The following is a 144,179-nucleotide window of genomic DNA, read 5'->3' as shown; positions in this document are numbered from 1 at the left end:
GCCAAGACCTTGTAATTTGAGATCTTTGGATGGATTTCATGAATCTATCAATCCCCTGAAAATGTATGCAAAACCATGTGTGCAGGTTATTTTTTTCTCCTGTGGAGAGATTTCATAATTTTTTCCAGATTGTTAATAATTGTCTATAGCCCATTCTATTCACTATCACTACAAAATTTTATTTTTTAAATCACTGTTTTAAGGTTAACATAGTAAGGGATACCAGAAAGTCAATATGAGCTGTTGGCAGCATAAAGGCTTTGCACTAAAAGGAAGAATAATGACTAGTTACACATGTTGGCAGAGTGCCAACACTATTGTTTGCCAAATTACAAATGATGGGAAGTCAACACTGTCCCTTAAAAACAAGAAAAGCTTGAAATTGTTCGGATGATGCTATATTTAGATACATGATAAATAGGAGTGAAGTTGATGAGAATTTGCCACCTACAAAAGGACCCATAATCAATTATATCATTAAAACAAGCCATTTTTGAGGCTACAGATCTTTAAATCATGTTGGTGACTCCCAGGAACAGATACGTAGATTACAGTGATAGAAGTCTTTGTTTAAAAACCTGTACTTTTTTTGGGTAAATTTCTTTCTTTATTAGTATATGTTTGCTATATGTAATAAATATATTCTTTGTGGGATATATATATATCACAATTTAGTTCTTTTTACTTCTTTCTCCACCTCTCTCCATCCCACCTCAATTCTCAGATCCCCTTCCCATCTCCACAAAGTTTTTGAAGGAATAGTCTTAAGAACTAAAAATGATAACTTTGATAAATGTGCCTTCATCTCAAAGTCACTTAAGAGATGAATGAACTCAAGTTCACTTACATACCAGCATATATAGGTATAGCTTTGAATATTTAAACATGTATTTAAATAATCCTCTTTTATTTTACCACAGCCATCAGCATCTACAAAGGGATCACATTTAATATGCTCTTTGCTGCTAGGTCTGGCAGAATTCATGGTTTTAATTCACCAATTAAATCTCATCATCAGTCCATCAGTTATCACTGATCATGTAGAAAGAGATTATGTTTGATCCATTCTTTTTTCCAGTAGTGGGGATAATGTGTACCTGTTTATGATTTGTCATTTGTATTTGTATGATGACTTGTTGGGATAAGGGTACAGGACAGGTGTGGGCTAACTACTTCAAAAAGGACCAAATTTTCAACCGTGATGTGTTCCTAATATGGGACATTTACCAACTAAACCACGTTACTTGGACATTGCTTCAAGAGAAAAATAAATCCTTAAATATTGTTCACAAGAATAAAGCTTTCTTGACATATCCCTCCCTTCCTCCATCTCTAATCTTTCTTTCTCTACTTTAGCCTCTTGATTCTATCTGTATCTTTTTATTTTCTTTAAAAATCATGTTTTCTCTCTAGAGGAACATATGTAATTCAGATAAAGGTATCTTGGTAGAAACTAATTATTTATCCTTTCCACCACACTACAATGAAGTATTATAAGAACTTGAGAAAAATAAAAGGAAAATTTTCAAAGTAAATAAGTACCATGAACATTATTTCATTTAAATGAGTATATAGGTATCAATTGACCTTGGCTCAGCAGAATGCTCTTAGGTTTAAAGATTTCAAATTGAGGAAACCCACTAAATATTTATCTTTGAAGCAACACCCAAATGCAAGGCTAATTAATGGGTCCTGGACCTTTTTCAGAACAGATAACAAGATTGTTTACTGTCTGTCTTCCTCTGTTGGAATGTTAGTTTTATGAGAGTAGAAACTTTGTTTTGATCACTAGTATATTTGCAGAACTTCAAACAATGCAAGGAACGTACTAAATGATCAACAAATGTTTCCAGATGGCATGGATAAATGAATAATATGGGTGGGGGGTTTTGCCTCTTTTGTGAAGCATCTCTTTTTGGATTTCTATTTATAAGTAATAGCTCAAATATGTGAAAATTTTCAGACTGGTCAATTAGGTTCTCTGATTTTATTCAGAAATCACTATCTCAAGATAATGCAGAGAGCAATGGGGATTTGTATGATGATCATCTTTTGTAATTCTCTAGTTTTTATGTGAGTTAGTGTGGGTCACTCAATTAATACTGTCTTGGGATATAATTTAAACCTGTTTTCCAAGCACTTTCTGTTCATAACTTTTTTCTCTCTTTCTTTTTTCCTCTGAAATTGAAAAGGAGACATTTCAGAATCTTCTCCACTGAGCTGGGGATGTAGCTCAGTGGTGCTGCTCCTGCCTGGTAAGTGCAAGGTCCTGAGTTTGATCCCCAGTACCATAAAAAAAAAGAAAATTTCTTTGAAGAATCTGGGAGTTTGCAGCAAAACATCTTTTTTGATCTTGTAATGTTTGTTTGAAACAATACAAAAATCTAATCTTCTAAAAGTCATCTTTGTCCCATGGGTTACCAATTCTACCTTTGTGCAGGGCTAATAAAAGAAATAGCTATATAATGTTGAACTAGAGACACTCTAGGGAACAAAAATTTAACAGACTGGCACAGGTAGCCTGGATACCAACAGATGGACAAATTCTGGATCTTCAGCTGCACCACTTGGTGGGGTTTCCTTAGCCAATTTGAATGTCTCTGAGGATGAGAGCCTTTACACCTGACACATCTGTGCTCCAGATCCCCTGCCTTTAAAATGACTTTTCTGAGTGTTATTGGAAACAACAACATTAAGATAATGGCAGGAATGACAGTAAAACATGCATGAGGGAAACAAAATAAATGAAATCAATTAGTGTTACAAATATTGGTTCCTCTTTCACATGTCTTTCATACCAATGACATATTCACAACATCCTGAGGCTCCAAATATTAAACATCTTGTTCTGATCAGATATCAAATACTGGAAAGAAAGAGAAGAGAGAGCTAGTTTGCTACTTTTAATCACTTTTTAAATGCCAGTTGAATTTATAGAACAAATAAAGAAAAAAGTCCTTCAGTACAATCTGCTTGTAAAAAATGAAAAATTATTTCAGAAGATAAAAGTCTTTTAAATAAACTCATTTAATAGAAAAGCACTTGCTCCAATTTACTTGGTTGAATGGAAAAATCTCTCATAGGCCAGTATAAATGAAGATAAAATGTGCATAACCAACAGCCCTATTAAAATGGGCAGTAACCACATGTATCATTTTGAGGTCAGTTGTCATTTGATTTGAATGGGTCCCTTAACAGATCACAGAGCAGATGGAAAAGGTCAGAATGACATGACTCTGACTTAATTATAGCATTACTAAGACAGCATATGGAATTTGTATGTACAGGAAAATTTTATTCAGTGAATTTATTTGCACATAAATTCTGTAATGTGCTTCATTTGGTTTTATGTTACCTTCAATATTTATATTTCATTTTAATTGAATCATTTTTATCTATGAATTAATAAGTCAGGCTGTTCTACCAATTACAGCTGACTCTTGCTGAAGCCCATGTTTAAAAAAAAAATAGAAGGTGTGGAATTTGATCTTTTCTTATTCAAAATTCCTCAATTTAGAACACTATTGCCACTCTGAGCACAGCTGTCATTTCTGAAATTAGGGGAAAGGGTTTTAACACACCACACATTTAACACCTTCTAAGGTCCAGAAGAAAACAAATCTTTGCTTTCAACAAATTCATTGGTCTGCCAGACAGTGAAATGCACAGTAGAGCAAAAAAAAAAAAAAAGAAAAGAAAAAAGAAAACACTTTCAGTGTTGTGGGAAACACACTACGTTACATTCCATCCTAAAGCCAAATCTGTGGGAACTACTGATCTAATTCATTTGAAAGCAGACTTGGAGAGCTCTGGGATTTTACTGCAAATCTGTCATGCACAACTCTGCATGGACACGGTATGCATCACTGGAAAATAATTTAAAACTCCTGCAGACATCAGGGAATATAGTCTAAGTGCTAAATTTAGGTGACAGCACAGATAAAACAGGAAATGAAATACTGCCCAAAGGAACCAGCCCCTGACTTGGTCAAAGCCAGAATTTAGATCCACAGTCCACAATATATCAGCAGCTAAAATTTAACTGAATTCCCAGAAAAGCAATAAAATAGTAGCCCGGAAAGAGGGCAGTAATATCACACATACCAGCTTTGGCTTCCAGTCTAAAGTGTCAGAACTTATTCTTGATCTCTGATAAAAGACAGATCTAATTTGAAATAAAATAAATGTTAAGTCAAAGAGAAATGGGAAATGCTTTTTGCATGAATAAAGGTTATTTAATTTATCTGAAATTATTATAAGTCAAATGAGAGAGTAATTCTTTTTACCTATATAGAGATGCAAATATTTATTTAGGTCCTATTCCCTTCTTTCATATATAAAGATATTACAGGGTGTATATATATATATATATATATATATATATATATATATATATATATATGGTACACATTAGAAGGGGTTTGCTGGTTTAAAGGAATTGTCCTTTGTTGTCATAGAGAAGATATCTGGTACTGCAGGCATCACAAATTCATTGTGACAGTTTCAGAATCATCAGCAGAGTATCAGAGTCAGAAGAATAGGGTCTGGTGTCAGATTGTCTGGATTTGAGTTTTAATCAACTGCTTAATAGCTATATGACCTTGGACAACTCACTTAACTCTTTTGTGCCTAAATTTTCTGCTTGGTAAAAACTGGGACAAAAATTATACCTATTTCATAGGGTTGTTGTGGAGATTAAATAACAATTTATGTAATATGCTTGAAAAGAGCTCCAGAAACGTGGCTATTTTAATTACCATAGTAATTCAGTCAGTCTTTATCATCATTATCATTAAAATAATGCCTGTGTCTGATACACATGCCAATTTGTTCACAATGTCCAACTCTTCTAGCTTAAAGTACATTGCTCACAGTTGTACATTCTTGCCAACACCTTTTCCTCCTAACACTGCCTGAGTGGACACACATGCTGAGAATGGGTTAATTCATTGACTGATAAAGCCAATTTAATTTCCTTCAGAACTTAAAATAGCAAGATATAAAACCATTTGAGGCCAGAATAATTGTAACAACAACCTAAAGCTTCTGCTGAGCTAGAAGTATGGAGAAGTAGAAATTCAGAGCCAGAAAGAAGTCATTCTATAGAAGCAGTGTCGGGCAACTGTGCGGAAAAAAGCAGAGAAGACAAATTACATGGCCACAGAGAGCAAGAGATGGACAGAAGAGCAGCCTGACAATTTCCAGTTCCCCATGAGATGCAGTTACTTGACTCCTTATACCCTTAAAATGCATTTTCCTTTACTCAGCTGAACTCCTGAAGATTTTTGCTCCTTGCGATCAGACTCCAAGACACATAATGATACACCTTAATTTATATTCAAATTCTTCCTGTTTCCTTCCTCATTTCTTCTAAAACCTGGCCTAAGTTCTTTCCAACAGGAAATATATGTGTCTAGGTTGATTATTAAACTCTGTATGAAACAACAGAAACCAATTATGACCAAACTTGTATCTAAAAATGTGACTACATCACAGGTCAAAGTGTGTCCTATGAAATGTAACAATTGCACTGAGCCTGGTTTCTCTGTAATACTGGTATACGTGTGACCTGTCCCCAAGATAATGGCTTGACTTGACCAACCAGTGTATCAATAACTCGCCAATAAAAGCACATATTTAAAATTTATATAATTTTAGATACTAAAGAAAACACAGAATAAACACTTATTTTAGTTTTTTTGTATATTATTTTTATTAGGCTTTTGTATGATATGTTTTTTGACCTATTGCACTTAATGAACATTTCATAATGGACTCACCCATCTCAGTTGACAGGGGAATAGCTATCTGTGCATGAGATTCCCTAAACAGGAATAGTCAGCTATCACTTAAACACCAAATCCAGAGAAATGAAAAACTAATATATATTTCAGAAAAACAACAGAAACTGTGCATAAATCAAGGGAGAGTTTAGGATTTAGAAATCTGTTTTTCTTTCTCTTTTCTTTATTTGGCTAAGTTGGTCTTTTGAAACATATCCACAGAGCTGAAGTAGCTAAAAAATGGCTTGTCTGTACACACCATTCAAATGAGCCACTTCTTTGGACTGCATTTAATCCTAACAAAAATTGACCTCAACTTACTTGCACATTCATGAAGGGACCAAATGTGTTACTCAGTTGGTGTTATTACTGTAGCTGCCTCCAAGATAAGAACATAGGAAAGCAGTGACTTGAGGATGTCTTTTCCTCTCATCCCACCAGCTTTAGTGCCAGAGGATCTTTGCACTACTGCTTTTTTTTAGCAATTGTGGCTGATGCCTCTGATCTTTGGGATAACACAGATTAACTCCTCATTTGGTGGCTTTTTATTTCTCGATTACCAAAGGCCCCACTTAAATTGTTAGAAACACCTAAAATATTTCCTTAACTCAGTCATAGTACACATAGACCATTTGGCTTTCTACTAGCAGTGAAAAATTGTCACCTAGAACAACTCTTTTGGAATTTCCATTTGAATATTTGCAGAGGTTTATGGGTCCAATATTGTATGTTTGTCAAGCAGCAATCAACAGAGACAATTTTCGAAGGGGATTTATTTCTATCTTTACTCAAAAATAGAAAGTGAGTCACTGTATTTCATTTGTCTAAATGATGTTAATGATCTCAACAAAAAGCTGTAAGCTTCATTGTGTTTATCCAGTAGTGTGGTTAGGTTACTCTCATTCAGTCCCTTTTATAAACTGTAAAAAATGGTTGTGATAAATGACAATCTCAAGGCCACAGCCTACTTAGTCATGTGTTGAATACTTAACTATATCTATGCTGGGAAGGCAAATTGTTTGTTTTAGGGAATGAACTCTGTTAGAGTCAGTATGTTAGGAAAACAATGTTTCTAAAGACTCCCGCCCCCCCAAAAAAACACACTGCAAACCCAAATATTGCATTCTCTCGTAGTCATACAAGTCTGTCCAAGTCATCCCTGGTCAAATCCACTGGTTTCCAACAAACAAATGTACAATCCAGTCTTAACTATCAGATAATGCATCTTTACATCTGTACTAAATTTATGATCAAAAAAGTACTGCACACTTTTTGAAAACTCCTCTTCCAAATCACAAACATTTTGAATGATGGTTTTGATGTAAAAAGTACCCCCAAAATACACAGTAATAAAGCATGACAGTGAATAATTTCACCAAACTACATCTAAAATGGTTGCAAATGATGTTTCAAGATGTCATTGTATCAGATTGCTCTCCAGGGAAACACTATTTTATAAGAGGCTTTGAGAAATACCTTGGCAATTACTCTCCAGACTCAGGTGAAACTGAAATTATCCTACAGATACATTTGTCCATAACATTAAGTCAACCAAGAAGAACTAAGTGTCCAGATAAGAGTCATCTTGTAAAAAAAATTAGAGAAAATGTAAATAAAGAGTCAATATTTTTTACAAATTTTCAGACTATTATTTTCATCTTAAAAATCAAACAATGGAAGGTCATAAATGTTTAGTAAATTGCCCAAAACCATATGGCTATGGAGAAGAGCTGAATTTTTTTTTTTTTTAACCGGAGATGAACTCAGGACCTTGTGCTTGCCAGGCAGGCACCACTGAGCTATATCCTCAGCCTAAGAGCTGGATTTTGACCTCTACATTATGCAACTAAACTCCTCCTGTGTGCCAGGCAGTGTAAGACACTTGTCATGTAGTATCTCGTTTAACACATTCCTGCAGGCTTGAACCATCTGTGGTACATATATAACTGTCCCAACAGGCGGCTTGTACCACTGGTGGTACAAATGGATCTAATCACTTTTATTGGTCTTTTTACTAAGAAAATTAATAAAAATCCACCCAATGGGACAGTTATGCAGGTACCACCAGTGTTTCAAGCCACCCAGCAGTGAAACATGAATTAGGCCTGGTCGTGAACGTGTTAATCTTGACAATAATTCTATTGCTATTACTCTTGTGCCTTACTGCTCACATTTCCATAGAGACAAAGCGAAGTAGGAGAGGAATGATTCCACCTTTTCTTCACTTCTCACCACTCCTACCTAAAAGAGGTGCTTGGCAAATTGAGAGATGAGACTAGGCAAGTGTGATTTGCTCACTTCTCAATTTTCAATCTTCCTTCAAGAAAATTTACAAATTCCCAGTTCAGCCATTAGGAAAAATTTGCCCTGTAAGGGCAGGGCTATGGTTGTTTAGTTCCTCATATGACTGGCTGGTTGAGTAAATTTAATCCTAGGCAGAAGAATAGGAAAGTATCAGTAGTAATTAGTTCCCAGTTTAATTCAACTTTATTAATAATGAGACTGACAGTTTGGTCTCCATTTTCCTAACTCAAAGAGTGGATCCTAACTCAGAATATGGAAAGGGAAATGATTTTCAATCCTAAAAAACCAATACTAGATACTCTTCTTAGGCTTCTTGACTTAATTTGTTTGGGCCGCTATAATAACATACTATAAACTAGGTGGCTTATACACAGTAGAAATTTCTCACATAGATGTCTGTCTTCTTACTGTAGTTTCACATGGTGGAAGGAATCACAAAACTCTCTAAGGTCTTTTTTATAAAGACACTAATCCTATTCACAAGGTCTCAAACCTCAAGACTTAGTTAATTCCCAAAGGCCCATCTTGTAGTACCATCAACTTGGAGATTAGGAAATCAACAGATGAATTTGGTGGGGAGCGTAAGCATTTAGTTCACTATATTTCATCCTGGTCCTCCAAAGCCATGTATTTCTTATATGCAAAACACATTCATTCCATGCCAATAGATGCAACAGTCTTAACTTGTTTCAGCTTCAACTTTAAAGCCTAAAATCAAGTCTTATCTAAATAAAAATTCAAATACGGATGACACTTAAGGTATGATACATTCTGAAACAAATTTCTCTCCAGAAGTTAGTCGGTACAAATTGTATTTCCAAAATTCAGTGGTGGGACAAGCATAGGGTAGATATTATCACTTTAAAAAGGAGAAAGAAGAAACAAGAAAGGTTTGGTTCCAAGCAAGTCTGAAATCCAACAGGGAAAACATTATATCTTAAAGCTTGAGAATAATCTTTGACGGAATGCTGTGCTCTCTAGACCAATGAGGTTAGAGGCCCTCTTTCCCAAACACACTTAGATGGGGATCCCACCTTCCAGATTACTAGGGCAAAGATCTCATCCTTGTAGCATTGTTAGATATATTTTTGGGCCCCCAAGATAGTCCTGTCCTTTAAGCTTTCTGTTGCTCCATTTCCACAGTAGCTCTGGGCCTGGGTCACAATGTTTTGGCTCCCATGGACCAGTGTCTCTACAAGTCTGGGCTCATGAGGGTGGCACTGCCTCCATAGTTGTACTGGATGTTAAAACAAAACAAAACAAAACTATAAAACTTTAGGGCTGGGGATTTAGCTCAGTGGTTCTGTTGCTTGCCTTGCAAGCGCAAGGACCCGAGTTCGATCCCTGGTACCAAAAAAAAAAAAAAAAAAAAAAAAGTTGTACTGGATGTTGTCCTAACATGGGCTCTGTATTGTGTCCTTACATTCACTGAGTCTCTTATATCCTGGACCTGTTATGGGGTGGGCAGCCCTGATGATTTCTGAATTATATTTAGGCCCATTTTTCCATTGTTTTGGAAAGCAGGTACTGACATCTATTTTGATGACTCATTAAAAATGGCATTTGGCCACACCTTTCATGTTTTTTCCTAAAAAAGCTTTTTCATTCCTTGCAGTTTAGATAGGCTAATAACTTTCCAAATTTTAAATTCTGCTTCCCCTTTGATGAACAATTTTACTTTTAATTTGTTTCTTTTTACATGTTACTTTAAGTAGTCAAAAGAAAATTGGATGCTCCTTTAATACTTTGTTTAGGTGTTCTGCCAGCTAAATGTCCAATTTAATTGTTCCTTAGCTCTACCTTCCATGAAACATGAGGGTATAAACACACTTCAATCAAGTTCTTTTCCATTTTATAAAAAGGGAGGACTTTATTCCACTGTTCAGTAATATATTCTTCATTTCCATCTGAGATCTTATCAGAACACCCTTCATTGCCCATATTTCTGCCAATATTCTGTTCAGAAAATCATAGGCATTCTCTAAGAATATTTAGGCTTTCTCTGTAATTTTCTTTCCTTTGAGTTCTCACCAGAGCTACCTTTAAAGGTCCATTCATGGCAACACAGATCTTTTTCTACCATGTACCTCCAAACTCTTATAGCTTCTACTATCACCTAGTCGTAAAGGCATTTCCACATTTCTAGGTGTTTGTAACAACTAAAATACCACTTCTTGGTACCAATTTCTGCCATGCTGTATTTGAATTGCTATAACAAAATACCATAAACTATATGGTTTATGAAGAGCTTAAATTATTTTTCATGGTTCAGGAGGCTTCAGAGCCCAAGATCAAGATGCTAGCAAATTCAGCATTTGTTGAGGCCCATTTCCCCACAGATGACTATCTCCTCTGTGATTTCACATAGTAGAAAAGGTGAGGGATCCCTCTAGGGTGCCTTTCTACACTGTACTTTGAATGAACTATATTTATGTGCCCTATAATTCTCATAGATAATAAATAAATGTAACTATTTCTCCACTCTGAAGTCACAATACAGAGATTAAAAATGAACAGCAAAAAACAGCAATAATAGTGACAAAATCTGGTTAATTTTCTTTCCAAAAAAACGTGAATGTCAGAGAGAATTCAGAGAAGGTAGATGGAGATTGAGGTGGAGGTGGTAGATGTCATGCCTGGCCTGACTGAGACCTAAGAAGCAAACATATCATTCTTAGCAAACAACAGGAAAAGGCCCGTGCTATTCTCAGTAAACAGAATAGATGGCCATAAAGAAAATTTAGGATGAATATACAATCTGTCCAGTGCCGAGAAGTCCAGTAATTGTCTGCACACCTGGGCTGACTGTTCTTGGACCATCAATAATAAACATTCCATTAGAGATTCCTTAAGACTCCCCTTCCCAAGTTCCTATAAAAATTTAAAATCTCTCCCAGCTAGCTGCTGAAATCTTTTCCAATTTCAGTCTGTTCACACATGGACAGAAATAAAGCTCTCATTGCTCACACAAAGCCTGTGTTCAAGTGGCCTCTCATATGCTGTTTCTAGCAGTAGAGATACAAAAGTATAGCCGGATTCAAAGCAAGGTTCCTCTTAGTGGAGGGACAATGTTCTACTCTGATAAGTCCTGTTCTGAAGAAGAGTAAATAGGAATATATTTCTGGAAAACCAGCAATGCAGAGAATCTCATTTGTTACTCATTATCCCTTGGTCAACATATTAATAACAAGTAAAGTAATATTATTTGGCTAGACTCTCCCATCTCTAAAGCTCTCTTCATAGAAATACTCAGTCTCACCTCTGTGGAAAGACTCTCAGGGCCTCATAATACAGTTATGTATTCTAGATAAATTGAATAGAAAGGCTTGGAGAAGAATGTCCTTTCCATTTAACATGAGCTACACAAAATAGTGCCCAATAGTAATATATAATAGCATCACTGTGGTCCCTAATGAAACTCTCCAGGGGGATAGCTGTGCTCATTTAGGGAAGATGGGTTTATTTCCTCTTTACTGGCAGTGAGCCCCTGGAGAATATACTGTTCATATAGTTCTGAAATCTCATTAGAGATCTAGTGTCATCCTCATGTAATTACAGCCATTTGTTCCTGCACCAATTGCAAAGATTCAAGGTTAGCTGCAAAGATGCTTACCTTTGGTTACAAAAAGTGAAATCTGTAGAGATTTTCTTTTTCTTTTATTTAGCTGTTAGGACACCCTGGCAATATATTTTAATAGCCATTTTTAATGTAGGCATGGGACCAAAAGGCCCTTTATTGATAATGTGATGCCTTTGGGAGAAAACAATGAAAAATGGACATGTATAATTTCCTCATGGAAGATTTGCTGCCCTTAAGGACACCTAGAAAGGTACAGACAGAATTAATCTATTACAGAAGTTTTCTTGGTAGCAAATTTGCCTGCAGAGGATGCCTACATCTGCAAAGGTATGTGGTGAAGAGGGAGGACATGACTCAGAGTTACATGGCGTTTGATAGTTTCATGTTTCTCAAACACACAGTATAGAAATTCAAATATGTAAGCTAATACTTACATTCAGTATATTCATTATGCTTTTGACTAATAAACTACATATCTTACATTTCCAAAAATATCCTATTTAAGTACTTTTCCATTCAATTTTTTTTTTTTTGGTACTGGGGATTGAACTCAGGACCTTGTCCTTGAAAGGCAGGTGGCAGAACCACTGAGCTAAATCCCCAGCCCTCAATTTTTAATAAATACTATTATATAAGACATTTCCATTCATGGAGAACATAAGTACAGTTGCTATGCCTTGTTTTTCTAGTCTATAAAAGTCCTACTTTAATTTTTAAAAACATGAAAAGTTAAATAAAAACATAAATATGTGTAAATATTTTTATATTTTATGTGTGATATTTTTGTGGGGAAAGGAAAAAGAAAATATCACATAATCAATCAACATTCCCTCTCTTTAAGGAAGGCTCTGTGGCAAAATATTTTTTTGAAATTTCCCCAATGATTGTAATATACTCACTCTAACAAAATTAATGGTTTTCCTAGAGCCAAGTGTGCCTGTAGTTAAATTGTCTGCAAACTAATTTAACTTGTCCCAGGCTGCTGGGTAATACAATTCCTTATGTTTTACAAGAGGGTGCTCTTCCCATGCAGTGGATACAGGCAGTCAGGTTTGGGGGCCGGAATTGCTAAAATTTAAACAGTACCATTTGGCAGAGCTTGAGTTACTTCCTGGGCCCAGGAAGTGTCTCAGTAAAGCACATATATACCAAAGCTGGAAATCTCTGGATTATTCTTACCAAAGATGAATTCCTCTTATAATAGTTAATAGCATCACTGTTTTAATTTCTTTCTTCTCATGCATGGGAGCATAAAAAACAAGGCCAGCCATTAATTTAAGTCATCTAGAGAGACGTTCAGAAAGAATGCATTAAGTATCTACCATGTAATTTCCTTCCTTCATTCTCAGTTTCAAAACAACAACAAGCAAAAATGAAAAAAAAATGCCCAAGAAAACTTATAAGTTAATTAGGAGTCAGAAATATTTTCCTGAACACTGTTTTTCCAAGGGTATTCATCAAAATGCCCTTGAACAATGATATTATCTAATATCATTAGTAAATCAAGAAACTTGAAGCATTTTTCAAGACAGATAATTAATATATCTGGAGGAAATGTCATTGTTTGCTGTGTCCTGCAAATGGATAATATTACATGACTCTTGGGCTTGATATGAAACTAAGTTAAACCAGTTAATGAGACTCTGCAGACCTGGTTTCTTTATTAGAAACAATGTATCCTTAAAAACTAGGCACCTTTCCTTGTCTTCTAGACTTCAAGCTTCCAAGTATTATTAGCATCATCAATATCAATGTAAAAGACAGTTTAGTTAGTTTATAAATAGACAACTAACTAGAGAAAAAGCCTGAGATAAAGTTGGATGATGAGCCAAATTGCTAAGAATTAAAATAAGAATAGGCAGTAAAACTAAAACTTTAATCAAGGAAGTCTTCAGCAAGTCTAGAGGAAGTACTAAGTCTAGAGGAACTTAAAAATACAGAATGAGTGTTTTTTCTTTAGCATCTCCATTTTCCTTAAATTCTGTATGATGAATAACAAGTTTAGAGAGCCTGAGTTCTAATTGGTCATTTTAAACCCACAGAACTGCCTGTGATATGTGGTCACTAAATAATTCATCAATTCCAGTACTCCACTTATACATTAAAAAATTCTGTACTGAGGGGCCACGTGGCACCTCACTTACCAGGACCCCTACTGGATACCCACCTGGAGCTATTTTTCTTCTTTTATTTCCAATAGACACTTCCCCTTTATAGTGGACCCTGGAGTTATTACCTGCATCACATATGAACAACTTGGGTTATGACCAGAATTTTAGTTTTAATTTATGACCAAAGTCTTGAGTTATGACCCAAATGCCAGCCTCTTGTGTGGTTGTAAACAAAGACTCATGATGCCAGATAAAGCATACATAAACATACTTAAGCATCAGTCTGAGCCCACATTCACATGTTTTTGGATGTGATTTCGGTCAGTGCTTTATATAATTGCTATTATTACTGCTATCAAAATGGCCCCCAAAAAGCTAGAAAAGGAGCTAAAGAAGGAAGGGAAGGTAAATAAAGCAATCGTAATCAAAAAAAGAAGAAGGAAATTGTGGAGAAATATGAGTGTGGTCTTCATGTGATCAATCTTGCTAATATGTACAGCATGCCAAAATCCACCATCTCAACTATCTTACAGAGAAAAAATTTTGTATAAGGAAGCTAGTGTTGTTAAAGGTGCTGCTCAAATTAGTAAGTCATGATCGACTGTTAGAAGAAGTAGAAAGGCTATCATTAGTGTGGATAAACAAAAGGCAGATGGCAGGTTATGGCCAGAATTTATAATTTTTGAAAAGCTAGTGCTATAAATACAGATCTAATAAAGGATAATCTATCAATAAGTGATAATGGTGAAACATTTTCTGCCAGGAAGGGATGGTTTCACAATTTTAAAGCAAGAACTGGAGTTCATAGTGTAACTAGGTATGGTGAAGCAGCCAGTGCTGATAAAAGGGCTGCTGAAAATTACATAAATCATTTCAAAATGATGGCACAGGGAAATGGCTTTTGCTCTCATCAAGTTTTCAACTGTGATGATATTGGCTTTTTCTGGAAGAAAATGCCCGGGAGAAAAAACATTACCCAGGAAAAGAAGAAAATGCCAGGTCACAAGCCTATGGAGGAATAGGATAACCTTATTGCCATTGCGAGTGGTGACCTCAAGATAAATCCTCTCTTGGCTTATCACTCTGAGAACCCTAGAGTGTTCAGAAAACATAAGGTCATGAAGAATATGCTGGAGGTCATGTGGAGATCTAATGCAAAAGCCTATGTTATAAGAGTACTTTTCTTGAATGGATCAGGGAGGCTTTTGGTCCTACTGTTAAGAAATATCTACAGGACAAAGTTTTACCACTCAAGGCTCTCCTCATTATGAACAATGCTACTGCTCATCCATGAGATTTGGAAGAAGAATTGGCTGAAGAATTCCCATGGCTCTCAATCAAATTCTTCACACCTAATATAACTCCTGTACTGCAGCCTATGGACCAGCAGTTTGTAGCTAACTTTAAGAAGCTATTCACCAAGGAACTGTTCCAAAAGTGCTTCCAGATGGTCTGAAATACAGACTTAAGCCTTAAAGAGTTCTGGAAGGAACATTACAACAACCTTTCCTGTATGGGGTTAATTAAGAAATTCTGGGCCAGTGTCTCTCTAAGGACACTGAGATCTGCCTGGAAGAAAGTGTGGCCTAGAATTATACAGGAGAGAGACTTTGAAGGCTGTTTAGAGGAGCCTGAGCTTTCAATTGACCTTGTGATTGATGACATTGTCACTATAGCAGAGTCCATATGCTTGCAGGTAGACAGTGGTGATGTTGAGGAACTGGTGGAGGAACACTCAGAGGAATTGTCTACAGAGGAACTTCAGCAACTTCTGGCTGAGCAACAGAGAATGGCCGCTGAGGAGCTTTCTGAAGAGGAGGGCGAGAATCAACAATCAGTGCAACAAAGATCTTGTTCTGAAATAAAGGAAATTCTAAAAAAATGGACAGAGTTACAAACATTTGTAATGAAGACCCACCCAGACAGAGAAAAAGCCAATCATTTCATTCACTTGTTTAATGACTATGATATGTCATACTGCAGAACAGTGTTGAAGAAAAGACAGAGAGAGACAACCTTATATCAGTTTTTAGTTCTGAAAAGGTTGAGACCTCATGAGCCAGAAAGCAGGTCCTGGTGGGCTACATACTCTCCCAAGGAGAGAAAGGACACCAAAGAGCCAGATTCCTGATGTTCTTACAGAAGGGGACTCTTCTTCAAATAATAACCATCTTCTATTTCATCCTCCCTTCTTTCAAGCCAAACATGTGAACTTGAATGGTGAGTATAGTATGAAATTATTGTTTCTTATAAACTAGGTACATTTTATAAGTTTTGGTGAATACAATAGGAAAATTATTGGTGTTCCTGGTAAATTATTCACATTATGCAACCCTTTTTTATTATGACAATGTTAGTTAAGGAGTGATTTGGGAGGTTTGAAATGCATTATGGGCATTTCCATTATTTCCTATGGGAAAAATACTCTTGAGTTATAACCATCTCTCATGAACAAATGGAGTTCATAAGTCAAGGGTACAGTCTAACCTCCTTTCTGTCTGCAATTTCATTCTTTGACTTCCTGAGACAACAGACTCTGTGAGGATAGCTGTTTCAATATTGACTGCCTAGTTGAGGGGGGCCATTCTTACAGATTACAGGACAAGGAGCTCTGTATCCTGTGAAACCTAGATTTTATCAATATAATTTTACCTTAAAGAAGTTGCTTTCATCAAGCTAGAAAAGAAATAGGAACTCATGCTGAAAATATCAGTCACAAATTATTAAAGTACTATGACCAAATGTAAAATAGTTAGAAAATTTAAATTTCTGCAACTTTTGCTACATTCTAATTTTAAATAAAATATCCATATTTGTCAACCCCTTTTAATTAATCAACATAATCAGATATATCAAAGAAGACCATGTAGGAAAAATTGATAAATAAAAAGATAAGAAAAGTCACTAAATATTTTTACATCGCAGCTTACAGTTTGCATTCTAAAAGGATCTTGCACCTTACGTTTTTCATTTCAGGATAGTGAGTGTTATCTTGATTTGTTTCTAAAGTTTTGTTCAGCTGAGCCAGTGATGCCTTACAGACAGTCCCTGGCAAATGCAATTTACTCAGGAACGGCTGAGCCTGTCAACTGGGGCTGCAGATGTTTATCATGACAGGGGTTCTATATGTGGCTATTGTAGTCACACCAGAAGTATGGATGCTGACTTTTGAGGAAACTTCAGAAATAGGGATTGTTTGGGATATAAATACTGGCCTGTCTAGTTTCAGCAAAAGAACGTATGGCAGAAACTACAAGTTGTTTGCCGAAAGTCTATTCTCCCTCTCTTCTTTACTAATAGAAACTACATTTCTCAACCTCCCTTACAATAGGGGTGAATAAGACTTTGTAAGAAAAAGATGTGGAAGATTTCTGAGAAAACTCTTAAGAAGGTTAAGTTGGCTGAGTATAATAGAGAGAACCCTAAAATGAGACTCAGGAGACATCAGAGACAACAGCTTCTGTATAGATCTGGTCACTAATTTGCTTTGTGAACTTAGAATCTTTACCCCTGCACATCTGTTTATAGTCATTCATTAGTTTTTAAAGGCTTTACTGAGATATAAATCATACCATAAAATTTACATATTTAAAGTGTATAATTTGATGGATTTTTTTATATTCATAAGGTTGTACATTTATCACTGCTATCTAATTTCAGAACATTCTCATCATTCTAAAAAGTAACTCCATACCTGTTGGCAATCACTCCCCATTCTCCTCTCTTTATAGCCTCTAGTAACCACTAATATGTCTCTATGGATTTGTCTGGACATTTTCTATTAAACACAATCACAAAATGTGTTGTCTTTTGTGACTCACTTCTTTTATTAATCATATGTTCTAAAGGTTCACTTACACTGTGTAATGAATCAATGCTTCATTATTTTTGTGGCTGAATAATATTCTATTTTATGGATGTACCACATTAGCTTTTTCATTCATCAGATAATAAACTTGTGGGTATATCTACTTTTTGGCAATGATAAATAATTCTGCTATGAAAATTTGTGGAGGATTAATTTTTCATAGATATTTGCTATATGTCTAGTGAATAAGACTGACATAGTCCCTGCTTTTATGAAACCAACAGTGTAATGGAAAAGGGAAATATTGAACAAGCATTTAAGTGGGTCCTGAATAGGAAAAAGAGTCACTGAAGTCTAGGGAGGGTAGATAGATAAGAAGAAAAGACAGTACAGGACTAAACCTTGAGGACTTTTGCCACATAATTTTTAGAAAACAAAAGGAAAGCTCAATTGGAGATCGATAAAAAGCAACTATAAAGAAAACTAGGAAAGTGTTTCACAGAAGCCCAAGAAAGACATTAAGAAGGGGAGGGTGTTTAACTATAGCCAATACAAATGAAAATTATATAAAATGAAGATTCAGAAATTATCATTGGATTTATTAACAAAGTCACTGGTGAATTTAGCAAAAGCTAATTTGAGTAACATGGTAGGATATAGAAAACCAGATAAGGCCTTTTATGTCTTTCTAAATATTCTCATAGAGAATGAGTTCATTAAAAAGAGGCCCTTGTGTCTTATACTGAATAAAGGAAGGCTGACTAATAGGAAAATTCTTGAAAGCCAGCTATTTTTCCATTTTCTAGAGCATATAATATTCCCAACAATACAGTTAAGTGACTCATCCAAGACCACTCAACTAGTCAATGGCAAAACACTGACTCAAGTGCAAATTTCCTAACTTTAAGTCTTGTGCTTTTCCCAAAACCTGATAGCTGCATTCCTTTTTATCTTTCTCAAGGTACCCACTAAGAACAAACACTCCATAAATGCTTTGCAAGTGGTTTTTTCATTAAGATTCTGTGTTAAATGTAAGATAAGGAATTAAATTGTACAACTAGTCTTAAAGTAGACAGCTTTAAACCACCTGGTATTTAACATTTTGTATGTGGAATAGCTAAGTGATAAAGAGATAGAGATAAATTATGGCAAATAATGCTTGTACTGGGAAATTCTTAGTGAGAACAGAAATGGCATTATAGTCAGTTATGTATGGATCTGTGTTATCTAGACTGGGCAATCTTTGATGGCAGGGGATTCCTCTCACTAACCTTACTAGTATCTAGTACAGTGTTTGGCCTAGAGAGAGATCAATGATGTTTACAGAATCACATGGTATAGTTTAAGGAAATAAGCTTTAATTTTCTAATCTTTTCTGTTATTACCATTTATATTATTCCAAATATTGTTCAAAGTCACTTATTAGATTGATCCCTTTTAGTATTTATAACAACTTTAGGTCAAAGGTACTATAATCTATCTTATTTGATATGTGGAATAACTGAAGTTCAGACTCCTCCATAGCTACAAAGCTAGTAGATGGCAGTGCCAGCCTTTCAGCACAGATGGGACTCTAGAAGCCAAGCTCTTAATCTTAAACACTATATTTTCTCCCTTCTGAACATAGCTCTTCTATGTCACACTCTTCATACTTTCCAGATTATAGTTGCACTAATCAATGAATCAATGACAAACAGTGGGTGCCATTACCTTTTTATATTTCTCTATTTTAGGTATATTAAATTTCCATATATAATAACTGTAAAAGAAACTTGATTTAACAGCAAATGATGAAACTTTTATACTTTCAGACTCCTGACCTCCACACCAAATTAGAGGTTGCTTACTCACTACACATGCATTGGTGAAACCTTAGTGAGTTCATTCTCTCTACCTGTTATTCCGCCATGGACTTTTATTTTTAGTCTTTTAAGCCTCTTCTCCTAAAAATGGGCTATGAACTTACTGGAGGGATATAAAGCTAAGGTAGACTTTTAGACTCAGGATATCTTGGATTCTACTTTCCTCAGGTCATTTCCCTCCTACTCAATAGGAAATAGGAACCTGGGGCTACCCATATATATTCAAATATCATGTATTAGTTTCAAGATGCTGAAAGTACAGGGAGTCTTTAATATTTGTAGTCAAATTTGGAAATCTAACATTTGTAGGAGAGATTAAATTTAAAATCCACTATACAAAAGGATGAAATAGCATGATTATATCTAAGAAAACTGTCCTGGAAGTCAGAAACTCTGGATCTGGCTTTAGTTGGTCATGAAAGACTGGGTAAACTTGAACAAGTAACTTTCTTTTGTGATTATAGTATCCTCCTCTATACTCATACTAAACTAATAAGCTCAAGTGACAGAGTAGTAGGTCAAAAATGTATTTTCCCTGTAGTATTCTCTTATAGCACAGATATAGCACAAGAAAGGACTTTGATTATGGAGAGCCTATGTCTTGAAAACAGATATTGGAATTAATTCTGCACTCTCTTACCTCCTTGACCTACAATGAGTCACTTCGCCTCTCCAATCCTCAGACTTCTCATGTATGGAAAAGAGATAACAATAGCAACTACCTCACAGAGAACTGCTGTGAGGACTGGATGACATAATCCATAGACAGAACCTAGCATTCTACCTGACACATAGCAAACATTTAACAAAGCATTATCATTATTATTAATAGTAGTATTAATTACCAAGCTTGTATTTATAGTAGAGCTTCATGTCCTTTTCTACAGAATGGGTACAATAAATCCTATACTTCCCATTCAATAGAGTTAACATAAATATAAGTTTATTATATCATCTACAAATAATTACTGAGCACAGAGCAAGCCATTTCAGTAAACAAGATATAACTGAATACAAGACAGACAAAGTTTATTCTCTCTTGGAGCTTTGAATATACTTAGAGGAACTATCAAGTAAATATATAATTAAAGAATTAAAATAATTTCAAGTAGTAAAAAAAGTGCTAGAGAGTGACAATCTTGATGTCAAGTAACAACATTAAATCATCTAGTACACTGTTGTTGCATGTTCAATATTCACTAGCACTTATCACAGCTTTTCACGATAATATTTATTTCCTTGCAAATTTTTCCATCTCAACTACTGGGATATGAATTGCAGGAAAAAAGATTTATATCTGTTTGATTCATCACACAGATAGACTGTAAGAGAACCAACCCATAGTGACTAGTCAATAAATGTTTGTTGAATGAATAAATGAATTAAGAATGAAGAATCTTCTCTTTCTGAACCCCCTAGCACCATTTACTATCACCCAGGGACAATGGTCTTGCTGTTCCCAATAAACTCTTACTGTTCCTTGGCTGTTTGACAGTCCAACTAAAATCTCTAGTTCTAGTTAAGGTCATTGTAGGTGTTATGGCTTGTATCTGGATGTCCTCCCAAAGCCTCACACACTCCTAGGTATGGAATATCCAAGGTGGCTGGATTAGGGAGTGTGAATGTGGATTAAGGGTGTGATTATGGGATTAAGGGGGGTGGATAAAGAAAGCCCCACCCTGGGCATGAATGGCACCAATCAATAGGCTTATAGCCTGGATGGGATATAAAGGGAAAGAGGGAAGGAAGGCAGGCAGCTTTTGTTATTTCTGCTGCTGCTGCTTATCTGCTGCTGTCTCCTGCCTCCTAGCTCTGCTGTGATGCCCTTCTGCCATCCCTTCTTGCCTTGGAGCCAGCCAACTATGGACTGAAATCTCTATAACCTATGAGCTGAAATAAACTTTTCCTCCTTCAACATGGGGTATTGGGTATTTTGTCTCAGCAACAAGAAAAGTAACCAAGACAACAGGCTATTTAATTTTTCATTCATTGTTCATCCAGGTATACTCACCATATTTCAAAATAAATTTGTTCCTTTTTTATTAGTACATGTTTGCAGTACATAATGCTTAAATTCCTTGTGTTGAGTTGGTACATGTACATGATACATATTAATGCCTTTCTTCAACCCTTTTCTCTTCCTTTCCTCCCCCATCTTTCTATCTCTGGATCCCCCTCCCATTTGAGCTATCTTGTTACTTCAACATTATCTAACTTTCATTTTGTTCTTTCTTTATAATTTGGGTTGCTCACATAAGAGAAACCATAGAATATTGCAGCTTGTGTGTCTTATTTCACTTGGTATTACGGTCTCAGGATGGATCCATTTGCCAGATGGATCCATCTTTCTTTAGGGCATAGTATTATTCCATTGTGTATAAATACCACATTTTCTTTATTCGGTCATTGGTTGATGGACATACAGGTGGCTTCCAAAATTTAGCTATGCTTAATTGTGCTACTATAAACATGGATATGCATGTATCACTGGAATATAATGTTTTTAACTCTTTCAGGAGGATACCTAGGAGGGCAATAGCTGGATCAAATGAAATTTCTATTTTTAGTTATTTTGAGGATTCTCCATACTGATTTCCATGGTGGCTGTGCTAGTTTACATTCCCATCAATAATGTAGAAGGGCTCTCCTTTCCCTACAGCCTCGCCAACATTTGTTATTATTTGATTTCTTGATGATAGCCATTCTTTCTGGGGTAAGATGTAATCTCAGTATTATTTTAATTTGCCTTTCTTCAACAGCCAGCAATGTTGAACATTTCCTCAAGTATTTATGGGCCACTTGTAGTTCTGTGAACTGTCTATTCATTTCAGTTGGCCATTTTTAATTAGGTCTTTTATTTTGGGGGAGGTCTAATTTTTTTGAGTTCTTTGTATATTCTAGATATTAACCCTCTATCTGAGGAATAGCTGCCAAATTTTTTTCCCATTCTGCAGGTTCTCTTTTTACCCTGTTGCTTATTTCTTTTGGTATTAAAAAGCTTTTTAATTTGATATGATCCCATTTTTTGACTCTTAGTATTCTTTCCTGTGCAATTGGGGTTCTGTTGAGGAAGTCCTTATCTATGTGCATGGCTTAAAGAGTTTTACCTATTATATCTTCCAGCAGGTTAAGTGTCACTGTTTTAACATTAAGTTCCTTGATACATTCTGATTTTAGTTTAGTATATTGTGAGAGGTATGGATCTAGATTCAATTTTCTGCATGTGGATAGCCAGTTTTCCCAACACCATTTACTAAAGAGGCTATCTTTCCTCAAGTGTATGTTTTTGGACCCTTTTTCAAAGATCAAATAGTTGACTATTCTTGGCATGGTTTCCGTAACCTCTGTTCTGTTCCATTGATCCTCATGTCTGTTTTGTGCCACTACTATGCTGTTTATATCTCTATAGCTTTGTTATATCACTTCAAGTACATAATTGTGATGCTTCCTGCATTGCTCTTATTATGCAGGATTTGCTATTCTGGGTCTCTTCTGATTCCACATGAACTTTAGGATTATTTTCTCTAGTTATATGGAGAATGTTGTTGATATTTTGGTGGATATTACATTAAATATGCATCAATTTAGGAAGCATTCCATTTTGACTATATTGGTTCTGCCTATCCAGGAACAGATTGTATCTTTCCATTTTCTCTTCTCTTTGATTTCATTTTTCAGAGAACTGTAGTTATTGTTATAAAGGTTTTTAATTTCCTTAGAAGTTAATCTTCAGTATTTTTTCTTTGTACTATTGTGAGTGGTACGCTTTTCATAATTTCTTTCTCAGTGGGTTCATTATTAATGTACAGGAATGCTATTGATTTGTGTGGGTTAACTTTGTGTCCTGTTACAATGCTGAATTTGATTATTAATTCTAAGGTATTTTGGAGGAAGTTTTGGGGTCTTCTATGTATAGGATAGACAATGTCATCTGCAAATAATGATAATTAGACTTTTTCTTTTCTTCTACATATCCCTTTTTTTTTGTCTTACCTAGTTGCTCTTGCTAACATTTTGAGTACCATGTTGAGCAAGCGTAGTGATAGTGGGCATCCTTCTCTTGCTCCTAATTTTAAAGGGAAAGCTTTCAGTTTTTTTGTATGTAATATGTTGTTTGCAGTAGTTTTGTCAAGAGTGTTTTTTTTTATCAGACTGCAATAAGGTCCTTCTATACTTATTTTATTCAGTGTTTTTTTTAACCATGAAAGCATGTTAAATTTCATCAAAGACTTTTTCTGCATCTCTAGAGATGGTCATATGATTTTTGGGCTTTCTTTTGTTTTTGATGTAATATATTTATTGATTTTCATATATTGAACCATTCCTGCATCCCTAGGGTGAACCCTAGTTAATCATAATGTATGATCTTTTTGATGATTTATTGCACTTTTTTTCCCCAGCACTTTATTGAGGAATTTTATATCTCTTTTTATAAAAAAATTTGGTCTATAGTTCTCTTTTCTGAAAGAAAACCTGAATTTTTTCTTCTTATTTCTCATTTCTTTGAATTTAATTTAAAAATCCTATACCACTTTTGTTACACACATACACATGCATTTGTGGACATACCTACATTTATGCACACATGCAACAATAACAAAATAATTCTCCATCTCCTTCATTTGTTATGAAGCTTTCTCCTGAAGTTTTACTGAACTATTTTTACAAAACAGAGTACAGTATTAAGTGGAAGATGATAATGATTAATTATGTCTACTTGTTTATACAAGTAAAATGGTTATTTCTCATAATTCATCTTTAATGTCATAAGACCTTTTCTCTTTCTCCAGCCAGTGCCAGTAGCACAGGGATATGAAGGAAAAGCTTGCTGTTATGCTTAGCCTAAAACTTTCAGCTAAACTAGAACCAAACAATGAAGAAGAGAGGCCCTGAAGCTCAGGTATTTATACAGCACAAAGTCAGTTTTCCAACTTCTTTCTATAGTCTTTGTAGCTACTGGAACTGCTAGGCACCTTCCACCGGTAAGGCCACAGATTCTGGAAAGGAAGTCTCCTCAGGCAACTTTTACTCAAGCATTTTCAATTGCCTTACACAAAAATAATTCTTTATTTGTTTTATTAAGGAACCAGTAATGTACTTCAACTTCCTACTCAACTTCAAAATAGCAAAAATAATCTATGTGGGTCACTCTGACTCCTTTAGATTAAAAGATTTTCTATGCTAATGCTGGTTTGTAAATCTGTGTTATATATTCTGCTCTTAGGAGATATTTACACTCAGTGTCTTTATTTTTTATTTATTTATTTATTTATTTATTTATTTATTTATTTATTTTGGTACCGGGGATCGAACTTGGGTCCTTGTGCTTGTGAAGCAGGTGGCAGAACCACCGAGCTAAATCCTCGGCCCTCAGTGTCTTTATTATTGCAAACACCCTAGTTCTGCTTTGTCCATCATCAAGTTATAAAGATAAGTGAATATGCCAAGTTTTACATATGTATGTATTCATAGGCCCACAAATAAGCACACATTTACATATACACATACACACACACACACATATATACATGAACATTTATACAGACATACATTTACTAGCATTAGTGAATTGTGAGGATTTTCTGATTTTTTATAAAATCCAAATTAGGGAAGTATTTGAAGAACTATTGGAAAAAGCTGGGCAAATTAGATCATTCCATGAACACTTGTACACTGAGTTCATTAGTCTATTCAGTATAATTAGTCTTTTCTGGTACTAATGAAAGAAGATGGAATAGATTTACAATGTAAGTGAAAAGATTAATAACAGGCTTCCTAGCTGTTTTTCTTATTCAAAGATGGAAAATCAGAGCAAACGTGGCCTTCTTCATACTTCAGGGAAACAGAAAATATGTGATACTAAATAGAGACAACTTAGAAGGAGGCCAAAGGAAATTACCAGTTATTTTTTAAGGCGCACTTAACATCAAATGTGAGAATCCATCATAAACGAGGTGGAGACTAACTTAGTAAGGTGATGTGGTTTTGACTGAGGAGGTAAAGGGAATTTAAAAAGTATTAATTGATTCAGTTAAAAATTCACTTATATTACTTGTTAATAAAAAATGTTTAAGGAGATGCAAATGTTAACTACCCTGATTTTATCATTATACACTTACTTATGTATCAAATAATCACAAATTGCCCCATATATTTGTACCATTAAAATAAACAATAGATTAGAAAGACTTGAATGGAAAAAAATTCATGGAGTATTATTATTATTTGTATGAATGCCCTCCAAAGGTACATGTATTAAAGTTTTTTTCCCTCTGGATGGCACCATTAGGAGGTGGTGGGAATCTTTAGATGTGGGACTGAATGGGTGGTCTTTAGGTTTCTGGGATGTGTCCCCAAAGAGGAGACTAGTATCCCAGGCTGTACTTTCTCTCCGGCTTTGCTTCCTGGTTTATAAGTGAGTAGCTTGCACTACCATGAATTCCTGCCACAGTGTGCTTCCTCAGACAGAGGCTAAGCATTGGTATTAGATTGGAACCACCAAAACTATAGCCAAAATAAGTTTTCTCTTTATAAGCCTCAGTTATTTAGCTGTAATGGACAGCTGACTAACACAGTGCTGATCGTATGCTAGGCATCGTTCTAGGGACTGTTGAGATCTAATTTATTTCTCAAAATGATGTTTAAAATATATGAAAATGAACACATGTAAAACCATGCCCACAGTTCCTCCACACACAGAAATCTCTCACAGTGTTCCTCATCATAATAAGGAACAAAGTCATCCTTTTATTTATTCACGTAAAACAACAGGTACAAAAGCTCCTCTCATGTTTTCCGATTTCTTCATCTCATACCATACATTCCAAATTTATAATTTGCTACAAATACATACCATCACCAGAAAATATTCTTGCCTGTGCTTTTAAAATACAAGCAGAATTGACCACTTATCACTCCGTCCACTGCTGCCACCAGATTCACATCAACATCATTTCCTCTCTGGGTCATTGCAGTAGTTTATTAATTGATCTCTCTGTATCTACCCTTATCCTCTAACTATCTTCTTCATCTAGAAACCAGATTGATGCTTCTAAAACACGTAGTCATGTCATTTCTCTATCCAAAGTAAGCTACCGGTACTCCATGGAACTCAGCAGAGAATCCACAGATCTTACCAAGCCTACTATGCCCTGTATCAGTGATGACAAACCTTTTAGAGTTTTCAATGATACAAACAGCTGTGAAACCACCACTACATATGATCTGGGTTCCCCTCTCCAGATTATTCACTCTGACCTCACTTTCCACTACTTTCCATCTTATTCATATACTCCATTCCAGCCACACTGGGTTCCTTGTTGTTCATTGAATACACTATGCTTTTACCCACAACTGGATATTTGTACTTATTGTCCTTTCCCTCAATTTGATCAGTCTTCCTCCCAAAATAGAGATGGCCCCAAAGCTTATACTCATGTCTTCACTAATATGTTTTTTTTTTAAATCATTGAGGTCTTCTCTTACAATCTTATTTAAAATTGCTACAAATACATAGCACCACCAACGCCAATATTGCTATCACCATTGGACATTTATTACCCTTACTTCCTGCTTTACACTATTTGGCATGTGAGGTAGTTTATTGCCTATGTTATTACTGTCTATCCCACACAGTAGAAAATAAACCTAAGAAGACAGTGATGTTTATTTGCTAACAAAATGAAATATCTCTGAGGCCCATAGGATAGTAGCTAGTACATAGTAAGCCTTTGATCAACATTATTGATTAAATGAAGTAGTGAACAAGAAGGAATCTGTTCTCATGGAACTTACATTCAGGTAAGAGAATATAAATCACAAATTGAAATACAGTGAACCCTTGACTTATGAACTCAATTCATTCTCAAGGGCGGGTTGTAACTCAAGTTGGTCAGTTGAAGGCTCAGGCTCTTCTATATAGATTTCAAAGTCTCTCTCCTGTATACAGGCAGATTTTAGAGAGACACTGGCCCAGGATTTCTCAATTAACCCCACACAGGAAAGGATGTTGTAATGTTCCTTCCAGAACTCTTTAAGGGTTAAATCTGTATCTGAGACCATCTGGAAGCACAAGCAGCCAGTATTTGGGTCATAACTCAATACTTTGATTGTAAGTTAAAACTAGAAGTCCTGTCTTAACGCAAGTTGTTCATATGTCAGGCCAGTTGTAACTCGAGTGTCCCCTGTAAGCAAATTAAGCAGGACCTATAAGATAGTGATAAGTGTTATGCAAAGAATTTAAACAGATTTATTTGTAGGTAGTACCTAGGTGGCTATTTCATAGTTGATGACCCAGCAGGTGCTGCTAAGGAGATGAATGACAAGGAGCCAAGCCACAGAAAATTTAGAAGCAAGACTATTCCAGGCAGAGGAAACACCTTGTACAAAGGTTGTAATGCAAGACATGTTTATGTAACTTCCATACCAGCAAACAGACAAACATAGCTGAGTCAGTGAGAAAGTAGGAGAATGATTACCTAGGAGATCTAAGAGCAAGAATATGTCAGATCATGTAAGACTTTTTAGATGGGGAAAAGAAATTTTGTTTTACTAAGCATGAACAGAAACCACTGGAGACTTTAAAAAACAGAATACCTCCACAGGTATGGATTTATGTTTTAAGATTATACTTGCTGTTGTGTTAAGAATGAATTTTGGCAAAAGGGGAAAATGATTTGGATTATAACAGTGGTGAAGAGAGAAAAGTATATGAGGTTAAACTATGGATTAGAATTGGGCAGCGAAAAAAAAAGAAAAATAAAGGATATGTCCTAGATGAGGCATAGCACTGAAGTCTAATTCAAAGGGATTATATTGATTATATCAAAAGAAGAACATGATTAAATTCCTCAAATCTTCTACCTGCCCTTCCCTAGCCATAACTTCTCAGCATTTAAAAAAATTCTTAAATTTATTTTCAGGTAGGTTAGATGGAAGGCCACAGTAACTAAGGCTGTCAGAAGGACACAGCTATTGCCACAGCTGGAAGGAAAGTTAACTATTGCAACTGCAATTGGGTTGGTAAGTACTGAGAAGTCCACTGAGAGCAATTCAGAAGGATAGTAATTTTGACCCAGGCACACAGTTAATTGCATTTTTTGGCATGGGTGGTTTAGGACACACTCAGATATTTATTTAAACATTATTTTAGGTTAGTCTGTGAGGATGATTCTGGATGATATTAACATTTGAATCAGTAGACTAATAAACCAGGTAGCCTTCCTCAATGTGGGTGGGCCTCATCCAATCTATTGGAGGCCTGAATGGAACAAAAGGTTTAGAGAGGAACACATTTCCTTTCTCTTCTGACTTCAATCTTGAGATGTTGGTATTCTCCTTCACTTGGATTGGAACTTGCTTTTCAGCTTTCCTGAGTCTCCACTTTGTAAGCAACAAATTATATGAAGTCTTACCCTCCATAACCATGTGAGCCAATTCCCGATTTCTTATGATAAGTCTCTCTCATAAGAGATAGATGATAGATAGATAGATAGATAGATAGATAGATAGATAGATAGATAGATAGATGAAGTGGCTAAAGAACCAGTTATTTGAGAAGATATGGAGTTTTCTGGAGCAGAAACTTTTCACAGGATGAATAAAAATGGAAAGATAAATGAAGGATCTGATAGAATTAGGGGTTAATGTCAGAATCAAGTCTCTTCCAGAACTGAAGCAACTGGATGCCATGTTTTGTTTCTTCCTAACCTCCTGACCTACCATACAGCTAAACTTTGATCTTTTAGAGAACACAACTGGGTGGTTGATAGGTTAGACTGGTCAGCTAAATTAGGGTAGAATGACATAAATCAAACATAAAACCTGACCTCTGAGGAACTTGTGCCCAGCTAAATATATTACTTAGCATTTTTTGCATGGTGAATAATGAAAACTAGATGGAAGTAACAATTCTCTTTTAGACTTTAAATAGTGCCTCTCTCCATACTCTACCCAACATGTACTTTAATATATTTAATTTTTCTATTCAACATTATTTCCCAAGCACCCATTATGTGTTGTGACCCCAATGCTATGGAAGAATGAAGCATGAAAGCCTTTGTTCTTGTTGTCAATATATCATGACTGTAGACTAAGCAGCAAGAATTGATTTTGAAATCTAGGTTTTCTGCAACATACTTTCTTTGCAAAGCAGTTATTGTCATTTAATAATACACATGTTCAGAGAAAGTATTTAACAGACATAATATATTTAAATCACTGACTGTAGAGTTATCAGAATGTGTGAGTGGGTTGGTCACATAAAACTGCAGTAGGAATTGCACCATTCTTACAACCTCCATTTTTATTGTTTTTAATATCCCCAAATTCCTCACAGAGACCTAAACACACATATGTAGACTTTAAAAGTCACAAATATACTTACACATGCAATACACTGGTAATATAAATTGGCTGGACATGCCTAAAATTAATATTTATGATATCTCAGACTAAATAAATACCGGTGAGAGATTAACATGCAAATGACATCAGAATTACTCCACCAATATTATTCCCAGATGATCTCAGAAAGATTCCACATATTAATTATTCTAAAATGGAGTTAATCATTAAAATATAGCATGTTCCCTCATGAAGTTATGCTAGTCAACTAGCACATGATACCTATCAGGCATTATTGTTAGGTAAATTCCTATGTTTACTTTAGGTTTTTTCTTTCTTGCTGATATGAAAAGGCCTGGGTTTTTAAACCTGACTTATCCTAGCTTAATAAGGAAAGAGTAAGTAATCTTTACCTAGATTTAAAACCTGACCTTCTGGGGGCCCACTGAAACTTAGGCCCATGTTAAAGACATTTTTACTACTAAGTCAATTAATCACATGCCTACTGGGGAGAGAATGGGCAGTTACATATTCCCAAAGTTGAGTATAATTACACTAAATTGAGTTATAAAAACTGTGAACTCATTTAGGCTGAGATCCTAGCATCAAATATAAGTAATGACCCTGTCCATGTGACATATACATTAGAAGGCTCACAGAGCTAAGAATAAATTGGCACCAGTACATGCCCTTTAAATGCACATTTAAGGAAAGTAGAGTTGGCATGCAGCCATTATTTCCAGGAGTGCTAGTGCCTCAGCAATACAAACTTCATAAAATCTTGTACCTGAAGAGATCTGCTTCAGGCCCCCTGCCCTCAGGCTAATGATGCTTATACTATCCAGAATAAACAGGAGACTTCAATTATTGATGTTCTCCAGCCTTCTTCACTCAATCATTCTGATATTTTTAACACCAGGCAATCCAGAAGTCTTTTCTATTGAAGACAACTCTCTGTCTGAGAGTTAGCCCTGTCACCACCCCATCACTCCTAGAATTTACTAACTACCAAAACAATCTGTTCTTGATTATTCTCCCAGCCTGTCTTTGGGCAGTTTCAGTGAGCACTAGTTTGCAATGCAGGTAGCTTAGATTTGTACTGAGTAATGAGCAGCATTGTAGTAGTGAGGCAGTTCTTTGGTTGGGCCATATTGCCACATACTCTAGACCTCAAAGTGCCTCACATAGCCATCTCTCTGCATCCCTGAGAAAGAATCTCTTAATCCGTCTTTTACTTATGTCCTTAGCTTTTATGAAGAAAAGAAGATCATAGGAAGTTTTCAGTGTGATTCTTGGCTTTAGTTTGAATTGTAAACTGAGGGCTATAAAAATAATTCAGCTAGATGATATACTTCTCCTTTGTAGCACTAAAAATTCTAATTAATGAATTATACATCTCTTTGTTTAATATTGATCTCCCTTTTCAGATTTAAGTTCTCAGAAGGCACTCTTATACATAACATTTTTATGGATAGCTGCACTTCTAGTGCATTGTAAAATACCTGACAGAATATTTGCTTACCAAAAGTCAGCTGATGAATACAGAAAAATTGAGAACAATGCACAGAGAACATAGCTGGCTTCATCATAATATTGCCTACAGTTATGAAGTGAGAACTTTTTTTTTTCTTTTAAATTCTTTTATTGGTACATTTTAGGTATACAATACATTTACATTTATCATTGGTTGCTTGTAGCTGTATATGATGTATCTTGGTTCTTATTTTTTCCCCATTACCTGAGCGCCTTTCACCCCCCCTTCCCTATTTACATAGACTTCATTTCCATTTTTTTTTCTTTTCTCATAATTTTTCCTTTCCTTTCTTTCCTTTCCCCTTCCCCTTGAACCACCCCTACCCCTTTGGACCTTTTCTTCCTATTTCAAATTATCAATTATTTGTTTTAATCATTTTAATCCTTATTTACACTTTCAGTTTCTCACACTAGAGAAATTATTCAGTATTTACACATATGTGTCCTATTTATTTCACTTAAGAGGATGGCCTCAATATGCATCCATTTAGCTATAAATGTCTCTAGTTTCTTGTTCTTTATGGCTGAGAAATACTCCATTTTATAAAAAAAAAAAAACCCTATCTTCTTTATTCATTTGAGAACTTTCTTTCATTACCTAACCCTGGTATCAACTCTGCCGTGAAAATAATTTTTTCAAAATCATACCTTTACCATATTAAACTTACCCCACTGTTCTGTGCCATAACATGATTTCCTGCCAGTCCTTTTCTCTGATCACATCAAAGGAACACTGAACAAACTATAATTGAAAATGGACAATTTTCCAAATCAAACACGACTGTGATCCAAGTCAGGTAAAGAAGAAACAATAATTTATACTGGCACATTAATTAATTATTACACAGATTGTTTATTGATTTTCTTGATTCAGCATGTTTATGAAGCACACTCCTTTCAAAGTGTGGACAGCATAAAGAAGGCCTGCAGATAAAAATACATCAAAATATTTGGGAATACAAGGGCAGAGATTTTGTATTCAGGCAGATACTGTTAATATTTGAAAGCATATTTCACTTGCTTAGGTGGTCAGATTTCTGTGACTGTGAGGCAAGGCAAAAACATTTCTTTTTTTTTTTCTTAAATTCTTTCATTGGTACATTTTAGGTATACAACACATTTACATTTATCATTGGGTGTTTGTACCTGTACATGATGTATCTTGGTTCTCATTTTTTCCCCATTACCTGTGTGCCCTTCACCCCTAAACCCTTCCTATTTACATACTTCATTTCCATTTTTTTTCTTTTCTCCTAATTTTTCCTTTCCATTCTTTCCTTTCCCCTTCCCCTCCCACCACCCCTACCCCTTTAGACCTTTGCTTATTTCAAAGTATCAATTATTAGTTATTAATCCTTTTAGTCCTTATTTACACTCTCAGTTTCTCACACTAGAGAAACTATTCGGTATTTACACATGTGTGTCCTATTTATTTCACTTAAGAGTATGGCCTCGATATGCATCCATTTAGCTATAAATGACTCTAGTTTCTCGTTCTTTATGGCTGAGTAGTACTCCATTTTATAAAACAAAAACACATCTTCTTTATCCAGTCTTCAGTTGATGGGCACTTGGGCTGTTTCCAAGCTTTAGCTATTACAACTGTGCAGCTATAAACATGGGTACACATATATCTCTGTGGTATGATTCTTTTAATTCTTTTGGGAAGATACCCAGCAGGGAAATAGCTGGGTCAAATGGGACCTCCAGCCCTAGTTCTTTGAGGTATCGCCACACTGATTTCCACAGTGGTTGCACTAGTCTGCACTCTCACCAACAATGGAGAAGGGTCCTTTCTCTCCACACCTCCGCCAGCATTTGTTATTGGTTGATTTCTTGATAGCAGCCATTCTTTGTGGGGTGAGGTGAAATCTCAGTGTTGTTTTCATCTGCATCTCTCGAATGACCAGTGATGTTGAACATTTTTTCATATGTTTATTTGCTGCTTTTACTTCTTTGTCGGAGAAATATCTGTTCATTTCAGATGCCCATTTTTGAATTGGGTCTTTGAATTTGGGGGGTCTGATTTTTTTCAGTTCTTTATATATTCTGGATAGTAGCCCTTTGTCTGAGTTACAGCTGCTAAAAATTTTTTCCCACATTGTAGTTGTCAGTTAGCTCTTTTGGTGGTTTCTCTTGCAGTGCAAAAGCTTTTCAATAAGATGAAATCCCAGCTGTTGATTCTTTCTGCTAGTTCCTGTTCTACTGAGGTTTTGTTCATAAAGTCTTTTCCTATGCCAATATCTTCAAGAGTTCTACCTAGCTTATCTTCCAGCAAGATTAGTGTCTCTGTCTTAATATTGTTTTTAATTTTTTTTTTGCACTTTATTAAATTCTGTTATTGGTATATTGTAGGTACACAACACAATTACATTTCTCATTGGGAATTGTACCTTTACATAATGCATCTTGGTTCTTATTTTTTCCCCATTCCTAGCCTTCCCTTCACCCCCTCCACTCTTCCCTATTTACAAAGAATTTATTTCCATTTTTTCCATTTCTCATCATTTTTCCTTTTTCTTCTTTCCTTTCCCTTGCCCCTCCCACTACCCCTACACCTTTGGACCTTTTCTTCCTATTTTGCATTATCGATTATTCATTCTAATCATTGGTACATTGTAGGTATACAATATAATGACATTCATCATTGGAAATTTGCACCTTTACATAGTCTCTCTTGGTTCTTATTTTTCACCCTTGCCCAGCCCTCCCCTCAACTCCTCCATTCCTCCCTATTTACAAAGATTTTGTTCCTATTTTTCCATTTTCTCATATTAACCCAATTCCCTTCTATCCTTTCCCCTATGTCTTAATATTTAGATCTTTAATCCACTTTGATCTTAGTTTAGTGCATGGTGATAGATATGGGTCTAGTTTTAATCTCTGACAGGTTGCAATCCAGTTTTTCCAACACCATTTATTAAATAGGCTATCTTTCCTCCAATGAAGGTGGTTGGCTCCTTTGTCAAAGATGAGGTAGCTGAGTATGTCTCAAGTTGAAAAACATTTCAATATGAATAATGTTCCATCGAGATTTTTCATGAAGAGTTATAAACAGTAGTAAAGAGGGAATCTACCCCAGAATAATGGGTAGAGCCAGAGGAAAATGGTTTAGGCAGGAAAGCAAGGGAGTGTTTAATAAATGTTGGCAAATCTAGCTATAAAACATGTGCCTAGAAAATAGAAATAGAACAACTGTAAACTATGTTTTAGCACAGAAACAAGAGTCTAGGATAACAAGGAAAGAGACAATAGAGAAGAGATAGAGAAAGGAACTGAAAATAGGAATTGAGGATAGCAGGAAATTGAAACAGCTATTAAAGAGGAAAATCCCTATAGGGGATATATGGAAGCATCATACAATGAGGCAGACCGACTGGGCAGCTTAAAGTACAACTGAGTTGCTTGGAAGGCAGCTATCCTCAACCCATATTCAACAGAGTTACTTGGCAACAGGACAAGTGAAAAATTTTTATTGCTTGCATTTTTAGACTCAGAAAAAGTTTTACTTTTTCTCCCCTCTCAAAGAGATCTTTGGATAAAAAGCTAACTATGAAAAGCTAACTTTTAAAAAAATGTTTACTAGTACTTGTTTGCATTACATAGTGATTATATTCATTGTGGATAGTTGGTACATATACATGATATATCTTAATTTTTTTCAACTCCTTTCTTCCTCTCCCTCACCCCTTCCTCCATCTCTTGGTTCCCTTACCTTTCACAAAAGATCTATCTCCCTATTTCCATAAGCTGATGTTTTAATTGATATATCATTTATAATCTATAAAATTCACCAAATTGTATATAATACAGCAATTTCAGTATATTCTCAGCAATATACAACCATTATTTCTATAATTCCAGGACATCTTCATCAAACAAAAAGAAATCCCATAGCTTAAGAATATGGCTTCAATATATATCCATTTAGCTATAAATGTCTTTAGTTTCTCATTCTTTATGGCTGAGTAGTACTCCATTTTATTAAAAACAACACATTTTCTTTATCCACTCTCCAGCTGATGGGCACTTGGGCTGTTTCCAAGTTTTAGATATTACAAACTGTGCCTCTATAAACATGGGTGTGCATATATCGCTGTGGTATGATTCTTTTAATTCTATTGGGAAGATACCCAGTATGGGAATAGCTGGGTCAAATGGGACTTCCAATTCTATTTATTTGAGGTATCTCCATACTGATTTCCACAGTAGTTGCACCAGTCTACAGTCCCATCAGCAGTGGAGCAGGGTTAGGACACACATGTGTAAATACCGAATAATTTCTCTGGTGTGAAAAACTAAAAGTGAAAATAAGGATCAAAAATGTATCATTGATAATGTGAAATAGAAAGAACAGGTCTAAAGGAGTAGGGGAGTGTGAGGGGTAGGGGAAAGGAAAGAAGGGAAAAGAAAAATATGAGAAAAGGAAGAAATGAAAACAAAGTCATAAATAGGGAAAGGTGGAAGGGGTGAAGGGAGGGAGGGCAGGGGAATGGGGAAAAATAAGAACAAAGATACATCATGTAAAGATACAAGATCCCAATGATGAATATAACTGTATTGTATACCTAAAAGTACCAATAAACTTAATGGAAAAAAAAGAAACCCCATAGTTATTCAGTAGTAGCTCATTCCTCCCTCCTCCCAGTTCTAGCAACCACTAACCTAGTTTCTGTCTCTATACCTATTCTTAACTTTTCATATACAATAATTCTATATGTTGCCTGTTATTTCTGACTTCTTTCACTTAGCATGTTTTTATAGATTATCCATGCTGTAACATGTATGAAGTACTTTATTGCTTTTATTTCAGAATAATACTCCATTGTGTGGATATCATTCATCTTGTGGCATGTATGAAGTATTTCTTGATAGGTTAGCGTACTTATATCAACTTGATTGGATAAGAGCCACCTGTGGGATTGGTGTAACACAGTTCTGGGTATGTCTGGGTGGATCATGGAAGTATGACATTGGGTACTATATCTGGTCCTTGGCTCCTTCCACTCTTGCACTTTCTCTCTGCTCTTCTTCCTGGCTGCTATAAAATGAGCAGCTTTATATGCCGTGCCATGCCACCATGATGTTTCTGCCTTGGAGCCAGCTGACCATTGACTATATACACTGAACTGTGAGCCAAATTAAACCTCTCCTCCTTTAAACTGTGAGTGTTAGATATTGTGTCTCATCAAAGGAAAGATGAATAATATGTACTTCATTCCTTGTCCAGAATCATACTCCACATTTTGTTTATCCATTCATCAGTTGATAGACCTTTAGGTTTTTTTTCTACTTTCTGGCTGTTATGTATATTGCTGCTAAAAATTTTTATGTACTAGTGTGTGAATATATGTTTTCATTTCTTTCGAGTGTGTAGGTTTAACTTTACATGGAACTAGCTATTTCCCCAACAGCTATAACATTTTACATTCCCATCAGCAATACATGAGAACTCTAGTTTCTCTATCCTCATGATACTATCTTTTTACTTTTAATATTTTTTCTAATTATTGATAATGTTGAGCATATTTCCATGTGCTTAGTGGCCATTTGTAAACCTTCTTTGGAGAAATATCTATTCAAATATTTTGTCCTTTTGAAAATTGGGTTGCCATTTCATTGTTAGGTTGTAAGAATTCTTGGTATAGTCTGGGTATAAGATATTGTCACAGAATGATTTGGAAGAATTTTCTTACATTATGTGGGTTTTTTCATTTTCTTTGATATACATGTCACTAATTTTGATGAAGTCTAATTTATCCATTTTTCTTTGGTTGCTTGTGCTTGAGATGTCATATATAAAAATTTTCCTAATAAATAAAGCAATGAAAATTTTTTTTCTAAGAGTTTCATAGTTTGAGTTAATATATTTATATCTTTGATCCACTTTCAGTTACGTTTGCTTATACTCTATGAGGTACATGTAAACACTCATTTTTTAATAAGTGGATATCCAGTTGTTCTGGAACCATTTGATGAAAAGACTATTTATTCCTAAATATAATTTTGGTACCCTCATCAAAAATAAATTGATCATAGATAGATATGAGTTTTCTTCTGTATTCCCAATTCTATTTCATTGAACTCTGTATCTACTTTTATTCCAGCAGATTGTCATGATTAATAAAGAAGAAAAGCTTCACATATCATCTCAATAGACACAGAAAAAGAATTTGACAGACTCCAAAACTTTTATTTAAAAAAATAAACCCTCAACTAACTAAGAATAGAAAGAAAACTTCCTCAACTTGGTTAAGATACTGTATTAAAAACACAGAGCTAGAAGAATTCTTAGTGATGAACAACTGGACAGCTTCCCCTAAGGATCAGTAGTTCTCCCTCCCTACTTCTATTCAGTACTGTACTGGAGCTACATTGCAATGGGAAGGGCAATTGGGGAGGAAAATGAAATTAAAGATTCTATATTGGAAACAAAGAAGTAAAACTATTTGCAGATTCTATGACCTGGTTTTTAGATACTCAGGAATCTACTAATCATATTCAAGCTAGCCAATGATTTTAAAAAGGTACAAGATATAAGATCAGTATACAAAAATAAAAAGTAGAAAATGAATTGAGGGAGAAAATTCCATTAATAATACCACAAAAAACAAAAAAATAGGAATAAATCCAGCCATGGAGATGCAAGACTTACACATAGATTACTATGAAGCATTATTAAAAAATTATTTGCAGATGACATGATACTCTACATAGAAGACTCCAAGAACTCCACCAAAAGTCCTCCAGAGTCAATATGCAAATTCAGTAGAGTAGCTGGATACAAGGTCAACACACAAAAATCAATAGCTTTCCTCTACACGAACAACAGACTCACTGAAAAAGGAATTGGAAAACAACTCATTTCACAATAGCATTCACAAAAAATGGAATACCTAGGAATCAACCTAATGAAAGAAATCAAAGACCTCTACTCTGAAAACTATACACTCTAAAAAAAAAAAAGATTGAAGAGGATATTAGAAAGTGGAAAGGCATCCCTTGCTCCTGGGAAGGAAGAACCAATATAGAGAAAATGGCCATACTTCCAAAACTGCTATATAGATTCAATGCAATCCTAATTGAAATTCCAACAGCATACTTCACAGAACTTCTGAAAACAGTCCAAAACTTCATTTGGAACAAGAAGAGACCTAGAATTGAAATTCTAGGCAACAAAGACAAGGTAGGGGGTATCACAATCCCCAACTTAAAAATATACTACAAAGCTACTGTGATAAAACATGTGTAAAAACAGCATGGTACTGAAAAAACAAAACAGACCCAAGGACCATTGGAACAGATTAGGAGATGCAGAAACAACTCCAGACACACTCAGCCACTTCATCTTCAACAAAGGAGACAAACACCCTCACTGGAGGAAAGATAGCTGTGGGAAAAAGGAACCCTTCTCCATTGATGTTGGGAATGTAGACTGGTGCAACCACTGTGGAAATTAGTATAGAGATTTCTCAACAAACTAGGATTAGAGGTCCCATTTGACCTAGCTATTCCCCTGCTGGGTATCTTCCCAAAAGAAATAAAAGAATCATATCACAGTGATATATGTGCACCGATGTTCATAGCAGAACAGTTTGTAATAGCTAAAACTTGGAAACAGCCCAACTGCCCATCAACTGAAGGATGGATAAAGAAAATGTTTTTTTAAAAATAAAATGTAGTACTACTCAGTCATAAAGAATGAGAAACTAGAGACATTTATAGCTAAGTGGATACACATTGAGTCCATAGTCTTAAGTGAAATAAATAGGTCACACATGTGTAAATACTGAATAGTTTCACTGGTATGAGAACCTGAAAGTGTAAATAAGGATCGAAATGTACAATAGATAATGTGAAATAGGATTAAAAGGTCCAATGGGAAAGGGGAAGTGGGAGGGATAAGGAAAAGAAAAGAAGGGAAAGTAATCAATATGAGAAAAGAAAAAATGGAAACAAAGTCTTTGTAAATAGGGAGGGGTGGAGGGGGTGAAGGGAGGGCAGGGGATGGAGGAAGCATAAGAACCAAGATATATTATGTAAAGGTACAAATTCCCAATGATGAATGTCAACATATTGTATATCTAAAATGTACCAATAAAATAAATGAAAGAAAAAAAGGAATTAAAGGCTTAAATAAGTGGATAGAAATAATGACCTCAGGGTTTGGAAGACTTAATGTCATTGTCAAACATATCTCAAAGTGATCTACAGATATAATACAACCCCCATTAAAATTTCAGTAGTCATAAGAGTGTAATGTTTGTGTAAGGATAAACACACAGGGTAGAATTTGGAGTCCAGAAAAAGAAACATACACTTATTTCCAATTGATTTCAACTAAGGTAGTGTCAAAACTATTCAATGGGGGAAAGAATACTCATTTCAACATATGTATATATTTGTATCATATACATATTATGTATGTGTTCATGATAGTTTGTATAAAATTTATCTTATTTAATCTGCTTATAAAGATGACCACTCTTTAGTTTCTGGAAACACTGAGGAATATAAAAAAAGTAATACACTGACATAGGTCCTCTACATCACTTGCAAGGTATGTACTTTTATCTATGTTTTACAGATAAGAAAGTTGAGTCTCAGAAAGGATAAGAATTTTCTTAGAGGTCACATAAATTGAAAGTAGTATAGCATGGATTGAAACATGGATGCATAACCATATAATGCAAGGTAATGTCATTATACTAAGCAAGATAACAAAGTTTCACTGATGATTTTTCCACACCTGAGGCCAGAGCATGTATTCCATGTATATGAGGTTCAGTATATACTGCAGTTATCAGTTTTCATGAATCATTACTCATTTCCAAATAAGGATTAAAGACAATAATGACCTGAAAGACCTGACAAGGCAATCTTTAGAAAGGAATGCCACATTAAATTTAGCAAAAGATGGACACATAACCCTGTGGTGTAACCAGAATAGTTATTTCTGTTTTATGGATGAAGATATGATTATCATCATTATACTCATATTTACCAAATTTTTATCTTGTTCCAGACACTATAGTAAGTATTTTGAATGAATTATTTTATTTATTCTCTGAAGGGGCCCTATGAAAATTTTTTCTCACACCAGTTGTACAGGTGAGGAAACTGAAGGTAAGAGAAGATAAATAATTTTCCTATGGGCACATAAGTAAGGTTAGATTTGGGATTTAAAATTGTAGGCTAGACTGCAAGGCCAGTGCTATTTTCACTGTTTGCCTGCATAGTAGATTTTCTATAATTTTACATTCTTTATCCTTCTCCATCAGAAAGATAATGAAGAATGGTTTTATCAAACACTTGGCCTTGGGCCAGGGATTTAGCTCATTGGCACTGCGCCTGCCTCACAGGTGCAAGGGCCTGAGTTCGATCCCCGGTACCAAAAACAAAAAGAACAACAATAACAACGACAAAAAACCACTTGGCCTTCTTTTTGCTAAATCCTTCCTAGGCTTGCTCTGATTTATTTAAGCTATCGATGAAATTCCGTGTGATGCGGCCCTTCGAATTCTCCTTTCTCACTTCTGAACAGGTGCCAATTACTTCAGAGATTGAAAGTGGCCCTCTTGCCTTCCTCTTCTTTTCCCCTTGCTTTTTCTTACCTGTAATTTTTCCACTTCCCTTCCAACCCCTAGCACCATAAGGCATAGAGGTTGGCTGGTTGTCTTGTGCTTTGAGGAGGCCCAGGAATATTACATAGCCCTACAAATGCCTGTTAGAAGTCTCATCAAAATTTGTCATCATGGTCATTGTATGTTTAAGAGGACCACATTTAAAAGCAAATGGTTGCAGGAGGAATTTCCAACTTTTATTTAACATTTAAAATAGAATTTCTTTAACAGATCATGAATAGAGCCCTTTGTGAACTGATGTATACATGTGTGTGCATGCACACATGCATATACAAAGCTATCCATAAGTCCTAATGCATAAGAGAGGAGGTTGCTGGAATAGAAGCATAGCCTAGATAAGCTTTCTAACTCACCTTTGTCCACTTTTCATTTTACTAATAAAAACTTGGAGTTGAAGACATAAGGAAAGGTTCAAGTCTGAGAGTTTGTGGGAGGGAAAAAGTATAGATGGGAGGAGTATAATTTCTGCCTATTTTTTAACCACAATAAACCCGGTCTTTGATCTATAAATGTGTATACACATTTTACAGCTCATAGAGAACATATCATTTATCAGGCACAAAAGATACAGTGGAAGATATAAAGATACACTGGAAGGACACTGACTCTGTTTACATGTATAAGCTATACAAACTTTGGAAGTTTATTCACCTCTCCACCTCTCTGTAACAAAGAATTTAAACTTCTCCAAAAAGACATCTGGCCTTTGCCTTCAGCTCCTAGGAGGTAATTTTTGTTTGCTTGGAGATCTTGGGCTACTTAGAGAGTAATAATGTGCTTTTGGGTAGGATCTTTGGTCACATGGTATCAGTAGACCTGGAAACTGAGATTAATTGTACAGGCAATTGATCAATCATGCCTTTGTAATACAGTCTCAAATAAGAACTCTGAACAACAAGACTTAGATGATCTTCCCTGGTTGTCAGTACTCCATGAGTACAGTCACACATGGATACCAGGAGAGTAATGTCTCCTGAGTCTGGGTCTCATATGGATGCCAAAAGAGTATGTGCCCAGACTTTACTGAAAGAGATTTATTGAAGTTTCACATTTGGTACTTCTACATTCTGTTATATGTATTTCTTCCCTTGGTTGATTTTAATTTGCATCCTTTCCCTGTAATAAACTATAACTATGAGTACAACAGCTGCCAGTAAGTTCTGTGAGTCCCTAAAGTGAATTATTTTACATGAAGGTGATTTGGGAACCTTCCAAACTGATAGATAGTATCAGAAGTGAGTGCAGTCCTGAACACTGTAATGTTTAACTCTATAGTTGGCCATAATTCTTTGTAATCTGAGTTTGTTCATTTCTAAAATGAGGATAATATCTACCTAACAATTTGAAGGTGATTACAAGGATGAACAAAGTAAAACAGTGAAAAGCCCTAGCCCTTAGTAAGTTCCTTAAAAAGACAGATATTATTATCAACCACATATCATACTCACCATGATTAATATTCTGTTTTGTATGGTTTACAAAACATACATTGACTCTTTCACGCAAACATATTTCCATCCTTCACAGAAACTATTTGAAGTAGGTAATTAATATTTTCGTTATTGATGGAAAATGGAAGACTAGAGTGATTTATTAATTTATCAATCCAATAGGTAAATGTTGAGAACCTATTTCATGTGAAGTATTTCTTAGTGTTTGAAATGTAATGGTGAACAAAGAATACATGACTCTAGCAATTATGAAGCTCAAGATCTAGTGAGAAAGACATTTAATAAATGTTAAAATGCAGTATCAAAATTTTGATAAGTACTTTGAAAAATAGAAGAGGATATGATTAAACTTTCAAAAACAAGTGTTCTTTCCAATATATCATGTGGAATTGGCATGCAACTAGTAGGGTAACTGGCTACTCTGGTTTGTCTCATACTAGGGATCTCCCTAGACACAGGAGTTTTTGTATTAATCCTGAAACAAACTAGAATGGTTGGTCATCCTAATATCTAATATTGAATTAACTGGCTCTTTTTATCCTAAGGCCAATTCCTAGAAGTAGACTTTGTCAGTGATCAAGAGAATGAGAGAGAAGATGGACCAGAAATGGTTAGCACAAAAAGCATCTCATGGGAGAAAAATCACTACCAATTGTACTTTTGAGACTAGTCTGTCTTTGCAACAAGCTCCTGGATATGTCTAGTGAATGGCTGCTCTGGTTAGAAAAGAAAACTAGAGTGTTGTCAGGAAGCATACACAAAAACACTTACTTCAGCTTCAGAAGGTAGGGTCCTCATTCATGCTTTTAACCAGAGTAAATGTTAAAATCACATGAAGTTCCAAGAGCAGCTAATTTTATACAAATCACTTAAAAGAAGTGAGGAGCAAAAGAGTTTTCAAACAGCAAAGGCAATTGCCATCAAAACATAGCTGAACAGCTCTTCTCAGTACAGTATCTAGGGCCAGCCAGATCTTTAGCCCTCATACTTCATATTATAAAAGTACAAATTATTAAAAGAACAAAAGTGTTTTTACATTCCTGAGCCAGAATAATGCAGGACCAATTAGGAATGAAACTAGTAAGACCTTACAGTGCATGTAGGAGAGTATACTGGTTTTAGAAATGGGGAAGGAATGAAGGTATATCAGCAAATATTTCTTGGTATAGTCTTATTTTTTGTATCAGTCAGCTTTTCATTACTGTGACCAAAATACCTAACACCCACAACTTAAAGGAGGAAAGGCTCACAATTTCAGCTCATAGTTCACTAGTTCCAAGGCAGAAACCTTATGGCTGAAGGGCATAGCAGAGAAAAACTACTTAGCTCTTGATGGCAGGGAAGCAGAGCAGGGAAACAGTACCAGAGAAGAAGGAATGAGGAACCAAATATCATACCCAAGATCATGCCTCCTTGACCCACCCAGACACACCAAAAGGTATGTTTTACTAATCCACTAGGCAGCTCCCTGGCCAATCAAGATGACAACTAAGTTTAGCCATTACAGGTGGGAAGAACTCTCATACCAGAGACAAGGCCACTTTTCCCATCATCTGAGGATATCCTTAACTTTTACATTGTCCATTCATTGATTGAGCCTTCAAAATATCATATATAATTGTACTTCATAGGAGCAGTTGAGGTAACCTCACAGACCTGCTATGCCTGTATCTAGAGACCTTTCTGGTTATAAGTTATTGAAATAGAATTTTTGCATCAATAGGAAAAGGAGATGGGGCATAATAATACCAGTTTTGTGGCATCACCTCTACTTAAGGTGTCCTGTACCTTACCAACAGGTATGAGAGGCTTAGAATTGTCTACGTGGGGCTCAACTAAGACAAACTGCTGACTTCAGGTGGAGAGCCAATAATTGCTCTTTTTTCTTCCTCTTTCTTTTCCTCTTCTTTCTCTTCCTTTATGTTTGTTCTTTTTCCCTCCTACTTTCTAAAATAAGACAGTATAAAGCAAAGTTTGATAATGTGCTATAAATCATTAAGAGGTAACAACTATTTTGACATTTTTCAAAATAATTTTCAGAATATTAACTCTTAGTACATTTTCTAAAACTGACAAGTCAGTACTGTAGTAGTGGTTAAAAGCTTGGAGCTTAGGAATTAAAAAAAAAGTGAGTCCTTTTATTCACTATGGAACCTTAGATAAGACTCTTAATCTTTATAAATCTCAATTTCATCATCTGTAAAGGTGAGGATTAAATGAAGTACTGGATGTAAAATGCTTATAGCATGCCTGAAGCATAATACAACAGTCATTATACTCAATGCTGTTTACTGTTTTCATTGTTGATAACTCTTGCTGTTACTACTAGTACCAGTTATGAAAGATAGCAAGGGTCTAATTAAATGGACTCAGAACAAGTAAATTTTGTGGAGATGGAGTAGGGGATGGAAAAGCAGATGGATAAGGGAAGCATAGGTTTGTTTGGCGCATAGTAACAGAAGGTTTTTGGCTAGAGAGGAGATCCCTAGGCATATTAGGGCTGGACAAATTCAGTGAAGTAGAAGTGTGCAGAGAATATGGACAAGGAAGACTCATTTCACCTGTCTCACAACTTGGTCTATCTGGACACATACTGGAAAATTTTGCACACTCATTTCTATAGGTTTACTCTGCACTTGCTGAGTTGAAAAAGGTTTTGAAGTTAAGGTTGGGGACATTACTGGATATTTAAACATTCAAATGAAGCTATGTCTAATCATACATGTGACAGTATCATGGCTGAAAATAAGTTGAAGTACAGAGCATTCCTTCCAGTTAAGCAAGAAAACACCAGTAATCTACTTAAATGAAAATTAATTTTAGTTCCTTCCTTATTGTACTTTTTATGGTTTACAAAGTTTCATTCTTTTCACACTGTAGAGTGAATTGTACGTAATTATATACCAATGATAAATTTTCCTGTAGAAGAGATGTGATGGTTTTAACTCTTTAAATAAGAATTATTACCACAGATCCTTTATCTGTTATTCAAGCTGTTTAATTTGTAAGGCCATATCTCTGACTCACAAAACTTTAAGTGACACTAATCAGACTCAGCTATTTTCATTATTAATGTACACCAATATTAATCTACTGTGACTTGACTCTTTAGCCATGGTATTAAGGTTTTTATTTTCCCTAAAGCAGGATTTAAGATTAGCAATGACATTTAACATTTTTGTATTATTGTTTTACTTTACTGATATTACCAGATTAACTGGCACCAAGAAGTAGGTCTCTATTTAAAAACACATATTTAGTTCTAATTATTTTCCAGAAACTTTTCTAATCCCAAAATAATACTCTAGAGTGGCACTCAAGATGAAATTTATAATCAGGAAATTCAGGCAATGAAATGAAAGGCAGAATAACTTGTAACCTTTTTAGGTTTTGAACTTTATTATTATAATAAATCCTCATTAATGTGGACCTCACAAACTCAAGTTTTGTGATTATTTGCACACAGGCTAGTCTCAGGTTGATCTTGCATTATCTGTGAAGAGTGTCTTTGCTAAGCAAAGTAATGTTATAAACAGAGATGCTAGAAGAATATTCAAGCTACTTAATAGAATATATCAATCTATACTTTCAAATACTTTAAAACCATCCCATTTTGCAGTGATTACAATTATAAATAAATGTTATCTTTCATTAAAGCAGACATCATGTTGAAGTGATACATGCATACCAATATTTATAGCAGCACAACTCAATCTCAGAAGTGGCCTATATGTTTGTCAACAGATGAATGGATTAAGAAATGTGGTATTTACATACAAAGGACTACTACTCTGCCATCAAGAAGGATAAATTTGTGTCATTTGTAGGAAAATGGATGTACTTTGAGATCATAATTTTAAGTGGAATAAATCAGATACAAAGGCTTCAATATTGCATGATTTCTCTTATACTAGAAACCCAATGTACAAATAAATTAAAGAGTAAAATAAAAAGATATATAATAGGAAACAGAGAGATAGATCTTTTGTTAAAGGGTAAGGGACCAAGAGATGGAAGGAGAGGAAGAGGATGAAAAAAGAATTCAGATGTGTTACATTCATGTACCAACTCTACCCAATGAATGTAATTATTATGAACTGCAAACATGTACTAATTAAAATGAAAATTACAAAAGCAGTCCTAACATGAGTCTTACTCATCAACAACTACCCAACACTTTATTTTCACATATTCTGCTATTTAGATTTAACAGCAGCTCAACTAACTCTCACAATTAGCCTGCATTAATAGTAATTGATCATTACATAGTCTCTCTTGGTTCTTATTTTCCACCCTTGCCCAGCCCTCCCTTCAACCCCTCCAGTCCTCCCTATTTACAAAGATTTTGTTCCTATTTTTCCATTTTCTCATATTAATCCCATTCCCTTCTATCCTTTCCCCTAGTCCTCCCACTGCCTTCCCCTTTGCCCCCTTTCTTCCTATTTCACATTGCCTATTATACATTTAGTCCTTATTTACACTTTCAGTTTCTCACACCAGAGAAACTATTCAGTATTTATACATGTGTGTCCTATTTATTTCACTTAAGAGTATTGCCTCAATGTGCACCCACTTAGCTATAAATGTCTCTAATTTCTCATTTTTTATGGCTGAGTAGTACTCCTTTTATAAAAAACCCCACATTTTCTTTATCCAGTCTCCAGTTGATGGGCATTTGGGCTGTTTCCAAGTTTTAGCTATCACAAACTGTGCTGCTATGAACATGGGTGCACATATATCACTGTGGTATGATTCTTTTAATTCTATGTAAAGGTGCAAATTTCCAGTGATTAATGTCATTATATTGTATACCTAAAATGTAACAATGATTAGAATGAATAATCGATAATGCAAAATAGGAAGAAAAGGTCCAAAGGGGTAGGGGTAATGGAATGGGCAGGGGAAAGGAAAGAAGGGAAAGGAAAAATGCTGAGAAATGGAAAAAACTGAAATAAAGTCTTTGTAAATAGGGAAGGGTGGAGGGGGTGAAGGGAGGGCTAGGAATGGGGAAAAATAAGAACCAAGATGCATTATGTAAAGGTACAATTCCCAATGAGAAATGTAATTGTGTTGTATACCTACAATGTACCAATAAAAATTTAATAAAGAAAAAAATAGTAATTGATCATTTTAGTGATGTCATGATGTAAGCAGTATCATTTTCCGGAAGAAGTTCATAAACATTCTTATGTTAATGTGACTGCCTTAAACAAATTCTTATATTTCCCATAGATCTTATGTCACGAGCACATAGTTCACATGTGTTAGAAAAATACATTACTCCAGTCAAACCATGTCACGATTCATAATCCACATAGTTGGAAGTGCCTACACTTCTTTCAGAGCTTCAAAAATCAAGGGAGAAGCAAGAAGGCAAAACAACCCCAGCCCTGAATTTCAAGGCAATAGGCCTTAAGTATTATTTTCCTCTAAATATTATAAAATACCATGTAATTGGGAGTGAACTTAAAGAGAGAGAGTGCCCAGTAGGTAAATCAGACAGCTCATGAGATCTAAACTAAAGCCACGACACTCCCAGTACAGCAAAGAAACAGTCTCCATTGCAGGTATTTATTGTAAACTTATAAGTTTACAGTAATAAACTTATAAGTGGGTGGATCTATATATCTTGCATATTCCAGAGATTTAGTAGGCGTTTCTCATTGGTTATCGCAGCAGCCCTGTAGGAAGAGTTGTCATTTTCCCTGCTTGGACAGCGTACATCCATGAATGCCACAGAGTTTAGAGAATTTTCTCTGACTCATAGGGTGCTGCAAATTTGAGACTGGAACCTAAGTCACCAACATCTATATTCCTTGATTGTAGTGGTGCTGGTTGAACTATGGCAGTTGCTGCTGCTAATGGAAGTGCTAATGGAAGCAACACTGCCTGCTGCATAGCATGTGTTAGGCCCTGAGTATTCTCCATGTACTTTTCATTGAGCCTTTACAATATAATCAGGCAGGCACTATTATTATGCTCATTTTATAGATGAGGAAACAGAGAAAAAGTGGGTAGTTACTTTTGCCAAGGTCACACAAGTTGTAAGCATTGGATCTGAAACTTGAACTGTGGTCTGACTACAAAGACCTGGTAATAAATTCCTCTTCAAACAGACCAATTTTTTCTATGCTTTTAACCATATGTGATAACTGCAGAGACTTCTTTGCCTCTCTCAATTATTTCAGCACAGCATTCTGTGCAAGTAACCTCTGTCCCACAAGTATCAGTGTGTATGCTTAATTGGAATCTTCTTTGATCTCATTTAATTTTAATCTGTTTACTATCCAGTAACATCATCCCCAACTACATGTAATCATCCCTCAATGACAAGCATTTTCGTGAGGAGGATGGAAAAGAAGAATGCACATATAATTTGTTAAAGTGTATGTCCCATTGATAATAAAAAGAAATTATAAGCAACATTTTATAGATTTTATAAATCTAGAATCAAAGAGGCTAAGTGACTTGCTTGATGTCACAAAGTCAAAGAGTTTAGCTAGTGGCAGGATTCAGATCTAAACCTAGTTTTGTCTCTGTAAAAGCTCAAGCCATTTCCTGTTTAACACATGATTTTTCCACATGCTTAATCTCAGGAAGACACTTTCTGGACCAAGATTATTTATCTGTACTTTAACACTTTATGTTTTGGACAAGTTACCTAACCTTCTCATTCCCCAGTTAATAATAGAATTTTTGTTGTAGGATTGTGAAGATCAAGTGAGATGACTTACCTCCAAGTACTTAACTTAAACATCTATAGGTATATTCCTCACATAGTTGCTAATTTTTTAATCTGAGTTTATAGTTCCTGACATTTGAATTTGCACTGCCCAATGCAAAAGGCAATGAGTGATAAAGATTATTAAACTTACATTTTCTTTTTTCAGTTTTTAATTTTATTGTACACTGACAAATTGTAATTGTTTGTACTAATACGGTACAATATGGAATGACTAAAGCAAGCTATTTAACATATCCATCACCTCAAAAGCTTAGTATTTTTTGTGACAAGAACATTTGAAATTTACTCTTAGCAATTTTTAAATACACAAGATATTATTACTAATGATAGTCACTATGCTGTGCAATAGATCTCAAAAATATATTCTAATGAAAACTATATGTCCTCTGACTAATATCTCATTTCCCCCATCTTCTATGCTCTGATAACCTCCATTCTACTCTTTTCCTTGATGAGATCAATTGTTTTAGATCTCATATATAAGTGAGATCATTTGGCATTTGTGTTTCTTTGACTCACTTATTTCACTTAGTAAAATATCTTTGGTTCTATCCATGTTTTTGAAAGTGATAGGGTTTCCTGTTTTTAAAAGGCCAAATGATATTCCATTGTATTTATGTGTCTTTTTTTATATATCATTTTTAAAATCTGTTTCTCAATTCTTAGACACTTAGTCAATTGCTTAGCTTACTATTGTGAATAATGCTTGAGTGAACACGGCAGTGTAGATACCTCTTTGGCATGTTGATTTTATTTCCTTTGGGTGTACACCCAGGAGTGAGATTCCTGGATTATATTTTAGTTATGTCTTTAATTTTTCCAAGAAAGTCCATACTGTACTCCATAATAACTGTACAAATTTATATTTCCACCAATACTATGGCAGGGTTCCCTTTACATTTTCGCCAGCGCTTGCTATCTTTATCTTTTTAATTATAGCCATTCTAACAAGTGTAAGGTGATATATCATTGTAATTTTATTGCATATTTCTCTAATGATCAGTGATGTTGGTCATTTTCCATGTATTTACTGTTCATTTATATCTATTCAGGTACCATGACCATTTTTAATAAGGTTATTTATTATTTTGATATTGAATTCCTCAAATATTTTGGAAATGAATCTTTTATCACATATATGGCTTGAAAATATTTTCCCTTAGTCAGAGGGTGTCATTTTGCTATTACTTTTGTTGTGTAGAAGCTTTGTAGTCTGATGCAATATCATTTGTCTGTTTTTGCTTTTCTTTGTGCTTTTGAGGGCATATTCAAAAATATCTGCCCAGATTAATGTCAAAAAAGTTTTCTCTGTGTTCTTCTAGAAGTTTTATATTTTCAAGTCTTATGCATCATTCTTTAATCTATTTTGAGTTGATTTTTCTATGTGGTGTGAATCTAATTTTACTCCTTTGCATGTAGATATCCAGTTTTTCCAACAGGTTGCCCTTTCCTTATTGTCTGTACTTGGCATCTTTGTCAAAGATCAGCTGTCTGTAAATGGACAGAAATATTTTGAGACTTTCTATGTTTTTAAAAAATCTATGCATTTTTTATGCTAGCACCATGCTGTTTTAATTTCCATAGCTTTGTAGTACATTTTGAACTTGAGTAGTATGATACTTCTAGAGTTTTTTTTTTCCCTCAAGATTGATTTGACTATTTGGACTTTTTTTGGTTTCATATGAGATTTAGAATTTTGTTTTATAATTCTGTACAAAATGTCATTGGAAATTTGAAAGAAAGTACATTTAACTGTAGGTTGCTTTGGGTAGGATGGACATTTTTAACAATAATGTTTCTTCCCCAAGAAAATAATGTATCTTCCAATCCATGAACATTAGCAGCTCTTCATTTATTTATTTGCCCTTAATTATGTTTGATAGTGTGTAGTGTACAGATCTTTCACCTCAGTCATTGATTTCTAAGCATTTTAATGGTATTGCAAGTAGGACTATTATCTTGATATTTATTTTGAATAGCTTATTATTACTATGTAGAAAAATTTTTACATTTTGCATATTGATTTTGTATCCTGGAAATTAACTGAATTCACTTATTGGTTTTAACTGGTTGTTTTCCTCATTAGTTTATGCAACTTTATTGAAGAAAAATAAATCAATTTCTAGCAGAGCCATTAGTTGATCACTCATCCATTGACAACTTGCATCATTTACTCAGTGCTATATTAAACAGTGTATTCGAAGATAGATTAACTAATAGCTCCAAGCCTCCTAACAATTTAAATTAAAGTTACAAAATGTTTTGAGATCCTATTTTGGAATACAAAGGGTGTTTGAGTTCCAATTTCCATTTTCTATAGAATAAGAACAAGTCATTCCGAATTTTTTTTTTAAAATGGAGCATGTCTATTACATGGCTAATGTCTTCACTCTAACTTTGTTATGAGACTAAACCATTCCTCACAGCTCTAACTGCTGAAGAAGCCAGCTGAGAGAGGGAGATGCATGCTCAATTATCACAGCAAGGAAGCAGCATTATTCTAGCTGCATCCATTCTTGTTAAACCTTCCATTATTAGAGATTTGAGGTTACGTGATATACTTTATGCTCATAACTGATGTTGTTGGAGAATTGGTATTGAATTTATAGCATCAGCAGAACAGAAAATGTGATGTATTTTATGCATGTTAAAAGGCTTTTTTAAAACTTGGAATCTGTAAGATTTTTCTATGTATAAGATTATATCATGTACAATGACAATTCTACTTCCTTTCCTATTTAGATGGCATTTATAAACTTAAATTGAAACCAATTCAAAGGAAGACTTTACTATTTTGTTCTGAATACTTTCATATTGTTGAAAAGGTAAATATATTTACTATTACTTCAGAGATTTAAGAAAATAGAATAACCTTTAAAATAGTAACCCAAAAACTTTCACTGAAAAGAAACACAGACTGCTTTAGTATCTAAAGATAAAGAAGACTTTCCTAAGCAAATTTGAAAAGCCTGAAGAAATATTGTAGGTGACCTTCCTGATGATGAATATTCACCTAAGGACACTGGTTGGTAGTTTTCTCAGCATGTGGTAAACAGCAAAAAACTGTTGCCTAAAAAATATTAATTAGAAAAAGTCTCTGTTGGACCAGCAGTGAAGGAGTGATTTTGTCTGCACCCAGATAATATGGGGGCTCAATGAGATACTATTCTCCAATTGGAAGAATAGTCCCTCCATGCTAGTCTTGTCTAGAAGAACACATTCCCAATCCAAATTTAGAGCAGCTCTTGAAATATCAAATTACAATCACATGAAGAAAACCATGAACCATTTTATCCCCAGCCAAAGAAGCTAAGCAGAGCTCTTTCTCACCCAGAGAAGGGACCAAGGAGATGGGGTAACCTTCTTGACTTGTTTTATATCCTACAGAGAATGCCCTGAATTAATGAATGACTCCTCTCAGAAAGGATGATGAAGTAAAGCAAGAAACGGAAAATCACTTCTAATGAGAATAATAGCATTTAACGTGTTTTTTTTTTTTTTTTTGGTACCGGGGATTGAACTTGGGACCTTGTGCTTGCGAGGCAGGTGCCGGAACCACTGAGCTAAATCCCTGGCCCCGCATTTAACTTTTTGATCAAGCAGAAAAGTTGATAATGAAAAAGCTCTGGCAATTTAACTTTTTTTTTTTCTCAGTACCAGGAATAGAACTCAGGACCTTGTGCTTGTGAGGCACGTGCAGTGCCACTGAGATAAAATCCCCCATCCAAGCAATTTAACTCTTGTTAGAAGAAAGAAAATATTGTCCCAAAGCTCTCAAGTCTTCACCATTTATTTTTTTTAATGTGTTAATGTCTTTATTTTGTTTTGATCTGATACAAAGCTAATATATCTTTTTAACATCATATTTTCTTTTTGGGGGTATTTTTTTTTTTTTGAGACAGGGTCTCGCTATGCAGTTCAGGCTGCCCTTGAACTCACTATGCAGCCCAAGCTAGCCTTGAACTCCTGGTGATTTTCCTGCCTCAGCCTCCAGAGTGCTGGGATTATAGATGTGCACGACTATGCCAGGGTCTATATATTTGTTGTATAAAATCACATAATAAAGAAAAAAACAACAGAAAATCCTCTAGAATTCTCAAGCTACATCTTGTACAGCACAATGCTGTCATTTTTCTAAAATATACTAAATATTTTCTTTGCATATGTTCAGACTAAAATTGTGTTCTGCAACTTGCTTGTCTCTTTTAATAAAATAATGAATATCTTTCCATGTCCTTAAAGGGGAATAATATTTTCAGACCTGATCTATATAGACTAATTCAAATAAAGGGTTGCAAAGTGTGAGGAAGTTTAAATATATCAAATCTGATTCATCCAATCACTTTAAAAATAATTGTAACTATAAAGTGAATTGTTTGGGGTAAAAAGTGCAATGTCCACATAATTTTTGTGTAGGTGGGGTATCTCTCTGTATCCATGCCATGCTGCCCTCTCTGTCCTCAGCTGGTAGCACAGCTGTTTAAAAGTTTGTGGTAATTAAATGAAGCTCTTTTCCCACCCCACCCCACTTTCAGACCACCTCTTCCATTCTAGATATTTCTTGGGTCATTTTCCTTAGAAGGAAGCTTTTCTCATCCCATGCCATTTTGAGGAACAGGTAGGGAACACCTTGGCTAAAAGTGCAAAGGCACATCTTTGATTGCTACACTGAGGTCTTCCAGAAAGCTTTTCTTCTGACCTTGACAAGTTTTAGAAAAAAATTTCATTGGTGGTAAACTCTGATACATCTTTAGCAGGTGAAACATGAAAGTATTAGAATGCATGGGAAACAATTTCTTGCATCTTATCAACCACTCTACACATTTTGTAGCATCCCTATTTCTCAAAAATGTAAAGAGTAGAATGTGCTAACCTTTTAGAACTCTGGTATAATTGAATGTCAACATAACACTAAGTTGGTGCAATCTATCACTGAGCATGATGTTACCTAACAATTCCCAATGAAAATTGACAGACTCATTTTTTCTAGGTAAGAGAAGTCAGATGTCTACCACAGGGTACTTCATTGTTTCCAATCAATGTTCACTCACAGATCCCAGGAGTTAGGCAAGAACAAATTAATATTTGGAAGAAACGGAAGCCAAGGACTTCCCATCACAATATATTTTTTTTAAGTTATAGAATGCTAACACTGGTAGGGACCTTTGAAATATCATCTGTGGCACAATCATCCACTATACAGATGTAGAAACCAAAGCTTTGAGAAAGGAAAGAAGACAAAGAGTACTGGTCTCAGACCTAAGGCTAGCACCTCAATCCTATTGTATGTACATTACTCCCAATTTATCTTGATTAAGAAAAACTTTTAAAAAGTCAGAACAGTATTATGGATTAACATAAACAGAAGATCAAATTTATGAACTAGCTTATGAAGTTCTGGTTGCTAGATTTGTTAGCAAGAGATCCATTCATTGAATATTGTTGAAATTCATTTTAAAGTCATCAAGAAGATTAAGGTTTTGCCCATTTGTAAAAAGGAAAGGAAGTCCATAATCATGTTTTAAGGGTAGTAATAAACATCTATGTTTGATTTGTATAATCACTCCTCCCCCCAGAGTAAAATTTTACTGGAGAGCATTTTCTTTAGCTATTCAACTTGTTTTAGGAAATTTAGAAAACAGAGCTGATTCATGTTCTCCTTGGTATTCATAAAACAAAACAGTATGTCTTTTATTACTCTGGTTAGTGCCAGAGGTTATCATCATATGTAGTTATTTCACAATGTTTACAATAATTTAATATATAATTAACTTAAAGATAGTAAATACGTTTCTTTTGGATATCAATTTTAAGACTTTTTACATAACATAAAAGAATTTGTGTGATCTTGAAAAGGTATGTATCTGCCCCTTGTTCTTCAAAATGGAAAAGGGGATAATAGTACTTACCTCACAGTGTTAGTATGAAGATTAAGTGAAATACTATTGTAAAGCACTTGGAACAGTATCTGAAAAGTAGTACTAATTAAGTAAATCTGTTACAAAATAAGCCATCTTCATGGAATCAAATTCTACACCAAACTTAACTGCCTGGGTCAGGGCTTTTTCAATTTTTACTATATATTACAATGTCCTATGGAACATTTAAAAATGCAGATACTTAGCCACTGTTTTAGATTTAATTTCTGTTCACTCACACCAAGCCATTCACCCAGTTTATCCCCTGGGCAAATATCTTAAAGCATCGTAATTACGCCCGTCTAAACTACATTTAAATGAACAGGACATTAACTTATTTATGTAAGTCAGTGAAGATTCTAGGAAGGAAGAGACTTGGCATATCATTTAGAATTTGATTTCCTTTCTTACCTTAGCTTTAAAGCAACGTTCATTATATTCCTGGTGCTAGTTTTTATATCTTGCCCAAATTTGCCTTCTTTGCTCTGAAGTATATTTAATAAAAGTGAACTAAAAATGGATGTTAAGTGACACAGAGCAGGACATAGTAATAAAGGAAAGACTATTCACCATCAAATCATCGATTATTTGAAAAATAGATTTTCTGGATATTCTAAGACTCCTCTAACAAAACATATTAATATTTGTTAAATTCACTTGGTCTTTGTTGAGTTTCACAATCCTAAGAAGCCAATCAAAAATACATTTTCATAGCCCGCTGCAGACAGGCAGGTCTGTGGATGCCCTACTGAGGTCCTGAGTCGCCCAGAACATGCCGAATCATCCTGCTGCACACAGGAAGGTCTGTGCATGCCCTACTGAGGTTCTGAGTCACATGGAAGACACTGAATCACCCTGCTGCAGACAGGCAGCCACCTGGTTCCACGCTACAAAGACGCAGAGGACACCAGGCCACCAGACCAAGGTACTGAGTCCCACTGTTCCAGGCCCAGAGGTAGGGGCTTCTGAGCCATCCTCCCACTGCTCCTGGTCCAGAGGAAGGGGCTTCCCAGTCACCATCCCTCCTGCTGCTCCAAGCCCAGAGGAAAGGGCTTTTGGGCCACCTTCTGTCCCACTGATCCTGGCCCAGAGGAAGGGGCTTCCAGGCCACCATCCCTCCCACAACTCCCAGCCAAGAGGGAGGGGCTTCTGAGCTGCCATCCCACTGATCCTGGCCCAGAGGAAGGGGCTTCCAGGCCACCATCCCTCCCACAACTCCCGGCCAAGAGGGAGGGGCTTCTGAGCTGCCATCCCACTGCTCCTGGTCCAGAGGAAGGGGCTTCCAGGCCACCATCCCTCCGGCTGCTCCCAGCACACAGGAAAGGGCTTTTGGGTCACCATCCCTACTGCTGCTCCCGGCCCCTGGCCCACCTCACCCCAGCTCAGAGGAGGTAACCTGAGCAGGCGCTAACAGGCCCCTGCCCCAGTCGAAATGAGAAAACACATAAATAAGTCTCAAAACCAGACTTCCAGATCACCTACAGCAACCCCAAAGGGAAATGAGATGGAACACTCTGACACTCAACCACCTGGACCCACTGAACTGGCAACAAAAGGGGATCTGAAAAAAATGAAATCAGAAATAATTTCTCAGATAACAGGGGAAATTGTGCCCCTAGTACAAGACATGATTAATAAATCTAGAGAGGAGCTCAGGAACATGATGGAATCCCAACATAAGAAACAAATGGAATCCATAAAACAGATACAAATAGATTTCCAGGACATGAAAAACTCCATTGAAAGTCTACACAGCAGAATGAGCCAATGTGAGGACAGAATTTCAGATATAGAAAATAAGATTGCAATTAGTGACCAGGAAAAGAAAAATTGCTTCAAAATTATAAGGGAACATGAGAAATCAATCCAGCAGCTGCTAGATGATGCAAAGAAGAATAACATAAGACTGATTGGGCTCAATGAAGAAACAGGAGAGAGTGGAGATGATATAAAAAAATCTCTTCACAGAAATAATGGCAGAAAACTTCCCGAGCAGGGGAAAAGAGCTTGACATACAGATAAGTGAGGCATATAGGACTCCAAATAGCCTTGATCAAAAAAAAATCTACACATAGGCATATAATTGTTAAGATTCCAGAAACACAACAGAAGAACAAAGTTCTCCAAGCAGCTAGAGAAAAGAAACAAATCACATACAAAGGAAAGCCCATCAGAATCACAGCAGACTTCTCAACACAAACCATCAAGGCAAGAAGAGCTTGGAGTGACATATTCCAAGCCCTAAAAGAAAACAGCCTCCAGCCCAGATTGATGTACCCTGCAAAACTATCTTTCAAAATGGATGGAGAAATAAAATACTTTCATGACAAAGAGCACCTTAGGAACTTTGTGAATACCAAATCAGCACTCCAAAGAATTTTACACAATATCCTAGGAACTGACATTGAGGATCACAACCTCAGGAAGCAAAGCAGAATGAACCCATCTGCCATGACAAGAAATTAAAGGTAAAGGGGGAGAACCCAACAAAAAGAAAAAGTCATGGCAATGACAAGTCAATACATTTCAGTTATAATCATCAACGTTAATGGTCTCAATTCACCAATCAAAAGAAATAGACTGGCAGAATGGGTCAAGAAGCAAAATCCAATAATATGCTTCATACAAGAAACACACTTAATTCAAAAAGAAACTCATAGATTGAAAGTTAAAGGGTGGAAAATAATACTCCATTCAACAGGAACCTGAAAAAAAGCAGGAGTAGCTATCCTCTTGGCAGATCAAGAAGATTTCAAACCAACACTGATTAAGAGAGACAAAGAAGGACACTACATCCTTTTAAAGGGAAGAATCCAAGAGGAAGAGATGACAATCATAAATATCTATGCACCAAACACTAGTGCACCCAACTATATAAAAAAAATACTAACAGACATGAAAAGTCATATAAGCACTAATACAATTGTAGTGGGGGACCTCAACACCCCACTGTCAAAAATAGATAGATCAACTGGACTAAAAATAAGTAATGAAATACTAGAACTCAATCGAACTCTTGAACAAATGAACTTAACAGATGTTTACAGAGTCTTCCACCCCACAAAATCACAATACACATTCTTCTCAGCTGCACATGGGTCATTCTCCAAAATAGACCACATACTCACACATAGAATATGTTTAAGTAATTGCAAAGGAATTGAGGTTATCCCCTGTATATTATCAGAACATAGTGCAATCAAATTGGAGATCCATAGCAAAAGAAACTCAAAAAATGTCATAAACACGTGGAAATTGAACAACACACTTCTGAATAACCAATAGGTCACAGAGGAAATTAAAGAAGAAATCAGACAGTTCCTTCAATTAAATGACAATGAAAATTCAACATATTGGAATCTGTGGGACACAATGAAAGCAGTCTTATGAGGGAAATTCATAGCAGTGAATACACATATTAGGAAAATAGAACGAGCCCAATTAAACAACCTGATGCTGAACCTCAAGCTTCTAGAAAAAGAAGAGCAGGACAACCCCAAAGCTCATACAAGGGAGGAAATTATAAAGATCAGAGGAGAAATCAATGCAATGGAGACTAAGAAAATGATACAAAAAATCAACGAAGCCAAGAGTTAGTTCTTTGAAAGAATCAACAAAATTGACAAACCTTTAGCCAACCTTGTCAGAAAAAAGGAAAGAAAAGGCCCAAATCCATGCAATTAGGAATGAAAAGGGTGAAATTACAACAGACCCAGCAGAAATCCAGAGGATCATCAATACCTACTTCCAGAACCTATACGCCAATAAGATGGACAACACAGAAGAAATGGACAGTTTCCTAGATACATATGAATTACCAAAGCTGAACGAAGAAGACCTAAAAACTCTGAACAACCCAATATCAACCAATGAAATTGAAAATGTAATTAAAAACTTATCAACTAAGAAAAGCCCCGGCCCTGATGGCTTCACTGCTGAATTCTACAAGACATTTAGAGAGGAACTGCTGCCACTAATGTTTAACCTCTTTAGTGAAATTGAAAGGGAAGCAATACTACCAAATTCATTCCTGGAAGCAAGCATCACCTTGATCCCCAAAGCAGAGAAAGACCCAAGTGAAAAAGAGAACTATAGGCCAATCTCACTAATGAACATAGATGCAAAAATCCTTAATAAGATAATGGCTAACAGAATGCAGAAGATCATCAAGAAGAGCATACACTCTGATCAAGTGGGATTCATCCCAGGGATGCACGGATGCCTCAATATATGAAAATCAATCAATGTAATACACTATATCAATAGAGCCAAGGACAAAAACCATATGATTATCTCCATAGACACAGAAAAAGCATTTGACAAAATCCAACATGCATTTATGATAAAAATCCTACAAAAAATTGGAATAGATCGTCTCTACCTCAAACTGATAGAAGCCATCTATGAAAAACCAACAGCCAATATCATACTAAATGGTCAAAAACTGAAATCCTTCACACTAAAATCAGGAACAAGACAAGGATGTCCACTATCACCACTCTTGTTCAATATAGTTCTGGAAACATTAGCCACAGCAATTAGACAAGAGAAAGAAATAAAAGGAATAAAGATAGGTAAGGAAGAAGTCAAATTGTCATTATTTGCAGATGACATGATACTGTATATAGAAGACCCCAAGCACTCCACCAAAAGTATTCTAGACTTAATAACCAAATTCAGTCAAGTAGCTGGTTACAAGGTCAACACACAAAAATCAAGAGCTTTCCTCTACACGAATGACAGACTCACTGAGAGAGAAATAAGGCAAATAATGCCTTTCACAATAGCATCCAAAAAACTGAAATACCTAGGAATCATCCTAATGAAAGAAATCAAAGACCTCTTCTCTGAAAACTGTGACACTCTGAAAAGAGAGATTGAAGATGATATCAGAAAATGGGCAGACATCCCCTGCTCCTGGGTTGGAAGGATTAATATGGTGAAAATGGCCATACTTCCCAAAACTCTTATATAGATTCAATGCAATTCCAATTGAGATCCCAGCAGCATACTTCATAGACCTCGAGAAAACAATCCAAAAATTCATTTGGAGCAAGAAGAGACCCAGAATAGCAAAAGCAATTCTAGGTAACAGAGGCATGGCAGGGGGTATCACAATCCCCAACCTGCAACTCTACTACAAAGCTACTGTGATAAAAACAGCATGGTACTGGCAAAGAAACAGACTTGAGGACCAGTGGAACAGTTTAGAAGATGCAGAAACAACGCCAGACACAGTCAGCCTTCTCATCTTTGACAAAGGAGCCAAACACCCTCACTGGAGGAAAGATAGCCTCTTTAATAAATGGTGCTGGAAAAGTTGGGCTTCAACTTGCCAAAGATTAAAACTAGACCTTTATCTCTCACCATGTACTAAACTAAAATCAAAATGGATTAAAGATCTAAATATTAAAATAGAAACTCTGAACCAGTTGGAATAGAGGTTAGGTAGAACCCTTGAAGACATCGGTGTAGGAAAAGATTTTATGAACAAAACCTCAGTTGCCCGTGAACTAGCACAAACAATCAACAAATGGGATCTCTTCTTATTAAAAGGCTTCTGCACAGCAAGAGAAACCACCAGCAGTGTGAAGAGACAACCCACAATGTGGGAAAAAATCTTCACCTGCTCTTCCTCAGATAAAGGTCTACTATCTCAAATCTATAAAGAACTTAAAGAGATCAGACCTCCCAAATTTGAAGACCCAATCCAAAAATGGGCAGCTGAAATGAACAGATGTTTCTCAGATAAAGAAGTAGAAATAGCAAATAAATACATGAAAAAATGTTCAGCGTTACTGGTCATTAGAGAGATGCAAATGAAAGCAACACTGAGATTCCACCTCACTCCAGAAAGAATGGCTGCTATCATGAAATCAACCAATAACAAATGCTGGCAGGGCTGTGGGGAAAGAGGAACCTGCTCCACTGCTGGTGGGAGTGTAGACTGGTGCAAGCACTGTGGAAATCAGTATGGAGATATCTCAAAGAACTAGGACTGGAAGTCCCATTTGACCCAGTTATTCCCCTGCTGGGGATCTTCCCCAAAGAATTAAAAGAATCATACCACAGTGAAATTTGTGCACCCATGTTCATAGCAGCACAGTTTGTAATAACTAAAACTTGGAAACAGCCCAAATACCCATCAACTGGAGACTGGATAAAGAAAATGTGTTTTTTTAATAAAATGGAATACTACTCAGCCATAAAAAATGAGAAATTAGAGACATTTATAGCTAAGTGGATGCACATTGAGGTAATACTCTTAAGTGAAATAAATAGGACACACATGCATAAATACTGAATAGTTTCTCTGGTGTGAGAAACTGAAAGTGTAAATAAGGACTAAATGTATAATAGGTAATGTGAAATAGGAAGAAAAGGGGCAAAGGGGAAGGAAGTGGGAGGGCTAGGGGAAAGGATAGAAGGGAATGCGATTAATATGAGAAAATGGAAAAATAGGAACAAAATCTTTGTAAATAAGGAGGACTGGCATGTTTGAAGGGAGGGCTGGGCAAGGGTGAAAACTAAGAACCAAGAGAGACTATGTAAAGGTGCAAATTTCCAATGATGAATGTCATTATATTGTATACCTAAAATGTACCAATGATTAGAATGAATAATCGATAATGCAAAATAGGAAGAAAAGGTCCAAAGGGGTAGGGGTTGTGGGAGGGGTAGGGGAAAGGAAAGAAGGGAAAGGAAAAATGCCGAGAAATGGAAAAAATGGAAATAAAGTCTTTGTAAATAGGGAAGGGTGGAGGGAGTGAAGGGAGGGCTAGGAATGGGGAAAAAATAAGAACCAAGATGCATTATGAAAAGGTACAATTCCCAATGAGAAATGTAATTGTGTTATATACCTACAATGTACCAATAAAAGAATTTAATATAAATAAATACATTTTCATAAAGCTAGTTAGTCTAGACACATATAACTGGCAAAATTCACTTATTTGTCTCTCACAACCATCATATCTGTCAGCCAAAATGTCAGCAGCTGCTCCTAGGACACATTTGAGTTTATTTGGTATCACAGTCCGTCCTAGTAATTTTTACTTCAGAGAAATGTTTTTCAAGGTATCAATATAATTTAGGGTATAACATAGTTAAAATTAATAGGTAATGATGTTGGATGTGGCAAGCAATTAGGCCAACTGATGAAGACATCTTCTGGATCCTGTACGAAGTAAACTATCTCACTGAAGTACTAGGGAGAAAAAAAAAAGATTGAATTTTGAGCATGGGAGTAGAAAAGGAATGGTTGGCATTTGTGTTTCAAAACTATAGAAAGCCTTTCAGGTTTCTCTACCAATGAGTTTAAACTGCTTTCTATTCACAGCCTTCATGCCTCTCTTAACCTGTATTCCTTTTCTCTCCCATCACCAGGGTCTTGCAGTAATTTAAATCTTCCTTGTACCCCAAGTATAAAATCAAGACTGACTTAAAAACAATCTCTGAGAACTCTCCTCCAGAGTTTGAATGTGGAGAACTGGCTAGAGAAAGAAAGAGGCATAAATACACAGATATACCTAAATGATACTGCCACTCAACAGCCAGGCATCTGATTTTGGTTACCAAATTTAGTACAACTCCTGCCTAAAGTAATACCTTCAATGTAGTAAGTCTTAATCACACCAACTTTTAAATAATAATTAAATTTACACAAATTGCAGTTACAAACCATTTCTTTCAACAGCAATAATGATACAACCTCACTGCCACCATTTATATAAAAGTTTGAACTTTTAGTTATTTTAACAATGAGACTATCTTATACTTCTTCAATGCAGTTCATACTCAAGAAGAGTGATAGCTCTTCTTTAAGACTGTCAGTAAGTTACTCTGCTGAGGCCATATTCCCATACTTTGATTTTTCTCAAATTAGTTTTTGTCCTGACTCTCTGCTGCTCTATATCATGCTCACTTATCCTACCATGGAGCAAATGGATATGGCTAACCAGAGCAACATGCTAGGGCTTATTAGGGTGAGGTGTTAATAAGAGACATTTATATGAGTCTGAGAGAAATGAATTAATATAAATAGTCATATAAACGTGAGATCTGGTCTCATCACACCCAAGAGACATTTTATGTAACCGTCAGTTTTCAGCTAACCCCATCAGACCAGCTCTCTATTATATATCAAATTTGAAACCAAATAGTATTTTTCCATGTGTATTATAATAACCTTCAAATAGTTACCACATGGTTGGCCTTTCTAGTTACTTAAAATAGACTTGATACTCTTCAGAGGCCAGAAACTCCATTGCCAGCAAAGTTTAGGTTTGCTTAATTTTTTCAGTCAGATGTAATTTTTATATTTGAGTGCCTATTTCTCTATTTTATCTTCATAAATTTATTTCCCAAAAACATAGAGCATAAAACATGCAGTCCCTTAAATTATTTTAAAATGCTTTCTTCACTTACAATTTCAGTACACATAACTTGCAGATTTTTTATACACTAAAAGGTTCTCTTTGCCTTTGAGTCAAAGGCAACTGGCTGACAGGTGACTGATGAGGAAAATTTACACCTACTTAGGAGCTATTCAGACCAGATGGTTCCCAGATTTTGTCAGGAAGAATGAAGCAGAACATTATCCAACACTTTCCACAAAATAAATGAAAAGTCTCTCCAAAGATTGAAAGTTACATTGGACTGGGTTAGTATATAATGAATTTAAACAAAGCCAGCCCCTTGATTAGATGGTTTGACATGCAACTCAGTGATAGAAATATAAAATCCAAAAAGACCTGCATGGAATTCTGCTGACTTAACATACTACCTTGGATACTCCTGATGGAATCAAGGATCAATTACTGCTTATCACAGGATGATTGGTCAACACTGTAGCTGTATTAAGCCAGTCTCCTCTTCTTTACTCACTGATGAAAAAAAATGGAACTTGTTCAAGATGGAGAGCACCTTCAGCACCTCAACTTTTGGTCAGCCAACCATCATGAAGCATGTCTCTAGCATGCACATTTGCATTTACCTCTGAAGAATATAGCTGTTGAGAATTATCTGCAAACAATTTACAAACACCTTTGACCTTAGTTGTCAGGATTCCACTCAAAAATAAAATGGACTTGATCCTACTCTTGGATTTTTAAGCTTTGAAGTAATTAGGTCAAAACTTCCTGTGTGCTGACCTTTATTAAAATATTTGACCTTCATCATGGAAACTGTCATGGCAGCTCCCTCACTTGGTATGCAACTATATTCATGTTTAAGAGAAAATCAATTAATTATTGTGTCAACCCTTTTCTTCTCTGTGTACACTTTAGCCACTGCTTTGACAGTGTCATCTAAACTAAGTTAATTTTAAGTTCTACATTTTTTATGGAGGAAAGGGGAAATCTGCAAAATGCTTCTACTTTTATTTGATAAACTACCAATTTTCTAGTATATGCATTCAACAAATTTGAGTTTTCTTATGTGTCTTACTATGAAAGATATTTGTTATCAGTATTTGGCCAATTTTCTCTTATTGACAGCAAATCAGGGAAGGAAGAAAGAGGTTTCCAAATATATTTAAATGATATGCTGTTTCATCTTGGCTAAAACTTGAGGAACTCAATTTAAGATAACTATAAAACTGGTTCTGAAACAGTAACTACTGCTCTATAATTTAAAATAATCTATTAGTCAAAGATAATCCTTATTTATACTTTCAGTTTCTCACACTAGAGAAACTATTCGGTATTTACACATGTGTGTCCAATTTACATCACTTAAGGGTATCACCTCAATGTGCATCCATTTACCTATAAATGTCTCTAATTTCTCATTTTTTATGGCTGAGTAGTACCCCATTTTATTAAAAAAAACCCACATTCTCTTTATCCAGTCTCCAGTATAATAGATAATGTGAAATCGGAAGAAAAGGGGCAAAGGGGGAGTGGGAGGGGTAGGGGAAAGGAAAGAAGGGAATGGAATTAATATAAGTAAATGAAAAAATGGAAACAAAGTTTTTGTAAATAGGGAGGGATGGAGGGGTTGAAGGAAAGGCAGAGGAATGGGGAAAAAAAAAACAAAAGGTGCAAATTTCTAATGATGAATGTCATTATATTGTATATCTAAAATGTACCAATAAAAATAATTTTTAAAAATATAATTCATTGTTTAGTCTGCAAGTTATTTATGAAGCATCTGCTATGGACTAGATATACATGTACTATGTCCTAGAGATACAATGATAAACAGCTTTGGTTCTTTCCTCACAATAGAGATCCTGCTATTACCTTGACTATAAGGGAAGTCTGCTAGATAGAGGTAGCTACTGCTCAGCATTAGGAATAAGGGCAGAAAAGAGAACTGACTAATTAATAACTTTCTAGAAATGAGTAAAGAGGCCAAATGATCATTTACCTGGTTAGCTGGTAACTGTATAATCAGGGTCCTATTCAGAAATTTCAACTACTTTTTTTTTTCCATTAATTTTATTGGTACATTTTAGGTATAAAATACCATTACATTCATCATTGGGATCTTGTACCATTACATGAGTATCTTGGTTCTTATTTTTTCCCCTTCCCCTGCCCTCCCTTCACCCCCTCCACCCTTCCCTATTTGAAAAGACTTTGTTTCCATTTTTTTCTTTTCTCATTTTTTTTCTTTTACCATCTTTCCTTTCCCCTACCCCTCCCAATTCCCCTGCTCCTTTAGACCTTTTCTTCCTATTACATAATATCAATTATTCATTTTTTAAATTACAATATCAAGATCTATGAGACATTACCATAGATTTTACAGAATTTAAAAGGATATAGAAAGCATATTACAAAAATCTTTTTAAAAATAAATTTGGCAGCTTCTAAGAAGTTCCTTGGAAGACAAATTATTGAAACTAACTCTGGAGGAAATACTAAATTTGAATAGCACCTATTAAAGTAAGTATATTCCTAGCTAGAAAACCTACATATATGACAAGAGCAGGCTCATATACATTTTAACTGATAAATTAAATCAAACATTTAAAGCAGAAAAAAGAAGGAACATTTCTCCTCCCATTTTAGGAAATCAAAACTGTGCTAATCCTGAAACTGGATAAAGATAATAGAAAAGAAAAGTATGAACATAGATAGGAATTTGTTTAACAAAACAAACTATTAGAAGTCAGATCTGGCAATATGTAGAAAGTTGTTTTGTTATAGGGATGGCAGTGTTGGTTCAGCATTGGAAGATCCACCCCCAAAAGTCATCATTTTAATAGAGGAAAGGAAAAAGCCATATGATCCTGTCACTAGTTGGAGAAAAAGTATTGGACTAAATTTTACAGCTGTTCATGGTAAAAACTATCAGGAGACTAGAAGTAGAACAGAACCTTCTCAACAGATCAAAGACATGAAACCCAAATGCTTTCTCCCTAAGGTGGGGAACAAGGGCAGATATGCCTACTCTTCATCTGTCCATTAAACTTTGAAACATAGGCCTAAACCAAAATAGTCTGGTAATAAATGATACAATTAGGATAGGATTGGCAAGGTAGGAGCAAAATCTTTATATGTAGATGAAATGATCATCTACAGAGAAAATACTAAGAAATCTCTAGGAGTCCCTAGAAATTGTATTTTCATTTAGCAGGATTAGAAAACACAAGGTATATATAAAAATTCAGGTCTGTGTACACTTGCTATAAATGAAGAATTGGATATTGAAATTTAAAAGTCATGTATTAGTACAAAGGACCTAGAAAAGTAAAAAGAAAAAGAAAAAAAAAACAGTGCTAGAAGATGTTTAGTACCTAATTTTAAGACTTCCTCTAAATCTACAGCAATCAAGGCAGTGCTGGTGTAAGGAAAGACATATAGATCATAGAGTAAAACAGAGAATCTAGAAATAGAACCACACATATATGGTCCACTGAGTTTTGAGAGATTATTTAACATTAACATTTTATAGAATATAAACTCAATTCAAGAGCAAAGGAAAAGACAGTGTTTTCAGCAAATGCCACTAGAACACCTGGTATCCATATATATAAAATTAACCTCGGGCTGGGGATTTAGCTTAGTGGTTTCGCCGCATGCTGCACAAGTGCAAGGACCCGAGTTCGATCCCTGGTACCAAAAAAAAAAAATTAACCTCAACCCTTTGTTTCTATACATAAAAATAATTTGAAAGTATCTATGAACTTAAATATGAAAGACTAAAACTATGAAACATTGGAAGAAATTATAAGGGAAAATGTTTATGAATTTCAGGTAGACAAGAACTTCCTAGGATACAAAAAATATGATGTATAAAAGAAAAAAATTGATAAATAAGATTCCATCAAAATTTAGAACTTTAAATGACATCATTAAAATGAAAAGTAGTCCTTAAACAGACCATATTTACAATGCATATAACCTATGACCAGAATATACAAAGAACTCTTACAGCTCATTAATAGACAACATAATTAAAAAGTAGACATAAGAATATGATAAATAGCCAGCATAGCACAAGGAAAGGAGTGCAACACTAGAATCAGAAAAATAGTAATCAGTACAATAACAAGATTGAGTTATACACTCATTAGCAAGATGAAATTAAAACTTTGAAAAGCCTTGTCATGACTTTTTCTTTTTGTTGGATTCTCCTCCTTTGCGTTTAATTTGTCATGCCCAATGAATTCATTCTGCTGGGCTTCCTGGGGTTGTGATCCTCATTGTCTTTTCTTAGGATTTTGTCTAAAAGTTTTTGGAGTGCTGGTTTGGTATTCATGAAGTTCCTAAGGTGCTCTTTATCATGAAAGTACCTTATTTCTCCATCAATTCTGAAAGATAGTTTTGCAGGGTACATCAATCTGGGTTGGAGGCTGTTTTCCTTTAGGGGCTGAAATACATCACTCCAAACTCTTCTTTTTTTTTTTTTTGGTACCAGGGATAGAACTCGGGCACTGGCATACCAGGTGGCAAAACCACTGAGCTAAATCCCCGACCCAACTCCAAGTGCTTCTTGCCATGAGGGTTTGCATCGAGAAGTCTGCTGTGATTCTGATGGGTTTTCCTTTGTATGTGATTTGTTTCTTTTCTCTCACTGCTTGTAGAACTTTGTTCTTCTGTTGGGTTTCTGGAATTCTAACTATTATATGCCTATGTGCAGATTTTTTTTGATCAAGGCTAATTGGAATCCTATATGCCTCACTTATCTGTATTTCAGGTTCTTTTCCCCTGCTTGGGAAGTTTTCTGCCATTACTTCTATGAACAGTTTTTTTTATGTCATCTGCACTCTCTCCTGTTTCTTCTTTGACTCCAATCAGTCTTATGTTATTCTTCTTTGCATCTTCTCACAGTTGCTGGATTGATTTCTTGTGGTCCCTTACAATTTTAAAGCAATTTTTCTTTTCCTGGTCACTAATTGCAATCTTATCTTCTATAGCTGAAATTCTGTCCTCATATTGGTCCATTCTGCTGTGTAGACTTTCAATGGAGTTTTTAATCTCCTGGAAATCTGTTTGCATCTGTTTTTGGATTCCATTTGTTTCCTATGTTGGAATTCCATCATGTTCCTCAGGTCCTCTATTTTTTATCTGTGTCCTCTCTAGATTTATTAATCATGTCTTGGACTATGGGCACAATCTCTGCTGTTATGGGAGAAATTATTTCTGATTTCATTTTTTCCAGATCCTCTTTCATTGCCAGTTCAGGGAGTCCAGGTGGTTAAGTATCAGATTCTTTTGTCTCATTTCCCTTTGGTTATGCTGTAGGTGATCTGGAAGTCTGTTTTTGATTCTTGCTTCTGTGTCTCCTTATTTCCAATGGGGGGGGTGCTGGTGGTGGTGGTGGAGCAGTGAAATGGCACCGGGGAGCCTCCTCCTGGGAGCTGAGATTGGCTCACCTCTTCTGCCCTGAGAGTGGTGGAATAGTGGCCAGGGAGCCTCCTTCTGGGCTCTGGGACTGGCTCACCTCCTCTCTCAACTACTATAAAAGCCTGAACATCCTCACTCTTTATAATGTCTTTGTCTTAGCCAAGGACACATGTCATTCTTCATGTAATTTTGCTCCTTACTAAATAGAGTAATAAAATTGAAGTAATTACATCAGTGCAGACATCTAGCTTGGCCAACCAATTCACTTCCTCTAATTAATTTACTCGGTAGTTTAAAGCACACATGGTAAAACTTCGATAAATTTATCCTTAGGGAATAGGATATTACAGGTAATTGAATTGTCTATCCAAAAGCTGAGCAGAAAGCATTTTGATTTTCAACCTTTAATGAAAATTATTTTAAAAATAGACAACACAAAATTTCAGCTCAAGTGAGTACAGACTAGTACGCAGAATTGCATTTTGACTGGGCAATAATGATCATTTAGGACTTCATGGTTACAATGGAACATATCAGCACTCACTTTCCAGAGTCAGAGAGAAAATGAGAATGCTTGAATCTGTGGTTTAATCTAAAAGTATTTCCTGGATGCCATCTTTGAAATGAATTGATACTAACTTGTTTGAGTTTTCACTCCTTTCTCCCCCAAATTAAATGAATAATAATAACAATAACAATTTTTAATCTATTTTAGTATTTCAGTGAAGTAAAGTCTATTAAAATAATAACTAGTTGCTTAATTTTGGGCAAAAACAAGAAATTGTGTGTAGATCTTAGACAAGGAAAGGGTTTAATTTCTCTCTACAGAAGAAAGAGATCCAGGAGAAGAGAAAGTGACTTAGACAAAATCCTACAACTGTCAGAGCTGACTCTGATGTCCAGTTTTCCACTAATAGAATTCAGGGTCTGGTCTACTACACACACTGGCAATGATAAGTTTCCTGAGGTTATACAAGTTCTCTGCTCTCTCCAGTTAGTCTAGATGAACTTATCTCCCTTAACCCCAAATTTCTTGATTTTGTCAAATCAATATTATAATTATTATACCTATTAGAATGCTTATTTATTGTTTTGTTATTGTTGTTTACATATTGCTTTTAATTTTATTTCTTATTTTTAGTGTACATTAGTTATACAGAATCACGAGCTTTGTTCTAGTATATTCATGCATGCATATAACAAATTGTGATGATTTTTACCCCCTAGTATTCAGTTTCCTTTCCCTCCTTTTTCTCCTGATTCCCTTCCTCTTCTCTGAGAGTTTTCTTTTTACTTGTCTGTCATCTCTCTTTTATTTCTCTATTATTTTAGATTCCACATACGAGAGAAAATATGTAATATCTGAGTTTCTCAGTCTGGCTTATTTTGCTTAACATAATGGTCTCTAGTTCCATCCATTTTCCTGCAAGTGACATGATTTCATTCTCCTTTATGGCTGAATAATATTTCATTGTTGTTGATATTAACCAGTCCAGAGATGTAAATATTATTACAAAGTACATTTTTTTTTGATTTTCCACGGTACTTCAAAATAGAAAATGCAATTTATTATGCTGAAAACTGAAAGGAGTTGTCTTTTATCTTAGAAGTGCATTGAAATGAAACTTTGAAAAATCATCAGTCTGCTAGGTTCCATGGTTGATGTTCTTTGATTGAAATGCAAATCACTTTTTTTCCAGAATACCTATTAGTGCTAAGAATTCCTGTATATAGAAATAAAAATATATGCTTCTTTAATATGACATTTTATTATTTCTATTTGAAGCTTTTTAATTCAGATGTATAGGCAGGAAAACTACTGATTTGACTATTTTGCTCAGAAGAAGAAACATGCCATTTTTAAATTTCAAAGTTCACATAACTGTGACGTTTGCTGATTTATCTTCTGAATATGTTTCCTGAAGCATACAAAGACTCGCTATTCAAAATTGTGAAAATGTTGATTTTTAGAGGTAAAATTTCCCCTTTCACCTTAAGAAAAGTCAGCTTAATTGAAAGGACAAGTATATTAAATCATTTTGGTTGCTTTTTCCCTGGCATGCTACCATAGTACTCTGTTAATATAGCATTCAGTAAAAGTTAGAGTGCACCTGAGTGCTTTTCTCACAAAAATTCTGAAGTTGGTAGTTTTAAATTATGGGATTTTATATTTGACCCTGTATCAAATCCACAGATAATTCTAGTTTCTTTTCTAAATATTCACCTTCTAGCCTTTAATGTAAAGATTAACTGATAAAATAGCCAATAGGATAAAATTAGAAGTGACTTTTTTGATCCTACATACAGGAATGCATGTTTGTGCTCTTCATTACTATATTTTTATCATTGCCAAAACATTCACAGTGTAATACTAAGTATAATAAGAAATAAGTTATGGCTTTATAATGTTGAAAAAATGTGCAAATAGATCCTCTAAATGTCATGTAAGCCATATTATATCAGACATTAACTATTATTAAGAACTGATTTTTTGTGCACTCCCACAAATTCATATATTTTTAAATCTACTCTCAAATGGTAAAGGTGTTTGGAAGTAGGGCTATGGAAAAGTAACTAGGTCATAAGACTAGAGCCCTCATAAATGGGATTAGTAAAAGCATCCCCTAAGAGCTTTCTTGCTTCTTACAGTATGTAAGAACACAGTAAAGTGATGGCTGTCCACACAGAAGGAAGCAGGCCCTTATCAGTAGGGTACCAAGCATATCAGTATCTTGCTCTTGGACTTCCTAGGCTCCAGAATTTTGACAGATAAATTTCTGAGGTTAGAACCTACCTAGACTATGATATTTCTATTGTAGCAGCCTAAATGGTCTAAATCAAATATCTAGAATTAAAGCCATATGTCAGACATGATTTCACCAATGGAGTAGTCACATTTATGTGATAAGGAATAGTTACAATAAGACATCATAATGTCTTAGTAATGATTTCAGAGACAATATTCAAGGGATAGTCAGCTATTTCCTCAGATTTTTATTTACAAATATGGAGTTTATGTGGCAAAATGATAAATGCAGACAATATCTTCTCCAAGAGTTGTATCTGTTTCCTGTTGGCCATATTTACAGAGAGCCAGGCAATTCAGTCTGAAAAAAATTCCAGGTTAGGAACAGTTATCCACATTAGTATTCTTCATGAGGAACTCTGTGGTGATAGGAATATTCTATATCTTTACTGTTAAATGGGTAGTCACTAGCTATGTGTCTCCAATGAATACATGATGTGTTGTTCTATGACTGAAGAAATTAGATTTTAATTAATTCAAATTTAAATATCAATAGCCATATAAGACTACTAACTACCACATTGCACAAAACAGATCTAGATTTTTCATATAAATTAATGTCAACCAACCAGGAAGGAGAGAGGACATGGAGGGTGAGGACAGGATTAGCTGGATTCAATTCTCTTAGGTATGAATGAATTTGGTGCTCTATTACTCACTAGCTGTATGGATTTAAACAAGTTATGTGACCTGTATGAGCTGCACTTTCCTCATCTATAGTCCTATTGTAATGGGTTCTTCTGACAATTTAATGATACAATGTAAACAAAACACATAACATAATGCCTGGAGTAGAATAAGCACTCAAAACATAGTGGCTAATGCTATTATTACATGATCAACTCTAAATCTTCAATTAATTTTGGGTTGTTCAGATAGTTTGAAAGTCAGTGGAAGTGTTTAAGTGTGTAGCAACAGAAAAAGAGGCAGAATGTAAGACTAAAAGTTTTAGGCATTTCAGAAAATAGTCCAATTTTATTCCCTCCAATAAATTATGGGAGAGAATATTATATATTATATATTATACTATTATATATTATTCCAGGGTGGAAATTTGGAAACTCACCTCTTATCATGGCAGTATGAAAGGTTTTGATGAGAAACAACTGAAATGAAATAAAAGCAATTTAAGATCTATGAGAGGAATAGGAGTAGCAGTATGGTATAATGAAAGCAGCTCTAAATATATACAAAGAGAGAAAATAAGTATTTTAAGTCATTCTTTCGGGAAGCTCCACTGGAGACTTAGGTGCTTCTGCTATTTTTTTAGCAGCATCTATCAGGCCCATGATATTGTCTTGTGAGGACCCAGAACTCCATTCCAGACAGCAGTACTGCATATATACACCTAGTATTCTCCCAAAATTGATTTTCTTCTGAAATATCAGAATTCCAAATTTTTAGTTGAGTACATGTACATGCTGCATAAAAATTAATGTTCCATGTCTTCTCACAACTAGTTGTGACCAATGGGACTAAGTCCTGACCAATGGGATATATGTTGAACAAGCAGCTTTTAAGAATGTACTTTAAAAAAAAGAGTTTGTCCTTTTCTCCTGCTCCTTGGACTATAATGCAAACATGATGGGTAGTGGGAGCCCTCTTTGACCATGAGGAATGCCTTAACATAGAGGCCAGGCTTAGAAGAGCTGCAAGATCAAAGGATTAGACCCTACAACCCCTGCTATATACCTCTACAATTGAATGCATGAGGGGAAAAACCTATCTTGTTTAAGACACCTTTATTTAAGATTTTCTGTCACCTGCAGCCAAGCTTAATTTGAACTCATCATAGATTTTCTAGTTGAGACAATGTAAATATCTGTTTCCAGTAAACAAGAGGTCCAAGGAAAATTTGTTTTGGCTTATCTTTCCTAAGTGAGGAACACACTGTCAGAATATACTCAAATAAGGATTTAGTGTGCTTGTGGCTTATAGGATTCCAGGGACCAGTTGAAACTCAAATAGACTGTTTAAGGCTATAGAAAGGGGAAATACCAGTGAAATGTAGAATTATGAATATTATGGGAAATGTAGCATCTAGCTGTTGAATAGTAATAGAAATACAAAATGGCAAGCACTAAGTCCTGCTTCTAAAAAGTATCCTTTACCTTAGATATTGAAATTTATAACACTGCAATTATAGGAAGAAATTCATAGGATTTTTTTTTTCTACCAGTCAATGATAGTTGACTTTTGAAAAAACTATCTTCTATAGAAAATCTGTTATTGGGCAAGTAATGCAAATTTAGGATGTGTATCCCTAATCAAAAATCTGAAACACTGTTTGCATTTTGGATTTTACTTTTTTTTTTTTTTGGATTAGAGATGCTTAACCTGTAAACTCTATGCAAATATTCTAAAAATAAATAAATAAAACTACAAACTGTGGAACACTTCCGCTCCCTAGCCTTTTAGATAAGAGATACTAACCTGTACTTTATGGTAGGTTGGGGAGGAAAAGCAGCTAAAGGTGTACTAATAATTGTATCTTATCAAAATGAAAAAAGATTCCTTATAGCTATTGTTTGAAGGATCAACTGGCATTGCATTTTAGGAAAAAAGATCGTTAATCAGAACCACTATTAGGACAACTTTGATAGCAGTTTTAAAATTCAAAAAATATTTACCTTATTATTTAAAAAAAATTTGAACTTATAGAATTTGGGTAAAAAGTGCTACCATAGGCCAAAAAAGAAGTCAATGGTTTCCTCCAAATTAATACTAGATTCCTTGTTCAGAGTACAAGGCATACTTAATTTTCAAGAGCTATGTGTGAGTATTGACATCTTAACTATGTAGATGTAACTTTATTTACTGTAGTAAAAGTGTATTAATGTTGATTTATTTAAACACTTCAATGAAGTGGCAGCGCAGTTTAATCAACTATAACCTTAATTGGGTTATGTTTGATTTAAAAGTTTGAAAGCACTATAGGATTTGTTAAAGGCTGAATTTAGAAAAGTTATAATCATTAAAAATTTATATTATGTGCTGAGGCTATAGTGAGTTTAGTGGCAAATTTCCAAGCAGCAGATCTTTTAAAAGACTAATTGTCTGTGATTATGTAATTCCCTCAGCACTGAGCAAGCCTTGCCATTGACTTGCAAATACCAACTTAGAACACTGCCTAGAGCCTGAACAAGGAAAAAAACTGCCTGAAATGTAGAAGTGGGTGTGTTTGTGTCTGTGGAGGTGGGTCTATTGCTATGTGTTTGCATTTTTCTTTCTTTTTAATTTCAAAACTGTACTTTAAACAATTGTCACAGGGCTGGCTAAGATTGTAGTTTTAGAGGATATGTCAGCATTTTTAGAAATCCAATCTTCACCACTCTTTTCTGGGTATGCCAATATATTCCAAACACTGTATGCTACAGTCTCCTTTGGATCTCAAAAAAATGCAATTAGTGAGAGAAAGAAGGCTTATCTACAAAGTTGAATTTTTTAGATTTATCTTAGACAATTTGGCACCCTGCAGGCAAGGCCTTACTAAGTTTTCTTGAAGAGATGAGTACAAACAAATTCACTGGGTGATAGAAGATTTGGAATGATATAAAAAGAAGAAATGTTTGTTTTCATCAAGGGTAATACAAATTCTTTATGATTTAGACATTATTTTCTAATTTTTAGTATGAGAAGTAGGAGACATTAAGTCTCCTGCAAATCTGTGTTCCCAAGTACAGCAGCCACTAGCCACATGTGGTTATTAACAATTTCAAAATTGGCTAGTACAACTGAGGAACTGTGTTTTTAAATAATTTAAATTAATTTAATCTTAAATTATCATATATTTCTAGTGAGTTCTACACTGAATAAAGATCGGATGGCTAGGTCAAATTTTGTTTCCTTTTTAAATTACTTCACAGTAGGTGATACAAAGATGGGTTCTTCTAAACCTATACTGTGCAATATGATAGTCACTAGCCACATATAGCTACAGAACAAATAAAATACGGCTTGTGCAAATTGACAAAGGCAATAAATATAAAATATACACTAGATTTCATGTTATCATGAAAATGGTCCTATAGCTCATCAATATTTTAATATCATTTGGTAAAATGATTTTTTATATTATTGGTACATTTCAGGTATACAATATAATGACATTCATCATTGGAAATTTGCACCTTTGCATAATCTCTCTATATTCTTATTTTTTCCTCCTTCAACCCCTCCATCCCTCCCTTCAACCACTCCATCCCTATTTACAAAGACTTTCTTTCCATTTTTTCATTTTCTATTATTAACTCCATTCCCTTCTTTTGTTTCTCCTACCCCTCTGAATTCCCCTTCCCCTTTGTCCCTTTTCTTCCTATGTCATATTATCTATTATAACTTTTAGTCCTTATTTACACTTTCAGTTTCTCACACCAGAGAAACTATCCAGTATTTACACATGTGTGTCCTATTTATTTCACTTAAGAGTATCGCAACGATGTGCATCCATTTAGCTATAAATGTCTCTAATTTCTCATTTTTGATGGTTAAGTAGTACTCCTTTTTATAAAAAAAAACCCCACATTTTCTATATCCAGTCTCCAGTTGATGGGCATTTGGGCTGGTTCCAAGTTTTAGCTATTACAAACTGTACTGCTGTGAACATGCGGACATATACATCACTGTGGGTATGATTCTTTTAATTCTTTGGGGAAGATACCCAACAGGGGAATAGCTGGGTCAAATGGGACTTCCAGTCCTAGTTCTTTGAGGTATCTCCATCCTGATTTCCACAGTGGTCGCACCAGTTGCCATGTTCACCAGCAGTGGAGCTGAGTTTGTCTTCCCCCACAGCCCCACCAGCATTTGTTATTGGTTGATTTCATGATAGCAGTCATTCTTTCTGGGGTGAGGTGGAATCTCAGAGCATTGTTTTCATTTGTATCTCTCAAATGACCTGTGATGTTGAACATACTTTCATATGTTAATTTGCTATTTCTACTTCTTTGTCTGAGAAATGTCTATTCATTTCAGATGCCCATTTTTGGATTGGATCTTTAAATTTGGGAGGTCTGATTTTTTTAAGTTCTTTATAGATTCTAGATAATACAATTTTGTCTGAACAATAGCAGGTGAAAATTTTTTCCCACATTGTAGGTTGTCTCTTCACTCTGTTGGTGGTTTCTCTTGCTGTGCAGAAGCTTTTTAATAAGAAGAGATCCCACTTGTTGATGGTTTGTGCTAGTTCACAGGAAACTGAGGTTTTGTTCATAAATTTTTTTCTACACCAATATCTTCAAGAGTTCTACCTAACATCTCTTCCAGCCGGTTTAGTGTTTCTCTTTTAATATTTAGATCTTTAGTCCATTTTGATTTTAGTTTAGTGCATGGTGAGAGATATAGGTCTAGTTTTAATCTTTAGCAAGTTGAAACCCAGTTTTTCCAGCACCATTTATTAAAGAAGCTATCTTTTCTACAGTATGGATGTTTGGCTCCTTTGTTGAAGATGAGGTGGCTGAGTCTGTCTGGAGTTGTTTCTGCATCTTCTAATCTGTTCCACTGGTCCTTGGGTCTGTTTCTTTCTCAGTACAATGCCGTTTTTTTTTATCACAGTAGCTTTGTAGTATAGTTTCAAGTTGGAGACTGTAATACCCCCTACCTTGTCTTTGTTGCCTAGAATTGCAATTCTAGGTCTCTTCTTGTTCCAACTGAATTTTTGGATTGTTTTCTCAAGGTCCGTGAAGTATGCTGCTGGGAGTTCAATTGGGATTGCATTGAACCTATATAGCAGTTTTGGAAGTATGGCCATTTTCACGAAGTTGATCCTTCCTACCCAGGAGCAGGGGATATCTTTTCATTTTCTGATATCATCTTCAGTCTCTCTTTTCAGAGTGCTATAATTTTCAGAGACGAGGTCTTTGATTTCTTTTGTTAGTTTGATTCCTAGGTATTTCAGTTTTTTGGATGCTATTATGAAAGGAATTATTTGCCTTATTTCTCTCTCAGTGAGTCTCTTGTTCATGTAGAGGAAAGCTATTGATTTTTGTGTGTTGACCTTGTATCCCGCTACTCTAGTGAATTTGGTTATTAAGTCTAGAAGACTTTTGGTGGAGTTCTTGGGGTCTTCTATATACAGTATCATGTCATCTGCAAATAATGACAATTTGACTTCTTTGTTTCCAATATTTATTCCTTTTCTTTTTCTTGTCTAATTGCCGTGGCTAATGTTTCCAAAACTGTATTGAACAGGAGTGGTGAAAGTGGACATCCTAGTCTTCTTCCTGATTTTAGTGTGAAGGATTTCAGTTTTTGACCATTTAGTATGATATTGGCTGTTGGTTTTTTACAGATGGCTTTTATCAGATTGAGGCAGAGACCCTCTATTCCAATTTTTGTAGGGTTTTTATCTTAAATGCATATTGGATTTTATCAAATGATTTTTTTGCATCTATTGAGATGATCCTATGGTTTTTGTCCTTGGCTCTATTGATATAGTGTAGTACATCTATTGATTTGCGAATGTTGAACCATCCCTGCATCCCTGGAATGAATCCCACTTGGTCAGGGTGTATGATCTTCTTGATAATCTTCTGCATTCTATTTGCTGGTATCTTATTAAGGATTTTTGCATCTATGTTCATTAGTGAGATTGGCCTATAGTTCTCTTTTTCAGTTGGGTATTTCTCTGCTTTGGGCATCAAGGTGATGCTTACTTCCAGGAATGAATCTGGGAATATTGCTTCCCTTTCAATTTCATTGAAGAGTTTAAACAGTAGTGGCAGTAATTCCTCTCTAAATGTCTTGCAGAATTCAGTAGTGAAGGCATCAGGACCCGGGCTTTTCTAGGTTGGTATGTCTTTAATTATGTTTTCAATCTCATTGGTTGATATTGGATTGGTTAGAATTTTTAGGTCTTGTTTGTTCAACTTTGGTAATTCATACATATCTAGGATTCTGTCGATTTCTTCTGTGTTTTCCATCTTATTGGCGTATAGGTTCTGGAAGTAGGTATTGATGATCCTTTGGATTTCTGCTGGGTCTATTTTAATTTCAGTGTTCTTATTCCTAATTGCAAGGATTTGGGCCCTTTCCTGATAAGGTTGACTAAGGGATTGTCAATTTTCTTCATTCTTTCAAAGAACCAACTCTTGGCTTCATTGATTTTTTGTACCATTCTTTTAGTCTCCATTGCAATGATTTCTGCTATGACCTTTATAACTTCCTCCATTGTATAAGCTTTGTTTTTGTTCTGCTCTTCTTTTTCTAGAAGCTTGAGGTTCAGCATCAGGTTGTTTAATGGGTCTCACTCTGTTTTCCTAATATGAGTTTTCACTGCTATGAATTTCTCTTGTAATTCTGCTTTCATTGTGTCCCATAGATTCCGATATGTTGTATTGTCATTGTCATTTAATTGAAAGAACTATCTGATTTCTTAATTTCCTCTGGGACCTATTGATTATTCAGAAGTGTGTTGTTCAATTTCCAACTATTTATGAAAATTTTGTGGTTTCTTTTGCTATTGATCTCCAATTTCATTGCAGTATGGTTTGATAATATACAGGGGATAACCTGAATTCCTTTGCATTTACTTACATATGTTCTATGAGTGAGTATGTGGTCTGTTTTGGAGGACGACCCGTGTGCAGCTAAAAAGAATGTGTATTCTGATTTTGTGAGGTGGAACACTCTGCAAATATCTGTTAAGTTCATTTGTTCAAGAGTTCGATTGCATTCTAGGATTTCCTTGCTTGTTTTTTGTCCATTTGATCTATCTATTTGTGACAGTGGGGTATTAAGGTCCCCCACTATTATTGTATTAGTGCTTATATGATTTTTCATGTCTGTTAGTATTTTTTATATAATTGTGCACACTAGTTTTTGGTGTATAGATATTTATGATTGTCATCTCTTCCTGTTGGATTGTTCCCTTTACAAGGATGTAGTGTCCTTCTTTGTCTCTCCTAATCAGTGTTGAAATCCACTTGATGTGCAAAGAGGATAGCTACTCCTGCTTTTTATTTTGGATTCCCATCACAGGGAGTGTTTTCCACCCTTTAACTTTCTGTCTATGTGTTTGTTTTTGAATTAAGTGTGTTTCTTATATGTAGCTTATTATTGAATCTTGCTTCTTGAACCATACTGCCTGTCTGTTTGCTTTGATTGGTGTGTTGAGACCATTAACATTGATGATTATAACTGGTACGTATTGACTTATCCTTGTCATGACTTTTTCTTTTTTTTGGATTCTCCCCCTTTGCATTTAATTACTTGTCATGCCTGATGGATTCATTCTGCAGGGCTTCCTGGGGTTGTGATCCTCATTGTCTGTTCCTAGGATATTGTCTAAAATTTTTTGGAGTGCTGGTTTGGTATTGAAGAAGTTCCTAAGGTGTTCTTTGTCATGAAGGTATCTTATTTCTCCATCAATTTTGAAAGATAGTTTTGCAGGGTACATCATTCTGGGTTGGAGGCTGTTTTCCTTTAGGGCTTGGAATACATCACTCCAAGCTCTTCTTGCCTTGAAGGTTTGTGTTAAGAGTTCTGCTGTGATTCTGATGGGCTTTCCTTTGTATGTGATTTGTTTTTTTCTCCTAACTCCTCGTAGAACTTTGTTTTTTGTTGGGTTTCTGGAATCTTAACAATTATATGCCTATGTGTAGAATTTTTTGATCAAGGCTAGTTGGAGTCCCATATGCCTCACTTATCTGTATGTCAAGTTCTTTTCCCCTGCTTGGGAAGTTTTATGCCATTACTTCTGTGCACGTTTTTTATGTCATCTGCACTCTCTCCTGTTCCTTCATTGACTCCAATCAGTCTTATGTTATTCTTCTTTGCATCGTGTAGTAGCTGCTGGATTGATGTCTCGTGGTCCCTTACAATTGTATAGCAATTTTTCTTTTCCTGGTCACTAATTGCAATCTTTTCTTCTATATCTGAAATTCTGTCCTCACATTGGCTCATTCTGCTGTGTAGACTTTCAGTGGAGTTTTTAATCTCCTGGAAATCTGTTTGCATCTGTTTTATGTATTCCATTTGTTTCCTATGTTGGGATTCCATCATGTTCCTCGATCATGTCAAGATTTATTAATCATGTCTTGCACTATGTGCACAATCTGTGGTGTTATCTGGGAAATTATTTCTAATTTCATTTTTATCCAGATCCTCTTTTGTTGCCAGTTCAGGGAATCCGGGTGGTTGTGTATCAGAGTGTTTCATCTCATTTCCCTTTGGGGTTGCTTTAGGTGATCTGGAAGTCTGGTTTTGAGACTTGTTTACATGTCTTCTCATTTTGATGGGGGGAGGGGTGTGCTTCTGTCACCCATGTGGCTCACCTCCTCTGTGCTGGGAGTGGTGCTACCGTGGCCCAGAAGCCTCCTCCTCTGTGCTGATAGCGGTGGTACAGTGTCCTGGAAGCCTCTTCCTGTGCACTAGGAATGGTGGCATGTCGACCTGGAAGCCTTTTCCTCTGTGCTGGCAGCATTGGTACATTAGCCCAGAAGCCTCCTCCTCTGATTTTTGATAAATTATCTTAAATATTAAATGTTATTTCCCTGGTTTAATTTCATGTTTTAATTTAGCTAATAGAAATTTTAAAATCACATGGGTAACTCACATTATATCACTTTCTTTGTGATGCTAGAGATTGAACCCAGGGCCTTGTATACCTCATATTATATTTCCATTGGACATCATCATCCTAGATAATTCAGGCCAAAGATTTAGTTTACTATGCATTTTCCAATTAAAAAAGAACCTGGTTTAGATTTCTAGCACCTCAAAAATAAAAAAAATAAATAAAATAAAATAAATAAATACAGAAAAGAAAGAAACTATAAAAACTAATTGGAGAAAGTGCTGAAGCAATATTCCAAAAGTTTATACTTAAATGAACTCTTTCTTGGTACCAGCGATTGAACTCAGGACCTTGAGCTTGCAAGGCAGGCGGAAGAACCAGTGAACTAAATCCCCAATGAATTCTTTTTTTACTGTATGCTTCTGGACAAAAGTATTTTTTTTCAATTAATTTTATCGTTACATTTAAGGTGTACAACATAATGACATTCATCAAGGACATATCTTTTTTTCTTAATTATATTGGTACAGTTATGGTATACAATATAATGCCATTCATCATTGGAAATTTGCACCTTTACATAATCCATCTTGATTCTTATTTTTTCCACATTTTCCTGCCCTCCCTATTTACAAAGACTTTGTTTCCATTTTTTCCTTTTCTCATATTTTTTCCTTTCTCTTCTTCTCTTTCCCCTACCCCTCCAAGTTCCCCTCCCACTTTAGACCTTTACTTCCTATTTCACATTATCTATTATACATTTTGATCCTTATTTATACTTTTAGTTTCTCACACCAGAGAAACTGTTTGGCATTTACACATGTGTGTCCTATTTATTTCACTTAAGTGTAAGGACATATCTTGAAAATCTTATTAATATCTTCTAAGGAACTAACTTGTCTTCTCACATTTAGGGCTCCTTTCACTCTTCTACCTAGACTATTACAATCCATACTCCTCCTCTTATGTGATCTCCATTCCTTCTTTCACCTATCCCTTTGGCTGTTTTGTTGCTGTTGTTGTTGTTGTTGTTGTTGTTTTGTACTGGTGATTGAACCCAGGGTCTTGTGCATGCTTGGTAAATGCTTACCACCAAGCTACATCCCCAGCCCCTGTGTGTTTTTTTAACCTCCTCATTTCTGCATTGGTATTAATCTCAGAAGTGGTCTGGGAATAGTTTTTAAAACAGTTCATGGTGCTGGGGATGTTGCTCAATGGTAGAACACATGCTTAGCATGTGTGAAGATCTAGGTTCCATCCTCAGCACTCCAAATACATATATATATATATATATATATATATATATATATATATTTAATTGAAACTTCAGGATATAGAATCAACATTCTTTTATTTGATTTGTTTTCTACCTAACATTGCTTTCTTTTTATGTTCTTTTTCTTTCATTTATTACCTCCCAGAGAATTTCTTTTTCAGATCAACTATGGTTTTAATTTTCTTTTCTATTAATTCATATTAATTAGGCAGATTAATGTGTTTCTTTGTCAGTTTGTTCAAATTTACATTTCCTAATACCATACCCTACCTTATGCTCTCTCCTGCCTCCTTCCATTGTCTTTCCTGTCTCTATTAATCCCTCCTCTATTTTCAAATAGTTATCACTTTTTTTAGATTTCACATATGAGAGAAAACATGATTCTACAATTTCTGTGTCTAGCTTATTTCACTTAAAATGATGCTCTCCAGCTCCATCCTTTTTCCTATAATTGATGTAATTTTATTCTTTATTATGGCTGAAAAATATTCAGCCATTATATATATACATATATATATAATGTGTATTTATATGTATGTATATATATTTGTGTGTGTGTGTCTGTAATATAATACATTTTTTTCTTTGTCTATTGATGAGGACCTGGGCTGATTCCATATCTTGGCTATTATGAATAGTGTCACAATAAACATGGGTGTCTCTTTTGTATACTGACTTCATTTTATATATTTGAATATATACCCATCAATAGTATATCTGAGTCATATGTTAATGCTATTTTTAACTTTTTGGGGAACTTCCAAACTGTTTTCCATAGTGGCTGTACTAATTTACATTCCTACTAACATTATACCAGGGTTTCTTTTCTTTGGACATCCTCGTCAGCATTTGTTGTTATTTTTTTGATAATGGCCATTCTCACAAGACTCAATGCCACAGATTTTGTATGAAGCCATCTAGTCTTTCCAGTTGATAGTGACTGACACTTTTCAGTTAGCATCTCCATTTTCTATCATATTTTCTCTCTTTCTAAAGTATAAAGATTAAATCAGACTAGGAATATCTAGCCTGCTACCATAATCCAAAAGAGCTCACTCTAAGAAGAATCAAGCTAGATCTAGCACTTTTAAATAACCAAAAACACTTCTTAGATTAGAAGACAAGCTGATGAGTAAGTATTCACACTTAGTTACTTCTAAAATCTCCCTAGAGAATAGGAATCCTGCATCACTAGCAGCTGATCTTAAAACCAATCTTAACACTCAAGCTAACATCAAGAATGATCACACACAAGAAAATTTTTTGGGAAAGTTCATTCCTCTTCTTGCCTAAATAAATAAATAAATAAATAAATACCAAATAGGCTATGGCAGCATCTCAGTCTTACACAGAATAAAACAGTGTATCAAAAATACATTAAGTATTAGAGAACTAAAAGGTAAGTCAAGCCTAAGGGAAATACAAGTTACCAAAGCTTTGATACTTTTGTGGAATAATAATAAATGATGTATACTAAAAATGCATCATCTTCCAAGACCAAATTCCAATATTCACATTAATTCTACCTTCAACCAAAGAATTTATGTGGAAGGGGTATATGCAATTCCTTATACTAGGACATAGAGATATCTTCCACCTCCTTACTCCCTTGCCATCTTTTATTTGCTACCCCATCTTACATACACACACACACACACACACACACACATTTACACCTTTATGCTTTTTGGGGTAATGAAGAGTGAAGAAGCCACAGTGCAACAGCTGTTACATTGGAGGAGAATTCCATTAAACCACTCTCAAACTGTATCACTTAAATTTTCAGTTCAAATTCCATAGCAGAGAATGCAGTCCAAACTGGGTGGAAATCTATATATTGTTTAAATTATTTTTTTTAAGGATGGAAGGGTGAGATAGGTCTTGAAATGTGATTCCTCCTTATGTATAGAAGCAACTGTATTGGGAGTCTCTAGATACTCAGGAATGAAAGCAGAGAACAAGATAAGGGTTAAGATTATATCAAAGGTTTGACCTGCCAAAGAGGATGAAAAAAGCAAAATGAGGGAGAAAAGAATGTTCGAGATATATTGCTTGTATTCTCACTAGGTCTGACAGCAATTTTTTTTTTAAATCTTTTAATGTTTATGAGGGTAAAGGGCAGTGAGGACAATGGAGAGTGAAATATGGATGAAGTCTAATAGGGTAGCAATTATTAAGAATGCAAGAAGAATTAAAACTGCATTTAAATCTATCAGTATACAAGACTGACAGACATATCATGTTTATGATCATCAAACTTCTATATTTAAAATTATTACTGAAGTTCTTAGTGAGTCAAGTATAATTTTTTTTTTTATTATTGGACTGTGTTTTACTGGATACAATGCAGGGACGGGACAAATACAGAATGAGAGACAAAGAAGAATCAGCACTTGGCTTCATCAAGAAGCAAGAGGTTCAGTCTGGAATTTGAGAGCTACTTCTAGTAATGGTAAGAACTTGGTTTTTAAGTAAAGATTAAGAATAAAGCAAAGAGAAGGAAATAAAAGTCGAAATCTAGGGCCGGGGATTTAGCTCAGTGGTGCCACCACCCATCTCGCAAGCACAAGGTCCCAAGTTCAATCCCCAGTACCCCCTACCCCCCCCCCCAAAAAAGTTGAAATCCAGGGAGAAATTCAGATCAGGAAGCAAAGAGTTCAGTCAATACTGAAAGATAGGGTGAGGATCTTTAATGTGACGTAAAAGTTTCTTCATGGGTCAGGCTAACAGTCCTTGCAGTGCCTTTCAATTCTTGGTTTTGTCAAGCCATATTTGTTCTCCATCTATTTTTCAATTAGTGCATATGGGGAGATCATGTCATATCCTAAGTAAAAACATCCATACAGTTGTGGCAGGGAATAAACCCACTAAAGCAAATTTTAATTATTATGTAAACTACCAATATAGGTAGCTTGAGCATTTCCTATACTTGAAATTCTACAAGGGCCTGGAAGTCGTAATGTACCCTCTTCCTTTTTCCTTAAACTAGTATCTAGTTTAATGAAAAAGATTGAGCTTACATCTCCTGGAAGGCTCTCCTCCCAGGAGATTTTCATAACATTTTCATAGTTATCAATTGCCAGAATAGGAGAGACCAAATTTATATAATTGAAATCAACATTATTTTAAAAAATTATTTTTAATCTAACTAATAAATATAGATACTTTTAAAAGCCAAGTTGTGCTACTCAGCTTATAATGAAAAGAGCAGCCTTCTGCTCTATTCTTTCCAAGTGCTGATACCTGCTTTCCAAAAGTAAACAACATCTAACATTTTCCTCTATCACTTTTGGTATTTACTTACCCATATCTAAATTATACACTTATAGTGTTATTATTTTGAAAATTCAATTGTAGGTTGTATCTGTTGATTTCCTATTGTGAGAATTCAGCTTTCCTGAATGACCCTCTCCACCCAATACATACATCATATTTGTTTAAATCAGTTCAGTGCTAACCTTGTTATGTCTACATTGCATTTTTATAGCTGTGTTATTCACTTTATTATGATTACTTTCCCTTTCTTAGATGACTTATTTTCTGGAGTTCATTAGTTAGCTCATTTTGTCCATTTACTTAGTTGAAGGTACCAAAAATTAATTCATCTCCAAATTCTCTAAAGAATTAAAAACTTCCTCTGAATACACATGCTATCCCTCCTATGTTCATATTGGAGATATTGCTCTTTGAGTTCTCACTCTACCTTCTCCAGTCTATACCAGGGTAGAAGCTTGGCTGCCAATTTTGGGGAGCTGAGTACAGAAAGGACACTGGGACTCTCACTGTTTGATATTTATATTTTCTCTTATTTCTTGGCTTTCACTGTAAGGCATCTCCTCCACCCTCAGCTGGGCCTGGTGTCCCAGAGCACAGGGCCTGAGTAGTAAAGCGCCACAAAACTTAAATCTGTCTTCAACCAGAATAGAGTGGGGGAAGCAGTTCTGCTAGAACAGAATGAGAGAGGGATCTGGGCTTGGGGGTCTTCTTCTTTGCTTTGATAACATTTCAGGAAGCTACCTATTTTCAATTTCACCTACTGCTCTACCTGAAGAGTTAATTGATCTTTCTAACTAAAGAAGCTTTCTAGTATCTATGATGAGAATGGGCTTACTTTTTGCCTTTCCATTCCTCTCCTCCACAGGTTTAGACTTTACTTTTACAAGGTCTGCTAAATCAGAATATGACTTGACTATTTCTTTCCAGTATTGAAAGTTTTGTTGCCATTTCCTGTGTGCTATTATCTCAGTCATTCTCTTGATGAATTTTACTTAAAAAATCATTTCATATCCTTTTACTGGGCTTGAAAATATACAATATATGCATGCCTGTGTTCAATTCACCACGTCTACCCTCATTTCTTAAAACAATGTGCTACAGTTTCAATGTGGTTTGTGTCCAAGGTTTTGCATGGTGGAAGCTTAGTTACCAGTGTGGTAGTGTGGAGGTGGTGGAACCTTTAAAAGATAGGGCCTAGTGAGACATAGTTATGCCATGAGAGCTCCACACTCCTGAATGGATTAATGCTATCTATGGGAGAAAGTTAGGTCTAACAGGAATGGATTAATTTCGAAAGCAGCTAGTTTTTTTGTTTGTTTGTTTTTTTGGTACTGGGGATTGAACTTGGGTCCTTGCTCTTGTGCAGCAGGCGACAAAACCACTGAGCTAAATCCCCGGCCCTAAAGCAGCTAGTTTTAAAGAAAGGCCACCCATGATTGTCCCTCTGGATACAACCATCTCTGTTTCTACCTGTCTGAAATGCTGTAGTATAGCTTAGAAGCCCTCACCAAGACAACAGTATCAAGCTGTTTGGAATCATAAGTTAAACAAACCTCTTTAATTAATAAAGTACCCATCCTCACTAATTTTTTTATAGCTACAGAAAACAAACTAAGGCACAAATTATGTAATTCCCTCAAGACATGAATGGATCCAGTAGGTCAGGCAGGATCCAGTAGGAGTAAGTCCACAATGTTTGCAAATGGCAGCATCAGAACTAGAGATTCCAGAATTCCTAAGACTTAGTCCTATATTCTTTGTACTTATCCCATCGAGTCCCTCAGATGCAAAGACTTTTATCTTCACAACTGTGTTGACATTCTAATAAGTGTTCAGAACTTTCCACAAGTGTTTTGAGTACAGGGTTTAATGCATTTAGTGGCCTGGACATTACAAGTCAACTTAGTTCTCTAACAGTAATTTCTTTTGCCAATTCATGAAAAATTCTCAGCCCTAAGAATGTTCATGTATATATAACTAAAATAATAGAGTTGATGGTCATAAAATCTGACTCTATAACACCAGAATTTTATTTTATTGTTACTATTTAGACTTGGGAACTTTGGAGAAATTATAACTCTTGGCTGGTGGTTAGTAAACTGAGAGTCTTTTTTTTTTTTTTTTTTTTTTTGGTACCGGGATCAAACTCAGGATCTTGTGCTTGTGAGGAAGGCACAGTCCCACGGAGCTAAATCCCTGGACCTAAACTGAGAGTCTTTGTAGAATGAGACTAATAATCCAAATATAAATGAAACCAAGCCCTATTGGAGAGTTTATGAAGTATGCTTCTCTTCTACTTGAACTTGTAAAAAGTAGTGGAACACTAAGATGACTCCTAGAGAATGGTAAAAAATGCCTGCCTGCTTGCTTCCTGAGGATTTTTGACCAAGCCTTTGTTCTAAATTGTGAAGATCTTAGGATAAATACTTTAGCCTACTACATTGAGCAATAACTGGTTAAAGAAAAAGATGAATCAAGGAGAAGTTTGCAGGGAATTTATTTGAGTGAACCTATAAGGTAGTGAAAGAAGAGGAATTGAAAAATATATTGGTAATTTAGTATTGGAGACTGGATGCCTCCTATACAAAACAAAAGCTGTTATGATAGTTCTTCATACTCAGGGTGTTAAAGAATATTAGTCTCAAAAGATAGGATTTCAGTTGAGCCAGCCAATCTATCTCCTCAGTCTTTGGGGTGCTTGAACAAAGTATGAGGTAGCCAAAACCCCTAGCTAGTCTCCTCTGATAACCAATGTATCACACAGTTTTTTTCCTTGTTCTATATGTGCTCTTGTATTGGTCAGCTTTCTATCACTGATAAAAAAAAAGTACTTGATATCACAACTTAAAGGAGGAGAGATATATTTTGGCTCATAGCTTCAGAGGTTTTAGACCATGGCCTGCTGGCTCGAAGTCAGAAATATCATAGCAGAAGGGCATGGTAGAGAAAAATTACTCAACTCATGGCATTCAGGAAGTAGAGAACAGTACAGGAAATCATATGAGAAGGACCTGGAGACCATATATTCCCTCCAAGGTTGTACTCCCATGACTACTTCCTTGAATTGGTCCCACCTCTTAATAGCCCATTCAACTATGAAATCTTCAATATGTGATAATCTTACAACCTAATCATGTCTCCAAGAGCCCCTTTATCCAATCAAATTGACAATCAAGATAAACTGGCATAGCTCCAAAGGGGGAAAGAAAAGAAGAAGAACCCAGTAATCTCTGTTTCTAAAAAATCAAAAAATGTCTACAAAGTGAAGTTGACCCAAAACCTATTTAAAGATACACTAGGAAGCATTAAAAACTAACATTCTAATTAAGGCCACAAAAGATAGAGTCATGGTGTTCTTTGCTTCTATATAGATCTAGAGTTGAAGACATCACTGACCTTGCATAATAGTTATTTGTTTCACCCTGCAGAGATATATTACTTTAAGGAAAAAAGAATTCCATATATTTCTTCTAATATTTCTATTGTATCTTCTCTCTTTTCTTTAACTACATTATTCTATAACCCCTTGTATGTTATATTAAAGCAAATCTGTATTTTCTCTTGGTAATGTTTGCACAGGTGTTGATATCTACGGCATTTTAGACTTCTTTTTATGCCAAATTTTATGTGTTTTGTTCCTTTAATTTTCCTTTATAAACTAACTCCTTATAAGCCTTAAACAAGGGAATGTCCATTTCCTTATACTCTTGAAATATGCCAGTCTTCCTTGATACGACAGCATGGCTTGTAAGTATTGATCCTACCTTATACTCCTTTTTATCCTCTCTAATCTGGTATATTAAGTTAAGTAAAAAGTGAATTAAAAAAGATAAATTTCCAAGGGCATATTCCTGTAAGGACACAAAATGCAGAGAGAAAGCACAGATGTGATGAAAGATCTAGAAGTTAATTCAAGATATAAATCAGTAACTTTCCAGCATCAGGAGATAGATTATTCAGTCAGTAATCACAGACCTAAAAGAGGTTCTACAGCCACTGTCCACTTCCATCAATTATATGATGAGATACTGAACATTATGCACTAATATATATGATCCCTCTACCTCATTGCCCTGAAGTTCAAAATTTAAAAGTCAGACACAGAAAAATAAAATGAAAATGATTTGACAGGAAACTAGAAGAACCTGGAAAATATGATATCAAGCAATCTAGGAGACATTGCGGTTCAAGGGTACAGATTAACAGGATTAGATGCTAATGAAATGTTGAATTGATGAGGACAGAGAAGTTATTGGATTTTGCAACATGGTTATCACTGGTGAATTTAACAAGATCTCTTTCAGTTGATGGGAGTATTCAGAGGACAAAATGAAGTAGATGGAAGAGCAGAAATGTGGGAATGAGGCCATGAGGCTAGAGGTGGATTCAGACAGGATTTACACAATTGATGGGGAATCAAAAAATTATATATATATAATTTTATTATTATACATAAATTTTATATATATATATATATATAATTTTTCGGGTACTGGGGATTGAACTCAGGATCCTGAACTTGCGAGGCAGGTGGTGGCACCACTGAGCTAAATCACCAGCCCAGATCAAATATATTTTTAAAAGGTGAGGAGACTTCATCATTTTCTTTGTCTTGTGGTCATGCGTCTTCATTGCTTACTTAGTATTTTTTACCGCACTCTTAACAACAATCATGAAAGAAGTCAGATTGGATTTACTTTTCTTCTGTGATAAAAGGCACAAATTATTTTCAGTACAATCTCTTTATATATAAAGATATATTAAACAAAAATAGAGTTAGGTGATTGTCTCCCTTTGACTAGGAAATCCTTTTATGTATTTGTGAGGATAAATGAGATAATATAAAAGTACTTTGGATTCATTCCTAGCCCTTTTTTATTTTTGATTTTATTTTGAGGCAGGGTCTCACTAAATCAGTAAGTTGCCTAAAGTGGGCTGAAACTAGAGATCTTCCTGGCTCAGCCTCCCAGAGTGCTGGGATTACAGTTGTACACCACCATGCCTGGCCTGTGGAACCTCTCAGTGCCATTAATTTGTTGATGTGAACTGAGAATTCGCTAGTGGTAGATTCTAGATTATAGTGTTTCCCAGGTTTTTTTTTTTTTTAACATGATTCTCTTTCTGTAGACAATTAGATATGTTACAGAACACATTAATGAATCCAGGTTTTAATGAGGAATTTAACATAAAATCATAGTATTATTATAATCAGTAACTTAAAAATTAAGATAAAGGAAAACAAGAAAAAATATAGCCAGAGCTTGAATAAAAACACAGACTCATAATTACATTTAATAAATCTAAAATATAAACTGGAGGGCCAGGAATTTAGCTCAGTGGTTCTGCCGCCTGCCTCGCAAGCAGAAGGACCAGAGTTCGATCCCCAGTACCAAAAACAAAACAAAACAAAACAAATATAAACTGCATCACTCAAATAGAATATAGTTACCTTAAAAGAGATCTTGAATCTATGTAAAGGCTCTCTAATTACAAGAGTGAAAAATATGTTAAATTTGAATAAGAAAGTATTCATAAATTTACTACACCCTAGGGGCAGTGGTGGTGAACCTAGGGCATGCGTACTGCTGTGGACTGTTCCTATCACTGAAACCTCTAGAAGGGTGGCCATCAATCCCCTAGGGGTATGTGCATGTGCTCGTATCTCTTTACATATATAAAGCTAATTCCCCCTAGTTCTCTAGGCTTCTGAGTTTACTCTCTCAATATTTAAAGAAGAGAACTCCAGTCCTTGTTCTTACATAATTCCAGAATGTCTGGCACTTTCTGCAATATTCTCTTATATTTCCTGGTCCTTTTTATTTTAATTCTGAATTCCAGCTTTCAGTTCAATTCTGAATCAACTTTGGCAATTTTAGCATCTAGTATTACTGATAACTCTTCTTTTTCTACAGTGACTTATTCCAGTCGCAGATACAATCCAATCTACATGGCTCATTCAGGTGCCACTAACACAATGATTTTGCCTGTAACAGACTCTTACTAAAGACTGACTTTAACATAGGGGTTTTGTGACACAGAGAAAGGTAACAACTTGTAAAATTGACTATGAGACATCAGTTCTTATGATGGTTCTGTTCCAGTACTGGCCAGGTTCCATGACTTTGGAGGCCATTTTTCCATTCATACACTTTTCCTACAGCTGGTTCTCCTATTAACATACTTTTCCAGAGATTCCTGGTTCCAGCTCTTGTCTGCCTCATGGGAAGTACAAAATTCTGTTCCCCTATGAGAAGATCAATATTGCTCCCATTTGTTTTAGCCTCTTCCATCAGGTTAAGACCTACATTTTGTAACTGAAATACCCATTAGTATATTTCCTCAAAGAACAGGGAATCTTTGTTTCTCTCACCTTGACTACAAAAACAGCTGCGGTTATTTTGAAAACCATTTTTTCTTTCATAAGATATATTTTGCCATATATGAAAGAATGTTATAGCTAATGGATTTCTGAAAGGACAAGGACCATAAGAAACAATGATAACTGTTTTTTGAATCACTTCTCTTTGTAAATAACTTATGAACACTTTTTTGCAAGGTTGCTTTTATGATTTTATTTTGACATAGCATGATCTAATAAGTTTCATGTTGTGACTAGGATGGCTCTTTAGTGCTTTAAGAAATTAAATCAAGTTTATTGCCTCCATACTTAAAGAAAGAAAAGGAAGGGTATATTGTAGTATTGATGAGCTAATTTTCAAAAGGTGTAAAGAATTTCAACATTAATCCCATGGTCTTTTAAGGCAGAATGGACACTTTGAGGCAGGCAGAAATATTCTAAGGTCAAAGACAAATCTGGTCAGTTTACTGCTTGAGGAAAGTATAGATGCCTGATTATTTGGGATAGAAGAAATGTCTACATCTTCAAGTTTGTTTTTTAAAAACATAAAAATTATTCCTGACTATGTGATTTTCCAATAATTAGAGTTATAGGCTTTCTGATTAAATTATATTAAAGGATTTAGTAGTCAGAATTTAAAAAATTTAACATTTTATTGTGATAATAAACAGGGATAACTAGAAGTATATTTAAAAACACTTCTCTTTTGTTTTTGTTTTTTATCCTGCCTGAAGACTAAAGAGTCTGTGAAATGAATAATAGTTCTAAGCAGAAACAAAAGAAGATATGCTAAAAGACTTTTCCTATAATCTCCCTATGATACACAGTGGAAAACACTGCAAATTAATTTTAAATGTCACCAAAGTGAAAATGGGAAAGAAAAAGCCTGACTTGCTATCAGTAGGCATAACAAGTACATTTTCATCCAAAAAATTTGATATCCTCACTGATTCTAAATAAAAACAAAGCAAAAACATGAAAAGCTACTAACAATGGCACTCATAAATCAGAAGTAATCAGAAGTTAGAAATAAGCTAGCAGAAATAAGCCACCTAGTTTATGGTACTTTGTTAGTGGAACAAAATGTTGAGCAGGATGAAATCTTAGTTGCCTTTGCCAAATATCTTCTGAATGCTAGGTACAGAGGGACTTCAGGAAAGCCCATGCAGATGGCTGTGGTATAGGCCAAGGCTGGGTAGCAATGGCAATGGGAGTCCATAGGTGGGGTCTAAAGTTATGAAGGTGGTACCATCTGTATGGTGACATGCCAGTAGGAAGAAATGTTAACTACTGACCCCAGTACTAGTTAAGGAAGAAGGTCATACTTGATTTTGTTTGTAACTGAGAGGTATGATTTTGGAGACATCAGGAGACAAGATTGAGCTTTCTGTGTTATTTGTGTTTTAAACATTTTTTTATATTTTATGATGCTTTGACATTTTGGGGTCTGGCTGATCCTGGAAAGCTTGCAGTAAACTTGAGGTAAGTTTTCTAGGGTCTATCACATGTGTATCTAGTGGACTCAGCCACATGTTAACCCCCTTAAACTGATCTGACCCAGTTAAGCTTCATTTACATGTACAGATATCCCTCATTTAACGACCCACTTGTTTTGCGACTGTTGGGACTTTCCAACCGCCACTTGGACTTAATATCCATCTTTTTTTGTATGGTTCTATACATCTTGTTTATAGAGCTTTAGCGTCTTTTTTTTTTTTTGTACCGTGCACTTTTTTATACAGTACTGTAACTTTTGCCAATTGTACTGTACAGTATGTAGTTTTATGTTGTTATACATTATAGTACTGCATGTAAGAACTATGCAAATAAAAGCAAAGTCATCAAGAAGAAAAACAAGCTAGCAGAAAGACATCAGGTAAGAATCCCTTGCCAAATTTGTGAGGTCCCCATCTCCATCAACATAAACATGCAGTGTTCCTTTATCAAACACCGCTCAACACATCTCCCAGAAGCTGTATGTTACAGAATATTGGACAGAGTTGTAAATGATTGCAATTAATGGTAATGATTCTTATTTCTTCTTTTGTTTGTAGAATTACACCCCTCTGCTTAACCAGTGACTGTCTCAAAGGCTGCCACTTGCACAAAACAACAAAACTAGCAAAGTATAATTTGCACAATCTTTGTTGCCACAAGTCCACACCTGTTTCAGTTCATCTAAGAACAAAACCTCTAAGCCATAATTTAATTCTCACAATATCTTTTTAAAAAAATTTCATCATCTATTTCACATACTGAATTTTGTACTTTCATTTCTGTTCACATCATGGGCAGACATAACTATTTTCTCCTGTGTCATTTTTATAAGAGCTTAAGTTCATGTCTGCCTGCACTTGATGGTAATCATAGCTGAACCCAGAGGGTGGATTCTGAAGAAGAAAGTGTCACATATATAATTATCTAAAGATCACCTGGAAGATAAAAGTACTTTCTAGCTAGAATAAAAGCAAGATTTGACTCTGTCTCTCCCTATATTGCCCATTATTGTAATGCTTACAGGGAAGATTTTATGATGAACAGCAAACTATTTTTCTGAGAAAAGTGCTAACTGAGAATTTGCATTTGAGACACGGGACTATTTTCATTAAGTGACCTTTTAGATGCAGGACATATAACAAAAGCAAAGAAATGGTCTTCTTGTGGTTGTAAAATATTCTGTCTTTTGAATCTTACTTTTAAGAAGTATAATAACTGCCAAATACAAGAAGAGACTTCTTTCACAGAGTTTCAGTTAATTGTTAGCTACACCCAGTTCTTTAAGTACATTTTCTATCCTCAGAATGAAGTTACTGTCCTTGAAAATATTTCAAAAAATTATAAAAATTGAAATGAGAAAAACATAACTAGTGAATTAATTCAAATTATGCCACACTTTTCAAACAAATAAGCACTTACAAAAGCCACCTGCCCCTCATAAGATGAAAACATTGATGTTGCCAAGAGACATGTTTATTCAATGTCTGCCTAATTTTTTCTATTTTTCTTGCCATTTTATTGATGATTTGGAGCAAAGAACCCCATAATTAGAAGATACTTTTCTTTTCCTTAGTGCCTATGTGTAATCATATCTACTAAACATATCTGATATTCTTTAGGATCCAAAGATAAAAATTAATGGAGTAAAACTATTTGGAGAATCTTCCTTGAAATTTTGGTACACTCATCAAAAATATTTATTTAGCTATTATTCTCTATTGAACATTGTTCTAGGTACTAGAAATTAAGCATTGATCCTTGCCATTATGAATATTAGATTCTATTAGGAAAAACAGACAATAAACAAAATAATAGTTAATCATATTATTTTAGATGTTAAAAACTGCTAAACAGCAAAATAAAATAAACTAAAGGGCTGAAACATGATAGCCCAATTTTAGATATGGTGGTTAGAGAAGATATCTAAGAAGAGAAGATTTGATGAGAATAAAAAATACGAGAGAAGATTCAAAAGTTTCAGACAGCTGAAAAAATATTCTTTTATCTATTGAACATTAAAAGTGTCCAGCATTTATAAAGTTCAGTTACTAATTATAATGTTTGGCAAAGTTATAGAAAAGAACTAAAATCTGGGTTCTTGTCTTTAAAGGGCTCAGAGTCAAATGGAGCAGATAATTTGATAACTCTAATTCTTATATTGTATTTAGCCCTATAAAGGAGAGCAGTGTCAGGCTCATAAACTTATAAAGTGAAGAATACTTGTCTTAGGTCACTAAAATGTAATCTCCTTTCTATGCCCATTTTCCTCTCCTCTAGGGCTTTATGTTTTCTTCTTCATATAAATATATATATTTTTCACCTTACAGCTGCTACCAAAAAGCATCAAGATTCAGTAGACCTAGTATCCACTTATCTTAAGTTGCAAAGTTCATTTGAAGGCATTACCACAGCTTTTAGACCTTTCCTGAATCCTTTCCACAAGAGAAAATCCACTTGCCAACCAGCCATCTCTTCCATGGATGAAGTTCTTTCAGAGTTGATAGTTGAAATTAATACAGTCTTTCAGAGGCCCCAAAGAAGCCAGTGAAATGGGAGAAATGGTTTCTAAGAGCTGTATGGTGGGGGAAACATTCAATATTACTCACATTCTATTTAGCAGACTCTGTAGAGTCATCTCTCATTAAAAATCAGAGCTGAAAATAAAGGAGTTAGGGCTAACCATGAAAAGAACCTTCTTATTTCCCTAGTAACCTGGGGTATGGTGGGATACTTCACTAAAGCTTTAAATTTCCTCTGGTTCTTGACCATGCTCCTTATTGAGAGAGAGGAGGAAGAATGTATCTATAAGATATTTAACAGATGTCACTATGAATCCTTTGGAGCAGGATAAAGAACAAAACAGAACCCACAGAAATTAAATACTGTACTACAATTTGGGTATGATTTTCTTTGATTGGAGAATGCAAATAAATAATTTAGAAATAGTTACAATTCTTAAATCCCCTAACCCTCCCAAGTGCTGAATTCCCTATCTTTACAAGATACATACTTCAAATCTGTATGTTAAATATAAATTTACACATATATAATGCATGGGATTCTGTATCTAAGCATATATTTTATTTAGATTTTAAAAATTCCTCATGGGGAATGAAAACTGACATAAATCTTGTGATGGTTCTAATTGACATATAGAAAGTTCAGAAATGTGCATTAGGGAGTACCTAATGTTTCTTTGTTATCTCACAGATTGCTTCATTTTTAAAAAAATCTTATTTCATGGGAATAAAAATGTGAAGAATTCCTCAGTGTATTTTTCTCCAGTCCACATAACCTATTTTATGGCATTGGAGCCACAATATACTGGAATTGGCATCCACAGTCTGGCTGAAAAAAATAAACACCAAAGAATTGAAATAGCACTTACATTCCAGGCCTTTGCCTAGCATGAGAATGGAATGCAAACCAGCACTGTGACATGAGTACAACTGAAGAGACTTCTGGAATGTTCACATAGGTTATTTGAAAATAATTCAAGTATATCTCCCAAATTAGGGCTGGTAATGAGATTAAAACTGAAGAGAAACAGGACACCAACTTATTTTGAAAGTCTGGTTTGTATTAGAAACTGCTGACACTTTTAATAACCATGATAAACGATGTGCAAATAAATGGATATGGAAAGCAGAGATGTAACATTTATAAATGAATGCCTACTCACCTTAAGTCAGCATAAAGTTCTCATTGTTCCATATCTAACCTATACTAAATAAGAAGTGCCATTTGTTTTGTTTTTTTCTCTGTTTGTCTGCCTGAATTTCTGAGTCACTGCTTATGTTCATCAGCAGTGTAGGGTTGCCCAAAGCACTAGCTAATGCAGGGGCTTCTTTGCCCCCTAATAATTACTGGTAAACAGAGGGGTTTCCAGGAACAGAAATAAGAGCTAACACCTATTGAGAGCTTAAGTGCCACATATTGTACTAATAATATTAATAGTTTCGAACATTTATGGAGTGCTTACTGCATCCTTGGCACTGTGCTATTTTGCCTCTATCATCGTCTTGTGTTCTCATAGCTCATTGTATTAAGTGATAATGTCATTAGTCCTCACTTTATAGATGCTAAACTAATTTGATTCTATCAGTAAGGATATTGACTATCCCTCAGGGTAAATTACTGGTCCATCCTTTTCAGAATTCTGCCTGTTAAAACAGCGGCAGCAGAGGTAGCAACAACAGCATTGTGTTCAATGTTTGATTGAATTATTTTCTTTAATACTCACAATAATATTATGAGCTAAGAACTATTCTGCTCCCATTTAAATAGAAGGAAAAAAGTTTTAGTGTGTTTGGGAATCTGTCCAGGCCCCCACATTAGGTGGAAAACTTCTAACACTCAGGTTTATTTGGCTCAAAAATCTGGGACCTTTGATCTCTGGAGTCTCCTATGATTCCTCTTGATGTACTGTATTTGGAAGGTAAAACAAATAGCCTTTATGTGAATTCCATAAGTGAATTAGAAATATTTCAAATTCAAAGTTTATTTTAATTATAACCAGAAATTGCTTTACTTCTAAATGAATAGTTGAACTGCACACTTACTTTTGAGGGAGTCCCTGAACACAAGGGTAAGTTCAGAGGAATATTGTTGCCAGTTTTTATTTCTAGCTCATTTTTTAAAAAAATTAGGACTTCTACTTTTATTGTGTAGCTCTTTTGGGGGAATTCCCAGAAGTATTTTTAGAAGCAGTAAGCCACTTTTTTGTTATTCTTTAACTATTTATTATGTATCAAACAGAGAGAATCTATTACTTACTGATTTTGAGGGTTGGATACTTCATAACAGATGGTCTTTTGTTCATGTCTCAATCCCCCTGACTTTCTAATTGCTAATATATGTGTTACTACTAATTATACCTTAGCAGTAACCTCACTCCATTAAGAAGGAGCTTATAGTTGTTTATTTTTATAGAGTGTTTCATTTTTTATAGCTTTCTCCACTAACTAGCTTCCAGATATGATATAAGATTTCACATGATGGTGGAATATATAGCTATCTTCCTATTGCTTTCAACAAAGAAAACACATTTAGAGGGATTGTAAGGGAAGCAACAAGAAGGTAAAAAAATATTCTTCAAGAAAAAGAAACATGTTACTGAAGAATAGAGCCATATGTTGCCAGGCTGCTCAATTCTGCACTTGATTTCTCTCATTGTATGCTTGTCCAGTGACCAACCAGATTTGCTTATATAATCACTAAAAATAGAGAACTCTAAATAAAATAGTCGGCTTAGTGCCTGGGCATATTATAAGTAATGTCTAAAGAATTGTAACAATTGTGAGTAAGATGATTGGCTATTTCTCAGATGGCCATATCAACATCTGGGTACTTCTTAGTTATCTCAATCTGAGGGATCAAATTTCCCTTTAGGCTATTTCCTGTGTTCAAACTCAGTAGTTACAAGAGAATTGTAAGACACCAATATCTTGATCATATTTATTGGAAATAGAAAAAAGAGGGGCCTTGAGCAACTTCTTAGGAATAAAAAGTGAGTCAATTCAGGAACCCAAAATAGCACTCAATTTTGTTGACACTTCTTTTGTGTTTTTCCATAAATAGAAGTTTAATACATCCAAGTACACTAAGGTACTTTTCTGCATTATTTTTAAAAATCTGTCCATAATACCATTAGATATTATTGTTATCCTGGTTTTTAAATAACAATACTGAGGCCCAAAGGGGATATGTAAGATCCAAGGCCATACAGTTGGGAAATAGTAGTAGAGTAGTAATCAGAGTAATGTTTCCAACCTAAGTAATTCTGGGTTCAATGATCAAACTTTAACACAAATCTGTGTTACCATGTGATAATGTGGTTATGGGATAAGTGTAATTTGGTTTAAGAGCATGAAACTGTGCTTAAAAGGGAAACAGATGCTGAAATTGCTAATTACAAAATACACTGACAATATTGCTAAAAGGTGATTGTGTAAATTGCAGTGAGAGCATAGGAGAAAATAATTGAATGAAGGCTTCATAGAGGAAATTTTTGTGCTAAATTGGTATAAAATATGAGCAGAGCACACTCAGTGGAGGTACACACACAAAGGCTCAAGATAACAAGTAAACACTATGTACCCCTTTATTGTTGAAGTGTAATAGTCAAAAGGGTGGAAATTAGGAAGAGATAAGGCCAGACAGGGCAGATCATGAAGTGCTTCTATGCGCTTGGATGGTAAGCACATTTAAAAGTATTCTGAAAGACTTATCTTCCATAAAGTGTTTGTTGAAGATATTAAAGTTCTATCTATATATTTTATCTCTTCCAGACAATTTAAATTGCCTTTAAAGGAGGCAATGTAAGGTCATTTCTGAGTTTAATAGCAGGGATTTTAGGCAAATGATGCAGTAGTGTGTGTGTGTGGGGGAGGCCCTGTCTTTGGCCAGGAGTCTTCTCTTGGTAAGCATTTATGTTATACCCTATAGCTTTCCTTGAGAGTAGATAAGTATCACCTCTGTTACTAGCTATTTTGAGGAATGATTATTTGTTGGAACATATTAAATATTCTGGTTTCAGCTGCATTTTCTTCCTCAGTCACTTTTTTCCAAATTTCCTACCATAAAATGTCTTCCTCTGTTTTCTATTATATCTATGTTTTTCTCACTATTTCCTCTTCTATGACTTCTGTTTGTTCTATTTTACTCACATTCTAATCTTACTCCCTCTACCTAGCATTACGGTACTCTTTGTTATTCTCATGTTATGCAATACTCTTTTATCTGACCACTTCGCTCTCTTCTCTCCTAATTGCACACTGAAGACTTTTGTGTCCTTTGGTTTTTAGAACTAGATTTTTTTGGTGTGTAAAAAAGCTATTCTCTCTCAAAGTACAACACATAAATTTAAAGTATAATCTAAATGGTCAATTATTTCCTTTGGTGTTGAGGAAACATTATCCCCTCCTGCTTGTAAACAAAATATGACTGATTCTCATGGACATTATTTAGCACTGAGCACAAATTGATTAAAACTACAGTCATTTTTCACTTGATAAAATGCCTATCTTGTGATGTTTCCCATTTTTTCACAGGGATTCTCTATCATCATAGAACCTTAGCTTGAAAAGTATACAATTTTAATAATAGAATTTTAAGCAACCTATATCCCAAACCCTTTAGTTCAAGAAACAGATTACCCACTATTTGCATAGTGCTTATTGTGCTAGTTTGACTAGTAATATCATAGACATCAAGACAGTTTTGGCCTGTTTACCAGTAGCATACAGTCTAATTGAGATAAAACATGTACATGCAATACTCTTAAAGTAAAGTAATACTTATGGAGACATAATTACATGTTATAAGATATAATAGCAAAAGAGAGATCAATGTGGAAGAAAAGTTATCTTGGAAACATTTGTGGAGGAGATGAGGTTTAAACTAGGCTTTGAATAATGGAGAGGATTTTCTGTAGGCAAAAAGGCAAGAAAGTGGGTTTCAAAATAAGCAATTTTTTAAAAAAAGTATATTATTTTGCCATAGAGAAGAGTCATCAGTATAGACAACTGGATCACTCTTCTCTAGGAGCTTCATTCTAGTTTCCTCTCTTATTTACAGTCCTTAGCACAAGGACTACATCTCTTTATAGTCTAGGATGTTTCTATGCTAGAATTCAGTTGATTGTTTTGTTGGCATAGCTGGGAACATGAACAAAATGGCACCAAAAAGCCAGAGTCTCATTTAAGGCTTATAATAACGATGGTTCTTAACCTTTTCTAGGTTCATACAAATGTCTCAGACTCTAATGGGAACCATGAGACCTCTCACACATCTATCATCTCCTTTCTTACTCACATCTTATTTACAGTATACCATTGAATTCTATCCCATCATATTGCATATGGGCAATAGGTGCAGGCAAGATCCTCATTCCAGTATTCTCAAACCAGTGTGCATCAGAGTCACCTGGACAGCCTGTTAAAAATGAGTATTTGGCTAAAGGAAGTTCTCTGGACCACACTTTGAGAAATACTACTCCAGTTATCTAACTGGACTGAATCTTTCAGACCAGGTATACTGATCAATAGATTTTCCTCCAGAATTCAAATCAGAATAACTCATTTCCTTCTTATAAAAGATTTGGCTGGGGAAACAGAAAAACTACAATGAAAGAAAATGTAAAAATCTGATTGTCTTGCCTGCTTAACCTAAATATTCCAACCTATCATACCCTTCATGAAATTCTGTGGTAGTATATAAATTAGAATTTAATAACATTTTATTGTATTGCTTCATTGCTGCGAATGAGTGGAAGAAAAAAAGATAGCCTTGCCTTCCTGCCCAGAAGACTAGTTATATGATCTAGCACAAAACTAGTACAAAAATGCTTAACAATACTAGGCCACAATTTGTGCACTGATTTCTTCTCAAGAACTCATGGGTTTTTTATGTGAGGGCCAACTGAATATGGCCTTTTACCTGAGAACCTAGAAAGCCCTGTTGTCTTCACTGTGTACAAATCACCAACTATGTAGCTCTCCTTGCCAAAGAATTGTATTTTATTCCATTGACTGGTGTGAAAGAATTTATCTTCACTCCCTCTTCCATTAAGGGCTAATTTGTGCATTGCATGAAAAAAGAAAGGGAGGGATGTCACAAGATATATCTTCTTTGTTTTGATGCCCAGATTCAGACACCAATATTTATACCCTGTATTAATCACTAGTAAATCTTTGCCTCTTTAAGATATCATAAGTCCTATTGACATTCAGATGGTTATCTTACAAAGTGTAGACAAGAAAAAAATAGAAGAGTTACAATGAAAACAAAAGAAAACCACTGCTGTGACCATTAATCCTGATAAGTCAACTTCATAGAATTAAGAAATGCCTGGCAGGTTTGTAAAGTATGCTCCTGTGTATGTCTGGATGAATCATGGGCACATGATCTTGGGTAATATATATGGTCTCTCGCCCATTTTCCTCTTGCAATTTTCCACTTTTTTGCTCCTAGGCTACTATTAACTAAGCAGCTTTGCTCTGCTGTACCTTTTTACCGTGAACCTTGGGCCTTGGAGTCTATTGACCATATACTGAATCTCTTGAAACCCTGAGCCATATTAAACCTTTGCTTTTTTAGTTGTGGGTGCCAGATATTGTGTTTTAATGGTGGGCAAGCTAACTAACATAGACAATTTGTAATGGAGAAGTAGGATCATTGCTCTGACTATACCTGACCATAGAGTTTAGAAGCCTTGGGATTGTTTTTCTAGAGGAGTTTGTTAAGGTTTGGAGATATGGGCCACAGAAGACTTACAATGCAATAAGCAGAACCTGGTGGATGATTCTAGTCAGAGCTCAGAAAATCAGAATGTTGATAGGAATGCAAACAATAAAGGGAAGACTCAGGAGATTTCAATTAGGAATAATGTCTTCATTGGCATTTGGACTACAGGCCATGTTACACTCTGGCAGAAAATTTGTAAATAAGCACTACAAGTTATAATAGATAATGTGAAATAGGAAGAAAGGGGCAAAGGGGAAGGGGAAGTGGGAGGGGTGGGGGAAAAGGAAAGAAGGGAATGGAATTAATATGAGAAAATTTAAAAAGGGAAACAAAGTCTTTGTAAATAGGGAGGGATGGAGGAGTTGAAGGGAGGGCAGGGGAAGGGGGAAAAATAAGATCCAAGAGAGATTATGTAAAGGTGCAAATTTCCAATGATGAATGTCATTATATTGTATACCTAAAATGTACCAATAAAATAAAATTCAAAAAAAAGAAAGAAAATTTGTCTATATTTTGTCCATGTTCTGAGACTTTCCAGGAAACTGAGATTAAGGGCAGTGGACTGATTAACCTGGCAGAGGGAGTTTCGAGGCAGCCTACCATTCAGGCTACAGCATGGGTACAGCTAGCTGTTTTTATCCAGAATTTTAGTGAGAATCAAGGGCATACAGCAAAGCAGAAAAAAAAATTAAAAGCTTAAGTTCTGGCTATGAAGGAACCATGTGTAAAGTTGAAGTTAATGGAAGTATGGCTATGGGAATCCAGACTCTGGAAAATAACAACATGGGGAAGAAAAAAAAGAGAGAATTAGATTCATGGGAACCAAGCAGGGTTTGATAGGAAAGTTAAAACCTACAGAGAAATTGAAGAAACAGAATACAAAATGCAGAAGGGAAGGGACAATCTTGGTGTTCTTCTGGGCTCCTGGTTCCTGGCTCATGGGAAAGGGAGTCCAAATCTTCGAAGCAAAAGGTGAAGCACACTGGTGGGAGCTATGAACTCCAGAGAGAGTGTAGAATTTTTCTCCCACACAAGTCCTGTGACAAGCAACCACTGGTGAGTGACTCCAGTCCCCGTGTCCACCATATCCCCTAGAAAGAGTGCTTGATCAGACACCATTCTCAGGAAGAATTGATTGAACTCAGGACTCAGAGCTTCTATTCAGGGCTTCCAGTGTTATGTTCCTACAGTGACTGGGTGAGAGACAGCTATGGTCAGGGAGCCACAGTCAAGCTGGAAAGAGAACCACTGAGGTAGAAAAAGTGAAGGACATTGACCCTGTCCCCATGGCCAGAGGCTAGGCTCAACCTGAATTGTTCAAGATTTAAGAGTCATGGCATTGACACCCCTGCCCTAATCCTAATGCCTGCTGGAACCTCCAACCAGCACACAGATCTGGGGTCAGACTGCCTTCTTTATAAACTAGCATGAACAGGGAGCATGTACATTGCTTTTAGATTTTTGTTTGTTTGTTTTTTGTTTTATCTTCTTTCCTTTCCTCCTTTTTTTAACCAGTTTATTGACATCTGGGGAATTTTCCTTTGTCCTTCTTCCTTGCTTCTCTTTCTCTTACTCCTTTCTTCCTTTATATATTTTTTCCTCTTTGTCCTTTTAATTTTTCTCCCTTTAATGTTTACTCTCATATTTTTATTCCATACATAGTTTTATCTTCTATTTCTCACCAGTTTTTTCCTCTTAACTTTACTAATTCTATAAACATTCTTTGACTCCCCAATTAGATCCTTTGAACCACTTTTATCCTTCTCATTATATAGTTAAGGTTTCAAATATTTTCCTATTGCATTCCCAAACTCTATACCTTTAATAGCATAAAGTTTTGATCATCTTTTGATACTTACTTAACTCTATAAAATTACTGTTAAATTCTTGTCTACCATCAGTGGAGATATAGTCGTAGCATTTATTAGCTGTAAGTCAATACCTGAGTTGTCTTAATGTTTACACCATAATCATGGATTTCTTCTCTAAGGTTAAAAGTGGTACATAGTTGGTTTTTATATGGTATGATAATATCCAATTTGTCTTGAATGATACTACTGTAGCTGATTCACTTGATATCATCAGGGTTGCATAATTGTTGATATTTCTCTGTAAGCCAACACTCAGATTGCCTTTGTGATATTAACAATATTAGAGTACATTTTCAGAGAACTTGGTTATTGGGATAATTATGCTATATCTTCCCTTCCCAAATTAACCAAGATGGTTGGATCTTGGGGATGAGAGAAAAGACTATAGTTAACCATGCCCAAACTATATCACTGAAAAGCAGCTAAAGAGATCTCTGTACAAACAACAAAGTCATTACATTACGTGTGTTCACAAACCTCAGCAAAATACAAAATAAGGAAAGCAAACAAACAAACAAACAAAAACAATAGAAACATGAGAAGACAAGGCAACAAAATACCTCCTGAAACTCACAACTTTCCCGAAGCCAATCCAAGGGGCAGAAGTGTATAACACACAGACAATTTATTTGGAAGCAAAACAGAAGAGGTCAGGAAACAGATCCAAGAGGTACTCAGTGGAGTCACAGCAGATATAACAAAACAGATAATGGAAGTCATAACCAAAGTGATCCAGAAGACACTAATTAAAAGCTATATGTTATAAACAAAATGATACAAAATATGAGGGACAAGTTTAGCCAAAAATTAGATTCCATCAAAAGGTTTCATCAGAAATTCAGGACATTAAAAATTATACTGAATGTATGGGTAGCAGAAGCAACAAGTATGAGGACAGAATTTCAGAACTAGAAGACAATGAGTCTTTCAAAGACAAACTACTCAAAGATATCTTAAAAGCAACAAGAAAACATGAAAAATGGATCTAACAGCTGCTAGATGATGCACAGAAGAATAATCTGAGAGTAACTTGAATAACTGAAAAATGAGAAGACAACACAAATGGCATTAAAAACTTGTGCACAGATGTAATGGCAGAGAACTTCAAGAATACAGGGAAAGAAGTAAGTATACAGATAATTGAGGCATATAAAACCAAAAAAAGCCATGACCAAAAGAGAACTTCTTCACACCATATTATACTCAAAGTATGAAAAGTTCTTCACAAGGGCAAAATCATAAAATCTGTTAGAGAAAGGCAGTGAATTACATATAAAGGTAAACCCATTAGAATTATAGAAGAGTTCTCTACACAAAACTCAAAGGCCAGGAGGGGCTTGGAATAAAGTATTTTTATTTCAAAGATAACTTCCAATACTGACTTATATGTCCTGCAAAACTTATGGAGAAATAAGGTATTTCCACGACAAAGGAGCACGTCAAAAAATTCATGAACATCAGACTAACATTACAAAAATTCCTAAAGATATCCTGGAAAAGACAATGAAACCAACAATCCCAATAATAAAAAAGAATAAATATGCATAGTGGAATGAGCAGCTCAGCAAGAGAAAGATTAAGGAAATCAACAGGAAAATAATGCAATGATAGGAACAAGTCAGAACCTCTCAGGAATAACTCAAAATGTAAATAAAAGAAAAGACACAGATTGGCAGAACAGATCCAGAAACGAAATCCAACAATATGCAGTATACAAGGAACACATTTAATTCAAAAGGAAATTCACAAAGTGGATTTCAAGCCAAGACTGATCAGAAGAGACGAAGAAAGCCACTACATATTGGTTAAGGGAATAATTCCACAAGAAGAAGCAGCAATTATAACCATTTATGTACCAAATACTGGTATATCTAAGTCCATGAAGAACACTAATGGACATGAAAAATAAGATAAACAACAATATCACTGTAATGGGATACCTCAATACTCTACTGTCACAAATAGATAAAAACATTAACAAAAATTATAGAGTTGAACCAAACCTTCAGACAAATGGATTTAATAGAAATCTATAGATTAGTCCATCCAACAACAACAAAATTCATATTCTTCTCAGTAGCACGTTGGACTTTCTCCAAAATGAACCACATACTAGCCTACAACGCATGCTTAAGTAAATGCAAAAGAACTGAAATTATCCCATACATATTACCAGATCATAGTGAATGAAACTAGAAATCAATGGTAAAATAAACCACATAAACTATGCAAACACATGGAAATTAAATATTACCCACTTGAATAATCAATGGGTCACAGATAAAATAAAAGCAGAAATTAGACAATTCCTCTAATCAAACTATAATGCCAGTATGGTATACTGCAACCTATGGGACACAGTGAAAATAGTCCTAAAAGGGAAGTTTAAGCATTGAATTCCTATATCAGACAAACAGTGTGAGCTCCCCAAGGACCCAGAAAAACCAGAACAGTTCAAATTTAAAGCTAGTACAAGGAAGAAAATTATAAAGATCAGAGCAGAAATTACTGAAATTAAGACCATAAAAACAATAAAAAGAATCAATTAATTGAAGAATTGGTTCTTTGAATAAAAAATAGACAAACCCTTAGCCAATTTTATAACAATAAGGAAAGAAAAGACCCAAATACATGCAATAGGAAATGAACAAGGCAAAAACACAAGGGATTCTGATGACATCCAGAAGATCATCAGTAATTACTTTGAGAAACTGTGTCTCATAAAATGGAAAATTCAGATGAGATGGACAGATTCCTAGATACATATGAACTACCAAAGCTGAACCAAGAAGACACAAAAATCTTGAACAATCCAATATCATTCAATGAAATTGAAGGAGTAATACAAAACACTACCAAATAAGAAAAGCCCAGGTCAAATGGATTCACTATCAAATTGTACAAGAACACTATAGAAGATGCAATGCTAATACTCCACAGATTCTTTAAGGAAATCAAAAGGGAAACATTACTCTCAAAGTACTCCCTGAAAGCAAGCATTACTCTACTTCCAAAGCCAGCAAAGGACCCAGTCTTTTTAATGAACATAGGTGCAAAAATCCTCAATAATTACTCGCAAAAATAATTCAGAACGTAAAAAAGATCATACATCATGACCAAGTGAGATTAATTCAACTGTTGCAGATAGTCCAACACATACCAATCAAAAAATAAATTACACTATGTAAACAGAAGCAAGGGCAAAAATCACAGCATCTTAACAGACACAATAAAAGCACTTGACAAAATCCAATGTCCAGCTATGTTACAGACCCTAAAGAAAATAGGTTTAGAAGGTCTTTCTCAAACTGATAAAAGCCATCTATAACAAACCATTGGTTAACATCATACTAAATGGAGAGAAGCTGGGAGCTTTTACTCTAAAATCAGGAAGAAGACAAGAATGTCCACTATCACCACTTCTGTTCAATATAGCTCTGGAAACATTAGCCACAGTAATTAGACAAGAGAAAGAAATAAAAGTGGTATAGATAGGAAAAGAAGTTAAATTATCATTATTTGCAGAAGACCCTGGAAATAATAATCCCTCTACATGGACACAATCCCTCTATATGGAAGAACCCAAAAAATATCACCAAAAGATTCCTAGAATAAGACAATTCAGTAGCTTAGCAGGATACAAAGTTAACACTCAAAAATCAATAGCATTCCTGTATACCTATAGAAAACTCATTGAAAGAGAAATTAGGGACAATACCTTTCAAAATTGCATCAAGAAAAATGAAATATTTAGGAATTAACCTAACCTAGGAGGTAAAAGCCCTCTACAATTAAAAGTACAGTACCCAAGGGGCGGGGATTTAGCTCAGTGGTTTCACTGCCTGCTGCACAAGTGCAAGGACCTGAGTTCAATCCCCGGTACCAAAAAACAAAAACAAAAAAATCAAAAGAACTACAGTACCCTGAAGAAGGAGATCAAAGAGGATATCAGAAAATGAAAAGATACTCCCAGTTCCTGAAGAGGCAGAATCAATTTAGTCAAAATGACCATACTTCCAAAACTGTTGTACAGATTTAATTTAATCTCAATCAAAATATCAATGGCATTTTTCATGGAACTAGAGAAACCAATACTAAAATTCAAATGGAACCAGAAGAGACCTAGACTAGCAAAGCAATCCTGGGCAATGAGGGCAAGGCAGGGGACATCACAATCCTGGACTTTAAGTTATACTACAAAGCAACAGTGATTAAATCCAAAGTACAGTACTGGCAAAATAGAACAAATTAAAACAGAAAAAAACTATCCTTGTGAATCAATGGAACAGAATGAATGATGCAGAAACAACTCCAGGCACACTTAGCTACCTTATGTTTGACAAAGAGACCAAATACTTTCACTGGAGGAAAGAGAGCCTCTTTACCAAATGGTACTGAAAAAGCTGGGTCTCCACATATCCAAGATTGAACATAGACCCATATCTCTTACCATGATCTAAACTAAAATAAAAATGGATCAAAGATCTAAATATTAAAACAGAAACAGTTAAATTGCTGGAAGACAAAATAGGTAAAAGTCTTGAAGACATTAGCATAGGCAAAGACTTTCTGAATAGAATTCTGGTTGTACAAGAAATAATAGCAAGAATCAAGAATAGGATGACATCATATCACATCAAAGTCTTCTGGACAGCAATGGCCACCAACAGAGTGATGAGACACCCTAAAGAATAGAAAAAAAATTGCCAGCTACTCCTCTGACAAAAAGACTAATATATAGAATATATGAAGAACTGAATATTCTAATGAATATATAGAATATATTAGAATATATGAAGAATTCAAGAATTAGACCCCCTGAAATTTAGAGACCCAATCAAAAAATGGACATCTGAAATGAATAGACACATCTCAGATTAAGAAGTACAGATGGCCAATAAATACATGAAAACATGTCCAAGTTCACTGGCCATTCAAGGAATGCAAATTAAAACCACTCTGAGATTACATTTTACTCCAAAAAGAATGGCTATCTTCAAGAAATCAACCAATAACAAATGTTGGAGTGGCTGTAACAAAAGAGGCACTCTTCATTGTCTGAGGGAATGTAAACTGATAGAGCCAGTATGGAAGTCAGTATGGAGATTCTTCAAAAAACTAAAAATAGAAATTTCATTTCACCCAGCTATTCCCTTTCTAGGTATCTTGCCCCAAGAGTTAAAGACATTATGTCACAGTGATGTATGCATAACCATGTTTATAGCAGCACAGTTCATAATAGCTAAATCCTGAAAGCAGCCTATATGTCTATCAACAGTTGATCAGATAAAGAAAGTGTGGTATTTATACACAACAGAGTACTACTCTGGCACAAAGAAAAATAAACTTGAGTCATTTGTAGGAAAATAGATTTATTTTGAGACCATAATATTAAGTCAAGTAAATCAGACACACAACTTTAAAATTGCCTGGGTTCTCTTATACAAAAAACCCCGTATATAAATTAAGTATTAAAAAAAAGACAATAGGAAAAAAAGAGAGAGAGAAGTTATTGTAATTCAGCATGGGCAATATAGTGGTACCTCCATTCACAAAATTTATTCCATCCTCTGGGGAAGATGGCTACATTTGTGTTTGTCACCAGATGAGGAGTTAGTGAATGGAAGCAAAATTTGGCTGAACACTTCTGCTTGAAAACTGAATTGTTTGTGAACAAAAGTATTTGTGAACTGAGGTATTACTGTATAGCCAAAAGTGCATCTTGGTTTACTATAATTGCATTATGTGTTTTATGTCTTTTTCCCTGTTAGTCTGGCTTTTAATCTGTATTTATGACGATTAACTAGATAAGCACTTATAAAATAAATGAATCTGATACTGGAAAAATTTTTAAAATTTGAGGGGAAAAGAAAAAAGTTGAGGTTATGTACATATGCCAATTTCCTACAATCCATGTAATCATTACATACTACAAACATGTACTAATAAAAAATTTTAAAAATAAAAATATCCCGATTGCAAAGAAAGCAAACATTTTGTACAGGGATAAAATGATTACTTGAGAGCATCTCAAAACTTAGCAAGACTCCACCCATTTCAGGCTCAATGGTACAAAAGCATAAACCTTCCCTATGAGAAGAGAATTCCTGGGATACTAACTTAAAAAGCACTTCCTAAGGAAATGGTTCCCTGGGATTCATTTTATTTTGCTCAGCCATCCAGACCCTCAGAGTCTGCTGCACCCATAGTAAAGGTGACTGGTTACTGCTCAAGTTGGCAGCTCACCTTAATATTATCCAGATGATGTTATTTTTATTGGCATATAGAACCCAAGAGTTGTGGGGTCACAAAAGTTTCTGTGCAAATTTCAGAGGCAGGCCTGGGAGACTAGGCAAGCAGTTCCTTTAGGAATGAAGCTATAGGAATGAAGCTAAAGATGGCGTGGATGCTCCAGGAAGTCAGAGCTGCCATAAATGTTTGCTGAGGAAAGCTGTAACCTAAAAGTGGAGCCTACTCAAGGAAGAGACTGTATGGCCTCCAACCACCAAGGCCATAGGGTTGAGGCTTCCCAAGCTTCCTGAAACACACATCTCACTACCATGTGCCCTGAATACTGGATATGGAGCTGTAAGATTTAATATTTGCGCCACTTTTTTGGTCTGATTCTTTTTTATCTCCTTATCCCTTCCTTTTGGAATGGGAATCATTTATTCAGTGCCATTGTACCTTGAGATTATGAAACTTGTTCTTGATTTTTATAGAGGTTCATAGATAAGCAGTTGCTTTGAGTCTCAGAATAGACTTGGACTTTTGAAAAATGCTGAACTGTTGGGACTTTGGGGAAGGGATTATAGCATTTATAGTTGTACAAGGAATAGTGGTATTAGATGGAATTATGAACTTGCTATTACCTTTATTTGGAGATTAAATATAGTTTAAGGAGATGTGTTTGAGTGTACAGTTGATGGGATAGATTGTGAATATTAATCCTGATATGGCAACTTCATTGGAGTAAAAAATGCCTAGCAGATTAGTAAAGTATGCTCTTGCATATGTCTTCATGGGTCATGGAGGCATGGTCTTGGGTAATATATATGGTCCCTCACCCATTCCTCTCTGGCATTGTTGCCTTTCTCTGCTTTCTGGCCACCATGAACTAAACAGCTTTCCTCTTCCATACCCTTCCACCATAAGGTTTCTGTATCAGAACCTGCAAACCATGTACTGAATCTCCTGAAACCATGAGCTAAATTAAACCTTTCTTTTTTATGTTGTATATGTTGGGTATTGTGTCTTAGTGTTGGGAAAGCTGACTAATATGATTGCCTTTTCTCAAAGGTGATATGAATAAAATTCCTTCAAGTGATCTATCCTGTGATTAAACTTGGTTTCCTACAGAAAACTTTCATTAAACAGTTTTACTTAAGGGGTACTTACTTTGGTTGATTTGTTTTCAGAAATGTTCTTTATGGGGCATTTGAACTTAGTTACTTTGTTTTGCAATAGGAATTAATGCATTTTACTCATTGTAAGGTGAATTATAAAAGAGTAGCAAATACTACTGCAAGTATTATTAATAGCACCACAATAATTAAACTCTTAGGTATATACTTAAGAGATAAAAATTATCCACACAATGACTTATATACTAGTGCTTATAGCAGTAAAGTTTGAAATAGCTAAAATGTGGAAACAAACACATTTGCCTATCAACTAATGAAGTGATAAAGAAAATGTGGTATAGGGCTGGGGATTTAGCTCAGCGGTGCCACCACCTGCCTGGCAAGTGCAAGGTCCCGCATTCAAGTCCCAGTACCAAAAAAAAAAAAAAATGTGGTATATTTACACAATGAAATATTATTCAGCTATAAAAGAAATGAAGTACTGATTCATACTATAACATGGATAAATTTTGAAAAAATCATGGAAAATGGAAAAATGAAACACAAAAAACTACATAGATGCCTCTATTTTTTTTTTTTTTTTGTACCAGAGATCAAACTCGGGACCTTGTGCTTGTGAAGCAGGCTGCGGAACCACTGAGCTAAATTCTCAGCCAGACTACATAGAATATGAGAAAATTATAAGAATTGTCCAGAATTGCAAATTTATAGAGCCAGGAATCAAATAGTTCCTAGAGCTGGATGTGTCAGAAATGTTCTAAGCTGGATTATAGTGATGGTTGTAAAACTTGATAAATTTACTAAAAGTAAGTTAACTTCTAGTTAAGTACAGCTCTGTCGATATGCTAAGTTCTATTGAGTCTTGCATTTTAAATTTGTGGATTGTGTGGTATACAAATTAAAGTTGTTTTATTTAAAAATGTTAAGTAATTTTCCAAGGAAGAGCTAGGATTTGGAGTCAAAGTTCAAATCATTAACCATATGCTGTTTCAAGTAAGGTTCTTACTCCTAACCCCCATTCAAGATCGTCCCCTTGAGTCTCCAATACCATCACCTCCCCATCTCCATCCCCTGCCAATATCTCATTTCGGCAAGACAGTAACTTATCTTTAACTCTTTCTACTTCCTATAGTCTCTCATATGAAGTTGTAAACAAATTGAGTTGTAAAACAATAATTTCAATCTTCTGTTCCAAAATTACTTTGGAGTTGGAAACTATTCAATGCCATAAACCTTTGTTAATTCTGAATTTTCTAGTGTCCTAGAATTCTCAAAATATTTTAACTAATTTATTTTATGCTCACCTCTCCTCTTCTGGCCAAGATCATGCACCAAATGCCAAAGAGCAGGCTTATAATCTTTGGTAAGTCTTTTTGGCAAAAGCCCTTTAAATACTCATGAAGATATAAGAAATGATGAATGGAAGATGAATGTGTGCAAATGCCTTTTGCTGAACACTGCTACCTAAAGAAACTCACTTATGCTATCAAGGTAGATGAAATGGTCATTCACCACAGTGACATTCTTCGTCTTCCATTAAGCCTTCTACTACAAACATTAAAAGACAGCAGATAGCTCACTGATGGAAACTTAAACTCTGGTAAAAGGAAAACAAAAGATAAAAAGCAAAACTATCTTTAAAAAGTTTGTTATCGGCATAACAAGCATGCAAATGAAACATTCAAAGTCCATCTCCTAATGAAAATAAAACTCTTCACTACCATAGGTAATAAAACAGGAAGAAATGCGCATACTACCAAGTTGCCAATGGCTATTTTGAGAAAAACCTCTATTTGTTTTATATCAGATTGGTAGGTTATTAGGATGTATCTAACTTTCAGGGAAGATATTCAAATGTAAAATTCTTTATTTACTCGAGACTCACCTGCTCTTAAGACAGTTTGACTAAAAACAAAAATAGCACTCTACATGAAAGGTAACAAAAATCACCTCATAAGGCAATAAAAAAAACCTAAGGAGCACATGGTAAATGATGAAAATATCGTGCACAGTTAATTTCAAGAATAATAAAATAAATTTTAATGAAAGGCATCATGCAAAAATAATTTCCAGAGTATATGGTCTAACTTTCTTTATGGTAGTAGGTAGAGAATTATATGAAAGCATGGTAAAGAATCACACATGCTCAGAGGAAAATATTTCACTGAAACAGTGTTGGAAACTTACATATTATAAAACAGTATTATAAAGAGATAAAATCATTACTTCCATCACATTACTTCTGTAATTGAAAATCTGTTCAAACTAAACAGTATTGAGTACCTCTTATTACTCAGAGCTCTGCTATTGTCCTTTTGAGATTGTGGATAAGTTACTTTATCTCTTTAGGCATACTTGCAGCAGATGATGTGCCTTTCAGCTTTGAAAGCCTAGGACAATGCCTTCTGCTGCTTCTGTACCCCTATAGCATCTAGTTACATCATACCTGTTCATTTCCCAAGCCCAGCAAATGAGATCAACATCATCAATTCCTTGTCTGATATAAACTGTTACTTGATTTTAGGCCAGGTCCACCTGAGGCAAAATTGTGAAGCAAGCCACTTACTTGTCTCTAGAATCCGTGTTATAGACCTTTACCTGGACCAGGGACCTTGGACTCTTGCTGTTGTTCCTCTTCTTTCCTTTACAGTGTGAACTCAGTCACTTCATTCACACTAAGCTCACATTGATTAATAACAACTTTATAAATAATCAGTTTTAGGGATGAGCAGTGAACTTGAGACTAAAGGCTTAAACTAATAGAATAACATTCACATAGGGAATTTAATCTGCTAATTGAGAGAGACATGAGTGAGCGAAACAAAGGGAATTGAGTGAGCTATTCTATGACCAGTAATTGTACTGTATATATGTTAGCTCTTCCACATATAAACATCATTCTGGATGAGGAGGGTACAAACTCCCAAAGTCAATTTAGCCAATGTAGTATTGCTTTATTTCTTGAGCATATACTGAACACTACTATCTACTACTGTCTTACAAATGGACACTATATGTTGGTGGAGGGGGTGAGGGAGGTGAAGGGGTCCTTATGGCTACTTTAGGGCAGAGGATCTCCAGAGACAGAGAAAACTATCTAAAAAGACATGGTAGTTCAGTACAGAAATAACTTCATAAAATATGCACAATTAAGAACAGTAGATTATAATGGTTGCAGAAATAGGAAACATATTTCTCAGTACAGTTGTCGATTTGAAAGCGTAGTCCTGCCCCAACTAATCATTTTATCATTTATGAATCACCAAGTTCACTTCAAGGAATAATTTTTATAATACTAAAATTTTTTTAATTTTCCTAGTTTGCCTTTGAAGTTTCTTTTGATGGGCATTTTTCTTCTTGGCAATTTTTTTTCAGTTGTTTCAGATGTTTGTACCATTTCTGACCTTGCCACTAGGTCTGTGATATATCTGCATTGCCACCTCATAGTCCCACTTTTCACAAAATTACTCTTATTTAAAATACACTCCAAAGAAAACACGATTATGTAGTAAATAAATGTTTCATCATCTTTAAAATGTAGGAACTGAGCTTAGTGTATATGGCACTAAATGATTTTTACCTTTGAAACTGGTGGAGTTTATACCTAAAATCTTGGCATTGGAAGACAATAATGATTTCCTAAATCTCATTTTATGTCAATGGAATTTAAATTAGGATACATTTTACAGAAAAATAGGCTATACTCCTAGACTGAGCTAACTAGTGGTAGATAGACATTGGTAGTCAGGCAATGAATATTGATAAGACATTATGTTGAAAAAATAGCACTACCTTCTATCAGATGACCTAGGTTTAGTTCGGGACAAATCATAATATCTGGGCCAGAATTTTCACATCTATAAAATGAGGCTAAGGGACTATATACTAGCATTTCAAAGTTGCTGCTGTGTAAGAACTTGTCTTTTTAATTTCCCCCAAAGGCTGAAGAATTATTGAACAAATAATTAAGTATTCTCTTTGGTTATGGTTCTATCATTATTGTTTGGAATTAAAGAGAAGTCATTTCATTTCTTTCAGTTTAAGTATTCCCCTACCTTATCTATGTACGTGCTTCAGTATCTAATCAAACCTTTCAGTAACTAGAAAATTGTGGATACAAGTTTCTGACAAGAATGAAAGGCTGTCATGAGAGTGAAGTACAGATAAGGAATAAGAAAGAGATTTACCAGCTAAACTTTTATTGGTAGAGATCTCCAGAGAGGGGACTATGATTGCAAAGACTATTTTTCTGATTATCTAGGTAAAGTTTGAGAACTATAGTTAGATTGAAATTTAATCATTACAGATCTTGGTTGCAAATCACATATTCCAAGCCATAAGAATCCATCATGTTCCTCTGGGAAAGGTACTAACAAGGACTCCACTTGTCCTATCTGTATGGTATAGAGATAATAATGGTAATGAAGTGATACAACTGGGACCCAAGAGAAACATAATCTCAAAACTTGTTCTTGGTTCATTAATGAAGGCAGTGGTTCTTAGAGTTCCAGGTGAGCTTAAGAACTCAACAACTGATGAACAGTTTTGTAATCTTATGGGAAAAGTTTTACTGTCTAAATACACAGAGTAGTTGCTGGAGCTTTACCATTTCTTCAAAAAAGCTGGGGACTCTAGTTATCTATGTCTTCCTCAAAATGCAACCATCTAATTATCTATGTCCTCCTTTAAATGTAATGTAAAACCTACACAGGTGTCCTTGTCACATACAAGTAACTAATGTTGTTTTAATCTAATCAAACATAAGTTTTAACTCATCCAGATGTATCCAATATTTTCTTCTACAAATTGTTAGTTATATACAGAGAGAGAGAAAGAGAGAGAGAGAGACAGAGAGAAAGAAAGAGAGAGACAGAGACAGAGAATATTTTAGTTGTGTTCTCATCGCTGAAACACAATACCCAACATCCAAATCTTAAAGGTGAGGTTTATTTTGGCTCACAGTTTGTAGAGGTTTCTGTCCATAGTTTGTTGGTTCCAAGGCAGGACAGCATGACAGAGGGGCATGGGAGAGAAGAAACTGCTCATGGCATGGCAGCAGGAAAGCAGAGAGTGTGAAAGGAGTGAGGGAAGAACATAGACCTTCCCAGGCCATATCCCATTGACCCATCCCTCCGACCAGGCTCCACCTCCCAACATCACATTTAGCTACAAACTCATCAGTAGACTAATCCATGATCCAATCATTTTTCAAAAGCCCCACCTATGAGGGCATGATGCTCTTTAGGAAGATATTTAAGTATAAACAGAGAGAGAGGGGAGAGAGAGAGAGAGAGAGAGAGAGAGAGAGAGAGAGAGAGAGAGAGAGAGAGACTTACATTTTTCCTCAGGTGATATGAATTTGTGTGAAACATTTCTTCCAAGGTAGTCACAAAATCAGTCAAAAAAGCCTTATTCCAAACATTACATTTTCTTTCCCTCTCCTTTCTGCAGTTGTTCTGGTCAAAGTTCATAAAATAAGAGTGGCACAAATACCCACTAAGAGGAAAAAATAATATCCGATACAGCTTCTTGGAATGAGTAGGATTAATCACAATTGATAATTGCATTCATAAATGATGATATTACATTACATAATCTCATTAAAATTTGAAACATCATGGCTTTTAAAGAGAAAAAGCACAATAAAAATTCACATTAAGTAAAGATAAAAATTCCTTATGTGTCTGAAATCTCAGAATGAATTTTGTTTAGTTGTCCTGTCCCTTATCTATTCAAAATGAAAATAAGACTCTACAGCTCTGAGAATCAGAAATCATTCCCTTTGAAGAGACTACTTCTCTACCAAAAATCTGCTTTATATTTTAAGGAAATAAAATTATAGTTTTTGATATTTAAGAGGTAACATTTGGCCTAGGGAACATAGGATGAGAAGGCTAAAATTCCTTCCCTCTGTTGTCTAAGTGCATATAATTTTAATAAAGCTAGTTAAGGAAAGAAACAATTACATGATGATTTTTAAATAAATTTTCAAAGTATTTTCATCAGGACTAACCCTCACAAAACTTGGAATTATATAGTGAACTAGAAAGGTACAACTAATAGGCCTATAATGTGAACAGAAGTAGATAGAGGTACACACAAGAAATGATGTCAGAGAAAGAAACTATTTAAGGTAGGACTATTAAACTTCTAAGGTAATAAAGCAGTATCACAGACTTTAATAGAATATAAATCACAGCCAGATCATATTCAAACACACACTGTTATTGAATATGTCTGAGGTGGGTCCAAAGAGTCTTCATTTATGAGCTCTGAGGTAAAGTTCAAATTGTTTGTCAATGGACCATAGACATAAACATCCTTTCAGACAATCAAGTTGTTGAATAGTTTGGTGTCTTATTGATCAACTGCACTAGCTATTTGAAATCAACATCATTAAACCTTTACTAAGAACTCTCCTATATGAGACATTGCATGATGCTACATGAGATAAAATTTCTGTCCTACTTTTATTAAGTTGGAGAGGTAATATTTAGAATTAGATTTTCTCAAGGTCATAGAAATGATCTTTTGATACACTTTCAATGTAGCATGGTATATAAATACTTTCTTTAAAAATTCTAAAGAGAGGGTATACTGAGCAAAGGAGAAGAAGGCTGAGCATAGAATATACAAGGACAACTGAATTTCACATTCTAAAGCTTTTTAACAGGTGAAAATATTCCAGTAACACTAAACAAAGCAGTTTTCCTCCTCCACATCATTGAGGGACAGAGACATTTTAACTTTGAATAAAATGTGTGAATTGAATTTAGATAATATCTCACATTCTGCGGTTGAAACTTCACAAGATGTAAAAGAGGGGTATTATGAACACCATTTTAAGAAAATTGTAGTAATACCCTGGGAATAGAGATACTACAAGATGCTTATTAAAATGGATTGAAATGAGATTTAGGATCTCCTCAACACTTTCATCCTTCAGTGAATTTTAATATTTCATATGAAAACAATTTGATGAAAACAAAATTATATTCCTGAACCTTGAAAGGTATATGTGCCTCAAAAATTTAGTATAATTTTCAATATTAAAGATAAGTAGGATTCTAATAAAAATGAAATTATATTGCTGAACTCCGAGAGCAAGGCACTAATTTTTATCACAAATTTAACTTGTTCTCATCTTATTAACTGCTTATTTCTCATACTAGTACACTGGAAAAATCTGATATTGAAAATTTTTTAAAAGTCTCCTGCCCACATTGTGAAAATCTTTAAAAACTAGAAAAAAGTTACTTTCATGTTAGTGACAACAGCCTTTGAAAATACAACTTCAAAACACAGTTGCCAGCTTTGACTTTTCTTCATTCAGCCCTTTAACTTTATTTTCACACACTCTTCATGCTGTTTTTCCTGGTCATTCATAATTTGAACTACAAGCTTCTCTCCTTTTCTAATGGCATGGAGCATTAAAATCACCTCACCAGGAAAGACGTACATATTAAAAACAAGTTACTAAGTCATCTCAGTGAAATAGTGAATGGTCTGCCCTTTATGGTAATAAAGAAATGATTAGGAATTTCAAAAGTATCTTAAGTATAAGGATTCACCAAGCCCTCAAGAAGTAAATCTCAGGAGTGAGATAGCTGATTTTCCCTCTTTATTACCTAACATTGTTATAAATTTCTTGAAATTGAAATAAAATGGTAGAAAAGGGAATTACATGTGTTAGATGAATTAATGTCTGTAAATCTTAGAATAGCGTATGGCACATAGTTAGCACTCAATGAACATTAGCTTTTAGACTATCACTTATTGTTTCTCATCATGGAAAAGAGGAGCACTGTAAATAGGGAATATGGGTATGTAGGGACAGAGAGAGGGGAATGCAGGAGACAGAGAAAAATATTATAAATAGCAGGTATGGATGGACAAATGACTAAAGCAGAGAGTTGCAGACTCATACACAGAAGATGTAAAAGAAGAACAATGGTTCCTCTTCTTATCCTTATCAAGCTACCCAATTAAAGATTGACAATTCTGATAAAGACCAACTCCAGAAAAATGGAAATATGTAGAAGGAAATTATGAACTGGAACACAGAGCATAAAAAGCTTTCTTTCTGGTGTGTGTGTGTGTGTGTGTGTGTGTGTGTGTGTGTGTGTGTGTGTATGTATGAAAGACAAGGAGAGAGAGAGGAAAGGGGAGAGAGAATCCCTAAGCAATAAAAGTTATGACTTTGCCACGTGAACCTTTGTTTCATTTTATTTTCTGTTACTATAACAGAATACCACATATGACATACTGGGTAAATTATAAAGTCTGTTTAGCTCATGGTTCTGGAACATTGGGAGTCCAATGGCATAGAATTGGCATTTGGGTAAGTTGTCAAGGCAGAAGGTGAAAGAGCAAACAACCACATGCAAGAAACAAAACATAAGGTGTGGACTCACTGCATAACACATCCTTATGAGAAGTAATCCAGTTCCATGAGAGTAAGAAGTCACTCACATCCATGAAAATAAGTGATATTAATCTCTCCTAAAGATCTAATCACCTCTTAAAGACTCCTAATACCATCACAGTGGCAAATTGCAACTTGAGTTTCAGAGGGCACAAATCATACAACACAAACCAACCTGTTAAACCAAACATAACGGGAAGTTCCTAAACATTTGACATATTAAGAAGTATCAGAAACAAGGATGAAATTCAACATTTATATTTTAGGTGATAGTCAAGTACTCCAAACTGCTATCAAAATTATTATCAACTCATTGATGGCTCATTGATTTTAGTGGCCATATCAGATTTCACTCTCATTTTTACTGGATTTTTACAGTAGTGTAGCTTAATGGTGATTTTTAAAACAGTTGTACATCATATATTTTGGAGATACTGCAGAGATAGAAATACAATTTGAGTGTGATCTGTGTAATTTTCCTACTCAATACTAATATAAAACTAAATCAATCATGTCTAAATACCATCACAAAAGTGATAAGAATATTTAGAAACCACATTGATCATATCTTCCTATCCTAAAACAATTATAGATCAACAGTCAACAACAGTCAATCTATTTCTTTACCAATCTCAACAACAATTTGAGACATGCAAAATCTTAGCATTCTCACGTAGGATCTTAAACATTATGAATGGTATAATGTCATGATAGTATTGCAGAACTAGATCATCTGAAACTGTGATGCTCCTACAGTATCATAGAACGTGTTTTTCTTTGAATTATTCTTGCTTAAGAATACTATATTTTAAAAAAGCCTTAATTCATAGACTCTCATCAGAAAAATCATTTTCCTATAGGATTAACCATAATAACTGTTGTGTATATAGGTATATTTCAGAGTTTAAGGCCACAATTACAGACATTATTCATTCTAGGAAGTAAAGTATGTTATGTAAACAGTACAAATGTTGCCTTTATAAAAGTAAGTTTTAGACTTTCCTACAATGTTTATGAATCATCATTTATAAGATTTAAAACATTCAATTCTTTGACTTCAAAAGAATTCTACCACTTCTTTCTCCAAATCAAAGAGAAATTTCAAAATATGCAAGGCACAACTTCCAGATCACAAAAGGTACTATTGAAATAGTTTGTGTCTGCCTAACATGCAGAAAAACAAAACTGAAAAGGATGGGCTTTTGAGGCATCTTATGTATGTTAACTCTGGTTTTTATTCTCCTTTGTCAAGCTTATCTATATTTTGCACTCAAACTTGCTCTGTGGTATTTTGCTGTCTCCCTGTAAACTTAATGTTTTACTCCTTGAATAGATTTCCCTTTATCCTTTCCTGTTTTTTGCATATAGTAGTTCAGATATAGGAGGCCTATTTAGCTACTATTGTTTTTATTGGTGGATGACTGGCTGAAGCCTTAGGACCTTGTTGAAGGAGTTTTAATGTTTTGCATTTCTATTATGTGCCCTTTCCTACTTGCACTCAATTTCACACAGCTCTTGCTGCAATATTTCCAAATGTGTTCTGCAGAAACTCATCACTTTTGTTTTTACCCCCTTTGCTTTCACTTTGGTTCCAATTACCAACCTAACTAGATTCTGATTTCTGTTCACTTCAGGAAACCCTCAGTTTTCACATCATCTTTCACTCTTTTGATATGCAAACCTGAGCCTATCAATTACTTTTGCTTTCTCTCCCCAGGGAGTTTACGTACTGTGTAATAAGAAAGCCCGTTACCATGTCCTTGACACATTGCTGGGTATATCCATCTATTAAAGATCCCATGGTTACAACTATAGTCACCAAATTTCACTTTAAAAGATGCCCAATTTATCCATGAAAGTTATTCTACTTAGAGTCAACACTCAAGTCAAATGCCTTTGATTTTGTTTTCTGTCTGAGAAAGTAGCTATTTAACTATTTTTGAGTCTGATTTGAAGCTTAACCATTTCATCTTCTCTCCCCTAGTTTGAACGTTTGCAAAGAAAGCGTCAAATATAGGCAAGATCATCATACTTTATGATGAAACAGGTTGAGCCTTTGAAGGCCAGCCTTCTCATCTTGATCTGTGTATCAGTCAGTGAATAAAAATGAAAGAACTGAGTTCCTTTGCAATGATTACGTTTATTAACTATAGCAAAGGGCCAAAAAAGAATTATTAGGAATAGAGTAAACCAGAGAGGTGCAGAATCTTGTAAACTAGGCATTCTGTGCAGATCACAGCAGAAGGCAATGTTAGAAAATCTAATCACATAAGCAGTTGACATCAACAAGATTGAATATTAAGTAACACCAAACATTTTAATAGGTGGGTGGGGGCAATTGTTGGTGTAAGCTGGCAACAGCAGATTACTTGGCAGTGCCAGAGTGGGTCCGCCAAAAAGTAAGGAAAGCAAGAAGTGGGAAACAAAAATGGGAACCTAGTTAGTTACTTCTGCTTGTGTACAAAGTAAGAATTTGTTCAAAAAGAACAAGTAAGAGATCAAATACAAGAAGGCTGACTTTCTATTTCCTCTCATTAGGAGCAAGATTGATCTGCAGGTGCTGAAGCAATGCTGAGGTTAAGATGTACTATGCATGAGGGCTGAAGACAGAGAAAGAACAAATCAGGCTCCTTATTATAGATAAATATCGATCTTGAGAGAATCTTGAGGTTAATAACTATACTTTCATTATAATCAACGGGTAGTTCTATGGACTTTGATACATTAGGACTAGTGTAATTGCTGTCAGCAATGGACATCATTTTAATGTCACCTTTAGTGTTTAGAATGTTTAGTTTTTTGAAAGGATTTAAAAAGCTTTCACAATTCAAATTTAATTTTCTTGTACCTTAGTCAATTTACTATTTGTCACTTGAGAATGTTTCTTTAGCAAAGAGACAGGGTCAATGAAGAAATCATTGTAGTATTTTTGGGGTGTTAGAGATGGAACCCAGGATCTGTGCAAGCTAGGTATGAACTCTACCACTGAGCTATACCACAGCCACATCATACTAGTTTTGAACATTAATAAAACTAGGATACTGATACTGTGAGGCTGGAAACTGAAGATGGTCTGATCAGTACTTATAAACTCCCAGAATAATCTCATGAAAGATTTATATTATCTGAGGAGAAGGAGAATAAGCTCTGAACTCCCAGTGTTATCTTTAGCTTTTATCTATTTTCATGTTATCCCAAGTGTCCATTAATAATTTTCTATTTTCAGTGTGATCATGTGATCATTAATGACAACTGATTAAACAATATCTAGAGGTACAAATGGAAGCAACAGGAATGAAGTTAAATGTTTGTCTTATACATAGAGGGAAATGGCATTTGGTATTATCACACTCATATTTTAGAATGCCTTTTAGAACCAAACCAAGGTTAGGAAGCATTTTAAGTCTCCACTTGAAATTTGTTTTTTTTTCCTCCAACCCCTTTTCTTCCCCTCCCTCCCCTCCTTCCCCTCCCTTCCTCCTTACTTCATCTCCTCTTCTTCTCTCTTTTCTCCTCTCTCTCTCTCTCTCTCTCTCTCTCTCTCTCTCTCTCTCTCTTTTATTTTTGAGACAAAGTCTTGACTTGTAGTTCAGGCTGGTCCTGAACTTACTACATAGCCCAAGCTGGCCTCGAACCCTTGACGATCCTTCTGCCTCAGGCTGCTGAGTGCTGGGATTACAGCTGTGTGCCACCATGCCTGGCTTGTCTTTCTTTTTCTTTTGGCACTTTAGAGACATGGTCTTACTAACTTGTCCAGAATGAGCTTGAACTTGCTATCCTCCTTCCCAGTCTTCCCAAGTGCTCAGATTACAAATGTGTGCCACCATGTCCAGCTAGGGGTCTGGTTTTCATGTAGTGCAGTATACATACAAGAATATGCAAAAACAGGGCAACTAAACAAACAAAAGAAACAAAACTTCTGTTGTAATATTCTTGCATATTAGAAAAGTCAATACTTAGCAGGCCAGATTAAGAGAATATGAGCAACAAATAAAGTAAGCAAGTATTTTCTATATCTTAGCTATAGAATTAATTAGGAATAGCATTTTTAGTTCCTCTTTCAAGTTCCACACCATTAGAGAAAACCATAGAACTGTGTAGATTGGCCTCACTATGAATACATGGCTATAAATTTCGTATGGCATACAATATTGCCCAGGGATATTTCTGCAACCTAGTGTGTTTATTTTTTCACCTTGAAAAAATATTTCACATCTTCTCCACTCTTTTCAAATCAGCTACAATGGCTAATTTGCCTGCCCTTCCCTCCTATCCATGTACAGATGAACTTTTATTATATTCTCTGCCTTCTATTGTTATAATGGATAATGTGTTCCTTATCCAATTAAAGAGCTCAATCTACATTTCTCAAAACATCACTCTTGCAATTGTCTTTTTCTTCATCATGTAATCAACGCCTTCTCTCTATGAGATTCTTTTTAGCATTTAAGATATTCTAGTATCTCTGATTTTTTTTTTTTTTTTTTTTTTTTTTTTTGTACCAGGGATCCAACTTGGGACCTTGAGTTTGCAAGGCAGGTGGCAAAACCACTGAGCTAAATCCCCGGCACCTAGTATCTCACACATAAGAATATGTGTCCTTATTACTATATAGTCCTCCAGCTTGTCCCCCATTTTTCCCCTTCTTCTCTGGGCAAATACTGAGGGAGTTGTCATGTTCGCTGTTTCTACTTTCTCATGCACATTTTCCACTCATCTGACTCCAGTGTGGTTTCTGCTGCCACAACTTCACCAAAGTCATCAATGACTTCTATGTTTCCAAAATGAAAAATTATTCCTCTGCCTTCACTTTACTTGAGATCTCAACAGTTTACCTTAGTTGACCACTTCTTTCTTATAGTGACACTTTCCACATTTGTCTTTTGTGTTATCGTTCCTTTTTATTTACTTGTAGCTCACCAGATATTCCTTCTCTGTATCATTTTTGTGATTCCTTTTTTTTGTTTATCTCTTTATGATATCATTTCTGTGAACTCATTTTTGGCCCTCTTTTCTCTGCTGGATAATGGTCTATTCTCATAGATAATATATACATGTACATGCTTATGATTTTTTTTTGGGTACCAGGGATCAAACTCGAGACCTCATACTTGCGAGGCTGCGGTGGAACCACTAAGCTAAATCCCTGGCCCTACATGCTTATGATTCTTAAATTCATGTCTCCAGCTCTGATCTCTCCCCAAAAATCAGTGTCATATGTTCAATTGCCTACTTCACTCATTAACTTGGATATTTAGTATCTTAAAGTTAATGCCTCCAAAACAGAACTTTTAGCTTTTTCCCCCAATGAGAAATGTTCCTCCTCTCTTTTTACCTCACTAAGTTAGACTACTACACACAGTTACTGAAGCAAAATATCTAACTCTTCAGTTTTTGAAGGAAAGTTTTTTTTTTTCTTCATCCTTTTAAGTCCAAATGATAAAGCAAAAATCAACCTTACCTACCAAAATGTCATAAATCATACATTTCCACTATTACCACTATTTCCACTGTTACCACTTCAATCCAAACCACCATTGTTTTTTTCTGTTACAAGTATTTCTTGTATTCACCCTGCTTTCAGTATTGCCTTCTTCAGCTTCTTTTCCCATACAACAATCACAGTGATCTTCAAAATCTGAAATAATTTCTCCTATTGCTCTTTTGCTTTAAATGGGAAATTTGTCCAATAGAAATCTTACATGAGACACAAATGTGAGCCACACACATAAACTTAAACATTTTACTAGCCACATTTTAAAAGTATATGCAGGTAAAATTAATAATATTTTATTTAACCCAATATATTGAAAATATTTTCAATATGTAGCCCATGTAAAATCATTAGTGAGGTATTTTACATTCTTTTTTATACTAATTCTTGATGTATCTTATGTTAGACTAACTACATTGTAAAATGCTTATAGCAACATGTGAATGCACAATGAATAATGGACAGTCAGTGAATTTTTAAGAGATTCCCTTCACACTTTGTGTAAAATCTACAAGTCCACAAAACCACACATGAACTGACTCCTGCCTGCCTCGTCTCCCTCTAATCTTTCTTCTGCCTACTATGATTCAGTCATCATGACTTATTTGTCCTTCTAACTTGTCAAATTCTTTTTTTTTCCTTCCTGCCTTAAATCTCTTACCCTTGATGTTACATCTTCCTGGGATGTTCCTCCCCTAATACTCATTTGACTCATAAATTTATGTCTTTACTTTAGTGTCACACATTTCCGAAGGAGATCCTCTAGTTTTTTCTCTATTTCCTTTTAAATATTTATCAGCACCTGATACTTCTTATTATTTTCTGTCCCTCTCTTTCCACTAGGTACATAAAAGCTGTTTGAATTCAAAGCCCTTATTTGCCTTATTAGCCCCTGTATTCTTAACACCAAGAATAGTATCTGCAATGGTAGGCACTCAGTAAGTATTTGCTGAATAAATTCATTCAGAGCAAAATATTCTTTGTATATGCAGGTCTACTTAAGAAACAAGCCTCTGTTTTAATATTTAGATCTTTAATCCATTTTGATTTTAGTTTAGTGCATGGTGAGAGATACAGGTCTAGTTTTAATCTTTGGCAAGTTGAAGCCCAATTTTTCCAGCACCATTTATTAAAGAGGCTAAAATAGGAACAAAATTTTTGTAAATAGGGAGGGCTGGAGGGGTTGAAGGGAGGGCTGGGCAAGGGTGAAAAACAAGAACCAAGAGAGACTATGTAAAGGTGCAAATTTCCAATGATGAATGTCATTGTATTGTATACCTAAAATGTACCAATGATTAGAATGAATAATCGATAATGCAAAATAGGAAGAAAAGGTCCAAAGGGGTAGGGGTAGTGGGAGGGGCAGGGGAAAGGAAAGAAGGGAAAGGAAAAATGCTGAGAAATGGAAAAAATGGAAATAAAGTCTTTGTAAATAGGGAAGGGTGGAGGGCGTGAAGGGAGGGCTAGGAATGGGGAAAAAATAAGAACCAAGATGCATTATATAAAGGTACAATTCCCAGTGAGAAATGTAATTGTGTTGTATACCTACAATGTACCAATAAAAGAATTTAATACAAAAAAAAAAAAAAAAAGAAACAAGCCTCTGGCTTTGGCATGACTATAGGGTACCACAAGTACTAGAATCAAAGAAGGTGTAATCACTTAATGTGAAAAAAAGTAACAATTTTCATTCTTTCCATGGCTAATTTCACATTTTATTGCAAGATTCAGCTTAACCATTGCTTCCTAATGGAAACATTTTCTGATCCAATAGGCTATTTTGTCCATGCTGCATATGTTACTCTCTGTGTCTTCCTTTATATTACACAGCAAACCCTTAATTACTGGTTACATCATTATAGACTATTTTCTCCTCAAGGGCAGAGGTTGTATTGGTCTTTTAATCTCTTTATCTAAAACAGTGTCTGCCATGCTGCAAGGTTTTAGTAAGTGTTGGATTGAATTAAAATTAATTGACTCATACTGACATTCAGGTTTGTAAACCTGAACTTCAATATCTTCAATATAAACTTGTTGAATTAATCTAAACTCTGATAGTGAAGAAAATTTGAATCTGTTATATTTGGGGAATGATTCTATGATAGGAGAAAAAAATTAAAGCCTACTAATTTGTACTGCACTGATAGCATAATTTCCTCTTCTTTTATTATCCCAAATTAAGAATCTGATATTTAGACATTTCATTTCAGAACATCTGAATAGGTTCAAGCCAATAAAACGGCCATTTATGTGGGTGGTTGGGTAGATATGACTATACCTAAAATAGTGTCCTGTTGGAACCCTACAAGCCACAAGAGAAATGGTAAAATTGTGACATCTTTTCAGGAAGAGAGATAAGAGGGATCAAAACCAGCTTATGCATGGCAAAGAGGATAATCCTCTATCACAGGAAGGATTTAGCTCTTCCAGAATGAAAGGAGACTAGCTCTGACATATGTCAACATGTGAAAAAGTAGAACTTTCTGTATCTATCATAAAGATAGATTGGAGCCTGTGACTTCATTCTTGAGACTATTTGAACTCCATGGGCCAGGTGGCAGGAAGAAACTAAGAGAAGGCAATACAATTTGCCAGATAAGCAGGCCTTTACTTACTGTCTTGATCAGTTTTGATTTATTAGTTACAAAGAACACATTTTAGAAAACAAACTAATGTTTCTGAGTATAACTGTACTAACTCTATGCACGAGTAGTCATATTATTTTGCCACGAATGAGGCAGAGCCTGCTCTAACAGATAAAACTGTACTAGTTATTTCTTGTCTTTTTATTTCCTTTTTTCTTTCTTTTTTTGCTGATCATTATCACTTATTAAATTTAAATTTACTGCACTATGTTCTTTTCACCAGTACATCTTAACTTGTTACTTTTAACACATATTTATCAATCACTCTCTATTTTCCAAATAATTTTCCAGGCACTCAGGATATGATAGTGAGAGAAATAGAAAAAGCCTCAGTCTTTATAGAGTTTAGCATCTAGAAAAGAAAGTTTAACTAGATGAAACAATTACCGTATAGCATAACATAAAAGTTACAATGAAGAATAAAGCAAACTAAGAAGACAGAAAATGATCAGCAGGGTGTATTAGTCAGCTTTTTGTTACTTTAACAAATACCTAAAATAATCATCTTATAAAATATTTTGGCTCAAAGATTTCAGAGGTTTCACTCCATGATTGTCTGGTTCCATTGCTAAGGCAGGATGTGTGGCAGGAATGTGTGGTGGAATGAAGCTGCTCAGCTTATGGCTAGGAAGTGGAAAATACAGGAAGAGGAAGGAGTTGAAGGCCAACCATCCTCTTCAGGGCTTGGCCCGTGACTGGAAGACTTCCTACTTGGCTCCACCTTTTAAAGGTTCTATTACCTCCCAATAGCAGCACATCCTTAATGCATGGATCTTTAGGTTTCAAATAAAAAGCATGGTGGGGGGGTACATAGTGATTATTTTAGATAAGGTGGTCAAAAAGGGCTCTCTGAGGAGGTAGCATTTGAGCAGAGATATGAAAAGAATAAAGAAGCAAGCAAAGAAAACAGCTAGGGCAAGGATAGACAGAAGGAATAGAAGTACTAGTGTTGACATTTTGTTCAAAGCTAAAGCTTTCAATGATTTAGGACAATTTCCAGTAGCATTTTAAGACTTTCCAACCTGCTTCCCCAGTTCTCTTCTGTTTGGGACTCAAATATTCAGGCTTTTGTTGTGCCACTCTTGAGTGTTGTGCCAGGAGAAAGTCCTATGCATCTGGCATCCCAGCCAGCTAACTGTGTCTTGATGCTCACTTTTATTCTTGCCAGTTTCCTGCTGTATTAAGCACTGGTATTATAGAGATGAAAAGCCCTGAGTCATCCCTAAAGAATTTAACAGTTTTTTCCTCTGGCAGATAGGCCTGGAAATCCCCTTTACTTGTGTGGGGTTTTTTGTCTAAAATTCTTGGAGCAACCTAACTAGAAACATTCTATTAATTCCACTCTCCATCTTCAAGCCCCAGTCCAATCTTCTTAGAGTAGATGCACATAATTCTGGATTCTTGGTTTGGTAATGAACTGAATATATTTTACCCAGTGAGACAAATGAAATTTATTTTGAGGGTTCAATTTTGCTGTTTTTTTGTGCACTCAATTTACATTCTTACTGGGGTATAAAGAGTAAATGAATAGCCCTTAAGTATACATTTCAATGAGTTTTTCAAATGTATGAACCTGTACATTCAATATTGCAATCAAAGAACATGAATTTCAATCACTCCAGAAAGTTCTTTTATACCTTTTCTAGTTGACCTTTCTCTAGAGGTCACCAGTGTTCTGATATTTTTTCTCCGTAGTTTAGTTTTTCTTGTTCTTGAATTTTATATAAATGGATTCCTATAGTATGTGCATGCCTACACTTGATTTCTTTCACTCATCATTGTTTATGTCTATGAAGTTAATCCATGTTGTATGTATCAGAAATTTATTTCCTGTAATTATTGAGTGGTGATTTTTGCATAAACCACTATCCATTTGTAGAAAGTTGGATTGCCTTCAACTTGAGCTATTATGAATAAAGCAGCTATGAATATTTATGAATAAGTCTTTCTGTAGTCATATATTTTAATTTCTCTTCAGTAATTATCTAGAGGTGGATATTGGATCACAAAGTAGGAAGGGATTAAGAGCTTTAATGTACAAAACATTTTGGCTCTGAAGCCAGATTACTTGTTGGAAATGGTAATAACAATTTTCTGGGTGCTGAGACCTCTCACTTTGGCTCAGTGAAACACTGTATAAGAAAGGATAGCCCGGTGGTTAAGAGTAACATCCCTGACTCTGACTGCCTAAGTTCCTATCTTGGCTCTATTATTTAACAGCTATGAAGACTTGAGCATGATATTTAATGTTCTTAGATCTTGGATTATATACATCTGTAATATATTTTCCTCAAAGTGTTGTGTAATGAGAATTCAATGAGATATTCTCCATGAAAGTAGTTAGTATGGTGCCTGGAACTACTTCAAGATTCACTATATATTGAGTTAGGGATAGGGGAGAATTAAGTCCCATCTACCCTTCTTTGAAAGGTTATATAACACCAAAATGAAAAGCAATCATATACAAAAAGGTATGCTACTAAACCACAGTGAAAGACTAAAATGTGAGCTTAATATCTAAGAAAGTTTAACTGATTCTTCTTCAAATAACAAAAGATAGATGAATTGTTTGTCTTTGTTCTGTTCTCCAGACAATGTCTTCTGCAATGGTGTACTTCCTTGTTTGACAATATTGGCATGAACACATAAGTTTCATATATTCTTACTGCTTGCAAGTTAATTGTTGACATCCATAGGGGCTACCAAGATTAACAGCTGAACTTGAAAAATATTAATAGGACAATCAATTCAGCAACATTATTAGAGATAATATAATTGCATAAAGACAACTACAAGAGACTTTTTATGACCTTGCAATTACTAATTTATATATGTTTTACTTATCAATTTCTATAAAATCAATTTCCACCCCTCTCTACTGAATGCAGTTTTGGTGGGTGAGCACTAGGCAATGATAAAAATGAACATGCAAATATCAAGGGGACTTTTCTTTGTTTTCAAGAGACTTTGCTCCATTTGCAATGTTAAGGCAACCAGCAGTTAGATTTGCTAAATGTAGAAAAATGCAAGGCTACAATTCTAAAAAGGTGATGATGACTTTTAATAATTTTTATTAGTACATGTTTGCAGTACATAATGATTACATTTATTAAGAGGAATTAGTACATGTACATAATATGTCTTAATTCTTTTATTTTCATCCCTTACCCCTCCCCTTCCTCTTTGCTCCTTTCAACTCTTGGTCCCTTTCCCATTTGAAAAATCTTTATTTTCAGCGTTTTCCCCCTCAATTCTTTTTCTCCACCTCCTTCCTTCCCTTATCTCCGTCTCCCTTCATCTCTTATTCTTCCATCCATATGAAAAAGATCTCCCTATTAGTCAATCTTCTATTTTGCTATTTATTTATGTATATATATGTATATATATATATATTTTTTTTTGAGCCAAAGTCTTGCTCTTTATCTCAGGCTGGCTTTGAAACCCACTATATAGCCCAGGCTGGCCTTGAACTCATGGTGATCCTTCTGCTACAGCTTCCTGAGTGCTGCGATTACGGGTATGCACCATCATACCTGCCTTGAGTTTCTCATATGAGAAACCGTGACATATTTTAGCTTGTGTGTCTGACTTATTTTACTTAATATTATGATCTCAAATTGCATTCATTTACCTATGAATCCCTCAACTTTATTTTTTTTTATGGCACGGTAGAACTCCATTGTGTACAAATACCACATTTTCTTTATCCATCTGTTGATGGGCATATAGGGCAATTCCAATATTTAGCTATTATGAATTGTGCTGATATGAACATGGGTATGCATGTGTCTCTCTAATATTAGGACTTTAACTCTTTTGGTAAGATACCTAGAAGGGCAATAGCTGTGTCAAATCATGACTAGATTTTACTGTCAAAGGAAATTGTGATCACTGATGTAGCTGAGCACTGTAACTGAAAAGAAATTGAAAGTCTAAAATCTAGAACTAAGTACTCCTTGTTCTTCATCAAATTAAATTATCAAATTCAATTGCTTGCCCTGGGAGTGGCCTAATATTGGCATAAGGTTTAACTAATTTTAAAGGAGAATCAAAAGATTGCTTGTATTTTTGTGGCCTTTTTCCCATTCTTAGAATGGAATGAATAGAGAAGGCTCAAAGAGGACAACAAATTCCTCCTTTTCTCTAATGACATGGCTAGTGATGTGAGAAATGAAGATCCTGTCTCTAACAAAGCCACGAGGCCATATCAGAAGCCAATTTTTAGTTGGTGTTACCCTCAGAGTAGTAGGAAAATTGTTCTTCTTGGCAGCTCCCTTGCTAACACATGCAGCCATAATCTATAGATACATCTGAAACCCTGTGCCTTTTGCCTACTATGTTGTGCTAAATGTCCTATACTTCTATAAACCAAAAAGTACTCAAATTTCCAGAGGAATACAAGGCTCAAACTAAATAACTCTGTATTCCAGAAATGTGTGTGCCAGCTGTGTGGACTTATTTTCCCTGTCAATTACTAAGTTGGTTAAATGCACTTCTCTGCATGCCTCTCCTGCACTCTTCTGCTCTACTGCTTACCTTTATTATAGTACTTATCACACAGCTGCCAGTTTGATTTTTTCTAAAATGCAAATCTGATTATGTCACACTCTCTTGAGTATCCTTCAGTGGTTTTCTTCAGTTTCCAAGGTAACATTCAGACTGTACTATAGCCTACAAATGCCCTTTGCAAGCTGACATTTGCTTACCTTTCTAGCATCTCCTATCATCTCTTCCTATCCATCCTCAGTTTTAGCTAAACTAGCCCCCTTATGGCTTCTTCAAGAAGCCATGTTTATCTCCCTCAGTGTCTTAGTTCATGATCTTTTTGCTACTTCCAATGCCCCTTCATCCATCTGGCCAATTCTCCTGATCTTTGAAGATTCAACACCAGGGACACCTCCTTTTAAGATCATTTTTAGCTTTGTTGACATATGACCAACAATTTGCACTTACATAAAATACGTGTATTCTTTTGCTCTCCCTAAGTCCCTACTGAATCTTTTTTTGTCATAACCCTTAAAGCTTTTTATAATTATGGGTTTTCTTTTTTTTAATGGACTTTCTTAGTTGTCTTCTCCACTGTATTCTGAGCTCATGGTAGTAGGGATCCTATCATATAAACGTCTATATTCTCTAGAACCTGTTGGACTGCCTGACTAAAAATGGTTGCCCAATAATTGTTGGATTAAATGATATAACAAAAGAAGGGGGAAATCCTTGAAATTCTAATTGATGCATTCATTTATTTGAGTTCCTAATAGCTGTAACCTCTCCTTTCAGACTTTAATGTGAACAGAATCTGAACACCCTGGGCTCAATTCATTATCATTGCTAACTCTCTGAAGAGCCCTTCTGAATTCCTACATGTTGGAAGGCAGACTCCAGATATTATGTTTATCCTTTTAAGGCTTTCTTACCCTTTTTGTCTGTTTTGGTTACTGTCTCAATTTCCTGTTGAGGTCTGATTCTAACTCTTGCTCTTTCTTTGGCTCATGTGTACCTCTCTCAATTTTACTTTGGTGAATTCATGCAACTTTTCCGGTCCATTGATTACTGATAGATTACACATGTGCAACATGAAATCTTCCTTTGCCTAGATTTCTTAATAACATAAACACATTAAAACTCTCCAAATAAACAGTAAGGCACTGACTCTGACCAAAAATAGAATGTCTAGAGAATTATATTACTCCAGAGAGGGAGTAATATAAGAAGGCAGATGAGCAGTGAACATTCTCAGTACTCATTGTACCCCAGTGACATCATTTTCTCAGATGTCCAGGGAAGCTATTCTAATGTCCCCTACTGGTAAACTGAATTTCTGGCCAATTTTCATGCATTCATTCACCTGATGGTATTTACCACTGGGCTTCACTAGAGTTAATAAGGACAGATATTCTTATTAAAGTATTTATTCTCTAATAGGCTCTCTATAATCTATTGGGATAAGCCAGCATCCCTATAGTAATCACAATTCCTTTTTTTTTTTTTTTTTTTTTTGGTACTGGGGTTTGAAGTCAGGACCTTGTGCTTGTGAGGCAGGCGCTGAAAACACTGAGCTAAATTCCCGGCCCTAAAGGTTTTTAACTTTCACTGGTCTCAAAGAACCAGCTTTTTTTTTTTTGGTACCTAGGATCGAACTTAGGTCTTGCGTTTGTGCAGCAGAGGGTGAAACCACTGAGCTAAATCCCAGCCCCACAGTTCTTATAAAACAATGTCCTTAAATATCTTCAGGAGCCAATTGCATCTGGAATAAAACAGCTGTTGACCTTTAAATATAATTTTGCAATTCAAGTCTTTCAACTGCTACTGACCCCAAAGAATGTGTTGAATAATAAATTTGCCTCACTGAATAATAATTTGCAGTGTGCTTTAAAGGTCTTCCTTCACTCTTGGGCCATTGCTGTTTTAGTGCTTTTTGAAGTCTTCAATACAATTTCAATATATTTTATAATCCTTAAGTTATCTTATGTGTTTTTCAAGATCCATTGTATTTTACAGTTTTCTGTGGAGATTAGCGCATTATTGATACTTTTTCTTTTCCTTTGCCTTATAAATAAAAAAAGAAGCCTGAATGCAGGTATGTTTCCCTGTCACTGGACACTTTGGATGTGTTGCATCACAAAGAATACTACCATTGTTGAAAACACACTCCCCCAATCCCATCTCAAGGGTGGGTAAGTGATGTGTAAAATGTTATAGAGTTTGATTTACATGATACAAATAAGAAAGAATACTCCATTGGCCAAGCAAAGTATTAATATTTTCTGTGATTTTTAAACCACAAAAGGAAAGACGTGACTCCAGGTTGTTGTTTGCTGATGATCCCCTTATACATGGAGAAGTCACTAAAACTATTATGAAGATATACATACTGATTCCTTTTTTTTGGCCAATAACGTAGATTTTGGAGACATAGGAAAAAGAATTCACTTGTGACTGATTAGATAACATCCAACTGCCTAGTGATAAACAAATATGACTGAGACAGCATATATCATGGTTAATAGTCAAATTGTTTCTATCTTGAAAAAATACAAGGAATGGAAAATTTGCTACCTAAAACATGAACCAGAACAGGAGACTATAAGCAATGCTTATAGGTTCTTTAAAATCAAAAGGAGGATATGAGAAAACAGAAAAGTATGGCAGTAGAATCTGATGCTATTTACAATAAAATGAAAGACAAACACTATCATGATGTAATGAATTTAAATAATTGGTCTGAGATGACTTGAGACATACATAGTTAAAACTAATTTTAGAGCTTATATTTGAAATCTAGAGAAGAGAGAGGATATTCAAATAGGAATAATTCTGCGGTAAGGGAATTTGAACATCTATTCATTTTTCCCTCCTAATCTTAAAATATTTCTAATATTTTACAGTGAGGGACATCATATAAGTATAAAGAACAGGAATGATATCTTTCCAAGGAGAATATGCTCTCCAATTGAATAAAAGATGCCACAGATGAGTGTAAAATTGACTCAGGAAACTAAGAATATGTTTAGCACTATGCTTCTTCACTCTCTTTCACATACTGCTTATTCCCAGCAGGAGGTATGCTTAATTTGAGTTGGTCTCCCAGTTATGATGGTAGGTTGGGCCATCCCCAATCATTCAGTTTTCTTTGGGATTGTAAGTGCAGATTTATCATTTAAAAGGCACAGTATGGAGAATATAATGATGTTACAGTATTAGGTACCAAAGTTATAGTAAGAATGGCAATTACTATGCTTTATTTCCTTTCAGGGTTTAAGATATATACCCCGGTATACCTACAATGAATTAATCACAAAAGAATAAATAGTAGAGCAAATACATTCCTTACATACCTTTATTAAAGGCTACTAGAAATTTTGGAGGAGAATACATATATTCTGTCTACCAGCTGCATCACTGTGTCACTATGTCACTGTGCTGAGGAATCCAACCTACTCTCATAACTGGGAGACCAACTCAAATATGTGTGTACTGGCTCGTGGGAGTAGGCAGTATGTGAAAGCAAGTAAAGAACGATAGTATTGAACATATTCTTAGTTTTCTGAGTCACCTTTGCATTAATCTGAGGCATCTTTTATTTTGTTGGACAATATCTTCTCTTTGGACAGGCATCGTAGCACTCGCCTCTCCAACAATACAGAAAAAGAATAATATAGAGTAACAAACTGAAGAAATATAAGTCACTTTATGAATTCTCATTTTGTAGTTAGCTCTGGACAAATCCTCTTTTTTACTTTAAATATGTACAAATAGTATCAGCAGTTTCCTTATATGATGTAGATTTTGTTTGTATATAAGAAAAATATATGCCCATAATCAGTGAAAATTTACACACATAACTGAAAAGAAAGGGTAATTTTTCTTAATCTGTGATTTTGTTGGATATAGTTTCCAAGAGAGCTCAAGAGGCATTTTAGTATCCATGGAGAACATCTTTTTAAATTTAAAAAGGCTATAAAAGCACAATAAAATTTAAAACAGAATTATTTAAAGCAGCAATATTGATACAGTACCTTCTCAATCAGGCTTAGCTGAGTAAGATTAGATATCATGCTAACAAAAATCCACATTTTTCATGAATTTCTATCAATGATACCATAATAAAATGAAGTCAAGTTTCTTTGAAATCAGGCTTTGATACATATAGAAACAAAATACTACATCCAGTTCTGTGTGAACAATTAGCATTATGCTGAAACTACAGCGTTCCATAATTCATTTATAAATAAAAAGGAATGAGCTTCTAACTGTAAACTACCCTCAAATTATTAGTGTTTAGTGAGCAAGTAGAAAATTTAAACTTGATCAATTAAGCTAACCTCTAAATTGCTACCTAAGCATGTTGGTGCTGGCTGTCAATTTAAAAGCAGTTTATAGGGCCGGGGATTTAGCTCAGTGGTTCTGCTGCCTGCTTCACAAGCACAAGAACCCGAGTTCAATCCCCCGTACCCCCCCAAAAAATAAAATAAAAATAAAGGCAGTTTATAAAGACTGAAAGATGACAAAAAATGGTGAATTGATATGACAGTGATGATAAAAATTGCTAAGGCATGTATCCCCTATAGGAAATGTCTCACAGTGGCTAGTTGCCATGGGAAAACCACAAAAGTCAAAACTATGGAAATTTTAATTCTTCACTTTAGGAAATTAAAGACTTAAAACAATAGAAATTACTTGACTAAACCTTTAAAAACAGAGTTTCATGGATGCTGGCAAAGTTGTTATCACTACATTTTTGGTTGGCAAGATTAAACTAAAGCACTTAGAAAGAAAAGCACTAAAAACTTCCACTAACGGTCTTCAAAATTTGTCAGACAGGCTTTACTGAGGAGGTTGTGCTACGATAAGATACCTATTGCCTGAGGACAGACACATCATGTAGGTAATGAATGATTTACTGAGAAGCATACACACACTTCATACCCATTTGTATTTGCTGTCACAAAGCAGCTGAGAGCTGCTCTGAGTAATTCAGTAGGGACCACCAGGTCCCCAGGCACCCTGTTCAGGATGAAGCTACACTGCCCAAGGGTAACCTTCCTCAGCAGTAGGAGGCGGAACACAAAATAAGCAGTGCTTGAAATTATACATTTAGGCCTGAATTTGCTATAGGACATAAAGCAAAGAAAAAATCATACTGATTAAATAGGGAACAGTTCCATAGTTAGGAGTGCCATAGCTCTACTCATTGCAGAATAGACTGTTCCTTTTTTTTTTTTTTTTTTTTTTGGCATTATTTTCAGTTTTCCTCAAAGCCTTCTAAAAGAAATCAGGGTATAAATTTCAAATACACAATTTACTGCCACTACCCTATCTTACCAATTTACTAGAAGCACAAATCATGTTGAGTCACATTTTCGATAAACCTGTGCTATCCTTTGACCTTTCCAGAAATGGTGTCAACTAGTGTCCCTGAAACACTACTTCCTTTGGAAATGGCCACCCTCTGAGTAGCCCTGATTGTTGAGTAAGACATTTTCACACAGGCTGTGGCAGTTACTGTCTGGACAGTAAGTGAACCCCATTTCAAAATGGAATGAATTTCTTTTTATCAATTGTGAGATGGGAATGCAGAGCAGAACACCACATAAGACAACATGGCCAAAAAGATCTCTATGGATCTAGTGCTGCTATGTCAAGCAAAATGCATTGTATTAACATTAGTGTCTATGAGGCAGATACTGCCTGTATTTTTCATGCCTTTTTCTTAATGCCTTGCTGTAACTTGAAAAATCACCCACAGCAGGAGAATGAGAGCAAATGTTGGTCCATGTACTTTGCTCTTAATAGAAATCATGGAAGGATGAAAACAGATTGAAGCTGTTTCCACACATATAATCCCAAACATTTAATCAAGTTAGAGAATCCACAAGTCAGAATAAATTTTAAAATAACTCTCAGAATGGATGTTTTACTAAGTTAAGTGACAATTCTATCTAAATGCATCACAGGCATGACTTTATTCATCACTTCCTTGTTCACAGCAGTGATTTTTTGTGGAAATTTATGTGTTATGCACATTGGATGCCAACATACCTAAAAAGCCAATTATTTCACTCAGATAATTCAGTCAAACTAGCTATCAATTCCATGTAGAGAAAGCCGCTAGTTGACTGTATTTTCAATTTCTAACTATTTGTTTCAACTCTATGGACACAGCCTGAGGCTCTTTTCAGCAGACAAATAACTATACTCTTTTAGAGTATAGAATTAAAATGAAGCTTAGATTATCAATTACTAAGCATTTAAGGAGCACATGATAATAATGGCTAAATGTTATTGGTTGCTTACTGTGTCCCAGACTCTGTGCTAAGCAATTAACATGATTTATCTCACTTAATCTTTCACATAAGCCTTTAAAATGGCTATATCCTCATCCTCATGAGAAGAGAAACTAAGGTTCAGAGAAGGGCCCAATTCTATAGGAGAGGGCAAGATGGTGAAGCACATAAGAATAAGAATATAGAGACTAATATAAGAGCAGTATAATAGAGCATTCAGTGTAATAGAGCCCCCCATGCTACAAACACATTTAGAGAAAAGGGAAGAGTATGATGATAGGCAGGAAGATCCTTATGGTGGAGGTAGAATTTCAGCCCGGAACTTGAAGAACAAATAGTAATAAGGGAGGAAAATATTGTAAGCAAAGATGTCAAAGGCAAACAGATGACATTGATTAATATAAATTAATAGGTCGATATAAATTGATAAGACTGGCATTGAGGATATAGTGTTAGCTTTTCATTTTCTTTGTATATCATGAGTTTCTAAGGTATTAAAATACAGATACACAAAATGTTGTAGTCTGTAAATGTAATGCATCTGGATCTCAGGAAAAGATAAATATTTGATGGTTCCAAAGATATTTGTTACACACTTCACTTATTCTGAGAAATGTTTCTTAAGAAGAAAAATGTTATATATTATCTGCCTTTTTATTGGCAATGTCAAAGATCCCTCACTTTTTCTATTCTGACTCTCTTTATTAAATATTGGGAAATGCATGTAGATAAGATCTTTTTGACAAGAGGAATTAATTACAAACTGACATTTTTGAAGACAGTTACAGGCTAAAATAAAACCCCTAGCTATCTCCAGCATATGCAATCTCTGTGTGTTATGGGTAATGCACTTATTCATTTTTGCTGTGCAGCATCAATGGGGCCTTTTTAATGTTTCTTTTTCAAATTAAAAATTAATATGAGCAACTCTGCTATTTGATTATTATCTGAACACACATGTATTCTAGAATGGAATAAATAAGCACTGATACTTTTTTAAATGTACAAATTTAGAAGGTATAAAATAGTTATTTAATTCAATCTTCTGTAAACATGAAAATGTTAGGTGAATTTGCTTTATAACAGCATACTTTAAAAAATATGGTAAGACTTCATCAGTGCTCAAATAAATACCACTTGTAATATGTTTTCATTATTTTATTCTTATTACTTGTGTTCAGTTTTAGTTTTCTACTTAATCCTTAACCACAGGTTAAAATAATAAGACATCACTTTCATACTTTCTTCCTGTTGCTTTCCATTACAAAACAATAAACTCACCTCAAATATATCTATATTGGGACTGGGGATTTAGCTCAGTGGCTCCACTGCCTGCCTCACAAGCACAAGATCCCACGTTCAATTCCCAGTACCCAAAAAAAAAAAAAAAAAATATATATATATATATATATATAGAAATTAACACATTTTAATGTTGCATTTTCGTAACCTGAGAAATTCCTTTGACCTTAATGTATGATGGGCTCTGTAAGCTATGATTAGTGTTATTTTACACTACTATGTTTGAAACAGTAATACTGTAATCCATGTTTCAAAGCCAACCTGAGCCACATGATATGCTCTTTTATCACACTTGTCTGAATCATATACTACAGTACTTCTACCATCATTGTCTGAATCACATAATTCAGTACTTGATTGTGGAATCAAGTTAATCAAATTAACTAATGTTTCCAGAGTTACCTCAAAGGCAAAGATCAGGCCATATTCTACTTTTGTTGTACCCTCAAATGGCATCTAACAAGATATAGATAGGAATATTTGAGTGAAATAGCAGCCTGTGAGAAAGGTGGTGGTAATGGGATTTCTGTAGGCCATGTTTTCTCAAAAGTGTTTTTCATATTTTTTTTCTTAATTAAATGTTTAGAGAATCTCACCTGTGTGATAACTCTGCTCATAAATTACTCTGGAAGAGACTCTTCATCTCAACACTACAATTAGTCATGGCAGATTTTCTTATGTTGGCTTTATATTTTTGTATTTTTATATTTTTATATTTTTCTTATTTATTTTATTTTATTAGTGCATGTTTGTAATTCATGCAATTTACAGTCATCTTGGGGAGTGGTTACAGGTACATATTACAGCTTTTTTTAAATTCCCGTCCCCTTCCCTCTTCCTCTCCCTCCTCCTCTGATTCCCCAATCATCTTTTTCATACCTGTTGATACTATTTGTCTTACCACGTGTTATAGCTTATAATATTTACATTGATTAGGGTTATTAGTTTTCTGTACATGGCATAACTTTATTCCTCTCATTTCTCCTTCCTTTTCCCCTTACCCTTCTCTTAATTCCCTTTACCATTTCCCTATTGTGTGAAATCTGTCCCCGTCCCTTTCTATCTGTCTTTCATTTCCTTTGTTTGTACTTTGCTGCACTCAAATAAGGGATACCATGTGGTATTAAACCTTATGCGTCTTATTTATTTCACTCAATATTATTTTTTCCAAGTGCATCCATTTTCCTACAAATGCCTCAAATTTGTCATTCTTCATAGCTGAGTAGTATTCCATGATATATAGGTATCACATTTTGTTTATCCCATCATCTGTTGATGAGTATACAGGCCACTACCAGGATTTAGCTATTACAAACTGTACAGCTATAAACATTGCTATGTTAGTATCGCTGTAGTATGATGACTTAAGCTGTTTAGGGAAAATACCTAGCAAGAGGATAGCTGGGTCATATGGTATTTCTAATGTCAATTATTTGAGGAATCTCCACACTGATTTCCAGAATGGTTGTACTGGTTTCACATTCCCACCAACAATGTAAAAGAGTTTCCTTTTTTTGCCACAACCGCACCAGAATGTTTTATTCTTTGATTTCCTAATGATTGCCATTCTTTCCAGAGTAAGATAGAATCTTACTAGTGTTATGTAAATTTGCATTTCTCTACTGGCCAGAGGTGTGGAATATTTTTTTCATATATTTGTTGGCCATTTGTATTTCTTGCTCTGTGAGATGTTTGTTCATTTCTCTAGCCCATTTCTTGACTGGGTCTTCACTTTTAGGTGGCGTAATTTTTTTGAGTCTTTCTTTTTATATATTCTAGATATTAGTACTCTGATGAGTAGCTGGAAAAGGTTTTTTCCTATTCTGTAGGTTGTCTCTTTATTGATTGAAGCTTTTGCTGTATAGACTTTTTTAGTCTGATATAATCCCATTTGTTGATTCTTGCTGCTATTTCCTGTGTGATTGAGGTTCTATTTAGAAAATCCTTTCTTACTCCTATGACTTCAAATGTTATACCTATTTTGTCTTCCAGGAAACTTAATGTTACTGTTTTAATATTTAGATCTTTGATCCATTTTTATTTTAATTTAGTATATGGTGAGAGGTAAGGGTCCAGTTTCATTCTTCTATAAACAGATAACCAGTTTTCCCAGCACCACTTATGGAATAGGCTATCTTTTCTCCAACACATGCTTTTTGGACCCTTGGTCAATGATCAAATAGTTCCATATGTCTGGGGAGGTTTCTGTATCCTCAGATCTGTTCCATTGATCCACGTGTCCTTTTTGTTCCAGTACCATGTCATTTTTATCACTACCACTTTGTAATATAGCTTGAAGTCTGATGTGGCTATGCCATCTGGTTTGCTCTTGTTGCCCAAAATTACTTTTGCTATTCATAGTCTCTTCTGGTTCCGTATGAATTTTAGGATTGTTTTCTCTCGATCTAAAAAGTATGCTGTTGGTATTTTGATTGGGATTATGTTTTTATGTTTTAAACTAGTTATCTCTCTTCTGTTTCCTTAAATTTATCCAAGGTTGAAATCAAAGAAACAAAATAACTTTCTGAAATAATAACAGTAACAACAGAAAAATCATGGTTATTATAATCTTGTCTTTTACCCAAGATGGTATTTCAGATGTTTGTTTGTGTACCTTTTATTTTTTATTTTTATTTATTTATTTTTTTGGTACTGGGGATCAAACTCAGATCCTTGCACTTGTGAGGCAGGCGACGAAACCACTGAGCTAAATCCCTAGCCCATGTGTACCTTTTATTAATGTACCTTCAAATGTCAGTTTACAGGATTGAGCCTTTGTCAAGGAAAATAGCAGTATAAAGTCCAGAAGTTCCAAAAATTCTTCATTTACTCCTATTAAGTGACTTAATTTTAAATTCAGAAACAAGTTAAATGACTATATGGCAAGAGTACTGTGAGTAGAAAGAAAGCTCACTAACTTTCCACTTTGGATGACATTGTACTGAAGGATGAGGTCATATTAAAGCAAGGGCATACACATTGAAGAAGAGTAACCACTGGTGAATGGATGGGGGACAATAACTCTAATACTGCTTCACAGGAGGACAAAACCAATGGCCTATTAGTATCAGGTTCTAGAATTACATCAGGAATAGAGAATGCTATATAATAGGATATTAGAACCTCAGGATATCTTTTTGTTCCAGTAAGAAAATCAAAGCTACTGTGATTAAAAAGAAAACACTGACTTGGAAACAATTATAAAATATTGCATAGGGAAGATATACAAAGGTAACCAGAAAAACAAAGAATGGCAAGACAATACTGTACTCTCATACCACTAACCAAGCCAAAATTTGATGAAAACTTTTATGCAGAACATATAATGATTCAAAAGATCAAAGATTCTCAGTTTTATAATAAATTTGATCTTATCATGGAATTATAAAATAAATGATGAAGCAAGCCATTAGAAGCAATTTAATGAGTTTCTCTA

The sequence above is a fragment of the Heterocephalus glaber genome, unplaced genomic scaffold, assembly GCF_053883595.1.
Source record: "Heterocephalus glaber isolate CG9 unplaced genomic scaffold, H.glaber_assembly_v1.0 deba00001613, whole genome shotgun sequence".
Classification (NCBI taxonomy): Eukaryota; Metazoa; Chordata; class Mammalia; order Rodentia; family Bathyergidae; genus Heterocephalus; species Heterocephalus glaber.
Note: the sequence above shows the minus strand (reverse complement) of the source record.